Source organism: Salvia miltiorrhiza, chromosome 2 (assembly GCF_028751815.1).
Source record: "Salvia miltiorrhiza cultivar Shanhuang (shh) chromosome 2, IMPLAD_Smil_shh, whole genome shotgun sequence".
Lineage (NCBI taxonomy): Eukaryota > Viridiplantae > Streptophyta > Magnoliopsida > Lamiales > Lamiaceae > Salvia > Salvia miltiorrhiza.
In genome coordinates, this window is record NC_080388.1 from 36,584,169 (window position 1) to 36,687,982 (window position 103,814).

At 39.5% G+C, this 103,814-nt stretch overlaps 6 protein-coding genes and 1 long non-coding RNA gene across 9 annotated transcripts; 4 read left to right on the forward strand and 3 right to left on the reverse strand.

Annotated features, from left to right (window-relative positions):
• The first annotated feature begins 36,621 nt into the window (after nt 1-36,621).
• LOC131008390 (uncharacterized) lies at nt 36,622-38,031 on the forward strand. Its single transcript, XM_057935274.1, has one exon. The coding sequence runs from the start codon at nt 36,622-36,624 to the stop codon at nt 38,029-38,031; it is 1,410 nt and encodes a 469-aa protein (XP_057791257.1).
• A 14-nt stretch (nt 38,032-38,045) lies between these two features.
• On the forward strand, nt 38,046-38,828 carry LOC131008391 (uncharacterized). The gene has a single exon (XM_057935275.1). It carries the CDS (start codon nt 38,046-38,048, stop codon nt 38,826-38,828), a length of 783 nt encoding a protein of 260 aa, XP_057791258.1.
• A 3,664-nt stretch (nt 38,829-42,492) lies between these two features.
• Nucleotides 42,493-43,290, forward strand: LOC131008392 (FK506-binding protein 4-like). Its single transcript, XM_057935276.1, has one exon. The coding sequence runs from the start codon at nt 42,493-42,495 to the stop codon at nt 43,288-43,290; it is 798 nt and encodes a 265-aa protein (XP_057791259.1).
• A 4,187-nt stretch (nt 43,291-47,477) lies between these two features.
• Nucleotides 47,478-48,128, reverse strand: LOC131008393 (protein FAR-RED IMPAIRED RESPONSE 1-like). Its single transcript, XM_057935277.1, has one exon. It carries the CDS (start codon nt 48,126-48,128, stop codon nt 47,478-47,480), a length of 651 nt encoding a protein of 216 aa, XP_057791260.1.
• Nucleotides 48,129-48,284: 156 nt separating this feature from the next.
• LOC131008394 (protein FAR1-RELATED SEQUENCE 5-like) lies at nt 48,285-50,141 on the reverse strand. Its single transcript, XM_057935278.1, has 3 exons — nt 50,129-50,141; nt 49,152-49,953; nt 48,285-48,870 (listed from the first exon to the last, which is right to left on the reverse strand). The coding sequence occupies exons 1-3, from the start codon at nt 50,139-50,141 to the stop codon at nt 48,285-48,287; spliced, it is 1,401 nt and encodes a 466-aa protein (XP_057791261.1).
• Nucleotides 50,142-81,879: 31,738 nt separating this feature from the next.
• On the forward strand, nt 81,880-89,329 carry LOC131012233 (mitochondrial outer membrane import complex protein METAXIN-like). 3 transcript variants are annotated; one of them, XM_057940147.1, is made up of 8 exons: nt 81,880-82,276; nt 82,574-82,616; nt 84,175-84,502; nt 85,875-86,209; nt 86,596-86,672; nt 86,765-86,825; nt 88,007-88,166; nt 88,920-89,329. In XM_057940147.1, the coding sequence occupies exons 3-8, from the start codon at nt 84,340-84,342 to the stop codon at nt 89,102-89,104; spliced, it is 981 nt and encodes a 326-aa protein (XP_057796130.1). In that variant the 5' UTR covers nt 81,880-82,276; nt 82,574-82,616; nt 84,175-84,339; the 3' UTR covers nt 89,105-89,329. The 3 variants fall into 3 exon arrangements, with proteins under 3 accessions (XP_057796130.1, XP_057796132.1, XP_057796131.1); XM_057940148.1 differs by having other exon boundaries at nt 81,897-82,276; nt 84,081-84,502; XM_057940149.1 differs by lacking the exon at nt 88,920-89,329 and having other exon boundaries at nt 81,890-82,276; nt 86,765-86,861; nt 88,007-88,145.
• Nucleotides 89,330-94,897: 5,568 nt separating this feature from the next.
• On the reverse strand, nt 94,898-98,032 carry LOC131012246 (uncharacterized). The gene is made up of 2 exons (XR_009097243.1): nt 97,540-98,032; nt 94,898-97,394 (listed from the first exon to the last, which is right to left on the reverse strand). It is a non-coding gene; the product is annotated as an uncharacterized LOC131012246 (long non-coding RNA).
• Nucleotides 98,033-103,814: the final 5,782 nt, after the last annotated feature.

The following is a 103,814-nucleotide window of genomic DNA, read 5'->3' on the forward strand; positions in this document are numbered from 1 at the left end:
GGATTTAAGTGTGGGGGGGTTGTTTACCTCGTTTTTGGGCGGTACTTGCTAGTGTTCTACCGTGTTTTCGAGCATGTTTTATTCCTCTTTGCCTTATTTTTCACGTGCTCGATGACCTTTTTGGTATACTGTTGTCATGTGCAGGATTCGAGAGTTGTCAAGTTTTTCAGCATAGATTGAAGCAAAATTCGAAGACAACCCACGGCTGCTGCCGCGCCACGGCGGCCGCCGTCTAGACGGCGCCGCAGCCCCACGGCGCGGGCCGTGCACGTTTTTGGGAGTTTCTGCGAAAGGGCATCACGGCGGCGCCGTGCCACGGCGGCCGCCGTCCACGGCGCCGCCGTCTCACGGCGGCCGCCGCCGCTGTTAATTTTCGGCAGTTACGGTTTTTATTATAAAAACCCATTTTTAGGGTTTTATTCATCAGTTCCGATCAGCACAGCCTCTAGGGCGATTTTTCATTATTTTCCCTTGGTTTTTAGAGATTCAAAACATTAGTATTCATTCTTGGATTTGCTGGATTGCCGTTGATCGATCGTTTCTTTCCGTTGGATTTGTTTTGCTCGGATCACTACGTTTGTAAGAACTCATTTACTTTATTTAGTTGATTTGAATCCTTGGTTACTTGAATCCTTTAGTTTGTGTTTTTGATGAATGTGGTGATTGTAGATCATTGTCGTTGAATCGTGAGAAGTACGTGAATCATTGTTAAGTATTGCGCCTTAGGATTTCTTTTGTTGGTGAATGTTTAGTAATCTCTTTTATGGTGATTGAAGATTTTTGTGAGTTGAATTTGATGCTTGATTTAGTTTCTTGCCTAGGTAATAATTAATTGTTAATGCTTATGAGTTTATGATTGTTTGGTTCAGAGTTCAAGATTGAAACCCTAGTTGATTCCGTTAATGTTTAAATGCCGTGTTCTTAGTTCTTATATGTGTTCGTACATGTTTCTGCATTAGTTAATGTTTATTGCTTCATTTCAATTACGTACCGGTGTTAGAGCGTTAGTCAGTGCCAGCCCCAATTATCCGATTAGAGTGTTTAGGTTTTATTTCTGTACTTGTGAGTAGCCTAATCGAAGCCCTGTTAAGTCTTCCTTGAGAGACGACTTGAGTCACCTTACCACCCTAGGACGACCTCGTATAAATTCGAGTCCATCCATTAGGTGTTTTAGGATGAGTCAGCTGGCGCTGAGGTCTGTGACGGAGCCAACCTTTCTACTGGCATCGCAGCTTCGATGTCCAGTGCCCTGTTCAAAGACTCAGTGTATGAGAGTCCACCATGACTAGCTAGAGTCATCCGAATCTCGTGCCTTAGACCGGCACAAAATTTCTCCGCCATTTTCTCATCAGTATCCACCTGCTGCGGAGCATAACGCGATAGATCGCAGAATTCTCTGTCATACTCTGTCACTGTCTTCTTCCCTTGTTTCAGGCTATAGAACTCAGCCTCCTTCTTCTTTCTGTAGCTTTTGGGAATATACTTATCGTATAATCCAATTTTAAAGTCTTCCCAAGTGTAAGCTGCCCATTGTTCGGGAGTCAGAGTTTTTCGGCGGGCTTCCCACCAAAAGTCAGCCGATCCGGTTAGTTGGAAAGACATGCACGAGAGTCGCTCCTCTTCTGTGTAGTGTAGGAAGGTGAAGATACGCTCCAAGGCGCGTATCCAAGCTTCGGCCTCGGCTGGGTCGCCTGTCCCAGTGAACGTGGGCGGATTCTGTCGAAGAAAAAGTTCTTCAGTCCTTCGAGCAGGGGGTGGAGGGGGTGGGGTAGGTTCCCTGTCGTTTCGCCGCCCTTCAGGTATTTCATCGTGATTTCCATCATTGTTAACGTTTCTCCTAGGGGGGCGACCTCGTTTAGGCGGCATTCTGCAAATTACAAACACCCTTTTTAATACATTCTATACAGGAATCTCTAAGGCAATTAATAAAGAACTGTTTGTCAAATTTAACTTATCATAACTCCTAAACTAAGATATTAACAGGAACCGTTGCATACACAAGTCACATTATTCAAAGTTATTACATTCTTAACTGACTTGTGAAGAATAAAACCCGTAGAGAAACATAAAACATACACGAGATCGTCGCAGAAAGCCCATGCTAGGGTCATATATAGATATATCATGGAAAAATTGCCTCATCGAGGGCTTTTACATCGTCAACCAAAGCGTAAGTAAAGTCGATCCGAGTACTCCCTATGGTGTACCGGTTTACTAGCTAAGCAACCTCGCAAGGGTACTTAATCATGGAACGTCCTAGAGACCAACGTTTTCGTACTAATGCTAGCTAGAGACAACATAAATAAAATCATAGTCATAAGTTACAAAAATATCGGAATGAATCATCGTTTCCGGAAAACATCAACAAGCTTAAAAATTATCAAATCCGCGAACCCTGAGTCGCGGTACGGTTGCTCCTTGGTGACGTTAGGGGGTCCTCCTCCGGATCCTCCTCGGGGTCCTCCTCCGGATCCTCCTCGGGGTCCTCCTCAGGATCCTCCTCGGGGTCCTCCTCCTCATCCTCGCCCGGCTCCCAGATGGGCAACGGAGTCTCTTCCTGGCCCTCGCCTGTCTCCCGCATGATCTGGGCTGAGCGGAAGATGTCGTCCACAATCTCACGGATCGGATCATCTCTGGTGCTGATCCTGACCGTGGTGCGAGGCTTGATCGAAGCTGGAGGTGGCACGGGCTCGGGATGAGTAACCCTCATCGTACCATACGGTACTGTATCGTCATCCTCCTGCACAGGGTATTTGCCCCTATCTAGAAACTCCCTCATGTTGGCCATGACCCTGTCGACATCTGCCATGGCAGCCTCAAACCTTGCGTCTATCGTAGGTATCAGTGGTGGTGGAGGAGTAGTAGCTCGGATCACTGAGTCAGGAGGCGATGGGAAATCCCTGTGAGCCCGTGGACGAGAAGGGCCTGCCTCGTCATCGTGCCTACCACGGCGCCCTAGAACTGAGGCACGTGGTGGAGGGTCTCGTGGCAAGGCCATCGGGGGCTCAGGAGCAGTAGCGGGTGCCTCCGCTGGCAAAGGCGTCCCCACCTGTACGTAGTCTCCCGGAAGGATGTAGGGCCCTAGAGGGGCGCGGCCCCACAAGGTGAAACAGATCTGAAGCTCCGCAATAAAGCTAGGGAAGTCTCCCATGAGGTCATGGTAATCTTCTCGGCGAAAGATGTAGTGGGCAGAGATCTGCCTAGCCCATCCCTGCCACTCGGAAGGTAACAGTAAGATCAACCTCTGGATACCGTCATACCCTGATACTCCATGTGCACTCGCTTCGACCCAGTGTCTGTGAAAACCTGCGAGGAACTGTCCGAGGTTATCCCCGTGACATGGAGCATAGGTGCGGTAGGACCGCTCGACCTCCTCTGGACTAGCCCATGGGAGCAGTGGTCGTCGTCGGGTATAGGCAGTCCTCGCCATCTAACGAAAGAAGTTCTATCGTCAACTCAAAGTAAAACGTGACAAGTAACTAAAACGATATGGTTCCAAACATCTATACTTGGCAATCAAGAAACGGTTCGAAAATCATAACTCGTGAAATCTAGATATCACAACATCGTCTAAATCTAGTATTCAAGCACATGTCATAGAGGTGATCTAAATCTAGTTCTCAAGCACAAAATCATAACTTGTATTAAGGACCTCCCTAATACTTAATCATAGATTAAGGATTCGACAATCATCATAAAGCTCTAGTGTCATGATCTACCGATCTTAGGGCTTGTTATGCGATGATGATATACTCTTAGATCTAGCAACGAGCAATAAAAGTTTTAACAAAAAAAATTCAAAAGGCCAAGCCAATTCGAGATCTCATCGTAGAAAAACACTCGAATATTTAAGCTATGCTCATGCTATCAACATACTATTGGCGTTTTGTTACGCTGCTCAATCTTCATGCTCGTGGTTTCATCATGCGACTCTTCGTGTGATTCCTCTTTTTCTATTCCAACCGTCCTTGTTGACGTCATCATAACATGAAGAAAAGTTAAGGCATCTCCTTAAGTTCCCTTCTATGTTCCGTCGTGTGAGTGAGCATATATAACTTAACAGTTCTAAGTTCTTGTGATTCATACAATAGTCATACTTTTTCATGCTTCATACATTTTAAGAAATTAACTTAATTAAAACTTGAAAGCACTTACCATAACCTCCGTTGAGCATGACGAGATGTAGTGCCAAGCTTTTGTCAACTAGTTCAAAGTGTATTTACTTACTTAATCTAGACTCAACTTAGAAGGAATGAGTAGTACTCAGAGCAAAAGAAATGCTTTGATACCATTCTGTCACGACCGCACTTGCTAAGGATAGCAAATTCGGGGAAACCGCGACTAAGGGAGGGGATTTAGGAGCGGGAGTTAGAAAGGGGCATATTCGGTTTCTTGATGACTCGACTTGTATAAGGAAATCAATCGAAATATCTAGATATCAACGAAGGCCACAAGGGGACCGTACATAATATTATCCCAAAACGGGGTACTCAATGGTTTTAGTACATTATTAAATAATACATATTGTTTGACAAATGACATAACATCTTAACATAATCAGTGTTCGCAGCGGAATAACAATTTTGAGTATATGTATGAAGACATATACTCTACTCTGAGGTAATCATCCTAGATCGACAAAAGCTCCGCTTGCACACTACATCCTCGATCACAGCTCAACCTGCACATTTATAAATACATACAGGGCTAAGTACGAGAGTACTTAGTGGACACTTGCCGAAATTTACATACATGCATAATATTTTATTGTCAAGCCTTTAACAGTAGTAAGATACGAGGGTTTTCCTTTAAAGACTCGTATTTACCAAACATAATATCATTTCTTTCATCAATAACCCGCGCAGGCATTTTAATATCATTAATCACCATATCAGTAACTCGTGCCGAGAGGGAGGCCTCCCTCTACGGACACTATGATCGGCCAACCCGCTAGATGACTCACGATCACAAGGTGTACACTAATTCCGAAGGGATTTGCGGTCCCATCCAGAATCCGAATTCGATTAACATCAGATAGGCAATTAATAACAAAACATAAAGTATTTAGGCATTGACAATATCATTCAAATTCATAAGCATAAAGTCTTTAACAATTCTACTATATGGTTTTAGTTTATACGTAAGAAAGCCCACCTGGTAGTAGAGACTCACGACTAAGCCTTAAACTCTGGTGCCTGACCTTTAATACGAGAAAATAAAGCAAGATTTTAATACAAGGAAATTCTCAAATGAATGAGGATGCGTAATGTAATTATGCATGGCTCATATTCTTCTAATTATTGGTCCAACTATTGGATTAAAGCTCGTCCTATGAAATCGGATAGTTATTCTTAATAATCCACTCATCTTGAATTAGTCTAACTCACTTACCAACTAATAAGTAGTAAGTATTAAAATTAATCACTAATTAAAAATAATTAGGATTAATAATGAGAGCCTAAAATAATAAGTCTTATTGGACTTAACTAAAGAAATCTCATAGGATTTAATCAACTAATTAGTAGGAGCCCAAAAATTATAAATTCGAAGCCCATTTAAAAAAAATTATAGGAGTCCAAAATAATTGACCCAACAAAACTCAAACAGGCCCAAGAAAATTAAAGAAATTCGGCCCACATAGAAAAAGAAAAGATGGCCCAATGAATTAGTACCCGGCCCAACAAATAAACTGATCCAGGCCCAAAATCACTCCTTCCTCAATACTCGGTTCCTCTCTCTCTTATTTCTCAAACACGCCGCTCTTTCCCTCAATATCCTAAATTCTGTGTTCTCTCTTCCTTCTCACTCGATCCAGCCGGCGTCGAGGAGTCCGCCGCCGTGGCTCCGGAATCCGGCGCTGACTGCCGTCGCGCCCAGCGTACGCTCTTCTTCCTTCCTTTTCTCTCGATCGATCTGCTGCTCTCTCTCTCTCTCAACGATTCTGCTGCTCCCTGTGTAGCTGCCGTCGCCGCTGTATTCTGGCCGTTCCAGCCGTCGCCGGCGAGGCCGGTGAGCGGCTGCCGCTTCCCTCCGCGACATCGCTGCTGCTGTAACCCGACGAGAGTCGGTCTCTCCTCTCTCGATTCAAAGCGTCGGTGGAGTCCGAGCCCTAGTTCATCTCCTTCTGCAAATCGAGCTCTAGCTCTGTTTAGCCCTATTTTGTGATGAATTTATGGGTGTTTACATCTTATATTGACTTTTATTTTGGTCTCTTTCACTCAAGAGTTGATTGATTTGAGTTGTTGTGCTAATTTTGTTGTCTCAGGATTTTGTGCTCAAATTGATTGATATGTGGACAAAAATAAAGTCAGGATTTAGTTGAATGGTCTGAAGAAGAATCAAAGTTCGTCTCGATACGAGTTCGTAGGCGAAAACGGATCCAAAATCCGACTTGAAACGAGGGAGAACAGGCCAAAACAAAACCGCTGCGCATTGCAGTAGACGGCGGGCGCCGTGGGACGGCGGCCGCCGTGCCCATTCTGCGAAAGGCCCTCACGGCGGCGCCGTTACACGGCGGCGGCCGCCTCTGTGCAGATCCGACAGTATGATTTGCGTTTAAAAACCCCTTTCTAGGGTTTCACTTTATCATCTTCGAACCCAGCAGCCTCTAGAGGCGATTTCCACATTTTTCCTTGGGTTTTTAGAGTTTCAAATCAATTACTTTCGATTGTGGATTCATTGGATTGCTTTGGATGTCAATTAACACTTCATCGGATTGGTTTTCCTTGGATTGCTAATTTTGTAAGAACTCATTTCAATTCTCTTTATGTATCCTTTGGTTATTGAGTTTTATTTCTAGTCTTTGATGAACATGAGGATGGAAGATTATTGTTGTTGATGCTATATTTCCTTGATTTTATAAATCCTTTGGTTTAATTGAATCTTATTTTGTGTTTTGATGAATATGATGATTGGAGATAATTTTTGTTGAGTTTAGATAATCTACGTGATTCGTAGTTCGTTTCTATTGTTTACGTTTTCCATTCTTGTTGATGAAGGTTTAGATATTTCTTTTTATGGAGATTAAGATTTTCTTTGCATTAGAATCTTATGCTTGATTGAGTTTCTTGCCTAGGTAGTTATTAATCTTTGATGTTTACAAGTTTATGATCGTTTAGTTTAGTGTTGGAGTTGGAAACTCTAGTTGATTTCGTTAATGTTCAAAAGCCATGTTCTAGTTAGTTCGTCGTTGAGTTGCTTGCGGAATTCTCTTTGATTGTGTGTGTTTGCTTAACATTCCTTTGATTAAATGTTAATATGTTAATTCGTCTAGATAATCGTTGTTATTGGTGTTGAATTGATGATTGCTTTCTAGATTGCTAGTTTAGAACCCTAGCTTGTTTGCCTTCTTGCGTTCTTATTGGCTTCCTATCTTTTGCCTAGTTAACTTTATATGCTTTATTTTAATTACGCATTAGTTAATCGGAGAGAAAGTGTCAGACCCAAACTTCTGATTAGAGTGTTTAGGTTTATTTCATGTTTTCTGTGCGTAGCATGATCAAAGCCCTGTTTAGCCTTCCTTGAGAGACGACTTGGGTTAGCTTATTACACTAGGACGACCTCGTACGATTGCGAGTCAATCCATTAGGTGTTTTGGGTTGAGTCAAATTTTGGCGCCGTTGCCGGGGAAGGCTTTAGGCATTTGATTGTGTTGCATTGTTTTCCGTGTTTATTTTTGTTTATTTCTTTTGACTCGGTTATTTTCTCCCTCCGGTGCGTTTGATTTGTTTGTTCGTGTTGTGTATGCAAGGACGTAGAAGCTTGAAGAGAAAGCTTGCACCTTACTACGACAACATTCATCGACCTCGGGAGGTTCTTTCAAGCCTGGAGAAGGAGTCCGAGTCCAGTTCGAGAAGTTTTGTGGAATCACAGTTTCGAGAGAAAAATTGTGAAGAGAGAATTGCTTCCAATCCCATTCTGGAAGCTTTTGAGGAGACACTTTCAGTGCATTCTGAAAAAGAAGAAGAAGCTTGGCCCAATCCTGACCAAGAAGCAATGGCGGAGCAGAATGTTCAGTACATGGGAGATTTTTCCAGGCCAGTTATTGGGACCACTAGCACGTCAGCTATAGTGCTTCCCACGGCGGTCCGAAATTATAATCTGAAGCCCAATGATTCAAACCTGTTGCCGCTCTTTTATGGGATGCCCAGTGAGGACGCCTTGCAGTTCATCCGTGATTTCTGCACCCAAGTGCAGACCTTCCCACTGCTGGAACTCACCGAGGATCAGTTGAGACTCAAGTGCTTACCCTACGCACTCAAGGACCGGGCGAGAACGTGGTTGCTGTCCCTGCCGCCGAACTCCATCACTACATGGGGAGAGGCGTGTGAGAAGTTCATGCTCAAGTACTACCCTAATCACAAGACTCAAGAGATTAGGAGCCAAATAATGAACTTCATGCAAGGAGCTGACGAGCCTCTCCACGAGGCTTGGGAGAGATTCCAAGAGCTCCTCCGCCAGTGCCCGCAGCACCAGCTAGCACCCGTCATGTTGATGCAGTTCTTCTATGACGGATTGATCCAGACGGCACAGTTTATGGTGGACAGTACAGCAGGGGGCAACATTGCCCGGAAGACAGCTGATGAGCTCAAAGGGATTTTCGAAACACTTGCCGCGAGTTCTCAACAGAAATCAGCTAGAGGAAGGAGGGTTGAAGCCAATGCAGTAGCTCCCAACAATGAGCTTCAGAAGCAAGTAGCGGACCTGATGAGGCAAGTACAACACCTCACGATGAACCAGGTGAAGGCTCCACCAGTTCATGCGCCACCAACAGAAGGATGTGGCATATGTGGCGATTTTGGTCATGGAACCAACGCGTGCCATCGCATGGGGGAATGCACACCTGAAGGAGAAGCAGAGGTCTATGCTGCTCAGAGCTATCCGGGGAGGCCTCAATTTGAACAGAGGCCCGTGTTTAATCAAGGGCAACAAAATTCTAACTCGGGTTGGAGAGCTCAGCAGCAGAACTACACTCAAGCTTATCAGCAACAGCAGCCCCCGCAGTATCAGCAGTATCAACAGTTTCCTATACAACAAGGGAATTTTCAGCAGCAGCAGCAGCAGCAATACCAGAATGCTCCCCAACAGTTTCAGAAGCAAGCTCAACCACAGAAGCCGTCTCTCGAGGACACCATGCAGTCTTTCATGGAGATGACCAAACAGAACATGGAGTCTCAGAGTGCTACTATCAAGCGTCTCGAGACTACAGTTGGGCAACTTACAGGAGCCCTGAATCAGCTGCAGCAAGAACAGCCGACCGGAAAGTTCCCGAACCAGGACAAACAGCCGCATCAAGCTCATGCCGTTGAGGTAGTCAAGGACAAGGCCCCAATAACCATGGGGAGATGGAGAAGCAAAACTGTGCAGGCAATCAAGGCTACCCAATGCCCCAGTGAGCCACTGCCACCCGTCACTGTTGCACTAGACCAACCACCACCCAAGCAAGGAGATCCAGGTAGCTTTATTTTTGATATTAGCTTAGGTGGGGTTGAAAAGGTTTTGGGAATGCTTGATTTGGGCGCGGCAGTCAATTTGATGCCGCTTGATATTTTTGAGAGGTTGGGAAATAAAGAGCTGAAATGCACGAACATTAAGATAGAGCTAGCTGACGGCTCCATTAGCAGCCCACGAGGCCTTGTTGAGGATGTTGAGGTGGTCGTGAGGGGGATTAGTGTTTTCACTGATTTTGTTGTACTTGATGAGGGAAAAGGGATTAGAGGCGAGAATGGGCATCTCGTGCTACTTGGCCGACCCTTTATGGCTACCACCCGTACTCGCATCGATGTGGGTACGGGAACTGTAAGTATGGTAGGGGCGGGTAGAGCGGTAACATTCTCTGTTTTTGATCAAAAACCTACTACCCCCACTCGCTTAATTCAAACCTGCTCTTATGTTGAAGCATTTGATGCTTTGGATGAGGATTGTACTGTGCAGGAATTCCTTAATAAGTTTCAGGAGGAGGACGAGATTGTGGAGGAATTCCTTGCTACCTTGCAGGATGAAGCTGACATTGAGCAGGAATCTCTGGATAAGCTGCACGAGGAAGGTGATATTGAGCAAGGCTTTCTGTGTGCCTTGCTCCTAGAAGAGAAGCTTGATGAGGTTGCTTCATTCAATCTCGTGGGATGTGTGGATAGAGGGCCATCCCAGGATACGAGCATGGAGGACTCATTTGGAGGACCCGCAGCTGCAATTCAAGAAGATGTGTTTACAAGGGCACTAAGGCAGCTGGAGCTTCAATCGGATTTTGGTTAAGAGGTTCTCTTAGTCGGGCTGGCGACTTAAAAACTAGCGCTGCATGGGAGGCAACCCATGTTTTCTTGCTTTTTCTTGTTTCATTTTTCTTTCGTTTTGTTTGTGTTGTGTTTTGTTGCTTCTGCTGTTTGGTGCAGGTTGTTGCGTTGGAGACTGCTTGTTCTATGGATGAGAGAGAGGCAGACATCGTGGGACACTACAGACTCACCACTGGATCGATATTTAGGGAAGTTTCCTCTTTCACCTCTCTTTTTGTTTGCACTGAGGACAGTGCCAGATTTTAAGTGTGGGGGGGGGTGTTTGTTGGTAGTTGTGAATCCTGTGGGTGTCTTTTTGTTGTGTTCTTGGGCTTTCTTGTGTGGGGCGAATGGTTCCCTTGTCTTGATTTCATGTTTGTTTTAAAGTACACATCGCATGTTGATGGTGGTTCACTAGCGATTCTGGTTTGTGATTTGTGTTGATTGTTGTCCTTGTCTCTTGTGATAGATATGTTCCCAGTGTGGTGTAATTAGTTTAATGTTTGGATGCAACACCCTGATGAGCAACTCTTGACGTGATTTGTCCGGTAGATGCTAGGGGGAGTGTTTTTATTGCAATTTCCTAATATCTTTCTCTGTGTTGAAATGTTTGGTTGGTTGTTGAGTACTTGATAGCTCTGGGTCTCTGCTCCTCTAATAGTATCGTTATGAGCATGGGAAACCACACGAGAATGTTTTGGACCACCTCCAAAAATGTCAATCTCGTGAAATATGGCCTATCTATTAAGAGCAAAAATAACTTGACCCCAGAAAAGAGAGTGAAATGTGAAAAGATGAAAGAATGTGAAAAAGGAACGAGATATGATTATAAAGGAAATTGCATTAGGAAATTCACCCCTAGCGGAGAATTGGGTCTGATCGGATTGAGTTGTATCATCTTGTTGTTGCATTTTAAACCTTAGCTTTGAACATTTGATTGGGAACATAGATATCTAGAAAGACTTGGATTTGTTGGTGTTTTGCTTGGTGAGTAGAATCGCTTGTGGATTTCCATTTGATGTTGTGATTGTTGCTTGAGGACAAGCAAGGAATTAAGTGTGGGGGGGTTGTTTAGCCCTATTTTGTGATGAATTTATGGGTGTTTACATCTTATATTGACTTTTATTTTGGTCTCTTTCACTCAAGAGTTGATTGATTTGAGTTGTTGTGCTAATTTTGTTGTCTCAGGATTTTGTGCTCAAATTGATTGATATGTGGACAAAAATAAAGTCAGGATTTAGTTGAATGGTCTGAAGAAGAATCAAAGTTCGTCTCGATACGAGTTCGTAGGCGAAAACGGATCCAAAATCCGACTTGAAACGAGGGAGAACAGGCCAAAACAAAACCGCTGCGCATTGCAGTAGACGGCGGGCGCCGTGGGACGGCGGCCGCCGTGCCCATTCTGCGAAAGGCCCTCACGGCGGTGCCGTTACACGGAGGCGGCCGCCTCTGTGCAGATCCGACAGTATGATTTGCGTTTAAAAACCCCTTTCTAGGGTTTCACTTTATCATCTTCGAACCCAGCAGCCTCTAGAGGCGATTTCCACATTTTTCCTTGGGTTTTTAGAGTTTCAAATCAATTACTTTCGATTGTGGATTCATTGGATTGCTTTGGATGTCAATTAACACTTCATCGGATTGGTTTTCCTTGGATTGCTAATTTTGTAAGAACTCATTTCAATTCTCTTTATGTATCCTTTGGTTATTGAGTTTTATTTCTAGTCTTTGATGAACATGAGGATGGAAGATTATTGTTGTTGATGCTATATTTCCTTGATTTTATAAATCCTTTGGTTTAATTGAATCTTATTTTGTGTTTTGATGAATATGATGATTGGAGATAATTTTTGTTGAGTTTAGATAATCTACGTGATTCGTAGTTCGTTTCTATTGTTTACGTTTTCCATTCTTGTTGATGAAGGTTTAGATATTTCTTTTTATGGAGATTAAGATTTTCTTTGCATTAGAATCTTATGCTTGATTGAGTTTCTTGCCTAGGTAGTTATTAATCTTTGATGTTTACAAGTTTATGATCGTTTAGTTTAGTGTTGGAGTTGGAAACTCTAGTTGATTTCGTTAATGTTCAAAAGCCATGTTCTAGTTAGTTCGTCGTTGAGTTGCTTGCGGAATTCTCTTTGATTGTGTGTGTTTGCTTAACATTCCTTTGATTAAATGTTAATATGTTAATTCGTCTAGATAATCGTTGTTATTGGTGTTGAATTGATGATTGCTTTCTAGATTGCTAGTTTAGAACCCTAGCTTGTTTGCCTTCTTGCGTTCTTATTGGCTTCCTATCTTTTGCCTAGTTAACTTTATATGCTTTATTTTAATTACGCATTAGTTAATCGGAGAGAAAGTGTCAGACCCAAACTTCTGATTAGAGTGTTTAGGTTTATTTCATGTTTTCTGTGCGTAGCATGATCAAAGCCCTGTTTAGCCTTCCTTGAGAGACGACTTGGGTTAGCTTATTACACTAGGACGACCTCGTACGATTGCGAGTCAATCCATTAGGTGTTTTGGGTTGAGTCAAGCTCCTCTCTTTCTGCAGAACGTTGTTGCCGCCGCCGTGGTTCTGTAATTCCGGCGACTTACAGTCGTCGTTCGTCACCGTTCGTCCTCCCAAATCGGCGACAGTCCTCCTCTTCTCCCTTCTGGAAATCTCGTCGTTGCTACCGCTGTAGTAGGGAGGTCGACGAACAGCCGGGGTCTCGATCGCTTGTCGCCACGGCCTCTGCCTTCTCCTTCCTCGACTCGAGTCCGAGGCTTCCTTCGGCGGAGCCGAAGGTCGCCGCTGCTGTTTAGATCCGACGAGCAGCGGGCTCTGCTGCCTATGTGTATCGTCGATTGATTTCGCTCGTTCGCCGCCGCTGACTCGAAGCCGAGTCGAGCAGAGCAGTCGGCTGCTTCCTTGGACTCGACTGAACAGGGCGGTCAACCTTTACTATTCTAACAAGCTAAGTTATCTACTTTCATTCTTCTTCTACTTCAGTTTCTAGTTGTTAAACGTGGGGGTTCTCATGATTCGATGTTCTAAGGTATAGAGTATAACAATGTATGAATTCTTGAATTGTTGAGGCTATCGATCAAGTATGCATATGTGGGTTGCTATATCTTTCTGTAATAAACTCATCCTATGTTTCGAATTTCCTTTATATGAAATGAGGGAAGTGAAATGCATATATGAGAATAGTGAACTGAAAAAAATACCTTGAATGTTTGCTATGGTTGAAGGTTGCAGTTGAGATACAAGGCAGCAGGTGTTCTGAAAATAATGTAATTGGTCCTTGCATTAATGCAGGTGGAATCATGGAAGAAGGTAGAGCATTGAAGTCAAGCTTACCTTGAGAATGCTTGGCAGAGAAGGAGTGCAGATTCCTGCCGTTGCTGCTAAGTGTTGAATGGAGAGAGTGGTGGTTTGAGGAGTGAAGTGTGGAGTTTAAACTAGAAGGTTGTATTGTTGGAGTGTGAGAAGTGCAGCAGGCTCAAGAGAAGGGGAAAAATAGGGGAGTGTGCAGCTGCTGCAGCACATGTCTCCACACCCTTTTCATTTTTCCCATTTTCTTAAACTTGGGTGTTGTGGCAGGGGTGAAGTGTTTACTGCCGCTACAGTTGCTGCAGAAAAAAGGGGAGGGGACGCAGCCGATCTTATTCTCCCTTCTCTCCTTATATTATTTCTTTTGTTGCAGGTGGTAGAATAGAGTTGTAGTATACATGTAGGGTTGTAAGGTTTGTAATGGTAAGGGATTAAAAGTTGTGAAGTGATTTAACTAAAATCCTTCAGTGTTGGTCGTTCTGTATTAGAACTTTGGTATCGAGTTTTTCTAATGTCGAGCACTTGTATTCAGATACAGATTAATCGAATAATTCTTGTATCTGATATCTATATTGTCTTGTAAAAATCTAAATTAAAACTGTAGATTGCTAAATTAAATCCATAGATTTAATTCGATCATCATTAAATTAAATCCGTAGATTTAATTAGCTACAAAGTCGGAAATAATTCACGACTTAAGGAACAATAAGAATAATTATAAATAACCTCCATCTTGATTAATAGATAACACAACTTTGCTAAGTTGGTTATAACCTTGAATAATAATTATTCATTGATTCAAAGATTAACGTCGCGATTTTAAACACGCGAAGATAAATAAATGCATACTGCTAGTGTAGCGACTCTGTTTCCAAATTACGTAATTCAGAATCATAGTTGGAATTCATAAAGCGTTTCATTTACTAAAAAAAAGATTTAATAAACACGGAATACTGGACTTAAATAAATATAAAAGAGCGGGTTGTTACATTATCTGATCAATGATTTACATGTTTAGCTGTTCAATTTGAGTCTTGAATGCGATAATTGTTCAGCCGATTCAGGAATGCATGATATAGTGTTAGCCTTGAGTCTTGAATGCGACAGGTGAAGCTATAGGAAGCTATTCTTTATGTGCTATTTGGAGTTAATTTATTCCTTGGAGTCTTGAATGCGAAAAGGGATTTATTAATCTACGTTCATAGGTGGTCGTTAGAGACGCTTGTGAATAATATAGTGATCTTTCATCAGGGTTGGATTAAAATTGGTAATTGAATCAATAGGTTAAATGCATGTAGTTGATTAGTGAAAGTACATCCCTAGGGTCAGACTTTCCATATATTTGAGTTAAGTAATTGTTATTTATATGCTCTTTAGTTTTAATTTAGTTAATCTTAGTTCAATACTCACCTTCATAATCGTTTTACTTGCATATTGTGAAAGTCTGTGTAGGAGATAGATAGAGTGATTTCGTCTTACAGTCCCTGTGGATACGATATCCGATTGCTGTTTATACTACGATTACACCGTGTTAGTTGCGGTATTTTTGTTGCTAATAAAATAGTGATCAAGGCTGTTGGAAAATTCGAACCTAATTGGGAGGGTCCATACATAGTCTCCGAAGTACTTAAAGGAGGAGCCTACAAGCTGGTGGATGAGACAGGGTTGCCCTTGCCGCGTCCATGGAATGTCAACATGCTCAAGAGATTCTTTGTTTAAAGAATTGCGAGGATACATCCACATCAAAGGCAGAGGTCACAAAAGTAGTAGTGTTGCAGTATTCATTTTTGTTTCTACATTCTTTCAATAATATCTTCTGCAGAGCTGTTGTTGGGACACAAAAGAAATATCCAGCCTCCTGATTTTGATGATACCAATACTGCTATAAGAATAGCATAGACTCTTCTCTACCGGGACTTAAGTGTTTTAGTTCCTTTGTAGCTTAGACTGAAACTGCAAAGTATTGAAGAATGAAGACTGAAGTCCAGTGACTGATCTTTGAAGTGCAAGACTGAAGGTTGAGAGCAACGAAGAGCAACTGAAGGGAACACACTTCAGTGTTGCTGACATCATGAACTGAAGTCCCAATAGATTTCAGTTCATGCATCTGGGAAACTGAAGATTTCAGCCATCGTTCATAGAGCAAATGACATGAGCATTAAATTCAGAAGATTCGAGATCGTCCTTATTGACACATGTTTCTTTTTTATGTCACTTCGGCCTGCAACACTTTCTCCAACGGGAAGAAGACTAACCCCTTCAAACTTGCAGAGACTTGAAAATTGAAGACTTGAGCCCAGATCCACATCTATCTCTCAACAACTATTTTTGAAGAACATCTCCTCCAATGGATCTATTCAAGACATAGCCTATAAATAGGCTCAACATTCAAATTCGATCTTCACCGATTCAAACACACAAGCTGAACCTCTGCCGAATTTGCAGCTCAGCGCAATCTTACCATTTCAAAAGTTTAAATCGAAGAAGAGAATACACAAAGCAAAAAATCAGAAGTTCTGAATATCTACATTCTCTTAGAACTAATAGGCACTCAAATTCATTTTCTTTATCCTTAGTTCATTTTACAGAGAGTATGTTCTATGTAATCTAGTTGGAAGTTCAAACCCCTTTTCAACCGAGCGAAAGTGAGTTTGTGAGTTGTAGTTTAGACAGGTGTCTAGATAGACTCAAGAGTGTTCTCAGTGCTCGCGGGCTAGAAAGTGAAGTCGTAGTGTGTTTTTGAGATTGAGAACATGAAGAGAAGTCCAACATGTACTTGGCACTGAAATAGGTGTTTCAGTAGTTACGGTTTGATGTGCACCGGCAAACACATACAAGTACTTGTCAGCCTGATCGACTGACCGTGGATGTAGGAACATATTTTCAAACCACGTTAAAATTCTCTGAGTCATTTACTGTTTTCAGTATTTTATTTTCCATTGTACTTATCCTTTATTCTGAATCTGACTAATTAACAAGTGTAACATAAAATTGGATCTTGACGCTCTAAGAGCTTCTTACTTTATCTTTATTTCGCATCTGTGTAAGAATTCTTTTAATACGACTTAGTTGTTAGGAGCACTTTCTCATCTTAGTCTGATTATCTTTCTTTGTCTTCTTGGTGTTCATTCATCTGTTTTAAGAAGCCAGTTGAGATTTGAAGGAGAAAGAAAAGCCACTGGTGAAATTCCCCCCCTCCATTACACCAGCTCAATAGCCCTCTGGACCTAACAGATGCCATCTTGACGCCCTACTATTTTCTTTACAAAGTTCAAAGTTGCACACTAAGTCCAAAGGTAGCATGTCGAAAAAAATATACACTTGTAAACTCCAATCTCATGGTCCTATTTCCATACAAAGTACAACATGAACAGGGCTAACGATAGCCCCACAAAGCATAGCATCGCAAAGGTTAAAGTGTCCAAGTATACAAAGTATCCAAGGAATCAGACTAATACGCACAAAGCAACAACAAGCAATGCAAAGTACAATTTATTAGTACTATTAGAAAAATAGAAAATAGAAATTAGAAACCGTTCGCTCGCTCTCTCTTTCTCTTCACACTCTTTCGTTTTCACTCTCTAGCGGTTTTTCTCTGCACCCGCCGGTCGCCGCCACCGCCGCCTCTTCCGATCGCCGCCGTCCCCTCCTCATCCGGTCACCCGTGGCCACGGCCACACCGCCTCAGACATCTCCGTCAAGCGCTGCGATTTGCAAGCGCCAAGCAGGCAACACAACAACAGTGCACCGCCCAGCCATCGCCGCTAGATGACCAACCAAATTTGTATGGATTAGTGCAACAAATGTTGACAAAGATGAAGACATTGTGGGCTAATGTTAGTGAGCTTCAGTCGGCTAACCGGTCACATCAAGAAAATATGAAACTATTGATGGATAAGCTTACGAGTCACGCATATTATCGGCAGTGCCCACAGGCCCCATACTCTGTTGCGGAGGCTGGATTAACATTTGATCATCCTCCAGGATAGAGGATTATCTCTATTGAGGAGGCTGGATTAGCATTTGATCATCCTCCAGGATCGAGGATTATCTTTGTTGCGGAGGCTGGATTAGTATTTGATCAGCCTCTAGGATCGAGGATTATCTTCGAGGCTGGATCATCGTCTTATCAGCATTACGAGCCGCCAATGAGATTGTTGGAAATGTTCATGGTGTTTCCACCTCTGTGGAGACTGACGAGCATCTCGTAGTATACGATGGGATGTCTTCACAACGAGATGCAGTGCGGTGCTTCAGTTTCAAAGAGGATCATTGATGGGCATTTGATGTTATGCACCACGCGGCCTTCCGCTGCTACACGGCCCAGGGTGCATCTGCTCGAGAAGGAAAAATAGCTTTATGTAATCTGCTGGAGGGAATTCTGGAGTGGCCATATGTGGTACTTTTATGGTGTTAATAGAATGTATAGCTCCGAGCTGACAATTTAATTAGTTGAGATCATGTGTTTTGATGTAGATACATTCCATCTTGCTCTGGAGTGGCCATATGTGGTACTATTCTGGTGTTAATAGAATGTATAGCTCCTAGCTGACAATTTAGTGAGTCGGAGATCCTGTGATTTGCATAATGTTGAAGACTGAAAGTCTAGAATTTAATTGGTTTTTTTAGAAGACTTTTTTCGAGTCTAGCCATTATAATTGGTTAGTTGATCCAAAGTCCAGATGCTCCCTAATCTGATCCTGCACCAGCTGGACTTTGTTCACATATAAAATAAAATAAAATAAAATAAAAATAATTACTAATTAGTTAATTAAAACATGTTAGAACATACCCTATTTCACATATATTCCTTAAAGCATAGTTTTAAACAATAAAATATGCTAAGAGTTTACGCCTATTACTAATTTCAAATTTAAATGATATAACATGCTAAGTTATTCAATAAAATATAGCTTGAACAATAGTGAAATCGCCAATTAGAATTAAGCAAATTGAGATTTAATCTTATCAAATTGATTTTCAAGAGTTAAATTTCCCATTCGATTTTTTTTAAGAGAAGGTCTACATTAGAGCTGTCAAAATAGGCCCGGCCCGGTCCGCCCGATTTTAGGACTGGGTTGGGCTCTGAAAATAGAGGCCCATAAAAAACCGGGCCTAATTTGTATGGATTAGTGCAACAAATGTTGACAAAGATGAAGACATTGCAGGCTAATGTTAGTGAGCTTCAGTCGGCTAACCGGTCGCATCAAGAAAATATGAAACTATTGATGGATAAACTTACGAGTCACGCATCTTATCGGCATTGCCCACAGTGCCCACAGGCCCCATACTCTGTTGCGGAGGCTGGATTAACATTTGATCATCCTCCAAGATAGAGGATTATCTCTGTTGCGGAGGTTGGATTAGCATTTGATCATCCTCCAGGATCGAGGATTATCTTTGTTGCGGAGGCTGGATTAGTATTTGATCAGCTTCTAGGATCGAGGATTATCTCCGAGGCTGGATCATCGTCTTATCAGCATTACGAGCCGCCAATGAGATTGTTGGAAATGTTCATGGTGTTTCCACCTCTGTGGAGACTAACGAGCATCTCGCAGTATACGATGGGATGTCTTCGCAACGAGATGCAGTGCGGTGCTTCAGTTTCAACGAGGATCATTGGTGGGCATTTGATGTTATGCACCACGCGGCCTTCCGCTGCTACACGGCCCAGGGTGCATCTGCTCGATGAGGAAGAGAAGGAAAAATAGCTTTATGTAATCTGCTGGAGGGAATTCTGGAGTGGTCATATGTGGTACTTTTATGGTGTTAATAGAATGTATAGCTCATAGCTGACAATTTAATGAGTTGAGATCATGTGTTTTGATGTAGATACATTCCATCTAAGTTATAACATGCTAAGTTATTCAATAAAATATAGCTTGAACAATAGTGAAATCGCCAATTAGAATTAAGCAAATTGAGATTTAATCTTATCAAATTGATTTTCAAGAGTTAAATTTCCCATTCAAATTTTTTTAAGAGAAGGTCTACATTAGAGCTGTCAAAATCGGCCCGACCCGATGGGCCGGCCCGGTCCGCCCGGGTTTAGGACTGGGTTGGGCTCTGAAAATAGAGGCCCATAAAAACTGGACCTAATTTGTATGGATTAGTGCAACAAATGTTGACAAAGATGAAGACATTGCGGGCTAATGTTAGTGAGCTTCAATCGGCTAACCGGTCGCATCAAGAAAATATGAAACTACTGATGGATAAGCTTACGAGTCACGCATCTTATCGGCAGTGCCCACAGGCCCCATACTCTGTTGCGGAGGCTGGATTAGCATTTGATCATCCTCCAGGATAGAGGCTAGATTAGCATTTGATCATCCTCGAGGATCGATGATTATCTTTGTTGCGAAGGCTGGATTAGTATTTGATCAGCCTCTAGGATCGAGTATGAATTCGCTGTATAAAGGTATGAATTATGAAAAATAATTTTTTGCTACCTTTGAGATTCGAACTCAGGACCATAAATCCATCCAACAGGATTACGAATCAACCGTAGATCTTGATGATCTAAGGGCTGAAAATTATTCTTATTTTATATCTTAAGAAATACTTTTATTTTAGCTCTTCCCATATATATGAAGGAATATTAAACTGAATTAATACTCTAATGCCCGATGATCGTTTCTTGGATTATTATTAATTTATCATACAACGATTAAATCCTAACATGCTCCTATGAATTTAACAGCTGCACATAGGTGTTAGGAAAACTTACTTGAGAATCGGATGCACAAGTTGTTGATGATCGTGTCGAAAGAATCTGACTCCAGCTCTGATCTTCTCGACTGTATCCCGCTCAATTCCCAACGTTGGATGGACAATGAGCTATGGAAATTCCCAAGATAGAATGCTCATCCACGTTTCCTGCGCCCCGCTCTGCTCTCAAAAACCCTAATTTTATCAGTGTGTTTCCCTGAGAGCTGACAACTGTATTTTAATAGAGAATTAAATACGTATGGGGCGCTTATTTAGTGTGGGGGGCGATTTCTGGCTCTTCTAGGGCTAGGAGACATTGGGCCAGCCCAGGGACCAGATACAAGGAATAAAGATGGGCCTCAAATAAATTAATTTATCTATGGTCAGCCCAGACCATAATTAATTTATAAATATCAGTTCATTCCACTAGAGAACCGATACTGACTTACCCCTTTATTGCCGATGATGAGTCGGGGCTTGTATTTAGACTTATTAAATCTCCGTATTTAAAATATCCGACATCCATTAATTAATTAGAGCTCTGACAGCTTAAATTAATTAATCTCTTAATAATTCCTTAAGCAGTACCACTCAAACTTTATTATTACGCCTGAACTTAATCAACCTGCAGGGTTTAGCGTAATAAACCTTATTGAGCTCCTTAAGGGGATGTCATTATCCTATACCGGATACGGGTACTAATACAGATAATCAAATATCATATATTAACCGCTATCACCCAAGATACAGAGTACTCGAGTTAGTATATAACTTTCACCCATAGTAAGTCAAAGTGATATACGAATTAACATATATATCTGAATACTTATTAGTATTAAGATCTTATAAGTCACCGAGATCTTGATTCTTCACTTAAGTCAGATAGAAGAATACATCTCAAACTGTGGTCCTATCAATACGTAATGACGTACCAGTATAGACAAGTAGCCAAGACAAACTACTTCCATCTATACTGCAGCCTAAACCAATAACTTGTCCTAGAGTTATTTCGGCTGTGATCATATTATATCTCTTAAGGTTATTCCAATTATATGGTCTTCTGTGATCTACAACACACCATATAATCTACTCATACAGAGATAAAGAACATACATATGCAATCATGAACACAATCAGATAGGAGATAAGAATAGTGAAAACATGAATCATTGTATACAAGCATAAAGTTCTTGCTTTCAGTATACAAATCCAACAATATATATATATATATATATATATATATATATATATAGGGGAGGGCTACAGTGAAAACACTTCTTAAAATATAAATATAAATATTTTTTAATGTATGAATTTTATCCAACAAGGTTACGAATTCATCCAACAGAGTTACGAATTGCGAAAAATAAATTTTTGTTACCTTTGGGATTCGAACTCAGGACCACGAATTCATCCAACAGGGTTACGAATCAACCGTAGATCTTGATGATCTAAGGGCTGAAAATCATTTATATTTTATACACTTAAGAGTGTTTTTATTCTAGCCCTCCCCTATATATATATATATATATATAGGGTTAGTATCCATAGAGAAGACCCTTAGATTAGAGAATAAAGAAGAAATCTTGGCCATTCATCTAGTCAAAATCAACGGCTGCTATTCAACTAAATAAGCGGACATTTTAATTAGAAAATAACAATAAAATGATGGATAATACATTTAACTTACGTTGAGGGGTATATTTGAGAATGATATTTCACTGAATAACTGCCTACAATAACTACGCGGTAATTAGGGGATTTACTACCCCAACAACCGCGATTTACACCACAACAACCACGACTGAAACCCTAGAGATACCAAGCGGCGATTCCATCCAATCCACATCGAAGGGGCAATTTTTGCAAAAATTGAACGGAGAATTGATTGTTGTTTATCCCGACGACGAAAACATAGAACAAGGTGAGTCTCGAAGCTTTTATTTAGTGAATAACAAGGTTACTCTTTCGAAACCATAGAACACGGTGACTCTTTCGAAAACAGCGACACATTCTTTGAGATTAGTTGAAGATTTGTGATTTTTATATAGAGTTCCGATTTGATTTACTTTAGTGGCTTGGTTTTATTGACCAAGGATTTATTCAATTTGGTCATTAGAAAATTATCCGTCAACCATTTGAATATTCATAGATTTTTGTACTTTTCATGACTTATTATGTGTAGAAATGGTCCCCCCCCTAAGATTCTATACTTTTTGGTGTTTGTTGGAAAAAATTTCAGGAAATTAATTTTATTTTTATTGTTTTTATGTTTCGAACCTATGAGAAATGACTGGCAAGGGTAAAAAGGTACAGCGCTCACCGTCGTCCCCACCATCCAAAAATAAAAGGAGAAAAACTTCTGCTACAGCCGGTATGTCATAAAATATTATCATGAATGCGATTTTATTCCTGGGTATTCGAATTGGAATGATTTATGAATATCATAGTTGTATGATCACGTTATAGTTTATTTAGTATCATTGTGACTTTGTTCAGCTGCATTTCTCATTTATTCGATAACTGTTCAGATTTGGGTTTATTCAATTAAAAATATGGTTTATTTAGTTTAATATGATCCGTATTCATTATAAATCCATGTATTTAATGTATTTAATTGCTTCTGGAAAATAGATAATTCATAAGAAAATGTATTTTATTTAGTTTATTACGATCAAGTTATATAGTTTTTAGTTTAATATGTTCTTTAATCATTATAATATTATGAATATTCAAGTAAAAATGTAGTATATTTAGTTTAGCATGCTCTGTATACATTATAATATTATGAATATTCAAGTGAAACTGAAGGTTATTTAGTTTAATATGATCTGTATTCATTTAATTGTTGTGAATATTCAAGTAGAACTGAAGTTTATTTAGTTTAATATGATCTCTAGTTTAATATGTTTATTTAGTTCAATATGATCAAGTTATATATTTTATTGAAGTATGATTTTGATGAATTTTTTGGGTACTAACAAATACAGATGCTGGTGGACCATCATCATCACCCTCAACAAGTAAAGTGAAAAAGACTTATGCTAAAGTTGGTATGTAACAAAATATTAAATTGATTTATAAGAATGCGACTTGAATTAGATATTTGTTTTTTGTTTATGATTGATGCGAACTAATTTATGTGAATTTGAATTCAAGTGCTTCTGGTCAATAATTACATAAGAATTATATTAGGAATTGAAAATTGATTAATTAATATCATAGTGCTATCTTGATGTTATAGTTTCTCAGTATGTTTTGTCATTTGTTCAGCTTAATTTATTATTTATTCGATATTTCATAATATTGGGTTTCAATATGCTTATAGTTCACTAACTTATGTGTTTTCGTGTTGAATTAAAAGATTCACTAATTTTTACAGTATGTTCGTTAAAATATGTAATCTATTTACTACGATTTGCTATTTATTTGGTAAAAATATGTAATCTAACATTTTTTTGTTTTTCTCTTACTTAGCTAAGTGTCATGCCAAAAGATTAATAACGACAGAGGAACAATCCGAAGGAGTAAAAATCAAACGACGCAGAAAAATAAGGAAACGGAAGGACGTGACATGCAAACGTCGAGGAGAGAAACAACTTCAGGAAACTGAACCTCCTCCAAAGTTCCCATCTCTAAATACACGCACCACCCCAGCATCGTTCCATGATAGTCTGCGTAAGTTGAACGATGCACAAAAGCAAGCTGTGATCGATATCGGATTTGGTAGTATACTGGAGGGAAAATTGCACCTAAATACACAAATTTTGCCAAAAATTCATATTTGACGCGAAGTTAGGATTTTACATTTTAATACACCAACTTTCGTTGTTGTCCAAATTTGACACGACTTAATTCTTAAAAATTCAAAAAACAATCCATTTTTGTAAATAATTATACAAAGACCCACTTATGTTATAATTTGGGACATTTAAACCAAAACAAGATATTTCCTTATGATGTTTTCTTTTAAACCATTTTAGGCCGGATCAAAGATTAAAAGAAAACATCATAAGGAAATATCTTGTTTTGGTTTAAATGTCCCAAATAATAACATAAGTGGGTCTTTGTATAATTATTTACAAAAAGGGGTTGTTTTTTTAATTTTTAAGAATTAAGTCGTGTCAAATTTGGACAACAACGAAAGTTGGTGTATTAAAATGTAAAATCCTAACTTCGCGTCACATATGAATTTTTGGCAAAGTTTGTGTATTTTCACGCAATTATCCCTATACTGGACTTGAAAGTGAAGAAGTTACCAGCCAGGCTTGCATTTTGGATTCTCGAAAAATTTGATGAGAGGAGTTGTGAGTTGGAGCTTGCTGGGGGTATCAAGGTACAGATAACAGAGGATGATGTATACAGGGTTTATGGTTTTCCCAAGGGCAGTGAGATTATACCAAACTTCGAACGCACATCGAACACTGCTCTGTGCCAGGAGTGGTCATCGTTCTTCGGGTTTGCATCGCGTGAGAAGATAAAGATTGGGGCGGTATTGAGTGAGATGCTAAATTGTTCGACTGGGGGGTCATGGTTTAAGCGCCACTTCATGATAGCAATGGCGCATTCTTTGATCGAGAGTTGTACTAGTGGGACAGTTCACCCATATATTTTGAGGTGTTTGGAGAACGTAACTACGCTAAGGAATTGGAATTGGGGAGAGTATGTTCTAAGGAGTCTCATAGACCATAAGAAATCATGGATTGGTGATGAAGATAAAGTCTTTGCTGGGCCAAGTTTATTCATAGTGGTAAAGTGCCAACTTATTATTTGATAATGTTTAATTCTAATATACTTAATTTGAAATCTAATCAATAATTGTCTTTGTTTGTCCAGCTCTTCTAAGTTGACGGGTGCCAAATACACCGGCAGATAGTGAAAAGAGATTTCCCGGTGTTAGTAAATTGGTCAAGTGCTGAATTGAGGACGCGCCAGAAAACAGAAGAGCTTGACAAGAAGTTTGGGCATGGTAAACTACTTGAGCCGATCGTGCTTCCGTCTGAATATGCAACTGCCGAAGAGCCTGACTTGGACGAAACTGACACGCGTCTTGGAACAAAAATCATGGAAAAAGGTCTTTTTATCGGTAAACAACTGGAGGATTTGAGGTTGTTGATGCACAGTGCATCGGAGGTGGACAAGGAGTCACAGTATTACCACGACTGTGTAGCGGCAGCATGCAAGATTACAGGTTTGATTGTTGATGTGAATGGTCCAAAGCCATGGCGTCGCCCTAGAGATATGCACCCGGAGGACGACCCTTTTTTTTACTTGGATGAACTCCATAATTCAGTGGATGCAGCATGTGATAAAGTGCAGCAGGAGAAGCGGAAAGAGCGTGTATCGACTGATGATATACCAAGCTTTGACCTTCACGGTGTGGATGGAGTTTTGACAGCAAATAGTGAGGTATGTCGACTAATAATTGTTTAGTTATTTGGTATTTACCTATTTTCATTAAATATATTATTATCATGAATAAATAAGTTTGTGAAATTTGGAAAAACAGGACATTGTGACTTTATAATAAGTATTTATAATAATTAACTATCTTGCATTATTATGAAATTGCATGTTCAGGAAGTTTGTATACTTATTCAATAAATATTAATTGTTGTTCATCTAAATAATAGTGATATTCGTGTTACTCGTTAATATATTTATTATATGTATTATAATGGTTTCTGCATGTCTGTCATGGAACAAGGTATACATTGGATGTGGTGGTGAGGGATCATCGATGAGAAATAATAATGACTTCGGAAAGAAAGCCAATAAAAATGTTGTGAATGGAATGGAATTTGCTGAAATTGGAAAAGGACCAGACACGGTATGTAAAAATTGTTCATAAAATGTAACTATGTTGTGTATGCCTTCCTTATGAATTGTAATTACATATTCAATACTCAGTAAATATTGTCAATTATTTGTGAAGGAGACGAATGAACAAACTGTACATGGCGTGTCACGACCGGCCTTAATTAAGGATAATTAAGCCGGGAAACCATGACTGGGGAAGGGAAAAATTAAGAAGCGGGTTTAGAAAGGGGCGCATAAAAGAATACTCAAAGAACTTGAATACGCGTGAAATATTCCTTGAAAGGAAAAAAGGCATAGTTAGAGGCTTGACTAAAATATTATCAGAGTTTGCAGCAGAAAGCATAACTGAGATACATGTATGAAGACATGTATCCTTTCTGAGCCTACTTTAAGTTCGACAAAAGCTTCACTCAGCAACACTTCATCGCTCATCACAGCTCAACCTGTACAAACATAAACATACGAAGGGCTAAGTACAAGAGTACTTAGTGGGCAGTTGCCAAAACTAAAGCATAACTTAACATCAACAAACATTAACAAACATTAACAAGCATTAACAAGCATTAACAAATATTAACAAGCATTAACAAGCATTAACAAACATTAACAAGCATTAACAAGCATTAACAAACATTAACAAACATTAACAAGCGTCGTATCGTGGAGAAGGCCTTCCCCGACGAACATTAACATGATTTCTGCGAGTGCTATTCACGTCGATGAGAGTAGCAACTAAGGTCGAAGGTTACCTTGATATATCGCGTGCTTTGGACGGGTAAGGACGATGGTTTCTCTCTCGCTTTTTCGAGCGTCGAGGTGCAAATTTGTTCGAGGCAGCAAGAATCCCGATCTACTCCCTTCGTTAAAGGCGTCGAGAGAGATGAAGCTCCCTGCTGTTGCTGCTGAAAAATTCTAAGTGTTAAAAGGAGAAAGGGGTGGCTCGAGGAGTGAAGAGTAGAATATATACTAGGAGCTTGGTTGATATGCACTTGAGTGCTAAAAAGGAGGAGCATGGTTGTAGTGTGGCTGAAATGACATGTTAGGTGTACTTGGGCATGGCTTGTTGCATGGGAAAAGCTGCTGCAACAGCACACCCTTCTCTACCTCTTTCCTTTCTTCCTCTTTCCTTCTTTTCCTTAAATCCTGGATGTGGCAGCCGATAGGGTAGAGAGATGTAGGGTGGGCGTGGGTGATGTGAGGTTGATTGTAAGGGATTGAAAGTGTGATGTGATTTAAAAGAAAATCCTTCAGTGTTGGTTGCTCTGTATTTGTAATATCGTTCATTCGCAGTCGGATACTGTTCGTTCTAATAATCTGCTTTTCGATATCTGATTTGTATCGATATAACGATAGATTGCTAAATTAAATCCATAGATTTAATTCATTCATCATTCTAAATTAATATCCGTAGATTTAATCTGCGTTGCAGTCGGAATAATTCCTCGACTTCTAGTAGCATTAATAAAATATAACTGCTTCTGTTTCTCGATTAATAAATAACATAACTTCGCTATATGTTCATAGGGATTCATTCCATAGGCATACTTAATCGTGCTTGCGTAAATCATTTCATTCAATAACAACATAACATAGCTATTGACAGTTACACACTTTGTTATTATGATGATTCCCACTTTTCGTAGACATTAACTCAAAACTTAGAAAAGCTTACCAATCTGCTTCGTTGAGTGTGATGCGATGAAGTGCTGAGCTTTGTCGATCGAACTCTATACAATTTAGCTATTCGTTTGAAGTTTGGCTTAAATAAACTCTTAGGCTCAGAGCAAACGAACTGCTTTGATGCCATTCTGTCACGACCGGCCTTAATTAAGGATAATTAAGCCGGGAAACCATGACTGGGGAAGGGAAAAATTAAGAAGCGGGTTTAGAAAGGGGCGCATAAAAGAATACTCAAAGAACTTGAATACGCGTGAAATATTCCATGAAAGGAAAAAAGGCATAGTTAGAGGCTTGACTAAAACATTATCAGAGTTTGCAGCGGAAAGCATAACTGAGATACATGTATGAAGACATGTATCCTTTCTGAGCCAACTTTAAGTACGACAAAAGCTTCACTCAGCAACACTTCATCGCTCATCACAGCTCAACCTGTACAAACATAAACATACGAAGGGCTAAGTACAAGAGTACTTAGTGGGCAGTTGCCAAAACTAAAGCATAACTTAACATCAACAAACATTAACAAACATTAACAAGCATTAACAAGCATTAACAAACATTAACAAGCATTAACAAGCATTAACAAACATTAACAAGCATTAACAAGCATTAACAAACATTAACAAGCATTAACAAACATTAACAAACATTAACAAGCGTCGTGTCGTGGAGAAGGCCTTCCCCGACGAACACTGGCATCGCGCCGTGAGAGGGGCCTCCCTCAGCGGTCACGGCATCGTACTATTGAGGGAGGCCTCCCCCAATAGATGCTAGCATCGTACCATCGAGGGTGGTTTCCCCAACGGACGCTGAAACACTGGCATACTGGCATACTGGCATCGCGCCGCGAGGGAGGCCTCCCTCAGCGGACACGGGCATCACGCCGTGAGGAAGGCCCTGCTCAGCGGACACAGCATCGTACTGTTGAGGGAGGCCTCCCCCAACAAACGCAAGCATCAAACACAGGCATAAACTTATTAGCGTGAAGCATTCAAGCGTAAACAAGTGTAACTCACATGAGGCGTAAATAAGCGTAAATAGTATAGCATAAATCATTTAGCGTAAAGCATAATAAAGCTTAACTCATTTAAGCGTAATAAAGCATAACACACTTGAAGATCCAAATTGCATTTTAAAGCATAACACTTGCATAGTCTTTTAATAGCATTTATTTACGCGTAAGAAATTGCCCACCTGGTAGTAAAGGCTCGTGGCTAAGCTTTAACTCTTGCGTTCGACCTTTAATTCGAGAAAAATAGCGTAAGGTTTTTTTTTTTTTTTTTGATCGGGCAAAGTCATGTTAGATGTTAGTAATTAGTTCCCCCATCCACTCCAAGAACCACCTTATCTCTCCATTCACCAAAATCCACCTTATATCTCCCAATCTCCAATTCGCTCCCAAGAGGGATCGAACCCGGGTCACTTCACTTAAGTGAGGACCCGGTGGCCAGTGGGCTAAGCCCCCTGGTTGCGTAAGGTTTTTAATATGAGGAAATTCTCAAATAAATGAGGATGTGTAATATAATTATGCATGGCTCATATTCCTTTTTATTATACTGAGATAATACTTAGGGAAACTTTATCACTAGTCCTTGTTATAAAACAATTAACCCAACTAGGTTTCGTCTCATGGAGTCAAGTAATTAACTATATTGATTCGTTCTCATTAGGGTGTTCTAAACTGCCAGTAAAATATAATAATCTCCATTTGTGTAAGCAAGGGAAAGAAAATAATAAAGATTCAAACACCCTATGTTCTCTTCTTTCTCTCTCTCTCTCTCTCTCTCTTTCTCGCGATCTGCTCTGCTTCTTCGCTTTCTGGTCTGGAGGTCAGCTCTGGCCTCTAAGTCAGCTCTGGCTGAGTTAGCTCTGTGGTGAAGTGATTCATCTGGCGAGGAACGATTCCTCTAGTGAAAGTGATTCCTCTGGCAAGGAACGATTCCTCTGGTGAAAGTGATTCCTCTGGCAAAGTGATTCCTCTGGCGAGGAACGACTTCTCTGGCGAGAGTGACTTCTCTGGCAAAGTGATTCCTCTGTCGAGGAACGACTTCTCTGACGAGAGTGACTTCTATGGCGGAGACCATTTCTCTGGCAAAGTGATTCCTCTGGTGAGGAACGACTTCTCTGGTGAAGTGATTACTCTGGCGAGGAACGACTTCTCTGGCGAGACCATTTCTCTGGTCTGGTCCATTTCTCTGCTCTGAGCCCTTTCTCTGCTCTGAGCTATTTCTCTGCTCTGGGCCATTTCTCTGCTCTGAGACAATTCTCTGCTCTGGGCCATTTCTCTGCTCTGAGACAATTCTCTGCTCTGGCGGCAGCGCGGTCCCTCTGCCCTGGCATGGTCTGGGAAGAACGACGAGGATTCCAGTTTCCAAAACCAAAACTCTCCGTCCTTATCTCGCCTCGATTCTCTCTCGTATACAGACCTTAATACTCTACCTAAGTGAGCATGCTGTGGTTATTCACGTACGTCTATGTTATGAGTTAAAGGTTCTCGTATTTAATGAAGGTGTCATGTTGTTGGTTCTACAAGGACGTGACTAACCATGCTTTCATTCGTTCGTGTACATCATGTAAAACATGATTTCTGCGAGTGCTATTCACGTCGATGAGAGTAGCAACTGAGGTCAAAGGTTACCTTGATATATCGCGTGCTTTGGACGGGTAAGGACGATGGTTTCTCTCTCGCTTTTTCGAGCGTCGAGGTGCAAACTTGTTCGAGGCAGCAAGAATCCCGATCTACTCCCTTCGTTAAAGGCGTCGAGAGAGATGAAGCTCCCTGTTGTTGTTGCTGAAAAATTCTAAGTGTTGAAAGGAGAAAGGGGTGGCTCGAGGAGTGAAGAGTAGAATATATACTAGGAGCTTGGTTGATATGCACTTGAGTGCTAAAAAGGAGGAGAATGGTTGTAGTGTGGCTGAAATGACATGTTAGGTGTACTTGGGCATGGCTTGTTGCATGGGAAAAGCTGCAGCAGCAGCACACCCTTCTCTACCTCTTTCCTTTCTTCCTCTTTCCTTCTTTTCCTTAAATCCTGGATGTGGCAGCCGATAGGGTAGAGAGATTTAGGGTGGGCGTTGGTGATGTGAGGTTGATTGTAAGGGATTGAAAGTGTGATGTGATTTAAAAGAAAATCCTTTAGTGTTGGTTGCTCTGTATTTGTAATATCGTTCATTCGCAGTCGGATACTGTTCGTTCTAATAATCTGCTTTTCGATATCTGATTGTATCGATATAACGATAGATTGCTAAATTAAATCCATAGATTTAATTCATTCATCATTCTAAATTAATATCCGTAGATTTAATCAGCGTTGCAGTCGGAATAATTCCTCGACTTCTAGTAGCATTAATAAAATATAACTGCTTCTCTTTCTTGATTAATAAATAACATGACTTCGCTAAGTCAGTTATAACTTGGAAATAATAAATATTGAATAGCTCAATAATCCTTGTCGCATTTTTTCTCATACGTTACAAAAGCATAAGGCTAAAATAATAACTCCGTCGATAAAAAAAACTCAGGATCATAAGCTGGTTTCATATATAACTGGCAACTGTGTTCTATTTACTTAAAGATGCGATATTAATTATATCGCTACCGTATTTAAATAACATAAAAGAGTGGGTCACTACATGGCGTGTCTGCGGATGGAACAGCAAAAGCAGATGATGGAGCCGGTGTTGTCGCTAATACGTCTGCTCAGCGTATTACTGATCCTGTTGTTCAGCAATCTGATCCGCAAAAAGAGATGGTTGTGGAAAAAAATGCTGGAGATGCGATTGAAGTTGGAGGTGCTGCTAAGGATGGGGAAGATGTATAAGTAACTTAGTACATATAAATTGAATAATTGTATAAACTGCATATCTTAAAATATTTGAAATTTTATTATAGGGTATTGTGGCAGCGGCCATGAGAGGTGAGGCAACCAAACCAGTTGATAAAGGACTGGTTCGGAGGTCAGTCAGGGTAAGTATATATTCTACTACATAGCATCTATTGTTGAATATAAATAGATATTAAAATATTTGAGTTCGTTCTTCGAACTTGTAGGTGAGAGGTGGCACGATGAACACACCCACTGTTGGACAGAAGGATGGGGTAAAGAAAACATATGTTAGGAAATTAAGGAAGTAAAAAGTTCAATATGGTTGTAATTTATATAATCTTTTGGGATAACACAGGTTGGAGGACAGGACTTGAATTATCGGAAGGCAACTCGATTGCCTTTGGGAAATATTGATGCAAACGTATGTTATTTATGTCCTATTTTGTTGAACTTAAAAAGTGTGCTTCAAAATTAAAGATTGTGGATATTTTGTATCACTGAAATATGTTATTGTTCCCATTGAAAGCTATTTGTGATAATTTGTTTGTGTTTGAGAAGATTCCCGGATAAGCTACGAAAAATGGAAAGACACCGATGAAGTCCTTGTTAAAAAAAAACATTGAAATTCAGGTCGCCTTTCTTACAAAGGGAAATTTCAACCACAAAACAACTTACCACACAGGAGAAGGAAGTTGGGGTTTATGCATTGTGTGCAAATGAAGATAAAATGTGCGGTAACTTTTTGGCTAGTATAGTATATAGATTTGTTTTTATCATCATAATTTATAATGTATTACCTATGTGTAGGGATGAGATACTATTTAGATTTAGGGGTGTGGATCTACGGAGGTGTGATACGCAATCTCTTAAAAGAGGTAGTGTGGTTGAAGCATCAATAACCAACGCATGGTCGGTAGTTTTGAATGGGCAAGAACAATATCGATCTACAACATCACCTACTCGTTTCTTTGCCACAATGGACATATATGTAAGTGTAATTATCCGTTTTATTAAATTGTATAATGATATTCGGAAAATATTGTAATTTGTTCGAACGAATTAGTTAATAATTCGTTGAACAAAATATTTGTTAAAAAAATGTAATGAACTCAGAAGTATATATTCATTATTCGGAATAATTTATAATTTGTTCAGAATATGTATCTGGATGTTCAGTATGTTTTTTAATCTTATTCTGATAAGTTACTGATTCATTTAATTAATGAATATTATCATGTAATAGGGCGATTGTATAGAGCCAACAGATTGGTCATACGTTGAACAGAAGGGTGCATTCTTCATGTCATTATACGCAGAATTGACAGAGTACCATGGCGCTCCACTTTCCGTAATAGACCTTGTAAGTCTCCTCAATTGTGAATTTTGGACATCCTGAAAATAATTAACTTACATTGATATCATTGGCTGTATAGTTTTTCTTCCCGGTTTTCGAGGATGGAAGATACTATGCTTTGTGCTTTGATACACGTCGTAAGCGCCTCTATATACTAGATAGCACTATTGACATCACCGAAAACCAGCTAGAATCGAGATATACTAATGTTTGCCAAGACGTGGTAGGTATTTTACAAAATTTTATATTATCAAGCTTGTAACCTGTTGCAGTTGCTGAATTTCTAAGTTTTTGCAGCGTCAACTATTCGCTGACTACCTTTACTATAACAACGAGGAGCGAAAGGCAAATGCTGTAGCAAACTCTGTGGAGCAAGTTATCAAAATTAAGTGGACAGACAGAGGTAACACAATCGAATCTGGTGTGTACTTGATGAGGCATCTGGAAACATTCATAGGTGATGGTACACAGGCATGAAAGTGTGATGTATCTAGTAAACGGCCGCAACAATTCACTAGGATGCGCATAAGGTATTGTGCATCGATTTTGACTTGGGAGTCTAATGAATTGACAGATGTAGCGAACAAAGCTTCAGACAGCTTTAAAGAAATGTGCGAGGATCCAGACTTCAACGTAAATCAGATGTTGCTTGGGTGAACTTCGTACGAGCATTAGTAAAATAAAAAAACCCTCTTATTATGCTTTCAATTGTTTGAAAGATTTTTTTGGAATAATACTAGAATGATCTCATTTTATGACATTTTATTTGGTTTTATTTGGATTTCTTAATATGCTTGAACTAGTTTGAAAGATTTTTTTGAAATAATACTAAGATGGTTTCATTTTATGACATTTTATTTGGTTTTATCTAGATTTGTTTCATAAGTTTAATATATGGTAATAATTTGTCTCAACGTTATCTGTTGTAAAATTTTTTTGGAATATTTCATGGACTCATCAAGTAAGTATCTCCTGTACAAAGTTATAATAGAAAATTATCTCTAGCATATCAACTTCTGGAATAACGGTTCTGAATAACGCTAAAAGTTGTTAAATAAAGAGTGTAATAAACTGAATATATACATTAACTTACATAAATAATAATTAAAAGCTTGAACATATAATCGAATAACTTGAGGAGCTTATAACGGTGCTGAATAACGCTTACAGTTGTTAAATAGGGTGTGTAATAAACTGAATAAACCACACTAACTTACAGAAATCATACTTATCAGATTGAACGTATAATTTAATAATTTGAAACATATGTTGAATATCTTTCATGTTGTACTGACCATGATTGCATAAACATAAATAGTTTATTTAAGTGCAATTTCTAAAGGAATGAACGGTCGGGGTGGTAATTTCTAAAAAGTAAAAATAATAGTCATTATATTGCATTATTTGTTCATTCAAGATTTGCAGTTGTATTCAAATTAATTATATTAATATAAATAATATAGTGATTTGACAAACCTATAGTGACTTGAATAATATAAATATAAATTATACTTCATTCATTCATTCATTCATTCATTAAACCTTCAAAATCGAATAATAAATTATACTGAACAACGTTGAAAATGTGTTGAATATACTTCATGTCGATCTGAATAACAACAGGACTGAATAACTGTCAACTTAAAAACGGACAAAAAATAATAGTCATTACACTGCGTTATTTGTTCAAATCAAATTCCTCCACTGAGCAAGTGAGTACCAACTTATATTAAAAATGTGGAAAATATATTAAATAACCTATGTTAAATATCTGAATAAACATATTGATTAAATTATGAAAACTCCTGACATAATACTTATCGATATTGAACAGATGCCTGAATAACGTGTACAATATAATAAATATCTTTCATGACTTTGATGAGCCCAGGTTTGTGCTCTGTTTTTGTTTCTGTTTTTAGTCTAGATCGAGTCTTTTTCCTTGTGTTTGTGTCGTTTGGTCGCCTGGGAGGGCGTAGTTCAGTGGCAGGGCCAGCGAAGTGCCAGAAGATTCAAAAGGCCAGAGAAATCGAGCTGCCAGCGGAATCAAAAGGCCAGAGCAGCGAAGTCGGCTTTGCCAGAGGAATCATCCGAGCAGCGCGCGGAATCAAAAGGCCAGAGAAATCAAGCTGCCAGCGGAATCAAAAGGCCAGAGGAATCATCCGAGCACTCCAGGGGTCGAAAGTGCTGTCACCTCTCGTGAAAGAGGTATGTGCCGAAAGCAAAGGGATTTTGGAGGCAAAACCATCCCTTATGCCCATAAGTACCACACGAGAGCTGGCAGGCAAGAGAAGGAAGGAAGGCAAGAGAAGACGGAGGCACAACAGACGGACGAGGAAGGATTGCAAGTGGGAGTCCGAAAAGGGCGGAAGGCGGCAGCTATCCAAAAGAGACCGATGAGGCCAAACCACCGCCTCATCCAAAAGAAAACATATCTTCAAGAAGATTAGGTCTGAAAAAGGATAAGCATCTCCATGTTTGCATGGATCCGGCCGCACGACATGGGCTGGGCCTTGCTGCCCTAGTTACTCCTATAAATACCCGACGAGCTTCTAAAGCCAAGGGTGCTGAAATTCCATTCTGTTGTGCATTATTTGAGAAGTGAAGCTAGCCCGGGCTGTGGGCATAACCTCGTACTTTTCCGTTTTATGTTTTGCACGGCACTTTTGGCCGTAGGTACTTCTATTTCCCTTTAAGTAATTTCAATTCCAGTTATGTTTTCTTTTATATCTTTTGCTTATGTTATTTACTTTATGTCCGGCTAGTTTTATATTCTGATTTGGGCAAGATGATCTAAGCATGAACACTTAACTCGAGAGGTCTAATTTGGGCATAACAACTGTATGAGCATATTCCCGATACACTAGGTTTGATTCCCATAAGGCTATAATAACTTGGTTAATTAATTGATCACTAGTTAACTAGGGAGTTTTGGTCACAAGTAATAATTTGGGCATAAGGCGAGTTGCCGTCGACCTCCAAAATAGTACAACTGGTGTTGGAGCCGTGACTGCTGTGAAATATCGGTGTAAGAGTCAAGTGGGTCTATCTAGTTCTTAATGCATGCTGGGCAAAGCACAATTAGCGATAGGCCATCGCAGAGAGCGTGGATGTTGTCCGGGGTAGTTGATTTCCATTAGTTGATCCTTCTAAGGGATCATAAACTGAAAGGATAGATTGGGCAAGAGATTTGTTGTGTGCGTGACGAGTGACAATAGGGGCACAACAATTCTTATGCCTATAACTACTGGTATGCGAGTATAGTGATTTATCTTTGCACCTATGATTGAGTGTCTAGTTCATGTTTAGTGATTCAAACCCAAGTCAGAATTGTTTTGTTATTTGATTTATCTACTTTGTTATTTCAGTTTAGGTTGGATACCCGTTCTGCCCATAACCACGCTTTGGTCAGAACACTGCAGAATACAAAATCTTTTTAGTGACAACCTTACAGGAGAAGTTACTGCTCAGTTCCCTGTGGATTCGACTCTGGACTTACCACTAGCTGGTCTAGTTGTGGGCACAGGATATTTTATTTGCACGAAGCTCAAACGACAGCTCCGTCAAATTGGCGCCGTTGCCGGGGAACTGAGAGCGCTAGTAATTTCTTTTGTAATTTTCGTGTGAGTTTTGCCTTAACGTTTGTTTATGCGTCGTACCAGGAGTGTAAGTAACGAAGATCTTTTGTACGAGGCAGAGATAGAGAGACTTGTACGACGAAACAACGGTGACAGACGTAGGGTAGAGCAAGAAGCACAGGCAAGAGAGAGGCAGTTAGAAGTAGAAAGAGAGATGGCAGAAAACCCGGAAGGACAGAATGATAATGCCAACAAGACCCTTCGAGACATGATGTTTCCAAGCAACCTGAACCTCCGGCCTTCAGCCATAGTACTACCGGAGATCACTGGAAATTGGGAATTGAAGCATACTCTTATCCAGATTTTGCCCAAGTACAGTGATATGCCCGGAGAGGATCCTCAAAGGCATTTACAAGACTTTGAGATGGTATGTGGAACAGTGCGCACCGCGAGTCAAGCCCTTGGCAAGTACATCCGACTCCTCACTTTTCCGTTCTCTTTATTAGAGGGAGCGAGGGAGTGGTTGTACGATTTGCCCGAAGGAAGCATTCGGACCTGGCAGGAGCTGCAGAGCAAGTTTTTGGAGCAATACTTTCCAGCCGCCCGAATCCAGAATTTGAGAACTCGAATCAGTAACATCAAGATGGGGTTGGGAGAAATTCTATATGAGTACTGGGGAAGGTTCAAGCAGATGTTGGCCAAATGCCCACAACACCAAATACTGGATCATGACCTTATTCGGTATTTCGTGGGAGGACTCCGTAGGCAAGATAGGCAATGGTTACACGCTGCATGTGGAGGATCGATCCTCAACAAGTTCGCAGCGGAGGCTTTCAAGCTCATAGCTGATATGGCCGAGGAATCAAGAGATGAGGAAGGAACTATAGTCAGAACTACTCCGGTGCAACCTCCTTCTGCCCAAGATGAAAAGCTGGACAAGTTGTGCAACATGTTCGAGAAATTCATGACGAATCAAGGAACACCTAATCAAGGGAGCCCCAACATTCGGAAGCCTGTGAAGGCATGTCAACTTTGCATGGCAAACTCACATGCAACCGATGAATGTCCACAACTTTTCGAAGATGAAGAGCTTAATGCTATTGGGCAGCAGCCGGGAGGAAACAACGGAGGGCAAAACCAGAAACCTTTTGAGCCTTACAGGCAGCAGAACAATAATCAAGGATGGAGGCAACATGAGAACCTTCGGTACGGCAACAACAACTTTTTGAGGCCAAACCAAGCGCAGACGACTAACCCACCACAATACTCGCAACAACCTCAACAGGCAAGAAGATCTTCCCTATCAGAGCTTGTACATCAAATGGCCCAACAACAAGTGAAGTTCCAGCAAGAGACCGAGAAGTTCATAATGGAGACAAGAGGAGGAATGCAGAATGTGAACTCTCAACTATCGCACTTGCCCAAGCAGTCGCCAGACTTGAAAGCAAGCAAAGGGAACTCCCATCCCAAGTGGAGGTAAAAAAGGTGAATGCCATGACACTCAGAGGAGGAAAGGAGTTACCCGAAGTTGTCAAAGAAAAAAACCAAGAAAAGTTGGAGATCAACGAGCAAGTCGGAATAGGATCAGCAGATGAGGAAGAATTTGCTCAAGAGAAGAAGGCGAAGCGAAAGGCGGCAGGGAAGGGAAAAGAGAAATCAAGCCAGACTGAGCCCATAATCCCCTTCCCAGGCAGAATGGCCAAGGAACAAGAGAAGGAAGAATTAACCGAACTAGTTAAAATCTTCAAAAAGGTGGAGGTCAACATGCCCCTTTTGGTCGCACTACGCTCTATGCCCAGATGCGCGAAATTCCTCAAGGAACTTTGCACTCGGAAGGTCAAATACACTGATGATGCGAAATTTCAAGTTGGCGAGTCCGTATCCGCGGTCTTACAACGAGATATGCCCATAAAATATGGGGATCCTGGAATGTTCTACATTCCATGTGTAATAGGAACAATGAAGGTGGAGAAGGCAATGCTCGACTTAGGGGCATCCATCAATGTTATGCCCTTATCGATGTACCAGGACCTGGAGATAGGACCGCTGAAGCCCACCCGAGTGGTGATCCAACTGGCAGATCGATCAAATGTCTACCTAGAGGGAATACTAGAAGACGTTTTGGTCAAAGTAGAGGAACTCATCTTTCCAGAGGACTTTTACATTCTCGACATGGGGAAGTCAAAAGCACGAGATCCGGTCATGCTTCTGGGCAGACCATTTCTAAAGACTGCCAGGACTCGCATTGATTGTGATACGGGCAAGCAAACATGTTAGTTCGAAGGGGAGACAGTAACGTTCGACATATACAATGCCATGAAACATCCAGCTGATACAGAGATGGTGAGAAGTGTCGACATGATCGAGAAGGTTGTTGAGGAGGTTTTGCCCAGAACAGCATTCAAGGAGCCATATGACACAATAATCCAGAATGGCATAACCGAGGAGAACTTGCAAGAGGAATCATTGCAAGAGGCTGTGAAGGTACTAAATGCTTGGAGCGAAGGAGTCAACTACACGGAGGCTCTGAAAATCCCCACCTTGAAGGAGGAAGACCGACTGGTGCCTTCAATCCAAAGGGCACCCAAGCTCGAGCTGAAGTCTTTGCCCAAACACCTCAAGTATATCTTTCTGGGCGAGGATGACACTTTGCCCGTAATCATCAACTCAGAGTTGACACTTGAAGACGAGAACAAAGTCAAGATAACTTTAGGGAAATACAAAGAAGCAATTGGATGGACCCTAGCCGACATTAAGGGCATAAGCCCTACCGTATGCATGCACCACATATTACTAGAGGAAAATGCTGTTCCAGTCAGAGACTCCCAGAGGAAGCTGAATCCAGCCATGAAGGAAGTGGTGATGAAAGAGATACTCAAACTATTGGATTTGGGCATAATATACCCAGTGTCCGATAGCAGGTGGGTAAGCCCAGTACACGTTGTGCCCAAGAAGTCGGGCATACAAGTGGTGGAAAATGAGTTCAGGGAGCTGATTGCTACGAGGTTGCAAACTGGCTGGAGAGTGTATATTGATTACCGCAAGCTCAATCAGAAGACAAGGAAGGATCACTTCCATTTGCCTTTCATCGATGAAATGTTGGAAAGACTTGTAGGGAATCAATATTTCTGCTTTCTAGATGGATACTCGGGATATATGCAGATTTGGGTCGCGGAGGAGGACCAGGGCAAAACGACATTCACTTGCCCTTTCGGGACGTTTGCCTATCAAAGGATGCCATTTGGGCTATGCAACGCCCCGGGCATATTCCAAAGATGTATGATGAGCATATTCTCGGATCTCCTTGACAATTGTATCGAAGTCTTTATGGATGATTTCACAGTGTATGGGCAGACTTTCGACTCATGCCTAGACAACCTGGAGAAGGTACTAAAAAGGTGCGTTGACAAGAGTTTGGTGCTGAACTACGAGAAATGCCACTTTATGGTCAAAGAAGGGATTGTGCTCGGACATGTGATCTCAGGCAGAGGAATAGAAGTGGACAAAGCAAAAATTGAAATCATCGCCAAGCTACCATAACCAACGAACATCAAGCAGTTACGAGGATTCCTTGGGCATGCTGGATTCTACAGGAGGTTTGTAAAAGACTTTGCAAAAATCGCTCAACCTATGACAAAGTTGCTACAAAATGAAGTGGAGTGAAATTTTGATGAAGATTGCAAGGAGGCTTTCCAGATCTTGAAGAACAATCTGATCTACGCACCCATAATACAACCCCCTGACTGGGGTACGCCCTTTGAGGTGATGTGCGACGCCAGTGGATATGCCATAGGGGCAGTTTTTGGACAAAAGCGTGGAAACGAGAATCACGTCATCTATTATGCTTCGAAGACACTGAATGGAGCCCAAATCAATTATTCCACAACTGAGAAGGAGATGTTGGCAGTGGTGTTCGCCTTCGAAAAATTCAGGTCTTACCTGCTTGGAGGAAAGACCACAGTCTACACCGATCATGCGGCCCTGAAGTACCTTTTGGCCAAAAAGGAGTCTAAGCCCAGGCTGATCCGATGGGTTCTACTTCTACAAGAATTCGACGTGGAAATAAAGGGCAAGGCTGGAGCACAGAACCAAGTGGCCGATCATCTAAGCCGGATAGTAAGGAAGGAAGATGGGGAACCAATCAAGGAAATGTTCCCGGATGAACAGTTGTTCTATGCCCACGGGAGAAGAGAAGACCCATGGTACGCAGACTTGTGCAATTACCTATGTTCTGGATATGTCCCCCCGGGATACACTTATGCCCAGAAGAAGAGGTTGGCCAAGGACAACAAGGAATACTTTTGGGATGAACCGTATATGTGGAAGCAATGCGGGGACCAAGTGCTTCGAAGATGTATCCCGCAAGAGGAGCAAGGAAGCATCCTAGAATTTTGTCATTCGAAGGAGTGTGGGGGACACTTTGGGCATAAGAGGACTGCAGCCAAGGTTCTGGAATGTGGTTTTTATTGGCCAACAATCTTTAAGGACAGCTACACCATCTGCAAGAATTGCCCACAATGCCAGCGAGAGGGGAACATAACCAGGAGGAACGAAATGCCCATGATGCCCATTATGCCCGTGGAGGTATTCGACATGTGGGGAATGGACTTCATGGGACCCCTTCCCAGTTCAAGAGGAAACTTGTACATCCTACTTTTGGTGGATTATGTCTCCAAGTGGGTGGAAGCAAAAGCATCCCCGACGAATGACTCAAAGGTAGTGGTGAATTTTTTGAAGACTAACATTTTTTGCAGGTTTGGTGTGCCCAGAGCAATCATCAGCGACCAAGGATCTCACTTCTGCAATTTCTTGGTCGAAAACCTGTTCAAAAAGTATGGTGTCCAACATCGGGTCTCAACAGCCTACCACCCACAAGCCAATGGACAGGCCGAACTCTCAAATCGCATTATCAAGACGATTTTGCGAAAGACCGTTGGCCCCACAGGGAAGGACTGGAGTCTTAAGCTAGAAGATGCCTTATGGGCATATAGGACTGCATACAAAACTCCATTCGGGATGTCACCATATCGAATGGTGTATGGCAAGAGGTGCCATTTACCGGTGGAGTTGGAGCACAAGGCATTCTGGGCAGTGAATAAAGTGAATCATGACTGGGACAAGGCAGGGCAAGCAAGGAAGCTAGAGATCCAAGAGCTCGAAGAAATCAGGAGAGAGGCATACGACAATGAGGTTCTCTACAAGGAAAGAATGAAAAAGAACCACGATGCCTTGATCACAAACAAGCAATTCAGCTTTGGGCAAAAGGTGCTCCTGTACCAAACACGGTTCAAATTTGCACAAGGCAAGCTGAGTACCAAGTGGACCGGCCCATTCGTGGTGAAAACCCAATTTCCAAATGGAGCAGTTGAGATCGGAAATCCAAAATCTGGAAAAGTGTTCAAGGCGAATGGACAAAGGCTGAAAGCCTATTATGGGCATAAACCTGACGCTGGGGAGGAACTGGATCTCGACCCAGCCACAAACACCTTGAGTTGACTGGAAGGTATCACGTCATGCCCGGGACGATAAATAGGGCACTGGCCAGGAGGTAACCTGGTGTTTTCATTTTATTTCCTTCTGTTTGTTTCGTTTTTTTTAGTTGTTTGCTTAGGAACCTGGTTATGCCCACAGCAGTGGGCGAGTTTGAGTTTCCCGCCTTCGCGGGAGTTTGAATTTGTTTTGCAGATATAGGGGGAGCAGTTATGGGCAAAAGCAGTTGATTGGAGAAGCATTGATTCCAGGGCAGAAGAGGGCTCTCGGGCAAGACGTGGCTGAAACCGCCTGACGCACGTCACATCAAGTGACAGTTGTCAGCCCTATACCCCCACAAAAACCCTAAAACCTCTACCCACGACGTCACTACCCTAAACCATCCAACTTCCCATAATCACCAACCCTTTTTTTTCTCGGCCTTTCACATACATAACCACCACCAGCCACCATGGTCTCCACCAGACCCAAAAACAAACTCCGAGGCATACCCCAAGGAACAGAAATCGATCTCACCGAAGAAAGCCCTTCACCGTCAAAACCCAAAACTTCGAAGAAAACCCCACGAAAAAAACCACTTTCGATGGAAACTACACCTACCCCCTCATCCAAAACCCTACCACAACCCGAGAGCCCTTCGCCGGTGGACGAACATGCCATTGAGCAACTCACGGCGGAGATAGACGTACCTACTCTCGGCGCCGGTGACCAGCATGCAGCTGAAGAAGAAGGCAAGGCGACACCGGAAAAGGCGAAGGAGGGCGAGGAAGAGCCATCCAAGAAGAAACGGACCCCTACTATTCCGAAGAGGAAGAAGCCAGCGGCAGAGAAATCGGCCACGCCGGCCGAAGGATCATCCAACGAAAGAAACAAACCTTCGGGTTCGGTGCTGCAGAGTGAGCAAGGGGAGTCCGGTGAAGAGCAAGAGGAAACTCCGGCGAAAAGGAGGAGGAAGGTGATGAACCCGACCCCGATCCGAATGATCAAGGGAGAACCGGCATCGGCATCGAGGAGCAAGAAGAAAGGGATTGCTGTGCTCAAGATCCCGGATATGGACGCACTAAAGCCTTTGGGCATAGTGGAAAAGGTGAAGGAATATTTCAACAACATCGGATGGAAGAAAATTTTTGGATTGGCTAGGGCACGCATACGAGGAGGTGGTGAGAGAAGTGTTCGAGTCTATGCAAGTAGATATCAACCCAACCTGCGGACCTCTGGGCATGAGTTTCTCCATGAATGGGGAGACTAGAGATATGTCCGTGAATGAACTCAACCTCAATTTGGGAATAGTGGAGCTGAAGGACCTGCAAAAGAAAGAGTACAAAGACGCAAAGAGAGGAATTCCCACCTTCACTGCACAAGAGTGGGATGTCATGTGGGCAGAGATCGGCGATGGAGGCCAGTTCAGGACCCAGAAGGTAAAAGGGCATAGGATCCGCGACGCAGCCCTGAGAGTTTGCCACCGCATCCTCTCGTACTCTCTCTTCGGCAAAATTGACAGCGGAAATGCTATGTCCAAAAAGGATCTCTACATCCTTTGGGCAATGCACAGCGGGAAGAAGCTCAACTTTGGAGCTTTTCTGATCGAGCACATCGACTCAATCATCAGCAAGCCTAATCAGAGGCTTTCCTGCATCCAGTTCACCACCGGCTTTGCCAAAGCAAGTGAAATCGAAATCGAAAAGGGGAACACCAAGATTGAGGCAGAGAAACTGAACATCGAAGCCCTGATCCGTATGAAAGACGTCAGAATGGATTGGGGTGTGCCCAAATTCATCAATCCAGACGAGAGGGAAAGTTCAGTGGCTGAAGGCCAAAGCCCTGCTGTGGGCAAAGGAAAAGAAAAGGTTGAGGAGTTAGAGTCAGAGGAAGAGGGGAGTCAGCTGGATAGAATCGAGTCCCTGATTGTGGAGACCCAGGAAGCACTGGCAGCGACCCAAAAGGCCCTTCTGGCCTTCTTCAAGCATCAAGGGTTCAGGTATCCACCTGCATCTGCCCCTTGAATTTCACCCTCCCTAGGATGTTAGTGTTTTTAGTTTGTTTTGTTTTGTTGCGTCTTTGTGTTTTTGTTCTGTTTGTCTGTTGAGTCTGTCTGGCCAAAGCTGCGGGAAGGGTAACCTTTTGCCTGCACCAGTGTCTTGCCCAAAAAGCAAGCCACCTGGTGCAAGCGCCCAAAGCAATGGCCATTTTATGTGTTTTCTGTTGTTTTCTTATTTTGTTTGTGTTTTCCCTGACCCCCTCCACACACCCACTTTGCCCAAAGCAAAGTGTGTGTGTGTGGGGTGGGCCAAGATGTCTGTTGTTGCTCTACCGGGTAATCCTTGTTCTCGCACCCTTTGCCTTAAGGCAAAGTGTGTGAGTGGGAGGGAAGACCTGGTATCTTTTTATGTTTTCAAAAGTTTTGTGTGTCAAGCATGCTGTACAATCAAGGTTGCTCAGTTTTGATGATTGGAAAGTTCAATTTTGTGAGTAGGAGTCTACAATCTTTGTGCCGTATGTAGTTGAGAACGATGGATGGGGATTTGGGCATACCATGTGAGGATTTGAGCTTTTAAAATTGTTACTTTATGCCCAAAAACAATTCTTTCTTTCATTGTGTGAATTTTGGCATCTTGATTTAGGGTAATGCTAGAACTTGCCTTGATTCTTAGTCGAACCCTGTATACATAGTCTAGGTGTGTTAAATGATTTAGGCAAATTCTTTCTTTAGCCCACAGAGCCAAACTGACCAACCCTACATCTATCACTTGCAACCCCTTTTCGAGCTTAATAATTCATTTGAACTCACTTATAAATTTGCCTAGATTTGAGCCATCCCGGTCAAACTGAACTTAAGGGCAAAAGAAGGGGAGATAGTGTAGTGAATCCTATGGGCAGGACTAGTGCAAAAATTGCAAAATGGGACATCTAATCCCAAAATAGAGAAAAGGTCCAGAAAAAGAAAAAAAAGAAAAAAAAAAGAAGAAAAAAAAAGAGGAAGAATAAAGGAAAGAATGTGCTTAGGCCCGCAAGAATAGGCAAGGATCTTAAAAATCTGGAAAGTTTGTTGCCCAGAATGAAGTTCAGAATGACCTTAGCCTCGTGCCCAAAAAGTCCAACCTTATGCCTAAAGCCACATTACAACCAATGAAAGACCTAATGAGACGCACCTAGGACTTTGACTAAAGGGGAAGACAATAGAAGATAGGCAAGCTTATGGTCAGAACCCAATCAAGATGTCCGGAGTGTAAACACTAGCCTAAACACTTGAGAGAAAGAGTGAAAGGGGAGGAACATCCTTATGACCAGAACCCGATCTTGACTCAACTGATGGCATGTTTTTTGTTTGACCATACTGCTGATTGCTTCTTTTAATCTTCATTTTGCTGTTAGACTGAGAAAGTATAAGCATGCTGGGTGTTTTCGTTTTATGTTTCGTCCGTGTCTGTACTTGGGCAAAATTATGCATGCACGCTTGAGGACAATCGTGTTTAAAGTGTGTGCGTGTGATGAGCCCAGGTTTGTGCTCTGTTTTTAGTCTAGATCGAGTCTTTTTCCTTGTGTTTATGTTGTTTGGTCGCCTGGGAGGGCGTAGTTCAGTGACAGGGCCAGCGAAGTGCCAGAGGATTCAAAAGGCCAGAGAAATCGAGCTGCCAGCGGAATCAAAAGGCCAGAGCAGCGAAGTCGGCTTTGCCAGAGAAATCATTCGAGCAGCAGAATCAAAAGGCCAGAGAAATCAAGCTGCCAGCGGAATCAAAAAGCCAGAGCAGCGAAGTCGGCTTTGCTAGAGAAATCATTCGAGCACTCCAGGGGTCGAAAGTGCTGTCACCTCTCGTGAAAGAGGTATGTGCCGAAAGCAAAGGGATTTTGCAGGCAAAACCATCCCTTATGTCCATAAGTACCGCACGAGAGCTGGCAGGCAAGAGAAGGAAGGAAGGCAAGAGAAGACGGAGGCACAACAGATGGACGAGGAAGGATTGCAAGTGGGAGTTCGAAAAGGGCGGAAGGCGGCAGCTATCCAAAAGAGACCGATGAGGCCAAACCACCGCCTCATCCAAAAGGAAACATATCTTCAAGAAAATTAGGTTTGAAAAAGGATAAGCATCTCCATGCTTGCATGGATCCGGCCGCACGACATGGGCTGGGCCTTGCTGCCCTAGTTACTCCTATAAATACCCGACGAGATTCTAAAGCCAAGGGTGCTGAAATTCCGTTCTGTTGTGCATTATTTGATAAGTGAAGCTAGCCCGGGCTGTGGGCATAACCTCGTACTTTTCCGTTTTATGTTTTGCACGGCACTTTTGGCCGTAGGTACTTCTATTTCCCTTTAAGTAATTTCAATTCCAGTTATGTTTTCTTTTATATCTTTTGCTTGTGTTATTTACTTTATGTCCGGCTAGTTTTATATTCTGATTTGGGCAAGATGATCTAAGCATGAACACTTAACTCGAGAGGTCTAATTTGGGCATAACAACTGTATGAGCATATTCCCGATACACTAGGTTTGATTCCCATAAGGCTATAATAACTTGGTTAATTAATTGATCACTAGTTAACTAGGGAGTTTTGGTCACAAGTAATAATTTGGGCATAAGGCGAGTTGCCATCGACCTCCAAAATAGTACAACTGGTGTTGGAGCCGTGACTGCTATGAAATATCGGTGTAAGAGTCAAGTGGGTCTATCTAGTTCTTAATGCATGCTGGGCAAAGCACAATTAGCGATAGGCCATCGCAGAGAGCGTGGATGTTGTCCGGGGTAGTTGATTTCTATTAGCTGACCCTTCTAAGGGATCATAAACTGAAAGGATAGATTGGGCAAGAGGTTTGTTGTGTGCGTGACGAGTGACAATAGGGGCACAACAATTCTTATGCCTATAACCACTGGTATGCGAGTATAGTGATTTATCTTTGCACCTATGATCGAGTGTCTAGTTCATGTTTAGTGATTCAAACCCAAGTCAGAATTGTTTTGTTATTTGATTTATCTACTTTGTTATTTCAGTTTAGGTTGGATACCCGTTCTGCCCATAACCACGCTTTGGTCAGAACACTGCAGAATACAAAATCTTTTTAGTGACAACCTTGCAGGAGAAGTTACTGCTCAGTTCCTTGTGGATTCGACTCTGGACTTACCACTAGCTAGTCTAGTTGTGGGCACAAGATATTTTATTTGCACGAAGCTCAAACGACAGCTCCGTCAGACTTACTGAACAAAAATGCATCGATTATATCAATATAAAAACCATGTCTAAAAAAATAAACATAAGGGACGTGATTGTGAAAATAACAATGCACAAAAGTAGAACAATAAAAATAAAACATTTCATCATTAAAATGTTGTTGGTGTAGTAAGAAACAATAAATCAAAAACCATAAAATAAACAGGTGCTAAATCCACTTAAATGACAGCAACTAAAATGAACCATAAAATGATAAAATAGGGGACTGAGCATACGTCACTTTGGTAGCGCCTTAGTGGGACAATTCCTGGAATCGTGGTGAGCCATAGTATTACATCTTTTGCAATTACGCAATGGCTTCTGTGATAGAGTAATCGCCTTCTCCATATTTGATTTTCTAAGACCACCTGCTCCACTACCTTTTGTTTTTGATATAGCAGGTGGTAGCACAGTTGGCACATCAGGTGGTGTAGCACCATAAAACTCATTCAACATCGCTGCCTTCGAGTTTGCCATAGGATTATGTTTTCCAAGATTTTTGAACTTATTCTCAACATCAATGAAGTCAGCCAACAACTGTTTCCTTAATTCTTCATCACCGTTAACGTGACCAATGCAGTTGCTGAAAACTTTGAATAATTCATCATTTCCAATTGGGAGGTTGCGTGTCGGACATGTCATCTTATCTGTCGCTTGAAATGTAGATAACATATATGATTTGCACCAACGATTAGCAATGTATTTCTCGGGAATCTCGGCCACTTTCAAAGTCCTCAGCACATAAAATATGTGGCTGCATAAAAACCCCTTCCTAGTGAACATATTGCACGTGCATCTGAAATAATCAGTAACTGTATCATGAATAACAGTGAATAATCCATCAATGTTGTCATCGACAACATACTTGTTACCCTCCATCTTCGACATTATACACGACAAAGCAGCTACTTTAATCTCAGCCCGTACTTCCTTGAAAATAGAGTTGGTGTATAAGGTAGAAGCATGCTTCTCTATTGCGTGAATTGTACACATAGGTGGAACACTAATCTCATCAGCAAGATCTAGCTTTTTCGACGTATGCCGTTAAGAGTCCAAAGCAGTGTCATAGTTCATATAGAACACACTCAAATTAGAATTCTTGCCCAAGAAACGTTTGAAATAGCTATTCTCACTCTCCGACATTGATGTAGTCCGAAAAAGTCCACTCATACTAATATCCCGAAAATAAGCAGGGATCCATAAAGATCGATCGGCATACATATCAGAGAACCATCTGTTATCATTCAACTCATATTCGTTCATCAAATTCATCCAGTTTTCTTCAAAAACGGCAGGCTCATTAAGGTCGGACCATACAATCTTGCCAAACTTAGTCTTGAACTCAGAATCATCCCTTAGGTTCGGAGGCAATTTCTCTGCAACTTTAATGGTGATGTGCCACATACAAAATCTATGATGTGTTTCAGGCCACACATGTGCAACTGCCTTCTTCAACCCAGGATCTTGGTCAGTCATAAACACACGAGGAGCTTTGCCAACGCATTCAGTGAACTTCTTCAAAACCCACGCATATAAATCCATATCTTCACGTGATATGATTGCTGCCCCAAATGACACGCATTTTCCATGATTGTCCCGACCAGTAAACGGTGTAAAAATCAATTTGTACCTAATGAAAAATATATTGTTAGAATATAATTTGCTAAACGATAAAAAGGTAGTATTAAACTGACAATACAGACCGTAATTAGATGAATAATGCTACACATGTAAAACATATTTCCATATATTAGCCGAATAAATCAACAATTCATCTGCATGAGCACATTGACTTATTCTGCACAGTTTTATATAACACTCAACATAACAACAAAATAAGAAACAGTGTTTAATGAATAAACTTGAAATTATTTTGAATATTTTCATACATATGCATAATCTAATAATAACCTGTTAGTACAATATGTTGCATCGAACGATACAACCTCGCCAAAGTTTTTGTAGTTGTTAACAGACTGTTGGTCGGTCCATATGAGGCAAGACAACTGGTTCTCATCATCAACATCATAGAAGTATTGGAATCCTTCACAATCATCCTTTTTGTTCTTTAACGTATCTAGCAACATGTGAGCATCGGAATCCACAATATGCACCTTTAAATCTCTCACATAGTTCTTGAAATCAATACTAGTGCAACCAGCCTTATCAAAACCACCAACAAGTTCCGCATACATACGAAATGTTCTCATTGGTCCAAAGTTGGCTTTGATACCGGCATGGATAAAATATTGGTGAATTGGTTCGATTTTTCTATTGCTCGGCAATAAATGACGAGTTCCAGCTAATACCATCTTATGATTATGGCCCTCTATGAATATCCGAACATAATAACGACCATAAGACATAATCTGAAATATAATTTTGGCCTCACAACCAACCTTACATGATGATCTCTTACATTTCTTTTTTGGACAATAGTCGTCAGCCAACAATAATCGATCCGCATTGGGGGCGGAACCTTCTCTATTGCACAACACATATTGTGAGCGAATAGTTCCATCGTCAGAGACACTTTTTGTACTCTTACGCGATACAAAACCACAAGCTTTTGCATACTTAGAGTAAAACTTAACGGCTTTAACTAAATCATTGAATATCTGACCAACGAAGTGCTTCTTATTGTCATCACATTCAGGGAACCAAGTATTGGCAGCCTCTCCAACTACATCTGTTGCAGATTCTTCAATAACATCTAAAAAATGACATATTTAATTAGTGTGCCAAAAAAGTGAAAAGGATGATGCATAAGATACTGAAAATAAAGTATTTATGTCCACTTTGAATAATTCCAAATGCGTAAACAATTAATTCACGTGTATACAAATAAAATTTACATATAAAGAAAATAAAAGTAATTGTTTAGAAACCTGAAGCCGACATGGATTCAGACATGCTTGATGATAACGATGACATGAAATCCTCAAAAAAAATTGCTCTTCAAGAAGACGTCAATGGCGTTTGAAAGAGAAGATATGCAGACGGAAATTATGGGGTAAAAATTCTATGGGATATGACGTAAATGATGAAAGATGAAAATATATGATACACCAAATCTTACCATATTTGATAAGATTATTTTCGGTTAGTCTAAAATTGATAATGACTAATGTATCCTTTTCAAAATAAAAATGTAAATAAAATCTGGAGAAATAACAGCCGTGTGATTGATCTAAATAAATGGCCTAGATACCTTCTCTCTTCTCCATAAAATTTAACTTTTCTATTGATCCCTTCTCTCTCTCTCTCTCTCTCTCTATATATATATATATATATATATATAGGGGGGATCCATGAAGAATACTACATTAATAGAGAATAGAGAATTCATCTCTAGCGTTAGATCTACTAAATCCAAACGGCTACAAGAAATTCGAATAATTAAAAAATAAAACCAACATAAACGCTGAAAATAAAAATGCTCTGAAATTTTACTGCCCAGAGGGTGTAATTGGGAATTTTACCCGCATCAATAAATCCGGAAGATTTGATTACTCCGCCTTTCACTCTTCCACATCTCCACGATTATTGAATTTCTGAAGACACCATTCGTTTTGTAGAAAACTTTCTGCAGATTAGGGCATTACGATTACGAAGAAGGTTGAAGTTCATCGTGTTGGTGCGCCGCCCCCTTTCTCATGCCGGCGCCGCCTCCCCTTGCCGCCACAGTCGACACCACGACCACCGACTTAGCCCCACCCGCCTATCTCTCAAACCATAAATTCTCAAATTTTTCTCTGACTCCATCTCATTCGATCTTAGGCAACGATGTCGCCATCGCCGATGTGCCGCTGATCACTATTTTTATAGCAACAAAAACTGCAACTAACACAGGCAATTGTAGCAAATAATAAGTAACCGAGTATCTTATCCACAGGGACTATTATAACGAATCACCTTAAGTAATCCTAACTAGACTCTAGTAATATTCAGGCAACTCAAACAAGAATGAAGAAGATAACTTAATTCAAAGAAAAACAAATAAAACTGGATAAAAACTCAATTAATTAAAGACTCTGACCCTAGGGATGTACTTTTACTAATCAATTACATGCATTCAACCTATTGATTTAATTACCAATTTTAATCCAACTCTGATGAAAGATCACTATATTATTCACAAGCTTCTCTAACGAACACCTATGAACGTAGATTAATTAATCCCTTTTCGCATTCAAGACTCCAAGGAATAAATCAACTCCAAATAGCACACAAAGAATAGCTCCCTATAGCTTCACCTATCGCATTCAAGACTCAAGGCTAACACTATATCATGCATTCCTGAATCGGCTGAACAATTATCGCATTCAAGACTCAAACTGAACAGCTAGACATGTAAATCATTGATCAGATAATTCACAATAGAATAAGCACCAGGAATCATGAATCACAAGTTGGAAGGCAAATTGATATCAATAAATCAAAAACACATAATTAATCAGCTATGTACAAACCCTAGGTTCAGATTAAAAGAACTAGCCAGACATGATAAAATCAAACATAAACATAATTAAATTGAACGCAATTGTAAAAACAAATTGTATAAAAACCGAATGAAAACGATTGTAGCGGCTTGAATCTTCAATCTTGATCCAAGCCTTGAAAACTGGAAAGCTAAAATATTCTAAAGCTATAAAACTGAATTATGAATGTTCGGGCCTTTCTGATGTCTAGATAGGTCAAAAGAGGACCTATTTATAGATTTCAGATTTCATTCGATCACCATGGAAGTTGCCATGCAAAGTAGAATTCTAAAGGTAATAGAATTCTAAAGGTAAAAGAATCGTGTAAAACAAGGCAACTCTCCAGCTGGATGCGCGCTCTGGAAAATACTCCCACTCTTGCCGAATTCGCAGCTCTCGCCAGAAGAACGGCTGTCATCAGAGAAACGGATCTCGCCAGAGAAATGGCTATCGCCAGAGGAATGGATGATTTCTCTGCTCTGACTTATTTATCCTTTGGTGATGACTTTGCTACTATGGACATTGATTTCTCTGACTTTTCACTTCTCTGATGCTGGCGCTTCTCTGCAGAGGAATGGGTGATTCCTCTGCTCTGGCTTCTTGATTTCGCTGCACTAGAGCTTCGATTTCTCTGGCGATTAGTTTCTCTGCTCTGGCTTTCGACTTCGCTGATCTGGGTTTTGATCTCTCTGGCGAGTGCATCTTCTTTACTCTGCAGCGCATGGCTTCCGCTCTGGCGTGGGCCTTCTCTGCTCTGGCACGCCAGAGGAATTATGAATTCTCTGCTCTGGAGACCAGAACACCTAGAAAACGCCAAATTCATCCAAAATTCTCCAAAATTGCAGTCTTCCATCTCGAAAGCCTAAATCTCCTGCAAAGCATAAAATACACCATAAAACGCACCAATTTCCAGAAGATTATCTTAAAACACGCACAAACAAACCCTTAAAAATAGAGTAAATTAAGCATAAATCAGCCGCCGCCTTCGCCTGGACCTCCTTTGTCCACGACTGAACAGCCGCAGCGGAGCATAGGGAAGCTTCAGTCCTTGTGCTCCTTGATCACTATTTTATTAGCAACAAAAATACCGCAACTACACGGTGTAATCGTAGCACAGAAATAGCAAGCAGAGTATCGTATCCACAGAGACTGTAAAACGAAATTACTTTATCTATCTCCTAAACAGACTCTAACAGTATGCAGGTAAAACAATGATGAAGGTGATTTATGAACTAAGAGTAACTAAATAAAAACGGCAAAGCATATGAAAAACGGTACTAACTCAAATATAAGGAAAACTCTGACCCTAGGGATGTACTTTCACTAACCAACTACATGCTATTAACTTATTGATTCAATTACCAATTTTAATCCAACCCTGATGAAAGATCACTATATTATTCACAAGCTTCTCTAACGAACACCTATGAACGTAGATTAACTAACCCCTTTTCGCATTCAAGACTCCAAGGAATCAATTAACTCCAAATAGCACATAAAGAATAGCTTCTTATAGCTTCACCTATCGCATTCAAGACTCAAGGCTAACACTATATCATGCATTCCTGAATCGGCTGAACAATTATCGCATTCAAGACTCAAACTGAACAGCTAGACATGTAAATCATTGATCAGATAATTCACAATAGAATAAGCACCAGGAATCATGAATCATAAGTTGGAAGGCAAATTGATATCAACAAATCAAAAACACAAAATTAATTAGCTATGTACAAACCCTAGGTTCAGAATAAAAGAACTAGCCAGACATAATGAAATCAAACATAAACATAATTAAAAAGAACGCAATTGTAAAAACGAATTGTATAAAAACCGAATGAAAACTGAAGTAGCGACTTGAATCTTCAATCTTGATCCAAGCCTTGAAAAATAAAAAGCTAAAAATATTCTAACGCTAAAAACTAAAATATGAATGCTAAAGTTCTGGGGTGTGTCCCGAATAGGTCAAAGGAAGGCCTATTTATAAGCTTCAGATCTCCTTCGGATCACCATGGAAGTTGCCATGCAAAGTAGAATTCTAAAGGTAATAGAATCGTGTGAAATAAGGCAACTCTCCAGCTAGATGCGCGCTCCGGAAAAACTCTCCCACTCGCGCCGAATTCGCAGCTCTCGCCAGAGGAATGGATGTCACCCGGGAAACAGGTCGCGCCAGAGAAATGACGATTTCTCTGGTATTGCCAGAGGAATGGTATCTTGGTGGACGTCGCCAACCACCAAATAATTCCTGCGGAATTACCAAAATAAATTAGTATAATGGTAAGCAGGGTCGATCCCACAGAGAGCAGTTAAAACTCATTCAAATCCCTAAATCTATAAAAACGGTGATGCCACCACGCCTTAACTTTGGAGAAAATAATAATTAACTAAGAAAAGCAAATTAAATCAAATAAAAATAATTCTTGAATTAAATCAATTAAAGAGGTAATTCGGCTCAAATAAATCCACTCTAATTCAACTCTGATCCTCGACGCAATAATTAATCAATCCCTACCAACCAACCAGTTATAGGATACCGTGAAACGCAACGGACGTACCCCAATTCCTACTTACTGTGTCGATAAACAGCTGGAGACGCCAGACCTGCTTATTTCCCTTATTAAAATATAACCTAGTTGGAGACGCCAGACCTAGATTTAATATTCTAATAGCATTAAGATGAAGGAACCCAATTTATATCAATTATCCTAGAGACGCTAGTAATAATTAATATACCAATTAATCCCCCCTACGAACACGGTAGTTGTATCACTAATTAGTCCAATTCCAACAATTACGGATTGGCAGGAACTAATTGATTGTAATCCAATTAAACTTAAGTTGATCAGGCTTAAATAAAATCAGAATTATCTTGGAACCTAGGAATTAATCGGAATCAATAGGAATCAATTTTAAAACCAATTAGGTCTCACAGATCATTAAATTAGAGTTTCATTATTCTCGCCGAATTAAAAGATTTAGCTACTCATGCTTAAAATAAAAACAATCAAATAAATAAAACTAAACATAATTAAAATAAACGAATCAAGACTAATAAATAAATTGCAAGAACTAAAATAACCCTTGAACCAATTGAAGAAAAGTCGTCTGTTCCTTCGAATCCAATCCAGCCGCAAATTGATGAACCAATAAAGCAAGAATTAAACTAACTAAAGCTAACTATGGAATCAATTCTAAAATACGTAGAAAGAATCAAATTGCATGAAGGAATAATTGCATGAAAACTTAAAGAAAATTGTCTGCACTACTAAAGGAAAATAAGTGTATGTAAAACTAAAAACAAAGTCAACTACTAATCAAAATCAATAGTTGCGGCTGCTAAGTTGTGTGTTTTTTAAGAGAATAAAACCTAACTAATATATCAAGCTATGCGTGCGGCCCCCATCAAAAGGTTTAGGAAATAAATCCCTAAGAGTGCCGCCTAATCCAAGAAAACATGGGCTTCGGCCCTCTACCTAGTTAAATCCAAAATAAAATAAAACAAGAGTTTTGGGCTTCATAAAAATATATCAAGTAATTAAAAGCCCAATCTCTAATTATCTTCCATCTTCACTTCAAATTTCCATCGAAAGCTCGTCTTTCTCCAATTTCTTCCAATTAGCAGCTCCATCTCCCATTCTTCTCATTCCTGCGCCAAAACATAGCAAAACATGTAATATCACATGAAACCACGGCGAAACGTACACTAAACTAGGTAGCTAAAATACACACATCATATCTCCAGCGGAATGATGATTTCTCTGCTATCGCCAGAGGAACGGAGATTTCTCTGGCTTCTCGATTCCGCTGTAATGGCTTCTTACTTGGCTACTCTGGCTATTGACTCCTCTGGTGATGACTTCGCTACACTGGCTTCTTGATTTTCGCTGACTCCAGAGAAATGGTGATTTCTCTGGCATGTTGATTTCTCTGGAGAGACTTCGCTGCTCTGAAGATGTCGGTTCCTCTGCACTGTGAGTTGACTTCTCTGGCACTTGGTTCCTCTGCACTGGTGACTTGATTCCTCTGACTCCAGTGGAATGGTGATTTCTCTGCTCTGGAGATGTCGGTTCCTCTGGAAAATGCTAGATTCATCCAAATTCATCCAAAACTACATTTTTTCATCTCGAAAACCTAAATCTCCTGCAAAGCATAAAATACACCATAAATGCACCAAATTCCAGAAGATTATCTTAAAACACGCACATTTAAACCCTTAAAAATAGAGTAAATTAAGCATAAATCAACTCCCCCACACTTAGTCTTTTGCTTGTCCTCAAGCAAAATCAATATGAATCCTAGGAAGAAATTGATTTCAACAATGTTCATTTCCATTCAAACATTCACAAAGTCAATTCAAAATTTTACCATCAACACACATCTCTCGATCATGCAAGTAACTCAAAATTTATGAAGCAACAGAAGAGTAATGCAAGTAATTCGATCAGACCCAATTCTCCGCTAGAAGTGAATTCCCTAATGTGATCGCCTTTATAATCAATATCACCATTTTTCACACTTTGTGTGCTTGAGATTTCGACAGTTGAGCCATAAGTCATGAAATAGAACCATTTGAATTTAATCCAAAGTTTTTTTCATGTGGTTTCCCATGCTCATAGTTAGACTAGAGGAGCAGAGACTCAGAGCTATCACATTTCAGAACAGGCCAGATGTTTCAGAGCTGGCAATTTTTTTTTTAGAGTTGGCAATTCGTCCAACATTTTTTCATAGATAAGATACGATCGTAGGCAATCACAATGACAACACTCCTTCTAGCATCTATCGGACAAATCACGTTTTACTAACTTACAAAAGTGTTGCAACAAAACTCATAATTCTTTGCACAATCAAGAAACATATATCAAAAGTAAAACAAGAATATCCTCCATTCATTCACAAACCCAGAATGCACATTGAAAACCATCTTCTCTTCCACAAATTCATAAAAATTAGCCAGATTCGAGACCAAAAACTAAGCATAGAAAAATCAAATTCGCCCAATTTTTGAAAAAATAGAAGCAGAACAAAACACCACTCCCCCACACTTAAAACATGCCATGTCCTCAGGGCGTAAAAGAAATAAGAAGAGTGTAGAAAACATCCCTGATTATCGGCAATGAAAAACTGAATCCTTCGTGAGAGGTGGCGAAATGAGGTTTGTGTTTTTGCGGCCTCGGCAGTGTAAAGAGTGGCTGCGCTGGACAGATGCAGCGTGGAAAAGTGCAGCGAGGAAAATGGCCGCGCTGGACAGGTGCAGCGAGGAAAATGGTCGTGCTGGACATGAAGACCACCAGAAATCTGGCATAGAAACACCTGCCCCAAACTAAACAAAGAAACAAAAAGAAACAAAACTACACTAAAAGAAAGAAAAACAAAACAAAGAAAAAAAAAACAGTTGGGTTACCTCCCAACAAGTGCTTAATTTAACGTCTAGAGCTCGACGATACCTTAAATCACGGATCAACGAAGTTGACCACTTCCACGTCGCGGTCCAACTCTGCTTTGAAGTACGGTTTGAGGCGATGGCCATTAACAGTGAAAGTAGATCCATTCGACGCAAGCAACTCATAGGTCCCATTCTAATTGCTCTTGTGAACCACGTAAGGACCTCTCCATCTAGACTGCAGCTTGCCAGGAAATAGTCGAAGCTTAGAATCATACAAGAGTACTTCATGTCCCGGCTTGAATTCCTTTGTGCGAATGTTCAAATCATGGAACTTCTTCGCCCTTTCCTTGTAGATGCGGGAACTCTCGTAAGCTTCATTCCTCCACTCATCCAACTCCGTCAGCATATCTCGCCTTGTATGACCGGCCTCCTTGAACTCCAAATTGATTCTCCTCGTCGCCCAATATGCCTTGTGCTCTATCTCAACAGGAAAATGACATAACTTGCCAAAGACGAGTTGGTAGGGAGACATACCAATCGGAGTTTTGTAGGCAGTGCGATATGCCCAAAGAGCATCATCTAAATGTTTCGCCCAATCCTTCTTGTTGGCGATGCTCTTCTCCAGAATTTGCTTGATCTCTCGATTCGCCAACTCTGCTTGTCCATTAGCTTGAGGATGATATGGAGTTGTCACCTTGTGCTTTACTCCATACTTCGCCAACACGCTTGCTAGTAACTTGTTGTTGAAGTGCGACCCCCCATCACTAAGCAACGCTCTCGGTGCTCCGAACCGAGTCAAAATATTCTTTTGCAAGAATTTAATGACTACCTTGGAATCATTGGTGGTAGTTGGGATCGCCTCCACCCATCGAGACACATACTCCACCGCAAGCAAAATATACGAAAAACCATAAGATGTAGGGAAAGGACCCATGAAGTCAATTCCCCAAACATCAAATAGCTCTACCTCCACAATGATGTTCTGTGGCATCTCATCCCGCTTGGTAATGTTTCCCATGCGTTGGCATCGATCGCAAGACTTCACGAAAGCATGGCAATCTGCAAAAATTGAAGGCCAATAAAATCCACTATGGTTTACCTTCATGGCAGTGCGGTTGGCAGCAAAGTGACCTCCACTAGGCGAGCTATGGCACTCCTCAATGATCTTTGGCCATTCATGCTCTCTAACGCATCGCCGAATAAAGCCATCGGCGCACCTCCGGTATAGGTAAGGATCCTCCCAATAATAAAACTTGACATCATGGAGGAACTTCTTCTTTTGATAGTGCGACAATCCCTCGGGAAGAGCTCCAATGACCAAGTAATTGCTATACTTTGCATACCAAGGATCCTTGAATAGCATAGCCCAAATCTGCTAATCGGGAAAGGACTCATTGATGGCCATCTTCGGATCATCCCCCTCGATCGGATTCTCCAAACGAGACAAGTGGTCGGCTACCACGTTCTCACACCCCTTTCGATCTCGAATCTCCATATCAAATTCTTGAAGCCCCATAGCTGCTGATCCAGAGTAGAAATTCTAAAACTGCAGGCCAATGCAAGCGTTCCAGATCTATAGGGCCTGAGTTGTACCATTTTATGGCACCGTCCTTTTGCAAAGGATGTGCCATGTATGTACTTTTGCTAGCCTTTTAGGTTTAGCATTCTCTTTTTCGTCTCCTTTTCTCACTTGAGACTTGGAGACTTGTACTCCCTTGGGTATGCCCAAGTTCTTTTGTACACTTTTTTCGTTATTTATATATGTTAGTATTTTCATCAAAAAAAAAATTCTTGAAGCAACAAGATCCATCGAATCAAGCGGGGCTTGGAGTCCTTCTTTGTGAACAAGTAGCGGACGGCGGCATGATCAGTGTAGACAATTGAATGAGTTCCAATCAAATAAGAACGGAACTTATCAAAGGCATACACCACAGCTAGCAGCTCCTTCTCCGTGGTTGTGTAATTCCTCTGAGCAGAATCCAAAGTTTTACTAGTGTAGTAAATTACCTTGAATAACTTATCTCTCTTTTGCCCCAACACAGCTCCCACGGCCCAATCGCTAGCATCGCACATCAACTTAAATGGAGCACTCCAATCCGGCGTGATCAACACTGGCGTAGAGATCAGCGCGGCTTTCAACTTCTCAAAGGAGGCGAGGCACTCATCGGTGAAGACAAACTTCACATCCTTCTCTAGCAAAGCACATAGTGGTTTGGACAGCTTGGAGAAATCTTTAATGAAGCACCTATAAAATCCTGCATGCCCAAGGAAGCTCCGCACTGATTTCACAGAAGTAGGCGGCGGCAACTTTTCAATGGCCACGATCTTAGCACGATCTACCTCCAATCCTTGGGCAGAGACTTTATGCCCCAAAACAATGCCCTCACGAACCATGAAGTGGCATTTTTCCCAATTGAGCACGAGTGCCGTCTCCTCACAACGCTGCAACACTTGAGCAAGATTGTCCAGAAAATTATCAAAGGAAGATCCAAAGACAGAGAAATCGTCCATAAATACCTCCATGATATTTTCAATCAACCCATGGAAAATCGCCATCATGCAGCGCTGGAAAGTGGCAGGAGCATTGCAAAGACCAAAAGAAATCCTCCTAAAAGCAAAGATGCCATAGGGACAAGTAAACGCGGTCTTATGCTGATCCTCCGGGGCTATCATGATTTGATTGTAGCCCGAGTACCCATCCAGAAAGTAGTAGTACTCGTATCCTACCAATCGGTCGAGCATTTGATCAATAAACGGCAAAGAAAAGTGATCCTTACGTGTGGCTGCATTCAAAGCTCGGTAATCAATGCATACGCGCCATCCTGTGACCAGCCTCGTTGCTATGAGCTCATTTCTCTCATCCTTAATCACAGTCATGCCTCCCTTCTTAGAGACAACTTGCGTCGGGCTCACCCACTCACTATCAGAGATGGCATAAATAATGCCTGCATCCAACCACTTCAGCACCTCCTTTCTCACCACTTCTTGCATAGCCGGATTCAAACGTCTCTGCGGCTGCACCTTAGGCTTGTATTCCTGCTCCAATAGAATACGATGCATGCAAATAGAAAGACTAATTCCTTTGATGTCAGAAATAGACCATCTTATAGCGGACTTGTATTTCCTCAAAACTCGCATCAACTTCTCCAACTCCAACGGAGATAAATAGGCAGATACAATAACATGAAAAGTTTCATTGTCACCCAGAAATTGGTACTTCAAATGCTCAGGAAGCGGCTTCAGCTCAATTTTGGGTGCGGCTGCTGCTCTGGATGTTTCCGCTGGCGTAGGTGAATCCTCTGGCCCGGATGATTTCTCTGGCCTGGCTGATTTCTCTGATCTGCTTGATTCCTCTGGCCCGGATGATTCCGCTGGCCCAGATGATTCCGCTGGCCTGGATGATTCCGCTGGCCCGGATGATTTTTCTTTTTCATTTTGCACCGACTTCCTTCCCCCATCAACAGGTTTGTGAATATCCATGTAAGGCACAGGATTGATGGGATGTCTCTCTATGACCTCCAGCTCTGCAATATAATCTAAGATCTCATCACACGCCTCGTCTAGATTGGAATATGGATATAAGGACCGTGTGATGCACTCCTCCAAGGGATCCTTCACGGCTGCAGGGAAATCCACTACAGACTCAATCATGTTGCACTCATCCATCTGCGGCTCGGCTGGTTTTCTCATAGCGTCACAGATAGATAGAGTCAATTTTTCATCATTGACTCTAAATGTGAGATCTTCATCTTGTACATTAATCAACGCACGTCCGGTAGCTAGGAATGGACGCCCCAAAATCAATGGAGTATTCTTGTCCTCCGGCATGTCCAAGACCACAAAGTCCGCAGGAAAAATAAACTGCTCCACCTGCACAAGAACATCCTCCACAACTCCCTTGGGATATGTGATGGAACGATCTGCCATCTGCAATGCAATTGAGGTAGGCTTGATATCTCCGATCTCCAACCGGTTGAAAATAGAGAGAGGCATCAAATTGATGCTTGCCCCTAAGTCACAAAGAACGCGGGAGAAATTCTGCCCTCCAATCACACAAGCGATAGTGAAGCTGCCAGGATCCTTTTGCTTCAATGGTAGCTTCCTTTGTAGCACTGCACTACATTCCTCTGAGAGATTAATCGTCTCATATTTCCCCAACTTCCTCTTGTTGGAGACTGCATCCTTGAGAAACTTGGCATAGCCTGGCATATCTCTCAAAGCATCAAGTAAAGGAATGTTGATGTGAAGCTTTGAAAACATCTCCATAAACTTGGCTAACTTCTGATCCATCTTCGGCTTTGCCAGGCTATTTGGGAAGGGTGCTACAGGCTTGTACTCTGGCCTGGGAAATGTAGGAGTTGGAACCGGCTCCTTAACAGCAGAAGAGCACGAATCCTTCTTAGGGAGAGGCGTCTGTTTCGCTGCAAGCTCCTCCAAGTCATTATCGTCGTCCTCCACTACTTTGCCTTTTCCCTTGTTATTCCGCTGCTCTGGACGATCTCGCTGTTCTGCAGAGGAATGGTGATTCCTCTGCTCTGTTTGATTCCTCTGATCTGTAGAGGAATGGTGATTCCTCTGCTCTGCATGATTTTGATATTGAGTTCCGCTCCTTAGATGAATTGCATTACACTGATTTTTAGGATTGATCTCAGTGTTGCTAGGAAAATGGCCCGGCTTATGCTGTGCAGCTGCTTGATTGGCAATCTGACCAACTTGAGTCTCCAAAATCTGTACTTGCTTCGGCAGTGATGAAAAATTATTCCCAATGTTACCCACTTGAGACTCCAAGTTAGTCATCCTTGAATTAATAGTTGTCTTCATGCTAGACATCTCTGTTAACATCTGCTGCATCATATCCTCCACTGATGCTTTCTTCGGCTCATTTATAACTCCTCCGCTAGATACAGAGAATCCAGGTGGAGGTTGCAAAGCATTGCTCGGATTTCCGTAAGAAAGGTTAGGATGGGGATGTGCTCCTGGCTGGAACTGCTGCTGACCCTGCTGAAATTGTGGACCTCTTCCATACATTCCTAGCTGTCCTCGCTGGAAATTCCCAAAAATTCTGCCATTCACAAAATTGACATCTTCCATGCCTGACGGGTCTATCACAGCTTGCTCATGACGTCCACCATTCAATTCACCAATTTTTGTAGTCAGCTCTGCCAATTGAGTAGCCATTGCTGCCTGTTGAGTAACCATTGCTGCCATAGGATCAGAACTGGAAGTAGCTGCAACTTTCTTCAATTGTACTCGCTCAGATGGCCATTGGTAGCTCGTAGAAGCCATACTGTCAATAATGTTCCATGCATCAGAACTACTTTTCTGGAGTAAGGAGCCACCTGCAGCTGTATCCATGTGCATCCTTGTACGCTCCCCGCAGGCATTGTAGAACATTATCACGAGCGTGCCCTCATCGAATCCATGGCCTGGGCACTTTTTGAGCTTCTCCTGATACCGCTCCCAAGTCTCCGCTAGCTTTTCTCCATCGTACTGTTGAAACTGCACGATGTCCATCTTCAATTTCAGCGTAAGGCCAGGCGGATGAAACTTGCGTAGGAATGCATAAGCTAAATCTTCCCACACGATTATCTCCCAGCTGTAGCGTATGATACCACGACTTCGCCTTATCCCGCAGTGAGAAAGGAAAAAGACGAAGATGGATAATGTCATCAGGGACACCATTCATCTTTACCGTGCTACACAGCTCCAGGAAATGCGCCAGATGCGCATTAGGGTCTTCAATCGCTTGTCCACCATATTGGCTCTGTTGGACCATCGTGATCAAACCCGTTTTCAGCTCAAAGTTGTTAACGTTCACTCGTGGAGGTTCCTGGTAAATATATTGCGGAATGAATGCCTCATTAATTGGAGGCTTCTGAGCCTCTGTAGCCGTCTTTTCATCAAGTAACTTCTTCACTTGCTCTTGCAGAGCTCGCATTTGAATTTGCATTTGTTCAGGAGTGGCCATCGTATCCTGCTCAGCTTGATTCTTTTGCTTGGTGATATTGCGCAAAGTAGCGTTGATTTCAGGATCAAACTCAAAAAGAGGACTACCATGAGATCTTGTGTTCATGTGAAACCTACAAAATCACACTGTAAAAATTAGAACAGAAAAAATAAAAACAAATAAAACCTGTAGTACTATAAAGTCCTATCGAAAATATTAAAACAACTTCTTAACAGTCCCCGGCAACGGCGCCAAAAAGTTAATCACTATTTTATTAGCAACAAAAATACCGCAACTACACGGTGTAATCGTAGCACAGAAATAGCAAGCAGAGTATCCTATCCACAGAGACTGTAAAACGAAATTACTTTATCTATCTCCTAAACAGACTCTAACAGTATGCAGGTAAAACAATAATGAAGATGATTTATGAACTAAGAGTAACTAAATAAAAACGGCAAAGCATATGAAAAACGGTACTAACTCAAATATAAGGAAAACTCTGACCCTAGGGATGTACTTTCACTAACCAACTACATGCTATTAACTTATTGATTCAATTACCAATTTTAATCCAACCCTGATGAAAGATCACTATATTATTCACAAGCTTCTCTAACGAACACCTATGAACGTAGATTAACTAACCCCTTTTCGCATTCAAGACTCCAAGGAATCAATTAACTCCAAATAGCACATAAAGAATAGCTTCCTATAGCTTCACCTATCGCATTCAAGACTCAAGGCTAACACTATATCATGCATTCCTGAATCGGCTGAACAATTATCGCATTCAAGACTCAAACTGAACAGCTAGACATGTAAATCATTGATCAGATAATTCACAATAGAATAAGCACCAGGAATCATGAATCATAAGTTGGAAGGCAAATTGATATCAACAAATCAAAAACACAAAATTAATTAGCTATGTACAAACCCTAGGTTCAGAATAAAAGAACTAGCCAGACATAATGAAATCAAACATAAACATAATTAAAAAGAACGCAATTGTAAAAACGAATTGTATAAAAACCGAATGAAAACTGAAGTAGCGACTTGAATCTTCAATCTTGATCCAAGCCTTGAAAAATAAAAAGCTAAAAATATTCTAACGCTAAAAACTAAAATATGAATGCTAAGGTTCTGGGGTGTGTCCCGAATAGGTCAAAGGAAGGCCTATTTATAAGCTTCAGATCTCCTTCGGATCACCATGGAAGTTGCCATGCAAAGTAGAATTCTAAAGGTAATAGAATCGTGTGAAATAAGGCAACTCTCCAACTAGATGCGCGCTCCGGAAAAACTCTCCCACTCGCGCCGAATTCGCAGCTCTCGCCAGAGGAATGGATGTCACCCGGGAAACAGGTCGCGCCAGAGAAATGATGATTTCTCTGGTATCGCCAGAGGAATGGTATCTCCAGCGGAATGATGATTTCTCTGCTATCGCCAGAGGAACGGAGATTTCTCTGGCTTCTCGATTCCACTGTAATGGCTTCTTACTTGGCTGCTCTGGCTATTGACTCCTCTGGTGATGACTTCGCTACACTGGCTTCTTGATTTTCGCTGACTCCAGAGAAATGGTGATTTCTCTGGCATGTTGATTTCTCTGGAGAGACTTCGCTGCTCTGAAGATGTCGGTTCCTCTGCACTGTGAGTTGACTTCTCTGGCACTTGGTTCCTCTGCACTGGTGACTTGATTCCTCTGACTTCAGTGGAATGGTGATTTCTCTGCTCTGGAGATGTCGGTTCCTCTGGAAAACTCTAGATTCATCCAAATTCATCCAAAACTACATTTTTTCATCTCGAAAACCTAAATCTCCTGCAAAGCATAAAATACACCATAAACGCACCAAATTCCAGAAGATTATCTTAAAACACGCACATTCAAACCCTTAAAAATAGTGTAAATTAAGCATAAATCACTCCTATATCGTAATTTATGATCAACAACGACGGAAAGATCTGATTTTTATTAAAGGTAATTTAATTCTTTGTTTTTTCAATTTATGGGAACGTGATAAGTGTATAAGTGATGGAATGGAAATAATATTGATTTTATGGTGGAGTTGGTATCTTGCATTTGTGTTAATTTGATGATAAAACTTATGACTTGTTCATGTTTCAGAGCCAGAAGACTTGTTCGTAGGTTGTGGAGCTCGACTTTCGTTATCCCATTGAAGAATACATCGCAGATGGGAAAATGGTTACAGAACTACTTCCATGGCTGCAACTGCTGATCAAGCGGCCTTTACGCTGAGTATACCTATTAGCAATAAAATACCGCAACTAACACGGTGTAATTATAGTATAAACAGCAATCGAATATTGTCACGACAGGCCTTAATTAAGGATAATTAAGCCGGGAAACCATGACTGGGAAAGGGAAAAATTAAGAAGCGGGTTTAGAAAGGGGGCGCATAAAAGAATACTCAAAGAACTTGAATACGCGTGAAATATTCCTTGAAAGGAAAAAAGGCATAGTTAGAGGCTTGACTAAAACATTATCAGAGTTTGCAGCGGAAAGCATAACTGAGATACATGTATGAAGACATGTATCCTTTCTGAGCCTACTTTAAGTTCGACAAAAGCTTCACTCAGCAACACTTCATCGCTCATCATAGCTCAACCTGTACAAACATAAACATACGAAGGGCTAAGTACAAGAGTACTTAGTGGGCAGTTGCCAAAACTAAAGCATAACTTAACATCAACAAACATTAACAAACATTAACAAGCATTAACAAGCATTAATAAACATTAACAAGCATTAACAAGCATTAACAAACATTAACAAACATTAACAAGCATTAACAAGCGTCGTGTCGTGGAGAAGGCCTTCCCCGACGAACACTGGCATCGCGCCGTGAGAGGGGCCTCCCTCAACGGTCACGGCATCGTACTATTGAGGGAGGCCTCCCCCAATAGATGCTAGCATCGTACCGTCGAGGGTGGTTCCCCCAACGGACGCTGAAACACTGGCATACTGGCATACTGGCATCGCGCCGCGAAGGAGGCCTCCCTCAGCGGACACGGGCATCGCGCCGTGAGGAAGGCCCTCCTCAGCGGACACGGCATCGTACTGTTGAGGGAGGCCTCCCCCAACAGACGCAAGCATCAAACACAGGCATCAACTTATTAGCGTGAAGCATTCAAGCGTAAACAAGTGTAACTCACATGAGGCGTAAATAAGCGTAAATAGCATAGCATAAATCATTTAGCGTAAAGCATAATAAAGCTTAACTCATTTAAGCGTAATAAAGCATAACAAACTTGAAGATCCAAATTGCATTTTAAAGCATAACACTTGCATAGTCTTTCAATAGCATTTATTTACACGTAAGAAATTGCCCACCTGGTAGTAAAGGCTCGTGGCTAAGCTTTAACTCTTGCGTTCGACCTTTAATTCGAGAAAAATAGCGTAAGGTTTTTAATATGAGGAAATTCTCAAATAAATGAGGATGCGTAATATAATTATGCATGGCTCATATTTCTTTTTATTATACTGAGATAATACTTAGGGAAACTTTATCACTAGTCCTTGTTATAAAACAATTAACCCAACTAGGTTTCATCTCATGGAGTCAAGTAATTAACTATATTGATTCGTTCTCATTAGGGTGTTCTAACCTGTCAGTAAAATATAATAATCTCCCTTCGTGTAAGCAAGGGAAAGAAAATAATAAAGATTCAAACACCCTATGTTCTCCTCTCTCTCTCTCTCGCGATCTGCTCTGGAGGTCAGCTCTGGCCTCTAAGTCAGCTCTGGCTGAGTTAGCTCTGTGGCGAAGTGATTCCTCTGGCGAGGAACGATTCCTCTGGTGAAAGTGATTCCTCTGGCAAAGTGATTCCTCTGGCGAGGAACGTCTATGTTATCTGGCAAAGGTTCTCGTATTTAATGAAGGTTTCATGTTGTTGGTTCTACAAGGACGTGACTAACCATGCTTTCATTCGTTCGTGTACAGCATGTAAAACATGATTTCTGCGAGTGTTATTCACGTCGATGAGAGTAGCAACTAAGGTCGATGGTTACCTTGATATATCGCGTGCTTTGGATGGGTAAGGACGATGGTTTCTCTCTCGCTTTTTCGAGCGTCGAGGTGCAAACTTGTTCGAGGCAGCAAGAATCCCGATCTACTCCCTTCGTTAAAGGCGTCGAGAGAGATGAAGCTCCCTGCTGTTGCTGCTGAAAAATTCTAAGTGTTGAAAGGAGAAAGGGGTGGCTCGAGGAGTGAAGAGTAGAATATATACTAGGAGCTTGGTTGATATGCACTTGAGTGCTAAAAAGGAGGAGCATGGTTGTAGTGTGGCTGAAATGACATGTTAGGTGTACTTGGGCATGGCTTGTTGCATGGGAAAAGCTGCTGCAGCAGCACACCCTTCTCTACCTCTTTCCTTTCTTCCTCTTTCCTTCTTTTCCTTAAATCCTGGATGTGGCAGCCGATAGGGTAGAGAGATGTAGGGTGGGCGTGGGTGATGTGAGGTTGATTGTAAGGGATTGAAAGTGTGATGTGATTTAAAAGAAAATCCTTCAGTGTTGGTTGCTCTGTATTTGTAATATCGTTCATTCGCAGTCGGATACTGTTCGTTCTAATAATCTGTTTTTCGATATCTGATTTGTATCGATATAACGATAGATTGCTAAATTAAATCCATAGATTTAATTCATTCATCATTCTAAATTAATATCCGTAGATTTAATCTGCGTTGCAGTCGGAATAATTCCTCGACTTCTAGTAGCATTAATAAAATATAACTGCTTCTGTTTCTCGATTAATAAATAACATGACTTCGCTAAGTCAGTTATAACTTGGAAATAATAAATATTGAATAGCTCAATAATCCTCGTCGCATTTTTCTCATACGTTACAAAAGCATAAGGCTAAAATAATAACTCCGTCGATAAAAAAAACTCAGGATCATAAGCTGGTTTCATATATAACTGGCAACTGGGTTCTATTTACTGAAAGATGCGATATTAATTATATCGCTACCGTATTTAAATAACATAAAAGAGCGGGTCACTACAAATATCGTATCCACAGGGACTGACACAACGAAATAACTCTAGCTATCTCCTAAACAGACTATAACAGTAGACATGCATAACAAAAAGTAGGAAGATTTGATTAGCACTAAATTCAAATAACAACAAATAAAATAAGGTAAAAACTCAAATAATAAAAGACTCTGACCCTAGGGATGTACTTTTACTAATTAATTACATGCATTTAATCTATTGATTCAATTACCAATTTAATCCAACCCTGATGAGAGATCACAGAACTATTCACAAGCTTCTCTAACGAACACCTATGAAAGTAGATTAATTTACCCCCCTTCACATTCAAGACTCCAAGGAATAAATTAACTCCCAAGCGTACACAAAGAATAGCTCCCTATAGTTTCACCTATCCCATTCAAGTGTCAAGGCTAACACTATATCATGCATTCCTGAATCGGCTGAACAATTATCGCATTCAAGACTCAAACTGAACAGCTAAACATGTAAGTTATTGGCCAAATAATTCACAAGAAATTAAGCACCAGGAATCACGAATCACAAGTTGGAAGGCAAATTGATATCAATAAATCATACACACATAATTAATCAGCTATGTACAAACCCTAGGTTCAGATTAAAGAACTAGCCAAACATAATAAAAGAAAGCAAAAACATAATTAATGAGAACGCAATTGAAAGAACTGAATTAAATAAAACTCTGAATAAAACAATTGTAGCGGCTTGAATCTTAAATCTTGATCTAAGCCTTGAAAACTAGAAAGCAATGAAATTCTAAAAGCTAGAAAACTGAAAAATAAATTCTGGGCTCTCCGGTATATCTAGATAGGTCAAAAGAGGACCTATTTATAGTTTTTAGATTTCCTTCGATCACCATGGAAGTTGCCATGCAAAGTAGAATTCTAAAGGTAATAGAATCGTGTAAAATAAGGCAACTCTCCAGCTGGATGCGCACTCTGGAAAATACTCCCACTCTTGCCGAATTCGCAGCTCTCGCCAGAGGAACGGCTGTCGTCAGAGAAACGGACCTCGCCAGAGAAATGACTATCGTCAGAGGAACGGGTCGCGCCAGAGAAATGGCTGATTTCTCTGCTCTGTCTTATTTGCGCCAGAGAAATGGCTTATTCTCTGCTCTGCATCCTTCTCCTCTGCTCTGACGACTTCTCTGACTTAAGCGATTTCTCTGACTTGAGCATTTCTCTGACTTGGTACATTTCTCTGCTCTGGCGACTTCTCTGCTCTGGAGACTTCGCTGCTCTGGACTTTGATTTCTCTGGCGAGTGCATCTCTGCTCTGGAGATGTCGGTTCCTCTGCTCTGGATGATCAGAACACCTAGAAATCGCCAAATTCATCCAAAAGTCTCCAAAATTGCATTCTTCCATCTCGAAAGCCTAAATCTCCTGCAAAGCATAAAATACACCATAAAACGCACCAATTTCCAGAAGATTATCTTAAAACACGCACATACAAACCCTTAAAAATAGAGCAATTTAAGCATAAATCAGTATATCTAGACGCAAAGTAATAGTTGAAGGAATTGAAGCTGAAGAAGATGACTGATTTGTATTCTATTCATTTATTAAGGATTTGTGTTCTATATTATTTCACACTTATTTGTTTTATGCCATAGTTATCAAAATCAATGTTTGATGAACTTGTTGTTCAAAGTTTCTAGTTAAAAACATTCGATAAGTTGTTATTATCTACTCTTTATTATTTTATACTATACATTCTCTTGAATGGCACTGTATCAATGGATTCTTTTGAATATGTATTCGATTGTTTTGAATAAGTATTCGAAGGAAGCGTTACTCTTTGAATATGAAGTATATTTTTTGTTTGAATAAGTCTACGTAAATTCGAATAAATAAATTTAGAATTCGAATAAACAAGTTTAGAATTTGAACACACAAATAATTAAACATATATTTTCCAGTATAATATTTCGAATAACTAAATTAATTTTTTGAATATGAATATATAAATAAATGAACGTAAATAAAATATTTATAAAGTAAAATAATTACCTTCTTCTTCCATTATCAATGACAGAAAAAATTAATTAACTTCCTCAAAAAAAAACGATAGAAAAAATTTAAAGTTTCAAAAACTTTACAGGGATGACTATTATCGAATTTAGGGTAACAGCAAAAAAAAAAAAGAAAACGGTTACATAATTAAAAAAGAAAAAAAAAGAAAAAAAGAGGAATGATAGAATAAATAAATAATATAAAATTAAAGATTGATATCTACATAACCACATCCAAAAATAAATTAGATTCGGTCAACCTAAATGAATGACATACGGTTACTAAATAAACACAATTACTTAATTAGCCTTAATGTAAAAAACGGATAATTCATAATATACTTAATGTGGACGGTTAGATTGTATTAATCTAAGGGCTAGGATTCATTCTTCATTCTCAAAATATATACTATTCTCTATGGATCTTCTCCCTATATATATATATGGTTAGGTTCCATAGAGAATTATCTTTTTCGAGAGACGAATAAATAAATCTATACATTTTACGAACAAATCAATATAACTAATGAATAGACGTATTTAGTAAAAATAGTGAAAATCTCGCCACCCTCAGAATTTGAACCCAGGCCAAAATGCTGTTCATGCGGTACATTGATTTGTTCATCAAAATTATAGATTTGTTCATTTTTTTTCCACGCATTCTCTATTCTTTAAATATTTAGCATTCTACGTTGAACCTTTCTATATAGAGAGAGAGAATGGATCCATGGTGAATGCTAAATATTTAAAGAATAAAGAATGCGCCAAAATAACGAACAAGTCAATAATTTTTATGAACAAATCTATATACTGTATGAACAAATATTTGGTCTGGTTTCGAATCCTAAAGGTGGCGAGAATTTCACTATATTTATTAAATACGTTTGTCATGAGTTATGTTATGTTCGTAAAATTTATTTATTTGTTCGTTATTCTCCATTCTCTCGAAAAATATAATTATCTATGGAACCTAAGTAATTTAATACTATATCATTTCGACCTAAGTAATTTAATACTATATCATTTCGAACAATGTATTATATGACAACACTCATATGACAAATATATTAATGCATTATATTAAATACTATGATAATAATATGGTGTATGCATTATTAATTTTGTTCGTATGTTTTCTCTTTCATAATATTTACTTCCTTCGTTCACAAAACATCTTCATATTTCTTTTGGTCAATCCACAAAAACATCTTTATAGTTCATTTTTAAAAATAATTCTACCTAAGTATCACTCTTATGATTATCATATATTTACTCATGAGACATGAAATTATCACTAGTGGACTCCGGTGGACGTCGTATCCCACCAAATAATTCCTGCAATAGCTAAGAATTAGTATAGTTAGTAGCAAGCAGGGTCGAACCACAGAGAACGGGTAATTGCAATCAATTTCCTAAAGATCTAAAAATTGGTGTAGCCACCACGCCTTAAATTGAAAGAAATATTAATTAACTAAGAAAGCAAATTAAACCAAATAAACAACTCTTGAAATAAAACTCATAATCAATAAAAAGGTAACTCGGCTCGAATAAATCCATATTAATTTAATAACTCTGTTCATCGACGCAAAGATTAATTAATCCCTATCAACCAACCAGTTATAGGATACCGTGATACGCACTGACATACCCCAATTCCTACTTACTGTGTCGATAGACAGCTAGATACGCTAGTCTTGTCTATTTCCCTTATTATAAGGTGAAGGAACCCAGTTTAGACCAATTATCCTAGATACGCTAGTAATAATTAATCCACCAATTTATCCCTACTACGAACATGGTAGCTTTATCACTAATCAGCCCTATTCCAACAATTACGGATTGGAGGTGCTAATTGACTGTAATCCAATTAAACCTAAGTTGGCCAGACTTAAATAAAATCATAACTATCTTTAAACACAAGGAACAAATCGAAATCAACAAGAATCAATTATAGGCTCAATTAGGTCTCACAGGTTATTAAATCAATACTTCATTATTCTCGCCGAATTAAAAGTTTATGTAACGCCCCGCTTTTCCCTAGCTAAATTTAGAGTAGATTTCAAACTTAGAATTTAAGATGATTCACGCCAAATAAAAGAAAATAAATTTACTTTAATTCCAACAAAAATAAATTTTGAAAGTTTATGTTATTTAAATTCTTGTGCATCTCATATTTATGTAAATTGAGTATTTAAACAGTTGCACTAGTATTTCAATTAGCAAACTTTAAAGGATTTTTACATATCCAAAATTTTCAATATTATAGAGATTTTAATTGAAGTCTTCAGTTATTTATGTGTGCTTGATTTAATTATTCACATTTCAAGCCTTAGTTTAAATTATTCTATGAGCACATGCTACCACTTGTCATCTATCATCATGTCTTCCCATGATCAGCATGCTTCCTCCCTCACCTTATATACGCCACCTACTCCTTGTCAAAATAAGCTGCTGCCATCATTATCATGATTTTTTTTCAACCCTTACCATCAACTACAGTGCACAAGCCATACAATTACAAATCTCACTCCAACAAATCAGATTTTTCTTCTATCTATAATCATTTTACTCATTCGTTGTGAAAGATCAAGCAACCAGAAGCTCAACTTTAGTTTTTCCTCCACTAAATATTTCGAGCAGGCCAAGTTTGTGGTGCACCAGATTAACGAACCAGCAACTTCGTTCTAAAGGTTTTACTTCTTTAAAACATTCAAATTATGTATTCTAGTTACAACTATTTTCCCTCAATCATTGCTTTCAAATCAAAACTCCAATTGGAGACCCAACACACACCATTGCAGACATACATGTAGAGGCGCATAACTCACATAATTGTTCATACATCCATCACACCAGATCAAAACAAAATGCATACACGATGTCAAGTTACTGGCATGATAAGTACAATCTGTGTATGTATACGTATATGAAGCATGACTGTTTTAAAAGAAAGAGGAAAGGAGTTTTGAGTTTTGGTTTTGCTTGTTGTGTTTGTGTGTCTGCTGATGAGTTGAGTTGAGGGTGGAAGGAGGCAGATGCGGTCGGCGGCGGCTCATCGCTGCTGTCCGTCTGGTGGTGGTGGTGATTGGCCACTGTCACAGAGAGAGTGAGAGATGGGAGTCTCGGTCGGCGGCAGCCTCGCTGCTGCAGTCGCCGGAAGGCCGAGAGGAGAGGAGGCCGAACCTAGGGCTCCGACGGGCGGCTCCGGCTGCTGCTCGTCGGCGGGAGTCACAGAGAGAGTTCCGAGGGAGAGAAGAGGGCGGCGATGGTGGCGGCATGAAGCTGCTGCCGTCGGCCAAAGTTCAGCGGAGGGAGGCAGGGTACGGCGGTAGTGCCGCTGCTGCTCGGCCACGACCGGAGGAGATTCGACGGAGCAGAGAGAGAGTTGGGAAATGGGGTGTCGGATCTGTTCAGCGAGAGGAAACGAGCGTCGGGTCTGCGGCGGACTCCGCTGCTTCGCCGGAGAGAGAGAGAGACCGCGTCGGCGGGTTTCGGCTGGAGATGAAGGGCACGATCGGCGACAGCCTGAGGGCTTTATTTACCACCGGAGTTTTGAGAGAGAGAGTCGGCGGACGGCGGCTGCGTGCTACCTCCGTCTATGTGTCCTGGTGTGTGTGTAGAAAGCCGAGGGTGGCGCGGCTTGTCGCTGCTGCTCCTCCGGCGAGCTCCACGGTGGGCGGCGTGAACGGAGAAAGGAAGAAGGGGGAGGGGGAGCGTGCTGCTGCGCGCAGCTTTGTGTATGTGAGTATATGCGTGTGTTTGTGTGTGTGAGGGTGTTAAATGATGGGCTAGGTTTGGGCTTGGGGTGTTGGGCCGAGGGTTGGGCCGGGTTATTTCTTTATGTTGGGCTGAATTTCTATTTTTAACTGGTTGGGCTGATTTTTATTTAGTAACTTGGGCTCAGTTTATTTAATTAAAACAGCTGGGCCTTGTTACTTGGATTGTGCAGATTTTTTTTAGTAAATGGACTGCATTATTTTATTAAATGGACTATACTTATATTAATTAATTGAACTATTAAATAGTTTTATTTAAAGAATAATTTGCATAATAATAATATTATTATTATGTGCATATACGATTAAGCATGAGATGATTTGCATAATAATATTATATTATTATTATGTGCATATTTTAAGTAATTACTTACCATATGTTAAGTATGCATTTGCATCATGCAATAAAAGTATTTATGATTTAATTGGTTTTATTTATAAATCCAATTATTTAAGAAAATCGAGTATGGATATTGTTGGTGTCCTTAACTCAAGAATTTAGTTTTCAATTATTTATTTATTAAATTTTCAAAACCCGGCTAAGTGAATCATAGGATGATAAGCACTACACTATAACTTAATATTAGATTCAGGAGACCTATTAAGATTATAGATTTCTTGTAGGCTTTGTGGATCGTGAGGAGTAACACTGCTATACCGATTTAGAGTTAAGAATAAACGACAGGCATTGCCTAATCAGGTGGGCATTACTTTCATATATATCAAATAAGTTTAAATGTTACGTTCAAGCAAGTTATTTCATGACAAAATCTCTGAGTTAAAGTTATTTCAAGTATTGTCTTGCCATAAAATGTTTAAATTTTAGTATGATATCTATCTGCTTTGGCTTTGCCAATGATGCAATCGAATTCGGGTCCTGAGCAGTTGATAGCTATCCTGCCAGGGCTAGTGTACACCAGTGACCGTGAGTCATCTAGCGGGTTGGCCGGTCAAGTGACCGTGAGAGGTGGCCACCTCTCCGGCACAAAGTTCCAGATATGATAGATTACAAGAGAACTTAGTCTGCAGACGAACTTTAAGAATCACAAATGAACTTAGTAAGCTTGGGCCTTTTAGCGAAAAACTCCCTTGCTGTACTGTTTATGATGGCATGACAATTTACAGTTTTGAGCATGTATTTTTATACTTAGGCATACGTGCCCACTGAGTATTTTTATACTCAGCCCTGCATGTATTTCTAAATGTGCAGGTTGAGCAGCTGATGGAATGGAATGGTGTTGAGCAGGTGTTCATTTGATCATTTCAAGAAATGTAACCTTGAGTATACATCTTCATATGTATATCTCACACGTTTTCCGCTGCAAAATACTTTGATTAGGATAGCTCTATGTTATGAAGTTGGGATACGTGTTATTGGGTAACTCACCTTAATCAGTTCTTATTTATGTATGTGTTTTATAAGTATCCAAATAATCATATATGATCCTAGCATTTTATCTATGAGTGACATCTCCATATACTTTAATGTTAAGTAATTGTCCATTTTCATTTCTTATTGTTCACCCTAAGTCATAACCCCGGTTAACCCGTCATTGGGATAGTGGGCTGTGACAGTTTAGCTACTCATAATTAAAACTAGAACAATTAAATAAATAAAAGCAAACATGAAACAGAAAAATAAATTGAAATTAAATAAAATAAAAGTCACCACTTTGGAATGAAAAGAGAAATTGTCTGCACTGAAAACTAAAGCAAAAGGATGAACGTAATCAAAGTTAAACTAATAAATCTAAGTCTAAGGTTGCGGTTGCCAAGGGAAAGATGATCTCCAGAACAAACGAAAATTAGGGCAAGAAATTATGTATCTGAAAGAAAATCTAGGCCCTATTTATAGACTTCAAATCCTTCTTGATCACTATGGAAGTTGCCATGCAAAGTCGGACTCTAAAAGGAATAGAATCGTGCAAAGGAAGGTAAGTCCAGCTGTGACGCGCGCTGCAAGTCATCTCTATTCTGGTTGAATCCTCCGCTCTGGCGTCCAGAGGAACGGACCTCCGCTCTGGCGTCCAGAGGAACGAACCTCCGCTCTGGCGCTTCACTGCTCTGGAGAATTATTCCGCTTCTCTGGCATTTGGCTTCTCTGACTTTTCAGCGCGGGCTTCGCTTCTCTGGCATTTGGCTTCTCTGACTTTTCAGCGCGGGCTTCGCTTCTCTGACTTCTTGATTTCTCTGCTTTGACTATCCATTTCGCTGCTCTGGAGATTGGTTTCTCTGACGCGGGGCTTCGGCTGACTTCTCTGGTCTGGTCTGGAGCGCGGGCTTGGCGACAGAGCTATGCTGCTCTGCTCTGGCTACAGAGTTATGCTAAAAACACCCTCTTTAGCCCCGAAGTCTCCAAAATTGTATTCTTCCATCTAAAAACCTAAATCTCCTGCAAAGCATTAAACAAGCCATAAAATGCACCAATTTCCAGAAGATTCTCTTAAAATAAAGCTCATATAAACCCCCAAAATTTAGCACAATTAAGCATAAATCAGACCCATCCCTTCTTGAAAAAATAATCTTACTAATTGTCATCACATATTCTGACTTGTGAAATCTTTTTTCCACCCACCTAATTTAAAACTAGCTTTTTTTTTCTTTTTCTTTTTTTCGTGCCATCTTAGGTAGGATTGCAAACGAATCCCGAATCGAATCGAATATGTATATTTCGAATCGAATATTTATCGAATACAAATATCAAAATTCGAATATCGAATCGAATACGAATTATTTGATTAGTTTACAATCGCAATGAAGAAGCGCGATTTGTAGTGAAAAAATGACTTCAATTTAAAATTTTGATTTTATAAATTGTGAAGTTTTACTTTTAAAATTGTGAAAAATGACTTTAATGCATATATAATTAAATATTTGTGAATATAAAATTAAGTTCATCCAACAATGTGATGAATTCATCGTAATTTTACATTCTAAGGTTGAAAAATACTTCATAATTTATTTTAACCCATCCACACACACACACACACACACACATATATATATATATATATATATATAATATTTAAATATTTAATTAGGTATCTACGAACATTGAATTGAATCGAATCGAATATCATAATTTCATATTTGTATTTGAATACTAATTAAATCGAATCGAATATATATATTTGATTCGAATCGAATTTTTAAATACGAATATCATAATTTCGAATCGAATACTGAATCAAATAAAAATATTTGATTAGTTTACGATCCTAATTTTAGGGAGATGTTTCTTGAGGGGAGAGTATAAGAAAAAACAAATAATTATAGGATTTTTCTTATACAAATTTGAGATTACAATTCCTAAACGAAATATGAAAATAAGACAATGACTCAAACCCCTTCGTTAGGGTTTAACAGTCGAATTCATCACTTTCTTGTCCAATAAGATCAAAATCCGATTCAAGGTGTAACATTAAGCATTCCAACAATACTAGTGTTATACCCGAGCTTCGCATGGTATGAATATTCATACATATTTGTCATGTATAGTAGAATTACTATATAATTGTAAAAATATATTTAAGTGATACAAAACATAATACATAGAAATTAAACAAAATTGAAAATTTACATTATATAATACAAAAAATAGGAAATAAAAAAACAAAAGAGTTTCATATCATACAGTTTATATTATAAGACGGTACAACATAAATATAATGATATACATATAATATTAAATTAGTGATTGTGAAAATTTATACATTGCTATTGAAATATAATTTATCGTGTAAACATACCCTGAAGATAACAAATTGTTTTTGATATAAGCATGCCCTGAAGATAACAAATTCTTTTTTTTAAATTTTGAAAGAATCCAATAGTTTATGCCAAACGCATTAATGTATTTGTATTATCATTTTGCAAGTAAACTTACTATTTTCTATGATTTCTTAATTTTTTTTACAAAAGGTAGTGTTTGTAAATAAAATAAAATAAGAGATAATATCTTTCTCTATCTTTTTTATATCTTTCTTCGGTAATGTTAACTAAACATTCGATACCACAATCTTCTTAAATTTTTTTAAAATTATATTTACTTGTTTACATAAATATGCGGCACAAAAAAGGATATGTCGTATGCGCGACAGAAAGGGATATACTAATTTGATGTACTAAAAATTAATAAAAATTAATGAAATATTGGTAAATTTAATGATGTAACTAAAAATGGTCCATAGTACTTAAGATAATGAAGCTAATAAATATACTAATTTGACAACGACATAAGGAGATGCAGATTAATCTAACATATACATAAGTTGGAGTAAAAAATATATAAAAAATTATACTACCATTTTACTTTTGTATTTAAGTGCATAATTATGAAAAAAAATCATCTTAAATTCTACAACAAACATAATAATAATATAGTGGTCGTGTCTTCTATTAAACAGAGAAGTCAAATACAAATTACAAATTCCGAAAAATTTCTTTATAAACCACATTATCAGTACTATTACATTCTTCATCACTATTATCACTATGAAACAACGGATATGTGCTAGATACGATAGTTCTTAACGGATCACCACCGCTCTTAAGCACAATATCATCAGGTAATCTAACCACAGGAACACCATCACTATAACTCCCAACTAATCCATCTCTAACATCAGCAATCCAACTCGAAAATTCTTCCAATTCATTGGTCATTATTCACATACATTTGTTTTAGACGCATATTCTTTGTCAACCTCAACACTTCGCAACTGCTCCAAATGTATGACGAATTTATCGTTGCATTAACTATATCATATGTCTATTGCCTTTAGGGATAACAGGTAATATTTGTCGAAAATCACCACCAAATACAACAGTTTTATCATCGATCGACACATCTAATCTTTGATTCATCACGCACTCACATTATACCACGAATACTTCTATCTAAAGCTTCAAAACAATACTTGTGCACCATAGGAGCTTCGTCCCATATAATAAGCTTTGTCCTCAAAATTAACTCTGCCAATGGACTTCCTTATTTTATAATACACATAGAATCTCATTGACACTAATGGGAATCTTGAAACGTGAATGCACTGTTCTTCCACCAGGAAATAACAATGAAGCAATTCCACTTGATGCAACATTCAAAATAATTTCTCCCTTTGAACGAATAGCAGCAGACAATTACTTCCATATGAAAGTTTTTCCTGTTCCTCCATATGAAAGTTTTTCCAGTCCCCACTTGATGAATACTTCTTAACACTAATATTAATATTATAAAAAATGAATTTATACCTCTAAAGAATATTTATATATTGTAATCCCTCCGTCCCATTAAAAGCGGCCTGTATTTCATTTTGGGTTGTCCCACTATAAATGACATATTTCCACAAATGACAAAGTTTAACCCTTTTAAATGTGGACCCCACCACTTTTAACACATTTACACCTTCTCCTTAATTCCTGTGCAGAAAAGTTTTGAGCCACTTATAGTGGACGGAGGAAGTAGTTAAATTATAATGTACGTTTGGACAAACTAAAATATAAGAGCAATTGATTAACAAATATAATAATTAAGATCAATTAATTATAAAAATAATTCATACATTTTTATAAGAGCATTTCCAATGTAAAGTTGCAAATGATATGCATCTTCATAAAAATTCATTGAGTGTTGTATGTTGAGTAGGTATGATTAGGAGAGAGGGGATGCAATATTGCATCCCCTATAATTGGCAGAAAGTGGGGCCATTCGATATTTTTTACTTTAATTTATTTTCTATTTTTTGTTTTACACAAAATCTTGCGTACACCCAGGTGTACTGTACAATCGGGTTGATCCGTACTCAAAATAGTGTTAATTGCTCCCTCTGTCCCATTAGTAGTGTCTCACTTTTCTTTTTGGGCTGTCCCATTAGTAGTGTCTCATTTCCTTTATTCTTTCTATTAATTTATCATATTAATGTCTTCTCTTTTTTTTTCTCTGAACTACTATAGTTTTTCTCTATTTAATTTATAATAATTATTTTTAATTATTAATCTCGACAATTGTGCAGTACTTCTTTTGATTTACAATTTTGTTATTATTTCGAAAGATGCCTATTGCCAAATAGTAGCACTTTTTTTCTTAAATTTACTTTTTTTTGTGAGTTCCTATTTTTCTTATTTAGTATGCATTTCTATTTTACTTTTTTCATGTTATACGGTTTTCATTAAATAAAAATCTTTATTCTTTCTAATATTTATAAAATAATTAATTTAATAATAAATTAATTGAAGTGGGTGGAGAATGGGTCCATAATGATGTCAGCAAAAAATTGAATTTTAAAAATGTATTATTGGAAGTGAAAATAAGAACGGAGAATATGATGATTCCACCAAAAACCTTAAAATTAGAATGTAGTGTTGGAGATGGTCTAAATGAATAAGTTATTTAGCTCATTGAGATATCTCATAATACAATCCATGCAATAAGTAGTATTTTTCCCTATAATTTTTAGAAGTGAGCAACATGAATTACTATAGTTATACAAATAAATTTACAATCAAAATAACAAAAGTTCGTCAATATGAAATTCATATACAAATTTAATTTATAAAATAGAATCGTGTTTTGTGTCAAGAATAAATAAAATAAAAATAAAACCATTCACACTCCTCATCATTTTTTAAAACACGTCCACCCATATTACATAATAGTAATTGGCAATATTATTTTGTAAATAATATATTAATAGATATTTTGCTACATCATCCATATTTTTTGTAAAAAATATTCACTTTTTCGTTTTTATGTAGAGTAAACCCAATCAAAGATGTTATCCAAATTCAAGTATTTAATAATCAATTTTTTAGGTAAGAGTACTGAAAAGATACGTGTGTACAATTTTTTGTAAATAATTTTAAGAAAGATTTATAATCAATTAATTGGATTAAAGTTTGAGAAAATATAAATAAAAAAACATAAAAATATATATATTATTTTTAATTTTAATTATATTTTATAATTAATTATAAATACAATGTTACTAAACTAACCTTACTTTTCAATATAATTTATAATTCTAAATCCTAACGCACACAAAAGTCAACACGACAACAACGCACACAACTTTCAACACTCCAACTCCGATCGCCACCACCGCCGCACCGTTCGCTGCTCTCCAAATGTGTGCCGTCCGTCACCGCCGCACCGCAGGAGGCAACAACTCTTCAAGGTACAAACCGTCTCTGCCCATGCGCACTGCACGCCGCTCTTCAGTCATCGCATCGGAGCCGCATCGTACCACCGCCTCCAATTGTGGCTGCTCTGCTGGCAGCCTCGCGCCATTGCAGCCGCACCAAGGTAGCTCCTCAAGCCATCATCGCCGCACCGTAACAACTCCTCACGACATCGTTGTTCCCATAAGCTAACGACAAGCTTTTTGTTCCTCCTTTTGTTCTAAGGAGTTATGATTCTTAATTTGGTGAGGTTTTTTAATTTGCAAGATTTGTTTGTAAGATATAAACCATTTATTTGGTTAGATTTTCAATTTCTGAAATTGGATTGCTGAATTTGAATGCTCAATTGTGGTTGAGCTTTGAATTGAAAAACATGCAGATTTTTTTCTTTTTTCTTTTGAATGTTCAATTTCTTTCTGATTTTGATTGTTTGATTTATTATTATTATTATTATTATTATTATTATTATTATTATTATGAATGTTCAAAATTTCTTTGAATGCAGATTTTGGAATGTTCAATTTCTTTCATTTTGATGCAGATTTTGAATGTTCAATTTCTCTCGATTTTTCAATGTACAATTGTGGTTGAAACCATTTGCTATTAATTTGTCAAATTAGAACTATGTTCTTATAATTTTGCCTCTGAAATTTTTTTATTAGTTATCGATTTTGACTTTCCTATTTAATTGCCGAAACCTTTCAGCCTGAAACCTTTGGGCCTGAAAAGATCAAGCCCATGGACTCTTAGACATAGGAAAATTCATATTCATACGGAGTATTATAAAAGCCCAACTATAATAACAATACAATAAAGAGTCATCTATCATTTGATTTTAGTGTTTAGATGCAAACACATAGGCGCCGCTAGACGCCCTAGAATCTTCTCAAGTCACCTAATTCCCCTGCTCCCTGGTTCCCCTTCTCCCTCGTCTCATCTTCAATTCCAGGCGCCTGGAGATACAACAGCAGATTGAAGAAAAATTACCTTCTCCATCGCTATATCTTCCCCTTCTCCTTAAATCTGTAGATCTTCTCAAATCACACTTAATTTCCTTGCTCTCTTCTGCATCTTCCCCTTCTCCCTCGTCTGTTCTGCATCTTCGCCTTCTCCCTTGTCTGCATCTTCAATTCCAGCGCTACCCTTTTCCCTCGTCTGCATCTTCCCTTTCTCTCTCGTCTGCATCCGTCGCTTTTGTTATTGCAGGCTGAAGAAGCAAGGTAAGCTATGGCAATATACAAAAATCACTTGGGGATTTGAACGCTAAGTTGCTCCAATGTGAACTTCTTGCTTTCCCTTTTTAAAAAAAATCTCATTTGCAATATTTAGGTCTTTTGATAAATTCAAATAAATAGTATGACTTTTATGAATTTCTTTAATTTTTTTAAATAAAAAATAGTATAATTTTCAGTTGTCATGATTTACTTTGTTCTATATAGTTGATTTTTTTTTTTTACTTTGAGAGGCTATAATTTTGTGGCAAAGCTCATCTATTGTTTTTTGTTTTAATTGTGTAGATTTGCGAGGAACACCCTTGTGAGAAACTTCAGAACAACACATGTAAGTTTTTTATGATTTTTTTAATAAATAAAGATGATTTGATTTTTTTGGGAGTTTTTTAAATAAATAAAATACGAGTATTTCATTTTGATTTTAGTGCAGATTTTGAGATGTATAGATTAGTATTATCAAAGCTTTGAAAACCTTACATCTAAGTATTTTCATATGTGCGTCAATCTTTGAAAAACTTTGTGTTTCTGATTGGTGTAGTTTGTTTTTCTTTAAAATGATTTCTTTTATTTAGGATGCTGATGGGTATTGTTTCTTGAGGTTTCATGTTAAGCTATACACATGGATTGGAATTATTATTGAATTTACTAAGGTTATTTGCAAGTCAAACATCTCGATTGAGCTTAAATATTTATGGGATATGAAGCTCATTTTGTAGTTTTTTGGATTGTGTGCTAAGTAAATAAATTTGATGTATTCTAAATCTGAACACAGATTTAGTTTGTCTGGTTTGTTGAAATTTTCAATGGATGATATAGATAAGATTTAGATATGAATTTGAAGTAAAATCTGATAATTTTCCCGCTAACAGCAGCTAGTATGCTCAGCTTTTGTTAAAAAACCACTGTTTTGGCAGCTAGTGTACTTAGCTTGAATGTCTTCTGATAAGAAAAATAAATACAGAAAAAAAAATCATTTCTTTTTTCATCTCGTTTCAATCTAAAATATTCAATATCAATACTCCTTGCATCATATAGAAGAATCATTAGGAGCCATTATATATTATATTTACATTCATTTGTAGCAAAAAAAAGGTAACAGAAATGGTAGATAACATGATAGTATTAAATTTCTCTTATGAAAATAACATATGATTTTTTTTTTCTCCTTGATGATAATATATATAAATCATGAATATATACTAAAACCATTTTTCTTGTGGGTGTTGCAATAGGAGAGATTCCATTTTCATGCTCCAGATTAAATTTCTCTTATGAAAATAACATGATATGATTTTTTTTTCTCCTTGATGATAATAATCATGAATATATACTAAAACCATTTTTCTTTTCGGTGTAGCAGATTGTAGAGGTTTCATTTTCATGCTCCAGATCTTCACCTGCATACAAAATTAAAAAATTACTATCAATTGCAAATATCATTGTTTTAGAATTTATTGTAATAATTGGGTTGTAAATTTTCAAAATTAAAAAAAAAATATAAATAGAAGGACCACATAAAAATTATAAAACACAAAATGACAAAAAATAATTAGAGCAACCAAGAATAGAGAGAGAAAGTTACCTTAGTGAAATATGGTCTGAAATGATTTGGTATTTATAGGCTGAGTATTCATCAATTTGGCTCCAATATTGGTTATTTTTGAATTTCAAATGTGTATCTGGGTGCCAGTTTTTGGAGCTCAATTCTAAAGAACCAGCTGTATAAAGCAAAAGTAAATATTAAAATATTAAATTTTTACAGTTCTAATGCAGTTTGTACACGCAATGACAGATTATATATCTGCGCAGCCTCTGCTTTCCACATGCACAAACAGAAGCAACATATATGCAATAAGAAATATAAAATTTTGGAATTTTTAATGCAGTCACAAACTTGAGCCCGAAGTCACAAATTTTACCCAGCGGATAGAAAAGCTCGATATTTACTGGATAAAAGGCAGCTACTTTTGGCGGGAAACACGTTCCCCCAAAAATCTATGCTTTAATATTAGTATAGATAGATAGATTGTCTTAGTTAATCTGTGGGAGCAATGGAAGATGGGAGAGGCCAAAGAGAGGCGCTGACACTTGTGGCAAGAAAGCCCAGTTTCTCGCTGCCCACCGCTTGCCCCAACTGTCTGCCTGCTTACATTTATCTTAAATTTGCCAACATCCCTTTCACTTTGGAATTCAATCTCATCCATCCTGATTCTGGTAATTCCTTCTTTTTCAATTGTTTCAGAACTTTTTCCTTTTTCATTTGAATTTCTGCTGCAGATTTCGCTCTCGAGACTTTTATCAAGTAATTATATCTAGTTGGTTCTGATTCTTTATGGTTTTTTGGTTTTATATATTTTCACACCTTTATTATTGTTTGTAATTTTTCTGCAAAATTGAACCTTGTATTGGGTACTTGGCAATTCTCGCGTTTGCACACAAATAGTTCTTGCTTCGTGATTCTGTTTACACACGATTGGGTGATACCGAATTGGCTAAAAACTGCTAGCAACAAAATGAGCCTTCTGCCATGCTTCCCTTTGGATTATGAATTTGTGGATTTATTGTAGTTGCTTAAAAAAAAAACATATTCTGCATTGTGTTTCTTCGGCTTAGACACATTACCCGGTTTGGAATTAGCAAGATTTCGGTTGATTGTGCTTGAACGTTGCTATTTTTCTATCTCCTTTCAAACAACATTTGTTATGATGAACACTATAGATATAGCATATCTCTTTTAAAAGAAATGAACGTGGGGCATATTGAATGTGACAGTAGATCTAAGGCCTCCAGCTAGTTGGTATCGGACGAACTGATACTGCAAACATTTCAAATGTCCAATTCTCCAAAATCACTGGCAAAGAAATCTTTGTTGGTTCTTGGATTAGTTATATTGATGGCCGGTCCAAATACCAGGCTAGATTACCATAATAATTTCATGGCAAAACTGTTGAAGCTAATAATGAAGTTATCTTAATTATTCCATGGCAAACCTAATGGCATTTATTGACATCCGTTTCCATCTTGTTTAATCGAGAATCACAACTTTGTTTGGTTCCTCAATGTTTTATGTATTTTTTGTAATATTCATGCTCTTTCTTCTGTCTTTCTTTTTTCCCCTTTCTTGATCATGAAAGTAATAAGGCACATGGAGATTTGTCACAAACTTTCTGTTAAGTAGATTTGTGTAAGTGAAATACTAGCTTTTGTTGGGAGACTCATTTAATGGTCTATGATGCTACCATACGTAGTCAAATATCAGGTGATTGAATATTTATCATAGCATAGCTTATTCTATATTTAATTTTTAGGTCTAGAAAAGCATTAGATGTTCAATGTGCTATTGTGGAAGAACGTTGAGATTCTATAATGAAAAAGGAACAGATTCATGTTCTTCTTGAATCTTTCTTTTGACCAAAAGGCTTCTTTTTTCTTTGGTGGAGCCATTGACTTTCAATATAGGCATTGATCTTGCTATTAGTAACACCAAACATGATATTTTAGTTTTTGCTTTTTATGCACTGAAAATCATTATATTTTTATAAGTATGTATGTGTGAAATAATAGACATGCATTGTCTCTCTTCCAGATCAGATACCCTTTGTTGAGTCTGGTGATTATGTTGCTTATAACAATGAGAACGGTGGGGTCCTTCAGAAATTAAAGGAAGATGACATTGTTGACTTGGATGCTGAGGTGAGTGGTATACCTGAATGGGTATCATTTAAGGTGATGGTTGAGTCATGGCTTGCTGATGCAGTCTTGTATGAACTATGGGTGGGTTCTGATGGCAAGTCAGCACACAAGATTTATTACTCTGATCTCCCTTGGCCAATAGGAAATATTTTGTACTATAAGCAAGTCTATGCGGTGAAACAACTACTTGGGATAACATCAGAGAATGCAGAAAGAAGGGAAGAAGAGGTATTTCTGTTTGGACGTATTTCTCATCTACTTTTTTGTGTGATTTAAGATGTTTTTCTCTATTGATATGTGCACTCTTGTGAGGATGCACGTTTACGCATGTTGCAAATGCCCATGTGCACACCGAGCATCTGTATATTCTGTACACAAATGAATACATGAAAATCCGTCAAATTATAAGGTTCTGGATTGAACAAGATCAAGACCTAATGTTATTACATATGATTAGCCTATTTGGGTTTTCAGCATTTGTAAATGTCTGCGTGATGAATAGAAATGCTTATTATCAATATCAAGAAGACACACACATATGTATATCTACATGTATGCATAGTTTCTTATGCATTTTGTGCAAGCATGGCTTATTGTGCTGTTTTTACATGCAGATATATAGAAGAGCAACTGTTGCATATAGTGCTTTGTCAGCTAGGTTGAGAGAACAAACCTTTTTCTTTGAAGATAGGTAATTTCCTTTGCTCTGTGTAAGCCTTAATGGCTGCTGCTTTTCTTGTTTTATATGTGGTAATACTGCATAACACAATGTTTCCAATGCAGGCCAACAAGTTTGGATGCAGTTTTCCTTGGGCATGCTCTGTTTACGCTTCTTGCTTTACCTGTGAGTACTTCTAATGGTTATATTTGAATCATCATTGTAAGTGGAGACTTCCTTTCTGAAGTGAGTTACTGTTTTTTGGAATCTATTGAGCTTTACAATTGTCAGATACAGAATTATGAACTCATACTGGTGTATTATTTTCTACTTGTTAAGATTCTGTCATCTGTTAAAAGTTGGAATTTTGTTTTGTTTTCTTTTTAGATATGTATATAGGAAAGAGTCCAAATGAGAACCGTCTTATTGTGAGAACTAGATAAGTTATACTTTCAGTGCAGTATATTGTACGCCTTGTGCTATACATTAACTCCATGTCATATATCTCGAATTTGCAATTTTTCGCTATGTGTGTGAAGTTCATGCTGAGTATTACACTAAACTCCTATAGTCCTATAATAAATTCACAACACTTGCTGAGTGTAGAGTTCAGTGCATGCAGTTAGTTTATAGGTTTAGTGCAAGAGTTCTACATGTATATATAGGAAAAGGTTCAAATGAGAACCTTCTTACTGTCAGAACTGGCGTAACTTATACATTTAGTGCCATAAATTGTACACATTTATTGCACAACAGCACAACACATACAATTTACTGCACTGAACGTATAAGTTACTACAGTTCTCACAATAAGAAAATACTCACTTGAACCACACCCTGTATGTATGTATATATTGAGAGATAGTTTTTTTTGGTATAACATAAAATTTTACAGTAAGCTGATTTTGTTACAATCATGGATAACCCGTACTATTTAAAACTGCCCCTTTTTTGTGGCTTTCTGCATTTATGATACCATGAGGCTCAGATGATTTGATGTCGTAGTAGTCCATGTAATATTAAAGCTTTTATATTCAAGGCTCTTGTGCTTTATCTTACGAATTGGCAGATCTGAGAATATAAGTGATTTTGTTATTATCTGCAAGCTTGGATCCAGTGCGGTGAAAATTCCCTATCTATTTTGTATTTCTGCAAAGAACAAAGTCTGAGATATATGCCTCAACCTGAAATATAAGTGTACAAGTTGCCATACTTATTTGGTGCTGTATGAATGGTTGAGTGGCCCACACTTTCTCAGCAACTTGGTACTGGGTTGACTAGTTGATACAGATATTGAATCATCTTCCTTTAATAGGTATATATAGTGGCTGAATTATACATTTTTCATGTGTTCTTACCTGTAATAGGAAACATCTGTTCTAAGAAGTAAGCTCTTGGGTCATGCTAATCTTGTGAAGTATGCTGAGAATCTTAAACTGGAGTACATAGATGCCAGTTCGTCATCTTCATCAGTTCCTCAGTCAGATCCCTCATCATCAGCTTCAAAACGAGGCCCTTCATATTGGAGTGAGTCTCACTTATAACTATGTTGCTATCCAATTTTACTAATTAGACATATATTGTCTATTTTGATCAATATATACATTTTGCTACATTGTCTGAACTTGATTCATTCTCATCCAATACTTAAAGGTCTTGGAAACATACTGTTGAAACATGATAGAGAGCTCTCTGTATACAGCTTTGAAAATAGCCGATCAACAATAAACTTTGCGCCCGCCGCCCACTAATGACAAAACAAAAATACCTTCTTGAATGTAGCTATACAAAAAATCATGGAGTGAAGCTATTAGACACCTCTTGTGAGAAACTTCTGAGGCTAAATTTGGTTTCTGTTGGAGTACCTACTAGTATCTAGAGATATGTTTGGTGCTAGGTACTATATTTGGGTTATTTTAATCGCTTTTCTGGTTTATTTTGAAGTAACTATGTCTTGTTTTAATTTCGGGAAGCATTGTCGTGAAAGGATCCTGCCTCTAGTTGAGTGTTTGACTGTTTGTCAGTTACCATTGCACCTAAAGTCTTTGTCTTCTCTAGAATTAGCTTACAGTGACTTCATGGTTAGTCATGACTATTGGTTTAAATTCTACCAGCATTCCTATAATACGATAAAAAGCTACTTAGTGGAGAAAAATTATAGTATCTTGCTTTTGCCTATAAATAACTCATATGTCTTCCCATGTTGCTTAATTTCTTCCATCAGTATTAGTATTTTATTTGAATGTTTCGTAGAATTGACCCCATTCGCGACAAATTTAGGTTCGAAGCCAAAGAGCAAACCTACTAGGGAGAAGACAGAGGAAGAGAAGAAGTTCAGGAGACGCGCTAAATACTTTCTTGCTACTCAGCTTGTTGCTGTTTTGATTTTCCTTTCCATTCTTGGGGGATCTAATGATGCTGAAGTAGAGCTTGGTGATGATGATGACGGCTTCGGTTATGAGTAGGAATTAACCTCTCAGATAGAGATTTATTTGTCTCCAAATTTTCGTGTTTTCTAGTTCGACTTGCTAGGGTTTGAGAAAATCGGCAAATATGCAAGTCATTGGGTTTCCTTTTCCTGAAGAAGCATGCTAGTGAGTTTTAGACTAAATCATCTCTTGTACTAAGCTACAGAAGTTGAGCGTAAGCATAAATGCAATTTTGCCCATTGGCAGAGATGGATTGAGAAACTGTCAATTGCTTTTGAACTCATTATTGTTTGCTTTATGTATGTAGTCCAAATGTACGATTGATGATGATGTTGTTTGACCTTGAGTGTCTCGTATTAAAATACTCTTGAAATATTTGTCATTTTGCAAATTATTCATCTAAGTTGCATCTAATGCTATTATAAGGTGTTGATATAACCTCATTAATTTGGATAGCCGTTGTCACACCATGACACAAATGGTAACATACTGTAATTTATTAATGAGATATAGCAATACGTATTCCTACCACCACAATAATCCTTGATAATATGTGGAATTTAAGAATTTTTTTTTGTTCTTATTTTTTTTAATTCTCCATTTTATTTCTTCTTAACCGTATATGATTATGGGGAGAGCATGCTAGGTAAATCATTTTAGGCATTTCTATGACTGACATTTGAGGTGCGTGATAAAATGTATAAACCGAAGAGTTAACTAAGGATTCTACTCCTACTATTGCATTTCTTTAATTTGCTTAGCCCTCACATAAATTCTTTTGATCCTGATTAGATAATTATCTGGTTGTGTTACTTCTTGGGGAAGATAGTTTTCTATCTATGAAACTGTGTACTCGAAAGCAACTATTGTCTGTGAAATTGATTGGCCATTATCTCAAAAATTAGTCCCCCTAATGGCAGGCATGAGGCCACTATCTAAGTTAGAAGCATGTATTTTTACATGTTTATATCTATTGTTCAAATAATTAAAATAATTGAAACCATGACTCCGTCAAGGTTTCATGGTAAAATGGAACATATCTTGGAAGAAGAATGAATGATTAGAATGTCCCCAAGGGGACACCAAGCGGTGCGACCTCCTGTGTGTGAATAGTGAGGTCCCGGGTTCAAACCCCACTGCTCCCCCTCCCCAACTCCCCCAAGTCAAAAAAAAAATGAATGATTAGAATATGCAGGAATTTATTTCTATTATAATTGGGCACATCATCTCCTTAAAAGGCCTTATAAAGGGTGTAGGCAATTAAAATTTATGGCCAATTAAATTGTGCCATGTGGAAATTATAAATTAAATATTAAATTATATATTTTATTTTATATTTTGGAATTAAATTAAATATAATTCCAAGATTAAATAGATATATAATTGATATTTAATTATGTGGATTTATTGACCAATTAGAAGCTGTCATGTGTCAAATTCTGCATAAAAGGAAATAAATCAAGAAGATCCAATCATATTGTGCCACCTAAGCCCTAGGCCCAAGATTTACGGGTTCAGGCTTTGAAGCCCAACCCTAAACTTCCTTAATTAGCTTTTCCTACAACTATAAATATGAGATGTAGGAAGCTCATTAAGACACACACAAATCATTTGAGAGCTCAAGTATTGAAGGAGTAATTCATCACAACGAAGTCATCTCCAACAATCAAGGCGTTCTACGAGGAAGTCAACGAGTTCTTCATCAAATTCATCAAGTCAACGTTCGATTCAGAAATAAGGTGGAAGCCCTCTGGATCGACGTCATCAAAGCCAAATTCAAGTCATCAAATCAAATACAAATCCAAGGAGATCAAGAAGGCGTACTTCCCTCCAAAGATTTCAAGAAACTTCGAAGAGGATAATCAGAGGATCAAGTAGAGATTCGCAACCCGCAACAAATTCACCTCAATCCATATATTTTGGATTTATACACATTTTTGTATCTCATTAAATTGAATACAATAAAAATTTGTGTTTACAAATTTTGGCATGCCCGGTGGGACATCACTACCTCTCATCTATCCTCTTCAACAAAACTCAAGCAAATTCAAATGGAGAACAAGACTTCAAGCGCTGACCTAGACATCACTTTGGAGAATATTGGTGTTATCACGCGAGGCAAAGCTAGGCTATTGGAGGAAATTTCCAAGTCTGCTTCAGCAAGGGAGGAGTATTCAACCGCAAGCTACTCTCTTGAAGCTCCCGTCATGGTGACAAACGCTTCTACTCTGGAGGAACAAATTGCTAGCCTAGCTAAGCTTGTTGAAAACATGAACAAGCATATATTGGAGCAAGACGCCAAGATCTCAAAGCTCATCTTAGAGAAAGGAGAAGGAAGTCGAGTGAATGATGAGAAAGATGAAGAAAGCGATGATTCAAAGTCGTCCGAGAAACACCATGAAGAAAAGACGTCTTCAAAGAACATCCAAGTCTCTTCCGATGGTTTCATTCAAATCGACCAACTCAAAGAATTCATTGAAGGAACTATGAAGGCTAGTGGTAGCTCCAAGTCATCCATGATCTACTCCAAACCTTATACTAAAAGAATTGATCAATTAAAGATGCCTCTTGGTTATCAACCTCCCAAATTTCAACAATTCGATGGAAAAGGCAATCCTAGACAACATGTGGATCATTTTGTTGAGACGTGCAATAACGCTGGCACCTATGGAGATCATTTGGTCAAGCAGTTTGTTCGCTCACTCAAGGGAAATGCTTTTGACTGGTATACGGATTTGGAGTCGAACGCGATCGATAGTTGGGAACAGTTGGAGCACGAGTTCCTTAACCGCTTTTATAGCACCAGAAGAACTGTCAGCATGGTGGAACTCACAAGTTCTCGTCAATTCAAGGAAGAGCCGGTGATTGATTATATCAATAGATGGAGAAACCTCTGCCTCAACTGCAAAGACCGATTATCCGAATCATCCGCTATTGAGATGTGCACTCAAGGGATGCATTGGGGTTTACAATACATCTTGCGAGGAATTCAACCAAGGACATTTGAAGAACTAGCCACTAGAGCTCATGACATGGAGTTGAGTATGGCTGCAAGCGGAATCGAAGGGCCACCAATCCAAGAGCCTCGCAAATTCAAGCAAGAATTCAAAGCTAAAGCACCGACAAACGAATCTATGGCAGTGAAGGCAACGTCTGTGAAATTTTCGAAGAAAGAAGCTAGTCAGGAAAACAACCAAAATACCTCCCGGGATAACCAAAATTCTTCCCGAGACATGGGGCAAAGAAAGCTTACTTTGAAGGAAATGCAGCAAAAACAATACCCATTCTTAGACTCTGATGTTTCAGGAATTTTTGATGACTTGCTCAAAGAAGGACTTGTCGATTTGCCAGAAATGAAGCGACCAAATGAAGCAGGACGAACGGATGACCCAAAATATTGCAAATACCATCGATTGGTTGGACATCCCATACATGATTGCTTCATCTTCAAAGATAAAGTCATGCGATTAGCTCGAGAAGGAAAGATATCCCTTGAAGAAGATTGTGCTGCTGCAAATGTCGCCACCAGTGACTCGAGTGACATAATAGAAGGTGTTGGAGCTCTATATGATACATCCAATCAAGTAGATGAAAAATTCAAACTAAATACGAATGAAGATGATGATGTCTTGGCAATCACGTTCTCCGATGAAGATTTGCAGCTTGGATTTAAACCTCATAACAGACCATTGTTCGTGAGTTGCTACACCCAGGAGCAGAAGGTCAATCGAATTCTCATCGATGGAGGATCGGCGGTCAACATTTTGCCACTAAAGACTTTGAAGCAATTGGGGATTCAAGTGGACGAACTATCAAGTAGCCGATTAATGATTCAAGGTTTCAACCATGAAGGACAGAGAGCTCTTGGCACTATAAGGCTGCGATTGCTAATGCAGGATATGGATTCGACGACGCTGCTTCACGTGATTGACGCTAAGACCTCCTACAACATGTTTCTCGGTCGACCATGGCTTCATGAGAATGGTGTTATTCCTTCAACATTGCATCAATGCTTCAAGTATCATCAAAATGGTGTCGTAAGAAAAGTGGTTGGTGATCAAAGGCCGTTTACGGAAGCAGAGTCACACTTTGCTGATGCAAAATTTTATTTGGAGAGAACCAAAGTCACAACACCGCATGATGAGTCGGGATCTTGCTAGGAGAAGAAGAAGGCAGAATCATTTTTGGAGATGGAAGGTTTTACAATGCCTTTAACGAAGATTGATGCCAAGAAGCCAATTCTCCAACCGCTTGAAGAGTTTGTCCGACCAAAGAAAAATGGCCCCACAGAGCACGTGGATCTCTCAGACAAAGAACTGTCAAAGCACTTTGGTCCGAAGGCGTATACACTTCTTGTTAATGCTGGATACAATCCTCAAGAAAGCTCTATATCAAAGTCAAAGACCAGTAACGCGAGCCAAAACCCCAAAGCAGGCTTGGGGTATGCAGTGCAGAGTCCCATTCGTATTGCCATTAAAAGAGCTACTAGTAACTATGCCAGCACCCAACAAATCCAGAAATATTCAAGCATTCAAAGAGTTTCTGCTTTCAAAAGGATAGGTACAAGAGAAGTTCAACGAGCATCTGTCTTTAAAAGACTTGGCAAAGGCGAATCATGGAAAAGAGGCAAGACAAAAGGGAGTTATGGACTGCACATGACAAAGAAGCTAAGGAGCTCGATCCCTTCTCGTATGAAAAGATGTACCACTTTACTTGTGACATGTGGGAGAGAATTGAAAGCCAGAATGAAGACTGTTATCCTTACAAAGACGGTCGAAGATGAAGAAGATAGAGAAAGTATAGCTTCTTCCGATTCAAAGATGCTCGAAGACGAAGAAGATAGAGAAAGCGTGGCTTCATCTTACTACACTACTAATAGTGCTAGTAATCTAGTTCCTCATATTGCTCAAAGTCAAGTGCATCGAGAAATTGCAAGTCTCATTAGAAGTGGCGTTATCACAAAAAGCGTTGCAGATAATATAATCTTCATACGCCAGAAAAATGAAGGAATAAGGATGTGTATTGATTTCAAGGGTCCTCGCCAGCAAGATGAAAACTTTGTCACATCAAACCACATCACCTGCGAGAAAGTAGTTGCTGGAGAGGAGAATCTGCACTTGCGCATCAAAGAACTAGAAACCCTGGATATGGAGAGACCAGAAACTCAGCAGAAATTGGAATACCATCAAGCTCATCCTTCAAGATCCTTCAACAAAGCGGCGCGAGTGCGCTCTTTTCAAGTTGGAAACCTTGTCCTCGGTGCAAGGAGGTCGATGGTCATCACTCTCAACGGCAAGTTCTTAAAGCGCTACTATCCTTGAAAGGTGGTGGAAGTTGAAGCATGTGCATAAAAAAAAAAAGAAAAAAAAATGGAAATGCCAAAAAAAGAAAAAAAAAAAAATCAAGCCAGAAAGCAAGAAAAAAAAGGAGCATATGAAGACAGCTCCATGACGCACGAGCCTAAACTGCATGTCACTCCTGGCCCATATGAGTATAAACTATGCACGGCATCCACCAAAGAAAGTGTATGTGGTTAAACTGCTAAACTTCTCCCACCAAAAAGTAAATTTATGTGGTTAAACTATATATACTCCACTTTGTCTAAATAGTGGTAAAATAAATAGTCACTCCTGGCCCGCAAGAGTATAAACTGTGTACGACACCCCCCCAATTAAAACTCAAATTGATCTTTGAACTACGTTTTGACTTGATTCCTTTCAAAAGGGTACGTAGGCAGCTTAGATATTTCTAAGTTCAGTCATGATTTGGAGTTGTCTTTTCAAGTTGGATTATTATCATTCAAAGTTGGCGAATAAAATGAATGGAGGATTGTTGAAGTTAAATGGTACATTAATTCATAAGAAACAATGAATGTTGCTTGAAAGTTGTGAAATAATACAAGTGAAGAGGCAAGTGACAAACGGGTCCAAACCTTCAAAGCTTTTTCTTGATCAAATTTAAACTCCGCGTCTCCACATCTAGCTTCAACACACTTCGAAAGAGCTCTCCCCAATCTTCAAGTTGATTCTTGGATGTCTTTGAGTAGCCTTTAAGAGTTGTGTCTTCGATCTTCTTAAACTTGATCTTTGAGCTTTATGCGTCGATGTGGAGGGCTTCGCCTTGCTTCCAAAGTAGCCGATGCGGAGGGCTTCGCCTTGCTTCCGAAGTATGCGCTGATGCGAAGTGCTTCGCCTTGCTTCCAAAGTATGCGTCAATACGGAGGGCTTCGCCTTGCTTCCGAAGTACGCGCCGATGCGAAGTGTTTCACCTTGCTTCCAAAGTACGCGCCGATGCGGAGTGCTTCGCCTTGCTTCCAAAGTACGCGCCGATGCGGAGTGTTTCGCCTTGCTTCCAAAGTATGCGTCGATGCGGAGTGCTTCCCCTTGCTTCCAAAGTATACATCGATATAGAGAGCTTCGCCTTGCTTCCAAAATATACGCCGATGTGGAGGGCTTCGCCTTGCTTCCAAAGTATACGTCGAGCTTTGACCTTTATGATGCCTCGGAGTGGAGTAGAAGCACGCGCTCACCAAAAGTAACAACTCCATTGGAACTAGACTCGAGCAATCCTAGGTCCGAGCGCACCCGAGACCTATTAAAGAATTGAGTCATCTAGTCCACATAGAAGCACGCCAAGAGAAGATGTAACAAGCAATCTTTAAAGGTCAAACTCGCAATGGCCCAGATCCGAGCGCACCCAGAATCTGAATAAAAGCCAATTGAGAACCACCTAAAGGTGCAAGATAAACATCATCCAAACCATATTGAGAAGCCCCGATGAGTAAATGAAGAAGTCCCTTGAATTTGTATCAATAAAATTCCTCGGTTGCATGCACTTGATCAATTTAAATCAGCAAAATTCCTCGATTGAATGCACTCGATCAATAGTTGAAGTTGGGGCAATATAAAACTCCTGTATGAAAAAACTCCACGGCTTCTCAACGGATGCGTGCAAAATCACCAATTCCTACAAAAAAAAAAAGAACAAGAAGAAGAAAGTCACAGCATAATCTTGACGAGTATAGCTATCCCACAGGAGACCAATGCCGCACACGATAACTTTGAGAATATGGAGAAACAGATGGTTGATCATAATCATGTTGTTGCTGCTGTCATCCATCTGCATAATTTGATTGAGGAGCCATTAAAGAAAGTCTCCAACTCCCGCCGCCGCTTCTCTCCACGCTCGAATGTGATCAAGCAAAGCAACTCCCTCACCGAGTACAACCCCACTCCATCCCTCCGTGCTCAAAGCCGGTTCCTGCTGCTGCTGCGCCCATTCCGAAGAAGTCGGCGATTGCCACAAGTTGTCCCTGCTTCTCCAACGCTCGCACTCAAATGAAGGTCGCCATAGAAACATAATCGAGTCTGCACTCTCCACTTCTCTCCTTTTTTTAAAAAAAAATATGTCGACGCCGTTGTTGCCTCGGATAGACGTCGCACCGCTGCCAGGGTTCGCCGTCATGCTTTCTCCGCTTCGGTCCCCACATTCTGAAATCCGGCGAGAAGCCTCTCAACTCCACCCCGCTCCAAGCCGGTTCCGACTGCTGCTACGCCCGCTAAAAAGAAGCCAATGACTGCTGCAAAACCGAAGCCTGAATTCTTCCACAAATCACCGCCTGATGTCGCGTCCCATCTTTCTCTGAAAAGAAAACGGGCCTCAGCTCCCAGATTTTCGACTCCGGATTATCGTGTTGTTGGAGAAGAGTTTCAAAATACTGCAAGCATTGCTGCTGAATTCAGGATGCCGAGATTGTGCAGAGCTCATCTACTTTTAGAAAAGGGTGTTCAGGGCTATCAACAACCAGTCCGACGGCTCCTTCCCAGATGATAAACTAGCAAAAACTTTTGTTTGCTCTGTTATTAAAGCTAAAATGAAGTGCTCCGGAGAGAAGGCCAATCAGTAGTATCCTGCACAAGTCACGTAGGATTAAAGAGGGATTGAGACCATCACTCAAAGCAATTGATTCAAAAAGGAAAGGGTGCAACAAAGAAGGAAGGAGCTTCAAAAGGTATAATCACTCGAAGTGTCGTGCTTGGGCCGACAAGTTAAGCTCTTCGATCAAAAAAAAATCCTGCCAAAAAGAGAGAAGTCGATATCCTTGGGGAAACAACAACAACAAAGAATTCCACCCACATAAACTCCAGAAGTTAGCTACATGAATCGCAAGATGAAAATCAAAGTCTGGTCAGAAACACAACAAAAAAAGAAGGTTGCAAAATGAATAACTCTCTCATAGACACTTTGTCAAACACATACCAAAAGGTGTGGAATTTGGCTTCTAGCTGTTATGGAGGATGACGATCAATCTCTGATCAAACGATCCCTGCAAGACATGAACAAGAAACTTGCTCAAAGATACAGCAGAAAATTGAAGAAGCAAAATAAATTTTCTTTCAAGCGTTCTGTCAAACACATGGTGTGCAGGACCATAAAGCTGTTTTCTCACAGCCATGGCAAAGAAAGCTTACCAGGATTTCAGCCAAACACACCCAATGACAAAAAAACAAAGGCAGAGGTCGATCTCCACTGCTAAAATTCGTGCCATTGAAAGAGCCTTGTGATCCCTTTATATAGTAGAGGCAATTTACTCACACATGGAATGTTTCCTTTCTTTAGGTTCTTGGGGAGGAGAGAAAATCTTGAGAAAACGAAATCTGTCATCTCAATTCCTTCCGAGATGAAGAAAGAAGGCAGAGGGTTCGATTGTTTCAGGCTGCAAAATCCGATATTATTTTTGTTACCATAAGAGAAATCGTTGCGATGGAAATTTCCTTTCTTCGATTTCTTGATGACGAAGTGATATTGCATGGGGATAAGTCCTTTCATGACTAATTTTCCTTGAGATACATCACTGACTCGATTAATAAAGAAAATATATGTTCTGAGCAAGATCCGCGATGTTGAGAAGAAAAAGACAGGATATTCTGTTGAGATTTCCTACGTGTTGGCTGGTCTAATTTTCTCAAAAATGTCGCTGATGATTAAAGCTTGGATGGGCCAACGATTAAGGAATTAGATTGCAAAGTGTTGCTGTGAATTGGGTTGCCGAATTATGGGCCATTAAGTCAATTATGCTTGATATTGAAGTATACATGGACTTAATAATTGTTTACTAATTCGTATAGGCCCAAGTATCAATTAGAATTTGATTTCTCATCTCAAATCTCAATGATGCAAATAAATAATTAATTATTTAATTGTTGGGTTCAAATGTTTGAGACAATATATTGTAAGGTCCGATTTCATAATGGAGATATAAAAAGATTGAGCCGTCCAAATCAAGTGTGTGGGCAATTCTTGGATCAATTTTTTTACAAATTGAAATTCAAGAAATCAAATTCAAAATCAAGAACTCCTAAATAAGAGTATAAACTATTTACAAATCCAAATTCAATAACTCCTAAATACGAGTATAAACTATTTACAAATTCAAATTCAAGAAATCAAATTCAAAATCAAGAACTCCTAAATACGAGTATAAACTATTTACAAATTCAAATTCAATAACTCCTAAATACGAGTATAAACTATTTACAAATTGAAATTCAAGAAATCAAATTCAAAATCAAGAACTCCTAAATACGAGTATAAACTATTTACAAATTCAAATTCAAGAGCTCCTAAATAAGAGTATAAACTATTTATAAATTCAAATTCAAATCAACATATTTTCGAGACTCGTCATTTCCGAAGTCAAGGACGTCTATGAACAAGTCCCGATGGGGCAATTTGTAGGCAATTAAAATTTATGGCCAATTAAATTGTGCCATGTGGAAATTATAAATTAAATATTAAATTATATATTTTATTTTATATTTTGGAATTAAATTAAATATAATTCCAAGATTAAATAGATATATAATTGATATTTAATTATGTGGATTTATTGACCAATTAGAAGCTGTCATGTGTCAAATTCTGCATAAAAGGAAATAAATCAAGAAGATCCAATCATATTGTGCCACCTAAGCCCTAGGCCCAAGATTTACGGGTTCAGGCTTTGAAGCCCAACCCTAAACTTCCTTAATTAGCTTTTCCTACAACTATAAATATGAGATGTAGGAAGCTCATTAAGACACACACAAATCATTTGAGAGCTCAAGTATTGAAGGAGTAATTCATCACAACGAAGTCATCTCCAACAATCAAGGCGTTCTACGAGGAAGTCAACGAGTTCTTCATCAAATTCATCAAGTCAACGTTCGATTCAGAAATAAGGTGGAAGCCCTCTGGATCGACGTCATCAAAGCCAAATTCAAGTCATCAAATCAAATACAAATCCAAGGAGATCAAGAAGGCGTACTTCCCTCCAAAGATTTCAAGAAACTTCGAAGAGGATAATCAGAGGATCAAGTAGAGATTCGCAACCCGCAACAAATTCACCTCAATCCATATATTTTGGATTTGTACACATTTTTGTATCTCATTAAATTGAATACAATAAAAATTTGTGTTTACAAAGGGTGATGGTACTCCAAATTTATATTGAAGACATGATTATTACCAAATTGATGTGGGATATAAAATGTGGGTTTAACATGCCCTGCATGTGTAGGTCGGTACAACTCATTGGCTATTATAATGCGCATAATAGACAAACCACATCAAATATGGGTCTACTCTAATACCATATTAGAATTGGGTCCATCATCCCCTTAAAAGGCCTCGTAAGGAAAGAGAGTACTCCAGATACATATTGGAGATAGGATCATGACCAAGTCGATGTGGAACATAAATGGTGGCTTTAAATGAAATATTGATGTCAAATTGTTTGTGTAAAGAAAAATAAAAGTTGATTATCTCGTTATACCAATGTCAAGTTCCTGCCATAGCTGAGAGTTAAAGTTTTAGTACCGCTAGATCAACACATGCTCGCTTTCACTTGTTTTTTGGATTTTGCTTTGATAAATAGGTAGATGAGACGACGTATACTTTTATTTAATCGTCCCAGAGAAATGGATGATTTCTCTGCTCTGTCTTATTTGCGCCAGAGAAATGGCTTATTTCTCTGCTCTGCATCCTTCTCCTCTGCTCTGACGACTTCTCTGACTTAAGCGATTTCTCTGACCTGAGCATTTCTCTGACTTGGTACATTTCTCTGCTCTGGCGACTTCTCTGCTCTGGAGACTTCACTGCTCTGGACTTTGATTTCTCTGGCGAGTGCATCTCTGCTCTGGAGATGTCGGTTCCTCTGCTCTGGATGATCAGAACACCTAGAAATCGCCAAATTCATCCAAAATTCTCCAAAATTGCATTCTTCCACCTCGAAAGCCTAAATCTCCTGCAAAGCATAAAATACACCATAAAACGCACCAATTTCCAGAAGATTATCTTAAAACACGCACATACAAACCCTTAAAAATAGAGCAATTTAAGCATAAATCAACTCCCCCACACTTAGCCTTTTGCTTGTCCTCAAGCAAAATCTATATGATTCCTAGGAAGAGATTGATTTCAACAATGTTAATTTCCATCCAAACATTCACAAAGTCAATTCAAAACTTTACAATCAACACACATCTCTCGATCATGCAAGTAACTCAAAGTTTAAGAAGCAACAAAAGAGTAATGCAAGTAATTCGATCAGACCTAATTCTCCGCTAGAAGTGAATTCCCTAATGTGATCGCCTTTATAATCCATATCACCATTTTTCACACTTTGTGTGCTTAGAATTTTCAACAGTTGAGCCATAATTCATGAAATAAAACCATTTGGATGTAATCCAAAGTCTTTTCACGTGGTTTCCCATGCTCATAGTTAGACTAGAGGAGCAGAGACTCAGAGTTGTCACTTTTTCAGAACAGACCAGATGTTTTAGAGCTGGCAATTTCAGAGTTGGCAATTCGTCCAAACTTTTTCATTTTTCACAGATAAGATATGATCGTAGGCAATCACAATGACAACACTCCTTCTAGCATCTACCGGACAAATCACGTTTTACTAACTTACAAAAGTGTTGCAACAAAACTCATAATTCTTTGCACAATCAAGAAACATATATTAAAAGTAAAATAAGAATAACCACCAAACAAACACAAACCCGAAATGCACATTGAAAACCATCTTCTCTTCCACAAATTCATAAAAATTAGCAAGATTCGAGACCAAAAACTAAGCGTAGAAAGATTGATCTCATCCAAATTTTGAAAAATATAAGCAACAAAACACCCCCCCCACCCACACTTAAAGCATGCCATGTCCTCAGGGCACAAAAGAAATAAGAAGAGTTGAGAAAACGTCCCTGATTATCGGCATGGAGAAACTGAAGCATCGTGCGAGGCGGTGAAAAGTGAGGTTTGTGCTCTGGAGGTCTCTCTCTCTCTCTCTCTCTCTCTCTCTCTCTCTCTCTCTCTCTCTCGCGGTCTGCTCTGCTTCTTCGCTTTCTGCTCTGGAGGTTAGCTCTGGCTTCTAAGTCAGCACTGGCTGAGTTAGCTCTGTGGCGAAGCGATTCCTCTTGCGAGGTGATTCCTCTGGTGAGGCGATTCCTCTGGCGAAGCGATTCCTCTGGCGAAGCGATTCCTCTGGCGAGGCGATTCCTCTGCTCTGGCCATTCCTCTGGCCATTCCTCTGCTCTTGCCATTCCTCTGGTCTAGGAAGAGCGACGGGGACTCCAGTTTCCTAAACCAGAATTCTCCGTCCTTATCTCGCCTCGATTCTCACTAGTATACAGACCTTAATCTCTACCTATGTGAGCATGCTGTGATTATTCACATTCGTCTACGTTTAAAGCTAAAGTTCTCGTCGTTCATCAAGGTTCAAGTTGTAGGTTCCACAAAAACGTGACTTAACATGCTTTTTGTTCATTCGTTTACAGCCCATAAAACATGATTTCTGCGAGTGTGATTCATGCCGATTAGAGTAGCAACAGAGGTCGAAGGTTACCTTGATATCTCGCGTGCTTTGGTCGGGTAAAGAATGATGGTTTCTCTCTCGCTTTGTCGAGCGTCGAGGTGCAAACTTGTTCAAATCGGCAGCAAGAATCTCGCTCTACTCCCCTTCGTGCAAGGCGTCGAGAGAGATGAAACTTCTTGCTGTTGCTGCTGAAAACTCTAAGTGCTGAAAGGAGAAAGGGGAGGCTCAAGGGTTGAAGAGTGAATTTATACTAGGAGCTCTGTTGGTGTGCACTTGAGTGCCGAAGGGAGGGCATTGGTTGTAGTACTGCATGGCGTGGGATGGGGTGCAGCAGGTGGGGTGATGGGAGGCCTTTCGGCTGCCCAGCTAATGGGAAGAGCTGTTGCTGCAGCTTGATGGGAGGCCTTTCGGCTGCCCAGCCATAGGGAAGAGCTGTTGCTACAGCACCTTTTGTTGGAATAAATGGCTTAATTTGAATGAGTAATTAAATGCCAAAAGATAGCCATTGAAAATGGAAATGTGGAGTGTCATCCCACATTGGAAAAATAAGGAGTCTGGCGCAGAGGAATCAAGTCTCCTCTGGCGCCTCGACTCCGCTGGCGCCTCGACTCCGCTGGCGCCTCAACTCTGCTGGCCTTCGACTCCGCTGGCGTCTCGACTCCGCTAGCATCTCGACTCCTCTGGCGTCTCGACTCCTCTGGCGTCTCGACTCCTCTGGCGTCTCGACTGCTCTGGTGTCTCGACTCCTCTGGCGTCTCGACTTCTCTGACGTCTCGACTCCTCTGGTCTGCTCTGCGGACTCCTCTGCTCTGGCACAGCGACTTCAGCTCTGGCGAGCTTAGCTCTGTTCTGGAGCGAGTTTGGCTCTTTCATTGAGCGTCGTCGCGAGGAGTTTTGAGGAACCTTTAGAAACGGTGGCTCGGGTGACGTGGCACCGCGTGATGGATAAAAAATCTGGGTGGATGAGGTTGCTGACGTGGCAGCGTTTGGATCAGACTGGTGAGGTGGGGGTGGTTGGTTCGCAACCCTTTGACTGAACAAATGCGATGGTTCGGACCATAGTTTGGTTCGAACAGACACCCCTGGCAGACACCTCTTCATAGCACCCTTCCTTCACCTATAAATACAGCCCTGCAGAATGAGATTAAAAACACCAAAAAATTAATTCAGATAATTATTTTACTCATTCGCTCTTCTAGTTCATACTCAAGTCCCGAGTATTCTGTAGTTCGCTGGAAGTTCGAGTTCCTAGTACAAGGTCTCGTACTCATTAAAACCGTTGTATCTTGGGGACATTTGCCATCGAACCGTGTGTACTGTGCGGGGCAATTTTGTCTTACGGAGAAAGAGTCCAACTCTTGCCTCGGTTCCTACATTCGCGTCGTTATTCTGTCCACATTTCTACACCCGTCAATAACAATCGTAAGACAAAATTCTGTGTAGAAGATTACGACACCACCCAACAACAATGCTCCACCCAACAACAATGCTCCACCAGTTCCGACCAACATTCCACATGCTCCAGCACCTGCTGCTGCCGAAAAGACGGAAAAATTCGCAGGTTCTGAGTTTAAACGTTGGCAGTCTAAGATGCTTTTTTTATCTTACTACCTTGAATATGGCTCATTTTGTGAATGAATCCCCTCCAACTGTGGGGGAAGACGATACTGATTCGCAATTGCGGATCGCATATGATGCATGGCATCATAGTGACTTTTTATGTCGTAACTATATACTGAATGGGCTAGACAACACTCTCTATAATGTCTACTCTAGCACCAAGACGTCCAAGGAACTATGGGACTCCTTGGAGACGAAGTACAAGGCGGAAGATGCCAGCTTAAAGAAATTTATAGTCGGTCGTTTTCTAGACTTCAAAATGGTTGATAG

What these genes read in the sequence shown, in the direction of transcription:
- LOC131008390 (XM_057935274.1), top strand. Translation starts at nt 36,622, where the DNA reads ATGCGTCGTACCAGGAGTGTAAGTAACGAAGATCTTTTGTACGAGGCA.
- LOC131008391 (XM_057935275.1), top strand. Translation starts at nt 38,046, where the DNA reads ATGACACTCAGAGGAGGAAAGGAGTTACCCGAAGTTGTCAAAGAAAAA.
- LOC131008392 (XM_057935276.1), top strand. Translation starts at nt 42,493, where the DNA reads ATGGTCTCCACCAGACCCAAAAACAAACTCCGAGGCATACCCCAAGGA.
- LOC131008393 (XM_057935277.1), bottom strand. Translation starts at nt 48,128, where the DNA reads ATGTCGAAGATGGAGGGTAACAAGTATGTTGTCGATGACAACATTGAT.
- LOC131008394 (XM_057935278.1), bottom strand. An exon ending in GCAACATATTGTACTAACAG is followed by an intron (nt 48,871 to 49,151) that starts GTTATTATTAGA and finishes ATTTTTCATTAG; the next exon opens with GTACAAATTGATTTTTACAC.
- LOC131012233 (XM_057940147.1), top strand. Translation starts at nt 84,340, where the DNA reads ATGGAAGATGGGAGAGGCCAAAGAGAGGCGCTGACACTTGTGGCAAGA. An exon ending in TCTCATCCATCCTGATTCTG is followed by an intron (nt 84,503 to 85,874) that starts GTAATTCCTTCT and finishes TCTCTCTTCCAG; the next exon opens with ATCAGATACCCTTTGTTGAG. An exon ending in CAGAAAGAAGGGAAGAAGAG is followed by an intron (nt 86,210 to 86,595) that starts GTATTTCTGTTT and finishes TTTTACATGCAG; the next exon opens with ATATATAGAAGAGCAACTGT.